We start from the raw sequence: 144,179 nt of genomic DNA on the forward strand, positions 1-144,179 counted from the left end.
ATGTATTTGATCCTTTCTGTTATATAACYTGCATTTGTCATCAGGTGCTCCAAATTTTCTTCGTTGTTTGCGGTTTAGCTGAGGCCATTTGAGGTGAAGGGTTATTGAAAAGATTGTCTTTTGAAATTCTTTGCATCTTCATATGAAATATTTCCTGCTGGAACTGCACTGACTATAGAAACATGACCTTAGACAGTTATGTTCTTGCATAGAGGTAGTGTTCTGTTGCTTTACTTGGCTTCCCCATGAGTCTTGTAACACCTTCACAAAGAAAAAAGGAAAACATTTGTGTTGTATCTCTTTGTTATTAGTTTATGTATTAGCAGAATAATTAATTTTGAAATTAATTGAATGCAATATTTAAAATAGTTTTGGGARAAGTATACAGGGAACTTAGTTCCAGGTGTCTGCTTCCAGACTTTTAATGTTGCTTAGGAGACACCTGGTATTAATATTATAAAGAGACAGAAGGGTGAGGAATATTTGTTTTGCCAACTACTGAATTATTGAGTGGTACAATAATAGAAATTGACTTTGTCATTTGGAAGATAGTATGTAGGGAGCCACTTCAGAGTTCTGTTGCTGTTTAGGCGCGGTAAACATAAATGCATTTTTTTTACCCCCCTCATTCTGTATCTAGAAAAATACAGATGCACAGCCTGCACTACCATTTTTTGCTATTGCCTGCCAGCTGGGGGCATAAATTGAACTAATGCATAACCTGTAATAGAGACAGGCAAGATTAAAACTTACATGCAAGCAGTCAGATTTGGTTTTTAAGCAGTCAGGTTTGTTCTTTAAGAAATGTCACTAGCGTGAATCCAGGTTATCACCTTTGCCTGTCTTTTCTAAAAGTCTGCTCTGATATAATTACACCAGGACTTCTTGTCATTGATGCAGGTAGGCCTAAGTTGAAAAGAATGACTCCTGTCTCTTAAGGTAATGTTAACTGCCCTGAAGTATATTATAAATCAATTTTATGAGGCTTATTCAACATAATTTTTTTGCAAATACTTCTTCAAAGCTGAAATACTTTGAGCAATGTCAAATTGCATCTCATGGACTATCAATTGTCAAGCAAACGTGCTACAAGCGAAGTATGAAGCCCAAGTGAATATTTATGCTGAAACCATGCAAGGCTTGGATGTCAGCGCCACACTCCAATGCTTTTTACCATGGTGCAGAGACAGAATCATCCAGGCTGTCATTTTGGTCCTGGCGAATCCCTCTGTGTGTTACCATGACTTCAAAGGTGATGAGAGTGAGGAAAAGATGGTGGCAATGGCTGTGATGGCCCTGGGCTGGGGGTATGAAGGAAAGAGCGCTTGGATTGCAAGGAGAGTTAAGTGCCAGCGAATGTGAGACTGCCTGTTCTTACTAGCAGCTGATATATATGCATCAGTTAGGCTGATAAGATATTTCAGTCTTTTCCTGCTGTAGATGATGATCAGTTGTATGCACCTTTTGACTGCTTTTCTACTCGTATTCATTTGCATGTGTAAAGAGCAATCATAAATAAATGGAATGTACTCTTACATACCTGATAAATCTGCCTTTAATATTAATCAATGGATACATGAGGTTTACTTGGAGTGTTAATATTTTCTTCTCTGTGACTGTAGGAAGCTTAAGACCTCTAACTACCCAATATGGAGAAGTCTGCTTTTTTTCTTCTTGTATATGAAGATTTACTTGATTGCCTTTAATTTCAGGTTCTATACCTCAGTTTCCCCACTCCTGTGGTACAGGAATGTTCTCCTGAGTACCACAAATTGGCTGCTGCAGCTGGCAGAACGTTTCAGACTAAAATTTACTGAGAGTAATAGGCAGTTTTGTACAGAGGCTGTACTGCATTTGCAATTCCAGTGCTTACTGGAGTAAGTATTGCAATTATGTAAATAGCAGAGCTTAACGAAAACCAAGAACAAACAAAGAGTAGTTTTAGAATTGACTAAGTAAAGCTGAAAGTATTTTTAGCTGCTGCACTTTCTCCTGTGTTCCCCATCTCCTGTGGTTTTAATTGCATTCTCTTTATTAGAAATATCTTTCTCCTCTGTCATGTGAAAGCTTCACACGCAGAGACTACCTTCACAGTGTAAATGGTGAAACTAGTTGCATGCAAAGTGTATTGAAAGATCAAAGTAAAATCTTATCCTTTGTCTTTCAGTCATAGTAACTTGAATTTCGAGGTAGTTGTAAGACGGTCATAGATGTGAAGTAAAGGTTGACAATGTCTGCTCAGTGCACGTGTGTATGTTGTATGCACTCACATCCATTCTTACACCCTTTGTCATGTGGTTACGCTGCCGCCTTCATTTAGCATCGCTGCTGACTGAATTGCCTGGTCTTGGTTAGATGCTTAGTAATCTATTTCTAGTTAACTCTGGGAATGGTAACACTAGCCATGGAGTTACAGTCTAGTACCAGACTTCTTTTTGAGGGTTCTTTACCACTACTTTTTCAGCACCTAGAAAAATAATTTCTGCTTTCCTAGTACCTAGAAAAGTATTGGCTAATTTGCGTAGATCAGAAACGATTGTTGTCTGCCTGATTTGCTCTAACTTGAAATTTTAGTATTGCATTTAGGGAATGATGTATGAGTGACCACAAACCCAGCATTCTTTCTACTATGCAGAATCTTCATGGGACTGTAGTAAAAGTTGGAGACTAAACATCTGAAACAAAATAAGTACCACCTTCAAAATCATAAACTAATTTCTTCAAAAGATGTTTGTATGGGAGTTTTTGTTTTTGAATTCGTTATTCAGTAGAAATACTCTATGGTTTAGGTGGTTTTATTTACTAAGCGTTTGACCGATTCTCTGGCTTGTATCTACAGCACCGGGGACTTCCAGGTGGTCTCCATGCAAATAGTAATTGGGTCTGGGACAGCTTAGCTTGTGAGATTGAATGCATTCAGTTTGGTGTGGCTGTAGCTGCAAAAATAGCAAGCTTTGCAAAACAGGCCTTCTGTCTGCCACCCACACCAAAACCTAAAGCTTGATCCTGTAGGCAGTTAATACGTTTGTCTGGAAGGCTGAATTTCATCAGCAAACACTTTTCCTGAATCAGTGACCACCAGGCAAAAAAGTTCTGTATCAGTAATCGCTTTTATATAAGAAAGGCAATGCGACAGAATGCTGTCCTAGATGCATTTTAAAACCACTTTATACTACAAGCCTAACAGTCCCCCCAATAACAGGAAGCTGCTCTGTGAATGAATTGTATTTAACTGGCATAGTTTAAAGGGTTCTTAAATTCAGCCATGAGGCAATTCTGGTTCTCCTTCAGTACCAGATGATTAAATTAAATGGAGTGTTAGCATGAGTAACTTTTTCTGCTGTACTGTACAAGGTAATGGATGAGTTCCTAGGAGTCCTAGTTGTAAATTAGCTGACTGGAAAGCCCTGTTTCTGTGATTAGTGGATCTAGCAATTATGTTACTTCAGAAGTTAGAGGTAATTGAGTATGCTTCCCGTCAGGTGTGGCTCTGGGTGATTATTGGTTCTCCCTTTATTTGGGTTTATAACACTCTCATGGGGAGGGGACTTTTTTTCTTTTTCTTTCTGTGTTGGACAAGAAAGGTATTTGTTTCGGCTTCTGCTGATATACAAATTAGTTTGGCCTTCTTGTTGCAAGAAACGTAGTTTTCTGAATCTTAGGTTGGCTATTCACAGGCACTGGTAGTCTGTTTAAAAAAAAAAAGCTGTAAGAGTTGCTAAGAAATATATTCGTAGCTCTTAAAAAACAAACAAACAAAAACTCGTTGTTTAATGTCTGTGAAAGTGAAGCTTCTTAGGCAGAATGCATTCTGAGCAAGAACTTGAAAAGCCAGTTCATTTCTGTCTGGTATATTTGCGCCTTTTATGTGCTGAGACATACGGTTATTTGCAACTGTTCCTTCCTAATGTGGAAGTGAAATATGTAACCACTAGACTTCACGAGGTTTCATCTTAAAGATAAAATTGCTTTCATTTTATATAAATGAAGATCAAATGAAAGAAGTGAAGCATTATATGAGGATTGGTTATAGACAGTGTTCATTTAACTGATTTAGGGTTTAGCTTTCTTATTTCTGTGAAGAAGTTTTATGTGAGGAGATGTGGATGCGTCAGTGGAACAGCCTATTGAATTGTAATGATAGTTTGAAGTGTTTTGCTTACTGTGGAAGACCACTCTCTTCTTGTTTCCATGTGCAACTGGCTAAAGCCGTAGTCTCCTGAATACTGAAATATTACTTCAAATGATTTAGCTGTTCTTGACTTTGCATCTCTGAATTCACAGCTGAATTCATGTAGTAGTGCTAATAGAATAGCATGACCTAGTTTGATGTCTCCAAGCTTCAAGTTCAGGGGATGCGCTTACAGTAGCTTTTAAGAATCCTAATAAATCCCAAGTTGTTTTCATATCTTTTCTGAAGTTTCTATTTTTAGTAATGTTCAAACTTGTTCTCTAGAAACTAATTATTGTTAAGTGGCTATGGCTTTTTAATAAACGTAGTGTAAAATCCTGTCCCAGTTGGGAGCTTACTGTAGGTGGGATTGGCAATAAAGTCTAGTAAATGGCAGTGTAAGAGACTTTTGATTAAGACCTAATACTTTGAGCAAATAATTTGTATAATATTGGTGTTAATATTGTGTCAGGCTTTCAAAAAAATCTCAAAGTAGTTCAGTAGCTGCCAAAAGTGAGGCTTGGGAACAGATGTTCTAACTGTATTCTTAAAAATTCCTGACAGTTCTCTGAATAACTCTAGTGTATCTCAGCTTTACAGCAGAGTGGTTTTTGCAGGGTTTATGCCTCTTGTTTTGCTTCTCTTCCCACCCCTAACTCAGAGTGTGCTTTGGTTGGACCCAGCTGCAGTCCTGTGAAAACTCATGCTTTAATAAAGATGCATCCCTCTAATAAAGTGCAGCACGGGGGAGGAAACGGATTTGAATGGAGATGACTGAGAGGTGAGGAGTGATAACAATAAACTAGGAAAAGGAACTTACTGGGGCTGAAAGTAGGAACAAATAATACTAATTAGAATCTGGGCCTGAGCTGGGAACAAGTTGTTCAAAAACTAGTGGGGAGTTTGAGTGGGGAGCTTGCTAGCTATGCAGAGGATATTGGCCAGGTACTGAGGGAGTGTGTGAGAGATGATGTTAATCTCTCACAGAGGACCTTGGGAACATGAACGGAAATGAGGACTTGCTGGGCGAAGAGAATATGGAAAGGAGAGGCTGATGGGAAGAAGGCATGAAAGGAGAAGCAAGAGTAGAACCTGGAAGGTAAATAGGCCTCTTGGACTAGGGAGTTGGGAGGGAAAGATTAGGTTTGGAAAAGCTGCAGGGAATGGACTACAATGAAATAAAAGATCCTGTGTCTTTCCCCTTGCCATTAGTGTAGTCGTCATGTCGTCTTCACCAGTTTAGCCTAATATGTATCCCTAAGGACTAGACATCTGTGCAAATCTGGTAGTCTGCTATAGGGCCAAAAGGATGAAATGTCTGGACTGATCTCCTAGGTATGAGTTTATATTTGGTCTTTTCTGTTAGGCTAGGATGTCGAGTGCTCAAAAGTAAAGAAGCTGCAGAAGGAAGGCTGCCTGCCCAAGGCTAAACACTCGTCGTTTTTGAATACGTAATTCTATGCCATTTGTTCTTTTAGGAATCTTGCTTTATCACCAGTATGAAGAGACTAGTGTTCATTTAGTGAACAGGTGTTTAATATTTTATCTTCATTGTTTAATATCTTGCTATGTTCTAGCTAGATTTTGCTCCAGAGATGTAATTAATTTCCTGCTGGATAGTATTGTACTGCTTTCTGTACAGTTATTTATTATCAGAATGCTCTAGTGGGATGAGGAAGTGGTTTGCTTCCGATTTTACACATGAGGAGCAAAGGCATGAAGAAGAATTCAACTGTCTTTGCATGCGTGGTTAGAAATGACTGAACCTGAATCTTTTTAGACTAGTTTGCATATTGAAGCCACATCCCCATTAAACACACTTTTTTTTTTTTTCTTGTTGCAGTTCCATTTTAACACTTTATTCTGAGTTCACATCTGTCCTTGTGTTCATTTACTGTCTCTTCGGACCTGTAGGCACCATAAACTGATTGGAGAAGATGGCAGTGCTCGAGGTCATTCTGTTTGTTGTAGCAGGAGAATACAGCTGTTTCACTGTGTAAAAGGCAAATTTATTTCTAAACCAGTGCATGTGTTGACTCAAAACGCTGTGTGATCATATCATTCATTTTCTTCAAGTACTTTAGGTACTGACAGAGATTGTGCTGTTTGTTAGCTATACTGCCTTCGCACAGTTTTATTCCTCGTGCATAAAGGGCCAAACTTCCAGGGGTTGGAAAAAGGCACCTATTAGTGATTAAATGTTATAAAAAAAATAAAAAGTGGTGGTGCAACTTTGTTAACAGAATTGTGGGTAATGAACTATGAGGGCTTCCTTCCCTCCTTTATGGTGACGGAAGGAGGAATGAACCGGGATTTTTGAGGGGTTTCTTTGTTTGGGGGGATTTTTCTTCTTTTAAGGGGGTTCTGTTTTGGTCTTCCATATTGCTGTGATTAGCTATTTAATTTGACAGATAGTTCTGTCCTACTGTAGCCACTGGGAGGAGGAACCTTTAGCTCTTTCTGTTTTGTAGAGCCTTGTGGCTTCTCAAGTTTCTCTTTAGAAGAGAAACTGTATCAACCAATATAAAAAATATAAAGCTGCTGTTACTTCTGTTACTGGAAAGAAGGGTAAAAACCCTTTGCAACTCTGCTTTTTTTTGGATCCTCCTACTGCATTTGGGTCATACGGTTTTACTTGCGAGCTTCTGCTTAAGGCAATATGAATATGACTTACTGTACAGTCTTCTAACCAGTTTATTATTAAAAAAAAAAGAAAAGAAAAGAAAACAGAAGAAAAAGTTTTCTCCTGGGTAAAGAAAAGAACAGCAACCTCTGCTGATGGAGCTGTGGTTTTTTGCCTTTTCTTGCCAGGCCTACTGTGTTGGCTTATGTTCAGTTAATATTTGGCTGATCATCTTTGCAGCTAGCCGGACTAGGAGCTCTTTTGCTGCGGATTAAATTTTGCAGAAACTTGCTTTTTCTTGGAAGTTTTGTATTCACTGGTAGAAAATCTCTTTTCAAGCCTTGAAAGAGAGATTTCTCTCCCCTTTTAGGGAAGAGAATGTTCACAGGGTTGGTTTTGATCTGAAAACTCGAGAATGCTGCGTTTCTTAGCAGCACAGCTGGCTACTGATTGAATATGGGGCATGTGTCAAAGAAGTGAAACATCACTGTTCAAACTTGAAGTGCTTCATGTAGAAAAGGACACCCAGACTTTAAAAAATGAGAGCCTCAGGTGCTGTTTTCTGGTCTTACCATGCAGGCTTTTTGTGTGTTTAGTTATATGATCTGTCGGTTCTACCCACCTTTACTTTACCTCTGTCGGTGGATTTATGCAATTTAAGTATCTTCAGTTCAAATAAGAATTGTAGTGACACTTTATAAAAGAACATAAAGCGCAGCATGTTGAAGCATAGCTACGTGTGGGTGAGTCAGGCAAGTGCTGGAAGCAGCAGCAATAAAGAGAAAAGGAAGTACAGTCATGATAAAACTTTAAAGAAAAGAAAAAAGCCAAACAGACCCCACCAACCATCCGTCACCAGAGGATGGAAACACAGTAAAGTGATATAGTTATTATCCTACAGTAATTTTGTTTTAGTATGCGTGTGTATAGATTAAATGGCTATCTATCTGTATATAGGCACACACATACACCTGCACGCTAACATATATGTCCACATGCTGTACAGTATAGTTAGCTATATTGTGTCTTAGTGTAGTACTCCTGTAGGGCAGTTTGTATCCCAAACAAACTTAAGCTGAAGTAGAAACCACATATTTTCAGGAAGCTAATATTTTAATTACGGGCCAAACTAATTAAGTGACTTTCAAGCCTCTGTTTTGGTTTACTGAGGATATAGGCTTTGCTTGTGCTTTTGTTCCGTCTGCTGAGGGCAGAAGCCTCTTTGCCAGGGGACAAGCATGCGTGTATTCATCAGTGCCCGCTATGTACTGCTGACAGTTGTCAGGAAATAAAACATACTGAGTACAATATAGTTCAGTTTTCACACTGTGTTGGCTTTACCGCACTGCCAGAATGACTCAATGCTGCTTAGTTTTGTCTTGTTGATGTATATGTGATAGCTTCAGGTAAAAGAACTAAAAATCACATAGTAACTTCAAGAAGTTTGTTCAGCTTCCACAGCTGTAAAACTATAATTTGCTCTGAGCACATGGTGTCTTTAGTCTTAGTACTTTTGCATATTAAAAGGTGTGAAGGCTAAATGCTTTCTTTAAAACGAAAAGCTTAAATGTTGTGCTCAGAATTGGTCTATTTCCTGGTTCAGAATTAGAGCTTTAAAAAAAAGTATTTATTTTAGTCTTGGTAAACGACTGTTCTTGGCAAAATGACTGGGTGTTTCATTTTTATCATGTGTTGTAAACAAGCAGAAATTTGGTTTAACAATTCAAAGTACTTTTTAATAACACAATTATAAGACAAAAGAGGTTATTTTATGATGGTACTTAAGTGTATCTTGTTTCAAGGATGATGTTCAATCTTAATTTAAGCTAGTATTGCAGCTCATCTGTGGAAGCTCAAAGAGGAAAAAAAATGAACATTAGTGAACAAAATTCTTGTTAGATATGTTGGAATCATCATCTTTCTTATATGGGCATTTTATAAATACCCATGTTCTTTAAAATACATTCTGACGCTCTTGTTTTTTAAAGCTGCTTTAGTTAAGGTATTCTTGCTTTCCCTTTCATTAGTAGGTCTCAGAGTACTGATTGCTACACTTGACCTGCTGCCCTTCACTGAAGGAGGGCACCTAATAAACGTGCTTTGTTCTCTTATCAATCACTTGTTCTGTGTAACATCATCTTTTCCTTATTACTATCAGCTGTGTTATGCTTCATAAATTGCCAAGACTGCTATTATAGGATAGGCTTATAATGGAAAAACTAAGGCTATGTCCTTCCTTCCTGTGGACGGCATAATACTGGAAGATAGGGATCATGCTTCTGACTCGTGTTTAATCAGATAGTTTCACTCTTATTGCTTGGTCCTTTCTGATTTGACATTTATTTAGAATGTCCTTTTTCTCATAATTGAGGAAATGTCTGACATAGAGAACATTCTTCATGTTTTCTTTTGTTTTGACCAACCACGCTTTTCTCTGCTTTGTTCTCCCCTGAATACTTCTAAAACCAAAATGTTTAGAGTACTGATACTAGTATTACCTAGTTCCAGCAGTATGATAGCTCAGAGGTGTTATCCTAGTGCTTCCTTTGTTTAATATCATTAATGCTTGTACTCATCTCTGCCAAGCTGAGGCTAGAACTGCCTGAAAATGGAGTTGTTTGAATTTTGTCTTGTCATCTTCACCATCTGATTTTTTTAGGGTCCTTTGCTTCCTGTCAGATTGCCCAGGTTGGGGGCCCCTGGAAGCATGCCGTGCCCTGTCCAAGCAGGTCTCCTGGGGTCTGCTCTGCAGCTGTTGATGCAGGGCAAGTCTCCACAAGCCTCCACAAGTCTGGACAGGTTGCACTGAAACTGCGCTTTGGAGTCGGGGAGGCTTGTGGAACAAGAGACGGCTTTTTTCCTTTACTCTGTGGATCTCAAGGTTGCTCGCTGCTTGTGATTGGGACAGGCTCCGCATGCCGTTGGTAGTCTGTGTTTCTGTAAATGCTCCATTTGGGGCTGAGTAGAGTTTACGGTATAGAAGTGAACTTCTATTTCTTCGTGATCAAGAGCAATGAGCACTGCTCTTATTCATTCCACACCCTCTCCCTGCCCCCAAAATCTCACATTTGCAGTGAAACTGGACTTCAAGGTCAGCACTGTAGGCTTTCCTAATAGGATTTGGGCATTAGGAGTAAATTCAGCATCTCTAATTTTTTAACTGACTAGGGTAGTAGTGTTTATCATAGGCTATAGGTAATACTTGTTGAAAGATCAACGTTCATTTGTTGGGGTGCGTTATTGCCTGACAGTTTGTAATGATATAAACTTCATAGTTATTTAGGCATAATTCTGAAAACCTGGCTGGGCTGGGCTTTTGTTGCTTATGTTGAACAAGTTTGAATGTTCTTAGACAGCTTTTTTTCTTATTCTGTAGATCAGTTGTGGAGAAAAAGGGGAAGTTTGTCTCTGACCCAGCAGCCATGTTCTCAGCCTGGAAACTTAGCAATTAGTTCCTCCTTTGCTGTAGCACCTGCTCCAAAAAATTGACTCAATATGTACCTTGCAAAATGGCACCAAAATCTTTAAATAGAAATAATGCACTAGTGTTTTAAATGTGTTGTTGTTTTCCTAGCTAGCTAGATTTCAAAGAAATTCTCCCAGAAATTCATTCTAAAAATTACAGCCCCGGAACTGTCTCGTGCTTAGCACCATTTAAAACTGACTTGCATGCATCAGTTTTATTTAAAACTGTGCAGTTTATAGAAAACTGAAGGGCCTGTCAAGACTGAAAGAGTAAACTGGGGCCTTTAGCCTGTCCAAGGCAGAAAGTGTGGAAATGTGTTGGCTAGTCTGTTTGCCTGGTAGCAGGGAATCAGTTTTGTCAGATTATCACATTTATAAGAAAATTATTATGTTTACACTTATTGCCCTGCCTATGACTGGCTGGAGAACATTGACAGTAATGCATAATACACTGTGTAATTATCATACATATAAACACTATTTATAATGCATATAAAATATACATAATGTATAGAAAGATATGATATTAAATATTGTGATATGTAGGTAACTGATGGTATTTCAGAATCTGGTAGACTGAGTATGGACTTGAAAGTTGTGCTGGCAAATATAACTTATTCCAGTACCAGCAGATGTGGGATGTTATTTGTCATCTTTGTTGGCCAGGATTCTCTAATCCCAATTGCTGAATTGTTCTTGGCATGATGTTCTGATCGTGGTAGAATTGGGTAATGTGGATGACTTCAGTAGGTCCATCCGCTTCACCATGGTGACATGGACTGTAGTAGTGTGTTGCATCAAGAGAAAGTAGCCATCTAAGGCTTAGTTAAACTTGCTTGTTTTAAGTTGGCAGTTTTGCTTGTTCCATCATGAGTGCTAGCTGGGCTGTGCAAAACTGACCTGGGAAACTGGTCCGGGTCTCAAACCTCTTCTGGGGCTTCAGTAGTTCTAACCAGGAACTTCTCCTTGTTAACTCTGTGGTGTTCGTGTTGGTACGCTGGAGAAAATATGGCAAGGCCACGACTGTTCATTCTGCTGGCGTTCCTGGCTTAAGGTATAAGGGAATAAAAGCTTTATTTTATTTAAAGTGCTAGTGGAATTGGAGGAAGCAAATGCAGGTCTTATACTAACCTTAATCTTTAGAAAGTCATTCTGTTGTAGTCTTTAAAGGTGGCTAAACTTTCTGCTTTCTGACATATGCATGGAGTGTTTTTCTTTTTTTAATGCAGTTCCTTTCACTAATTACAAGGAATCGGTTTGCACCAATTCACTTCTCATAAATGTTAAAACCTTTCATTTATCTATAAAATCCTTTGACTAAAGTTGTCTGTCTGTGAAGAGCACCAGGTTTTGCTTCTAACAGGAAAAAAGGTGTGTAGTTCTCATCTGTGTCATTGTAGAAAATGAGACTAGGGATTGAACTGTGGCCCGTGTCAATGCCTTATGTTCTCCTGAATGCCAGGCTTCTCCATTAAAGATACTTTTTTCTTTTAACACAGTTTGTTAACTTTCTAAAAGGAGACCTAAGGATGTGACTCAACCTTGCAGAAGGAAGGAAATATGAAATGTAGGCTGCTCTCATGTTCTGAACTTACAGCAAACCATTGCGGGGGGCTCGGTATTGTTGCTAAATAAATGCGGTACTGCTGTAGTGTATGCATGGAAAGTAAGGAAAGCATAGCTATATGTGAATGATCTTGACTTTGAGTAAGCCATGGCTGTTAATGATAGCCTCCAAATAAATAAATAAAAAACACAGAACAGCCCCTTCCTCCAATTTAAACCAATTCAAAGGAGTGTGAAGTTGCACTCCCTGCTCCCCTTCTTAGGACGTGGGGAAGAAATTCTGTGAGTCTTGGTATCAGATGTAATTTGAGATGGTGGCCTCAAGTTTGCTCATGCCAGTCTCAGCAAATGGGTGAACTGTGGGCAGGAGGATAATAATGCTGTTTATCCTCCTTTTTTCTTTTTTTTTAATAGCTATTTGAATCACTTTGTCATTTATAGGTCTGAAAATGATAATTTCTGTCATCTGTTGATCCAAACTGAATTTGTACTCGGTACAAATTGATAAGCCTGAGTGGTGAGCATCAGTATGAAACTGCTCGTTTGGATTGTTTTGTCTAGAAGTAGTTAGCCTGCTAGTTAAAGAATAGAAAATATGGTAGCTAAACACTTTTGTCTCTTATTCCATTTATTGTATGGCTAGTGTACAAATAGGCTTTCCAAGTTCAGAGGAATGATATCTTCATCAGTGCGCTACAACAAGGGTTTCCTCCCCTCCTTCAGTTGGAATCTGGGCAACGTTCTGAAGAACAGCTTTACAAAAGGTTAAAAACCCATTAGACTTTGAAGCATTAGGACCTCTGAAAGTCCTGTGTTCACTCCTTGGGCAAGGTGTAAAGAGGATGCTTATGCATAGTGTACAGAGGCCAATAGTTGACTGAACTGATCTTGCCATCTTAAAACATGGCAAGCCTTGTCCATAGCTCCACTAGTTGGGCCAAAACTACTGTCACTAGCAGGTCACTAAACTACCTGTAACACTGCTATTTTAAAGCTGTCTGCAGAAAGCAGGATTTTATTTATTTTTAAAGCATAGCTGGTCATCACTGAGCCAAGGAGAGGCTTGCACAGCCATACGAACAGTTCTCTTGGTGTTCACTGCAGCTGCGAAGAGTGGAATTTTCCAAGGTTTTGAGGTAGGAACAAAAAGTCAGGTTATGTTTGAGACATCTGATCAGTGACTGATCGGGACTTCTGCCCTCTGTGCTCATTCTTGATCCATTGTGCTGTTTGACAACTCTACTCTTTGAGGAGTAGGCTAAGCGAGGAAGGGAGAGGCCTTTAGGAAAGCGGAGATGGGAAGGGAACAGGTGGCAGAAGACTGACTTTGTTAAAGATACATGGCCAAGCATTGGTTTGATGACAGATTAAAGATCTGTTCAGATGTTGCTTTCAAAGGGTACAGTCTGTTTGAGCACTAAACTTTATGAAGGGAATAAAGAAAAATCGTGGTTGAAGTTGCTGACAGTTGCTAGAAAAAGGCCAAAGAGTAAGAAATACACCTATTGCCTTTTTCTGCTTTTCTATGTGGAGACTGCATCTGCATAGAGTTCAGAAAATGGATCACCTAGCCTCTTGGCTAGTAAATTAATACGCGTGCTTTCTGTAACATCTAGACCAAACTGATCTGCACAGCGATTTAAATCTGTGGAACAAAATGACAGGATACTCACCGGAGTATCTCGTACTTTGATTTGAAGGAAGTTGAGAGGTCATGTGATAAAGATATAGGAAATAAATGAGATGGCACAGGCTAACAGGGGATGAGTAACTTTTCTTACAGTACTTGAGGTAGGCATCCCTTTATCAGGCAACAAGCTTAATATGGATGAAAGCAGACTTCTGTTTTCCCACACAATAACTAGTCGATGATAGTTGGTTGTAGAGGCTAAAAAAAAAAAGTGTAAGTATAGTGAAAAGTGATATAAAAATGTGTAAGTATCATGAAAAGTCAACAAGGGCTATTAAATGCGCAGATACAACTTCTAGTTCAGAGAGTCTCTGCACTACCTGTGGTAGTGAGGATATTTCCCTAAATGCCTGCTGTTGGGATAGGTGGACATTTGATGTGAATCATTTTGATGTTATTTCCTTGCCAGAAAAACTAGAAGGATTCAATAAATGCTATAACTGGTAATGGCCTAAATTCAGTGTCAGTAAGAATCTTGACACTGTAGCAGAATAAACTTTTAAGGAGAAAGTTCCAGAGCTTTTGTTTGTCTTCAGTTTTTTAGGAAATATAAAGGGGACCAAAAAAAAAAAAAAAAGATTGGGAGGAGCCTTCTGTTAAAAAGAAGGTATTCAGCTTTAATTAACGTATGCATGTATTGCTTTTGTTACAATTGGAATATGTGTTTACTTGTTCCTACCAGTTCCTTCCTTACTCCTACCAGTGCTGGAAATCAATGCATTTAAAGTTAGTGGTAGTGCTAGGTCGTGATATTGGTTGTGATATTCTTTTGAGACCTAAGAATAGAGGGGTAGGGAAGCTAGTCTTATTATCCCGATAAAGTTCACAAGATAGGAAATCCTGTACCTTGAGATCTGCTTTTGAAGCAGTCCTAAATCAAGATATAGTGTCCTTCCTGGGGCAGTCTCCTCGTTATTAAGGATGCTGAATGATTATTCATTTGTCGCTGTTGTGTGTGGAAGGTGACTTTGTAAAGCTGCCGACGTAGAACTCTTCTTAATTGTGTGTGCGGTTTGTTGTTTTTTTCCTCCAGATCACTGGTTAGCATCTCTTGCTCTGCAAACCCCCACTTCATGACTAAATTAGATTTCAGTTACCTAGTCTTTTTGGTCAGCAGGAGAAACTCAGGTTGACTTGTAGATGTTGTACAGAACAGAAACAAGTTTTTCTTCCTTTTGTTTATGTGAGGCTGACAGTACTAAAAGGGGAAGGGAAAGAGGGCAGGGGAAGGTACTTGCTCATTAACAGGTACAGTAGCTTTCAAACAGAGAGCTGCACCTAACATTATTCAGTGTTAGATGGTCTTATTTAGTGAGCAGCTCTGAAATTCTGCATCGTTTACAGACAATGTTTTGCTTATTGTGCAGAGATACTTTTCAGTGCCACTACTGTTTGTTTTCCCTTTTGTGTGAATAGCTGTAGAACTTGGATGTTGATACTGTCTGCCTGAAACTTAGCTTGAAGCTGTGGCTTAACTTGAAGCTTGTGACTTTTCTGCTAGTAGGAGTGGTTCAGATTAATATTTAGTTATAGTCATTCCTGTTTCTATTCAAATATTGTGTAAACTGATTTTGTGTGTGTGTGTGTGGCAATTCTGGTAGCTTCACCTTTTTCTGAACTTAATAGCGCTATGTCTATTTTAGTATGTTTCTCAGCAGTAAATGATGGGTTGGAAAAATTTGCGTTCAGATGTTTCTGTGATCTGGTGATTTGAGTTGGCATTGCATTATTCATTCATAGTCTGAACTGCACATTCCCATCTTGTTTCGTTAAGTATGAGTAGTTTTCAGAATTGAAAAACCAACTTTCAGAAGTGTGCACGCTAAATTCAGCACATGGAGTGTTTAGTCAGTACTGCAATTTCTAGCCTCCTTTAGCTTCAGCAAAGTAGGAGCAAGTTTCATAAACATATATACTTGAACCTGCTCTAACAGCTAAATTGGAATGATCTTAATTTTTCTTTCTGTCTAAAGATTGTAAGCAGTTGGCCCTAATCTGAAGGTCATCAAAAGATAGCCAAATAGAATTTGTTATTTGAAGAAAGCCACAATTTAACTCACTCTTAAAAGCTTAATGTTGCTTGTTATTGTCTTATGACACTATGCTTCTAGTGAAAGTAGCCATGGGAATTGTAGCCATGTGCAATGGTGCCAGCTAGTGCGATATCCTTAAGAGCTGAGATGTTGGCATGACTTAATTTTCATCTTAACAAATCAGCCCTACCCAGAAGTTAACTCGCACATTCTTTCAAATTCAGAGCTGTTTCAGAGTAATGCGGCACTTCTCAGCTCTTCAGAAATCTGTTCCAAACATGACTTGCGCCTGAACTGTCGTCATTAGTTAAGACCTTGTTTTAATAACCTGTTGTCTCAAAGCAAACTTGAAGGAAATACTGGACTCCCTGGATAGTTTTGACAAACCGTGTTTTGTTTAAAGATGAATTGGGTAGTTTTTCTTTGTAGTGGCTTCATATTCTTAAGAAAAACAAACCAAAACTCTAAACTATCTCTTAGCATAACACAGGCATGTATTGTGTGTGTAACTAAAACAATGATTTGGCGGAAGAAATATTTGTTAGTGACTTAAGTTGTTTAAAAAAAAACCCTCATTGCTGAGCACCAACTTGTCGTGCATGTATATAAAGATTATAAGGAAATAACTGCAGTTCCAACTGTACGGCAAGTTATTGTGCTAGCTACTGTTTAGATAAGTGTGTTAGTTCTGTAAATAATGTTTGAGGGAAATGTGTGTGTATATGTATATATATATATTTTTTTAAACATATTCCAGCAAATTCTTTTTGCTTTGATCTCAGTTGTACAGTGACAAAGCCTTTTTTAATTGTGTATTCATTAAGCATCATTTGGTTAGACCTGACTTTAGGTGGCTATGTTTAAAATCATCTCACAAGAGTGAGCAATATTTTCCTCCCCATGGTGTAGCTGGATCTTATCTTAAGTAGAAGGACTAGATTCTGTTTTATGCAAGATAGGTAGAAGTAGGGGGGGGAAAAAAAGCGACTGAGAATAAATCTCTGGTCTCTACACTTAGAAGGTAAGATACAGTTTTAATTACATAAACGTGGTGTTTAAGATGGTAGAACTGAGCTTTCTGGGCAACTTCCGTGTGCTTAACAATCTTAGTGCTATTACATTCTTTATAGGATAAAGCAAATAGGAATGAAATCTTTGGTTTCGGGAGTTAGGAGGAATTGGGTGTTGAATAAGCATGCAAAGTAAAACTTAAATCTCTTAAAGTGTGTCAGAGTAGTGCATTGATTGGCAAATATCATGCATTTTGAGTTGAGGGCTGTGTGTTCTTGTGATTTAAGTTACTTTTAAGTGTGGTTATTTGTATGAATGTTAAAACTTTTAGAATAAAAGGGGTGATGAAGGTCGTCAGCAAACAAGGAAGTTGACCTGTAAATTTGTTTGAATTCTCCCTCTGATTTTTAATGGTTAATTTTTAATGGTTAGATGGAGAAATGCTGTGTGTGTGTACACTTGTATCTATCTCTCTATATAGATAGATACACATATATATGATACACACAAATATATATATATACAAATATATACAAAATCTGCAAGTGTACTTGGCAGGCAGGACTCCTCAAACTGTCATAAAACAGAAACTGATGAAAGCTTGACATCAGTTAAAAAAAAAAAAAGATAACATACTAAAATGGAGCTAGCTCCAATTCTGTTCTTATTCATAGCTTGGCTTTAACAGTGTTCCTGGTACAGCACCCCCCCCCCCCCAAATTTCTATACTGTAATTGTTTTAATTTCCTGCTGTTTCTCCCAGCTAACCTTTTGTATTCTATAGCAACAAGGTATACATCTTCCCCTCTCCTCCAGAGGGATGATGGGGGCAGGTGATTAAGTGGTTAATATTCCCTCGCAGCACTACCTCTGTCTAACTGCTCCTTCTCAGCTTAAATAAATTCATAGCAATTCTTCTCAACTTTGTTAATTATATTAATCTTCAATTTCAGATCTTCCTTTAGGTCCATGTATCTGAAAGCTTTTCTACTGGCAATATCAGTTAGGCTTGTGAAGAAGAGGCAGTAATTCATACTAATCCAGCTTTGCTAAACTATTCACACTGACCCAAGTTACTCATGGGGGACTGTTAAGGATCTGTGTCCTGTCTTTCCATAACTGTCTTAAGAAAATCCAGCATCCTTCCTCCTTGTAAGGAGTGTTTTTAAGGAAAGGTGGAAGGGTAATCATTCAGGCTACCCGAGCTTTCTGAAGGGGCAGGGGAGAACACCAGGCAAAATTTCAGGTCTGATAATGGCTCAGCAACCTTTAAGCTAGGAACCACTTACTGTCTTGCAAATACCTTTTAACGGGTGTCCTCCCTTCAAAGTGTTGAAGACAAATGCCTTAAGGAAAAGTTAGGAGACAAATTAAATCCTTTAATCTTGTCACAAGCGACTCTGCTGTCAATGTGACTGCAAAAGTAACGTGGAATTGATTGCCTTGCTGCCTGGCTTGGAATTCTGTGCATATGTCAAGTGCGCTTTTATATAAGTTTTACATGTGGTGTAGGATATAATGTCAGACTCCCCTCACCAACAAGGAGGTTCTCATTTACCCTTTGCTTTGCAGATGCTTGTTGTTATGCATAAACAAGATTGTCTTTACAGTTTGAATGCTATCTCAACATTGAAAGTGTCCAGGAATGGCATTCCTTGATTTTCATCTCTATTATGCTGTTAAAAGGAACTAACTACCAAGACTTTTCTACCAATGAAGAATACTTCTCTGCACTTTGTGAATATAGCTACATAAAGACCGTGTGAATTAGAAAATGTTCTAAAAGCAGAAGTAGATTATTCTAGACTGAAGGAGCAGATATTGGGTCTTGCTCAGCTTCCCCTTTTAGTCAAGTAACAGTGGTAGGCTGAAAGCCTGCCTGCATTTAGCCTTAATACAACACAACTGTATATCTTAATGTTTTGAATAGTTCTGAGTTTGGAGAGTTAAAAGAATGGGGCTTGAAGCTTCAGGTATCTCTTCGTTCTGACCTATCATCTCAGGTAAGCTCCAAGTGGACCTCATAGTTCATTTGAATGACTTGCCAGTGAGACCTTGGACAAGGCCTTGATATAAAGTCAAACCTCCATATGCTGGAATTACTCCCAGAGTTCTATTTTTTGACCCAGTCGCTTTTCCTGCCGGTAATTTTGGGACAGTTTTTGATGTCTGTCTTAGCTAAACCTAGAGTTGTGGCTTGGGATTCTTGGCAGCTTTATTTGTGCCTACTGATTTCCAAGTGATACGAATGAAAATGGCCAGGTATAGTTAACTCTGTTACTTGCCAAAATCCTGTGCATTAGCATGGATCTGGAACTGTTTGCCCTTTGACTTCAGAAATGGAAAAACATCTAAGTGTGTGGACGGGTTTTGGTTTCTCTGAATGAAAGTAGTATCTATTTCAGTCTCTCAGAGTATCTGTCTTGTGAATAGGGAAGTAGACTTAGAACTTTTGAAAGCCCAAATAAGGTATTAAAGGTCAGTCACTTCGGAAGTACTCATTTGCCTTAAAATGGCCAGATGGGAACTCTAAAGAGTAAAGAGGAGGGAAATAAGTTTTCGTTCTTCAACACAGGGCTACAGGCTAAGGAAAAGGCTGAAAGCTATAAATTTGCAGACTGGGGTTTGTGTTTGTAGTCATGACTTTGAACTGTGTTGCAACACTTATGAATGCCTTACTGACCTGAATATTTGTGATAACAGCGCTTGCACACCGGAGAAGCCTGTCAAGGGTGAGTAAATGGGTAGCTTGATGGTAGGTGAAATTTGCTTTTGACAGAATCAGACATGAACATTGATATAAATAATTTCATTTACCTAAAAGTATTGGCAAGTCTTAGGCTTTCAAAACCTTTTATTATAAAAACTTGTGGTGAGTCTGAGTTCTGATGAAATGCAGTGATAAAGTCTGATCAAGATGCTCCTTTGTTCTGTTGTTCTCCTGTAGAACACACTTCTGACTGTCGGCTCTTGAAAGTACTGAAAGTGGTTGGAGTGAGTGAAAATTAGAGTAATTTCTGCGTGAGAAAAGATTGAGTTGTTTAGGACTGTCACATCACTTTTTCCTTTAGAGATATCTAAAATAGTACAAGATGTGAAATGCTTATCTTTATTTATTTGATTCACTTAGTAGGGCACACAGCTGAACTTGGATACATTTAAAATTGATAGCGTGAAACAGTAACTCAGTTTAAACCAGGAATTTCCCAGATCAGTACTGTTTTGTGACAGCAGCTTTGTGGGAGTCCAAGGATATCTTCAGTCTAGGGTCGCAGTACCTGAAAGTATTTTCATCAACAGAAGCGTTCAGAAGTTAGAATAGATCAGGCCTATCCATCGGGGGCTGTTTTGTTTTTCTTTAGGGAATTTGGTACTGTCGACTTCCAAGAGTATGTGAGCGTGGACCTGTGTGGAGATTGTTTTTCCACACTGTATTTTTCGTGGTGATGAAATTTCTGGAGGCTATTGACTGTCCAAGCCTCTTTCTGGTCTTTAGGATAGAAAATCATGACTTTCTTTTTGGTCCCTCTCTGGACTGAAGTACTCTTCTTTTTGCTTTGTATGTCTTTTGAACTTCCAACTCATTCTGTGTAAACATGACTTAATTCTGTTCAAGACTTGGGTGCTGAGAAACTAGCTGTTTTTGCCATTCACCTGCTCTCAGCAGTGACGTAGTGATATGGAAATTTCAAAGAAAGTGAAGCAAATATTCTGGCTTTGGGTTTAAAGAATACTTGTTTATGAAAGAGAGCAGAAAGCTGCAGTTGGGAAGGGGTGTGAGTCACTGTCTCAAGTAAAGGCTTTCGCTGGCTAGTAGAAAAGTTACAACAGTGTTTTCTGAAATCTGTATCATCAGCTTGGCACTATCCTAATGCACCTTTTCAGAACAGTGGTTTTTGACATAAAAGTTAGTGCTGAAACAGCTACCCAATGCTCTGGGCGGACTGCTCACTGCAGAAACTGGCTGTCCATAAGGAATTGTCAGGCAGTATTTTATAATAACCAAAATGTTGCTTGTGTGTGTGTACTGGGGTTTATGGCGATGAAGAAATTGCTTCTGTGTAGTTCAGCGTGCTACTGCTGCACGTTGCTTTGGTTGCTCTGTGCGGGCGTGCAAAGGGAGCGAAGGAGGCTTGAGAGGCTGACGAGGTTTCCTCACAACTAGCATGAATTCATTCTCATCAGTGGACTTCTGCTTTGTAGTGTTTTCCAGTACCAGTAGGATGTGGTACAATCTAGGCAAAACTCTGAGTGTCTTAAGTTGCTACTTTTGAAGCCCTTTCTTTTGGGAACAGTATATTTTAATTGCAAGCTTCAAAATTGGCAACGAAAGTGCAGCTGCTAATGGCCTGTGCTCTGTATTAGGAATGTGATGTGGAACCCAGGGTTGCAGAGATACCACCTTTCTGAACTAGGCTTGTTTCCCTCCTTGGTTTCTGGACTACTCATAATCTGAAACTTTTTCACATTTTTATGAATGCTTTTTGTCTTAGGAAGCTGTCCTAATATAAGTTCAGTATAGTGGTGTGGTTTGTTTTGTTTTTAGCAAGTACATTCTAACTGCATTACATCTTAGCTATGCCTCTGTAATAATCCAACAACAGCAAGCAATGTTATAATTGGAAAATAGCATTAATAGAGTTAGTATTTGCCCAAGGTTGACCTGGATTAAAGTTCTTTCTTTCCATGCATGTTATATTTAACATGTGCATCTTTTTTCCTCTTTTATTATGTTTATTTGTAATCTCTGAGAAAGGATGACTTGATCAGCAATTTGGGACACCTGCATGCTGGTTTGTTGATTAAAAATAGTCCTAATAATGGATCTTCTAGGTAGAATATTAATCTGCATATTGAAGTGGAGTTACTGTCTGTTATGTCCAGGATTATACTGGACTGTCTCAAATGATTATTTAACTTCATCCTATCTATAAGGCATAAGATGCTTGAATTTGCAGTAATAAAACAACTATTTCCAGTAATTTGCAGGCTGAGGCCTCAGAATTTAACATCTTTGCCAGATAGGAATGCAGTATCTGTTTTTAGGATCTGCTCTGATTCAGTAACTTATGTTCTTAATGTGCAGTAGTACAGAGATTTCAGAGGTATCCTGTGTATATGCTTCACCTGATGTTTTCTCTGTGACCGTCTTGAAGGTGATTAACAAACTCTCCATAGTTTATCCCCTTCAAGCTTCACCCAATTCTGTCTTTATTGACTCCTGCTATAGCAGAATTCAAAGACTACAGGCTTGGCTAAAGCCCTGTTATGCTAAGTGTACGTTTAGCCTCATTACAGATGAGAAACTGAGATACAGCAGTGTTAATTACCTGAAAGCATGTAGGAAGTCTGTAGTAAAAGCTGGGCTCAAATCCATGTTTCTCTAGTTACTAAAACATTAGACTGAGTTCTGTAGTTAAGTATCTCCTAATAAAAGATGTTTGTAAGACAGGAGCAAGATTAGTAAATCTATGTAAAACTCCTTTAGATTCTCTGTAAGTATACATTGACTGAAAGGATATCCAGGCAAAAAACTTTTGTTCTCTCAGATCTGGTAGATCTCAGTCTTTTTTTTTTTTTTTAATACTATTGTTGCTGATATTTGCCTTTTTTAAGCAAGTAACTGAATTTCCAGAAAAATATAAGTGAAAGGGGCCCGGAAGGCTAACATCTGTTTCTAAATTTGGGTGATAAAACACTAAATAAGTCTAATATTCGTCTTGTTACTGAATCTTTGAAAAGGGATTCACCTTTATTGAAAAGCAAAAATAAAGCTACAGAAAGCCACTCCTTCGGCAAAAGAGTGCTTGCATTCCTCTCTAAAAACTTGGCTTGCCTGTTTCAGCGTTTTCTGCGATGTTCATGACAGTACCATTAGGCTAAAGTAATCTTCTACTTTTGCCACAGTGACAAGCATATCTGCATTAACAAGATTTATAGTTCTGTAAGTCTTCTTGCTTCTTCTGTCTTGTCTTTTGCCCTATTCCAGTATTCAGAGATTGCTGGCAGAAGTTGACTGCTGTGTTGGAAAGTTCCTGCTATAGGAAGTTCTAGAAGAACGCCAATAAATCATCCACGTCTTTGGCAAAGTCTTTGCCACATGAGATGTCTGTGATAAATTACATAAGTTCATGAATGGCAATGCAAATAATTCCATAGTAGGTAATGTTTGTTTAAGCCAATGCTAGGCATGACAAGCCTTGAACTAAATCATGGCCATCGTGAAAGTTAACTAACTTCATTTATCCTGAGACTCCTTACAAAACAAATGGTACAGAAGATCTCTGTAGTTGCACTGAATGAAACTGAGGCCAGGGAGAGTTTAATCAGTCCTGCTATGGCAGACGGAATGCTCTTAACTGCGTGTAGCCCTTCCCTGTCAGCAGCCAGACACATATGTGGTGCACTGTTAATCTGTGCATCCGTACCAAATCCAGTACACCCTGTAGGCCCTGCATCACAGCCTTGAACAGATCAGTACTATGGCAGTATAAGAGGGATCCAGTTCCTTCCTAGAAGGCATGCATGTATGGTGCATGTGCAACACACTTGCACTTATATCTCCTGCCAAGCTGGAGCTTGTTCCAGGGCTCTCTTACACAATTCACATAACACTAGCCCGCATGCCATGTTTCTGAAGAGCTCAGTAGTCCCTGCCTTTTGTTTTATTGAACGTAAATCTGTTACGTGGCATTTGCCAATGTCCTGGTCTTGTGGTGTGGTAAAGGGCCCTGTGGGTTTCTCATGAAGGAGCAGCCCAGAGCAAGCTACACCTGTAGAGCAGCTCACTGTCACATGGCTGAAAAGCACTTTGCAAATGAATTCCGATGTAAATTTGGAGATTGCCGAAGCCAGACACCTTAATTTCAAGTCTAGTTACACTTTATTAGTGTCTTTTCTCCCTATTATTCTATTACTCTTGAAATCTGTGGTCCTAGAGCTGTCTCTCGATGACTGCAGATATGTGCAGTGTTTGTACCAGTGATACTCCTGTTGCATGTGCTTCCATCCACTCAAACTTGATCATAAGCAGATGAAGGAAAGCTGTTACACATGCATCTGCAGTTCTAGCTATGTACGTCAACTTTGCTTTTACCTGAATTTGTGCTGGGCATGGCTATAGAATGCAATTTTTTTGTTATAATGTGAATTCTATGTAATACAGTGCCTTTGTTTCATGTGCATATTTAATTTCAGTTTTGTTTCTGCTTTTCTTAATGAAAAACTGTACTGCAGGATCTGTTAATCTTGAGGTAAGTGTTTCTAACCTTTGTGGTTGTGGAAAGCTTTGAAACGTGGGCAGTCTGTCAATAAAAACATTTTTCTCTGCTCATCTGCTCTTTGAGGGAAATGTTTGATTTTGAAAATGGTGAACTGACTCTCTTGCTGCTTTCCCTAAAACATGTACATGGCCATTTGAATGCTGGTGTTTGTTCTCCCACTTCAGCAGAAAAGCACAGGAAAGACTTGTCCTTAAACACTTCCTCTCTCACCCCAAGTAAAGGGTATTCTAGAAAAAAATGTTCAATTCCTATATTGATTTAGCTACTAGTTGATTTAGCTTTTACCACACTAAATGTAGTAAAAATGGATTAAAGCCTCTGGAGATGAGGGCATCTCCAAACACTCTTTCAGCAAAGGTCTTATACTCTGTAGATAGAGCTAAGTGTTGGGAGGATGTGGGAGTGGAAGAATGGCTTAAAGTTCATCAGGTTTCCTATGCAGAAATAGGAGGCCAGTTGTGTTTAGCAGTGTCTCTCTAGTGAGAACCGGATGTAAAAATCTGAGGTAGTCTGCAGATGACCTTTTAAGTGTAGGACTTCCTACTCAAGGTCTCAAACATGGGCACCACAGTACCTTCCAAAAAACAAACCAAAAAAAAGGTAAGTATTGGATCCTAAAACAATAATTGAGATCATTTAAGCTAGGAGCTTAAACTGTTTACACATCATATAGAGAAAGCTATAAACATGGCTAAGAACTGGAAGTGTTGCCTGCCCCTCCGTGAACTAGGTAATAAGCCTGTCTAAAGCTAGCGGATGAGAAACGTAAGGAAAAAAGGCCATATTGACCAACTATCCAGACTCAGGACCTCACAGCGTATCCCCCCCCCAACTCTAGGTTTCAGAATTCAGGGTTTTTAAACAGCACCTGATGCGGAAGAGATGGACTCTGTTGTGTTGTAGCCTAGTGATCGTAGCATATGGGAAACCAAACTCTGATCTTCTAATTTGTGGAGGCTTGAACCCACCTTCTCCTCACCAGCCAGGCTGGTGCCTCGGTCAGCTGAAGCTGAGTCCCTTTGTGAGTGGGGGTGTAAGGGAAGGATCCAGGAAGGACTAAGCCCAGTGAAACCTGGTGAGAAAGAGGATGGGAAAGTCCTTGGTTTTAGTCCCTGCTCCCAGTGCAGAGGGCAGAATTTTGTCCAATGGAAAATTTAAAACTGTCTTTGCAGCAGGGCTGTGCAACTTCTAGTCTCTCATAAGCCTTACTTCTGAAGAGTTCATGTAGATTACTCATGCCCTTAACCACTAAAACTCATTTCTTCAATAGCAGTCTTACTGCTCTGCTGGTTCTTGGTACAAATAGACTTTTTTATTGTGCCTTCTATAAAGAATGAACAAAATCAGAACTGATCCTATGTTCATTCCTTGGGTTTATTCCTGTTTTATACAGTGTAGTTAATTCCTTGGCCAGATGCAGTGTATCCAAGGAGTGATATATACATTAATTGAGGTCTGGGCTCCAAGGGTGTGCTGTCTGTGCTAAAGTGTTGTCAGAATGAAGAAACCTTCCAAGCTCTCTCTCATCCCATGTGGCTAAAACTTTGTAAATCAAAGCATAAAGCCAATAACTTGCTCATGACATCCGATTGCCAAATTTATGAGAACTTTGGCAAGAAGGTTTATGCAGTTCTGATCGGCTTTTTGTAACTTAGGCAATCTAAACTTATTTGTCCTCCTCCTTTGATGAGGATGTTCTTGATGCAATACAACAGTAGGAAAGGGTTGCTCCTATTTCAGTCTGTGTATTATTGTGTGTACCTGCCCTTTTCACCCTGCGTGGGAATGGCTATGAAAACCTGTTTCATAACTGAGCGGGAGCACATTTCATCTGTGCCCTGCCAGTTCATCTCCAAGTTGACTCACTGCAGGGTGGTGAGCACCATTGGCAATGTTGAGCAATCAGGAAAGGTGGGTTTTTTTTTTCTTTTTTTTTTCCTCTCTCCTCCCAGTAGTGAATAGGTCTTATCAAGGTACATCTTCCTGGCCAACTTAACGCATATTTGTAATGTTTGCATATTCCTACGAACATTGATCACTGAGAAAAAAATACCATAATACAGGTTCTTGAAGTACAGTTAGTGATTTCAGTTGATACTCTGGATTTTGAATGTCAGTCTGAGACCACAGTACTCTTAGACTGTTAAGGAAGTCCTACTGTCCAGAAGTTAATGGCCAGATTGGGAGGAGATAAGCTAGAAATAACTGTGTTTTGCGGGAAATGGATGGCAACTAGGGCTCCCAGATGCTCTTCCTCTTGACTTAATTTGGTCGGGGGGGGGGGGATATTCTCCCTCAGTTATTAGATACTACGTGGTTACCATCGTTCCCTGAAAATATCTCTTCATGACCTTTATGCTTTTCCATCCTCAATACAGTTATTTCCACTTAAATCCTCTCTCACTTCCTTACTCATCTACAAATCAGCTTTCTCAGCTAAGTACCAAAGACTCTCAGGATCTTGTAGCATTGCCACTAGCTCTGTAACTCGCTCCCATGCTCTTTTTCTTGGTGTCCCTGACCTGGTTTATGACACCCACAGCCACGTGTACAAGCCTGTTGTATGCCCTCATCTTCCTGCTTGCTGGTCTTCTAAGCCCCCTGAAAGTTCAGCCACTTTTTTTTTTGTGTGTGTGTATTTTTATTTCTTGCCTGCCCAGTCTGTATATAGTGGAAGTTAAAACTGTTATTAAAGGTAGGTTGACCATCCTTTCTGTAACGGGAGTAGAGGACAAACACATAAGGAGTAACTGTCTTTTAAAGGAGAACTGAAGAAAATACCAGTTTTGTTGTTTTTGTCACATTCTGCCTCAAATATATTTTGACTGCCTATAGTTAAACACTCTGCCTCATATTAGTGTATTAAAATGGTTCCTATCAGTACAAATGCACTTCTGTGTGTGTCTTTGAAAACAAAGAGATACACTCAGTGTATGGTTAAATGAAATCGGTATTCAGCAGCTTCAGTTTTCTGTTTAACCCAAGAGTTGCATTCTTGCTGCTGCTGCGTTTGTGGTAAACACAGGCACAGGTTTCACAGCTCCGAGGCAGTGGGAGAACCAGAGCTTTTGAAGATAAGAAACGGTCTTATGATAGTCAAAACTTCTGAAGTGTGAACGGGCTCTCCTCAATCTCGAGCACGCGGTATTCCCCACAGTAATAACAAAGCTGATAAGGGTAGTCTTTTCAGTTTCAGACCTTCAGTAATACTTAGAGTGGTTTTGAAAACCTGTATTTTTAAGGGAAAGTGGCTAAACCAAGTCACGCAACTCTACTGAGTTCGAAAGTCCAATGTTTGAAAGCTGAGATACAACACTGAGAGGGGGAAAAAGTGTTTAAAATTGGAATTAATTTCCATGATTTTGGAGTAATTGACAGAGGAAAAACTCGTCGCTGTTCTTTCTGGTAAATTATATTTTAATTTTTAGTAATGTATTGTCATATGAAAGACATGAGGACTGATAATCCTTTAAGCTGTATCAAATATTTACTGTGGGGGAGAGGGAAGATTAAGTATCAATCTCCTACGTCTCTGTCCCTGCAACTCTTAAATTTAACAGGACAGTCTTCAGCTTATGTACAAAATTAACTTCTGATACTTGAACATGTTTTGATGTTTTTCAGATGAGACCTATAAAGAATATCATCTTATGTTCAAGTCAGACAAAATTAGCTTTCCTGTAATTCTGAAATTGTTCTGGTGAATGAAGAAAAGTAGTCATTTGACAGCGGGGACAAAATTAGCAGGGCATCTCTTGCATACTGTGGTATGTTGTATGGAAGCAGAGCTGGGCAATTTTCTGGAAGGAAAAAAAAAAAGCAAGCCATTTCATTAATTTATACCTTGTAATGTGTTGTAACATAATCATCATTAATTATCAGTGGTGCACAGTGGAAGCTTAAACTGTTGAGTTTTAATATAATTCTTTTGATCTTAAATATTCAGTTTCATTACTCTCCTGAAAATAAGCAGATGATGAATTAATCCCCTTTCAACTGTGTAGGAGTAAACCCCTGGGAATATTTTAATAGTTCTCTGACCGCCGATTCCTCAAATCACAGGAGAGCTTCCTCTTTTGACTTAGAATTAAAGTTTTGGCAATATGTTGGTAAGGGGAAAAAAAAATGTTTTAATGAGGGTTTTAATGCTACCTTTGTAGGAGACTGGATCAGTTGTCTTCTGCATCTGTAAGAAGCTCTGCAAGAGTTATTTTGACTGCTCAGTTTGCATGGTCTCTTATGTACGGCAACAAAATTATTTATCAACTACCGTAAACGATTTTTTTATTTTTTTTAAACCCATTCTGTATACTCTTCTTTTTAGACATGTTTTAACCTGTTGGTGGGCTGTTACCACTAACAGTCTGTTGTGATCTGTGTTGGGAAGGATACATCATCTTAAATCACTGTTGCTGTCTCTTCTGCACTTTCTGTGTTTTGGACAAATAAATATCAGACGTAGGCTAAGGAGATGTGTGTAATGAGTGATTTTAAATGTGGATCATGTCTGTCCAACAGCTTTGGGTATACAGGCTAATGCTAGCTGGAGTTATTCCTAAATATACATCAGGCAAAGCTTTCTCATGTTTGATTAGTGAAGTAACTTGCTATATTAAGTTGTGAAAGTGTAGATTTCTCTGGATTTTGAAGATGCAGCATAATTCATCAATAGTTGAAGAAATGAAGTGGCATCTCTCAAACTGCCTCAGATTGTCACCTCAGTAGTACCTTTGGGAGACGAATACTGAGAATATTTGATTGGAAGAAGGCAGAGAGCTAGCGTGCAGGTTATGAGGTCAGCAGTCAATACTTGGAGGAGAATCTGAGCAGGATTTGAGGAGATGCTTTGATCTTAGTTCTCCTCTGCATCTCTGTCCTAATTCATTTCTGCTACCTCTCTGCGAAGACTCACAGGCAGCTTTGACCCATGGTTTACCAGGGAGCCTTGCTTTAGTGGTGGCGAAGCCTGAAAAAAATTTCAAGAGAACGTTAAGCCCCTACCTGCAAACTGCAGCACCGAGCAATGTTGAGCTGCTGTGCCACACTGCTTCAGGGACTTCTCTCCCGTGGAGTACTCTGAATCTTTTCAGTGACCATATTAACCCATATGCTTTTCTATTCTCTCCTGGGAGTGTGTTAATGAAGCTTCTCAGGGGTGTTCTTCCTTGTAGCTCAAGTAAGGAAATAGCCCCCAAGTGCCAAACTAGAGGCTCGGGAAGCAGTGACTGAGATTCTGCCTGCTGAAATGTGTACGCCAAAGAAAAGCCAGCATCGTGCAGTTCACAGAAGGAGCTCTTTGCATCTTTTTGGTTAATATCAATTTACTTGAGCATGAATTTCGTATGGAAAACAAGATTTCATCGGGCACTGTACTGCAGAATTTGATTCCACCTTCCCATTAAGTGACAAAACTAATAAATCGAGGGATAGTCCTATGTAAAAATTCCTACGCAGGTGTAACTCCTGACACTTCCTTGCCTTTCTCGCTGAAGGGCCAGGCTGGAGAGGTGGGTCCTCGCAGAGGAACTGCAGCCCGGGAGGTGCTGGGCAGCCAGGAGAGGAAGTAATGCCGAGCAGCACGGGGGTAACGGGGGACTGCGGCAGGAGGAAGTCGGGATGGAGCTGCTTCATCCTGCCTTAGATACTGCTTTCAGTAAAACAAAATCCTGCATGCTACTTTAAAGAAGTCTGAACGTACAGAACTGGCAACATGGTCATATGTGATTTGGTCTAGTGGAAATTTGAAAGAAGTTTTCTGTTTAATGAAATCGTCAGTCATGCTTGAAAAAGTCCATTCTGTGGTACTGAATTGGAAGCTTTTTCTCCTGCAGTCTACTAGGGTAGAAGGATCCAAGTGGTTCGCTGAGTGCGTTAAAGGAAATTACGCATGTTGCAATCGCATAAATGCTCATTCACCCATGAGAACTGTGAAAACTTGCTGTCAGCTGTACTCTGAAGTCCGCAGACAGCGAAAGCGCTGCTCTGCTCAGCGACTTCCCCAGCAGTATGTGAGTGTCGGCTCTTGCTGCCTCCCCTCCGGAGCTTTCACCACTGAATTGTCGGGAGCTGTTGACTCCATACGGTCGCTTGGTAGGAGGAGCCATGACTGAAGGGCGCTGAAACGGGGTAGTGGAGCAGTTGTTTAAAGGCAAAGTCTGTGCTTTAACAAATCTAATAAAGCGTCTTGGATCTTTTCGAGGATTCTCTCTCTTGCACAGAGAGAAATAGTGCTTTGTACAATGACATTTGCGGGGAAAAAAGCATTAATTTGCCAGGTACCTGTTTACCTTAGTTGACACAAATTGCCAGACCTTGCAGTTAACTAACATTTCTCTTTTTGCTTTCACTTTTGAACTGTTTGTTGCAACTCTGTGCTTCTAGCGTGGCTTCAAATAGGACCATTTGATTTTATTGTTAAGTTTTGCATGATAACTCTTACTAGTCCTCAGAGTCCTTGCTGTCTCCTCTTCTCCTAGCTGTGCTGTTTAGGGTGCAGGGTTCTCCTGTTTAGGAAGAACCAGGGAGAATAACTTTTGATGATAGTTCTCACTGTAACTAAAACCACAACCTCCCCCTCTCCCCTCTTCAGTAGTACTATGGCCTGCACGATTAGAAATTTTACAGCAAGGCAGCATACTTTTATGTTAAATTCTTGTTAATCAGGATTAGATAACATAAGGAGTGCTTCATAGCTGATTAAATACAAATTAACATTGACTATCTTATGCCTATTCAAGTGGATCTGCAAATGTCATTAACATAACAGGCATTTTATATTTCTAAAACAAGTTTATGATAAAAAATAGCTTTATTGCAGAATGTAGCTGGGTTTGCTATTGAGGCAGAAAGACAATTGTGATTCCGTAGTACAAAGGGGGAAGGTTGCTCTTTGAAAGAAACCTTGAAATGCCAAATATTGGCAGGATAGATCTGCTACCAGGAGAAGTAAGAGCTGCAATGGTTTTACTGGAGCGAGTTTAACTGAGAACACTCAAAGGTATTTAAGTCAGCTGAAACGGAAAAAGCCTACCAAACCCACAGTGCAAAGGCTTGCTTAATATGACAGCAGACAGGTGCCTTTTTGGCCTGTTCATCATCCCGTTACTGTACTAAAAAAAGGTGGAATTTGTTTGCTGTATGAAAACTGCTCCAAATGAGCTTAACATTTAGCATGCTGTGAGTAGATCTCAGCAGAGAATTTCCATCGGAAACGCTCTTCTAGTCTGCCTGTACAAGCACTAAATTTGTAAACCAGAGACTTTGTTTGGGGGCAGGAAATGGAAGTAATCTTAGAGTAAACTCAGAACGGTGAAAACTTTCATTGACCATATTTGTCTTTAACTGGTGAAAACTGTAGAAACGAAGCGTCTTTTTTTTCTCTGTACGAAATATATATGACATTGTAAATAAAACTTGAACTGTGAGTGTACGGTTTTTTTTCTCTCTTTCCCTGTTGTAACTATTTGCAATTTGGCTCACTAATGCTGAGATGTAATGCTCTATTTTTTGGTGCTGTAATTACTTGCATCTTTGCTCAGTAATGCTGAGATGCAATGCTCTATTTCTGGTGCTTGTGATCATGGATAGCTAATTGCCTTTCTGACTCACAGAAGAGTTCATAAGGACGCCTTTCCATTTGCTTCCACTGTCACTTCTATAAAATCCCGACTATTTTTGAAATCGGCATGTTTTATGTGGATTCTTAAATAACCATGTTCAATGACATCACAGCAACAGGGGATTAACTTTGACTTACCCCAGCTAACGTAATTAAATTTCTGCGTACCATTTATTTTTAATGGTGTTCTTCTGTTTGTTCAGATTCAGAAGACAAGCTGCTGCATCAGTAATCTGAGGAAGGGGAGTTCTCTGTTAAGACTGCGAGAAGATACTGCCAACTGGTAAACACTTCTTTAGGTGTCTTTGCTTGTAGGATGTTTCTGTGTTTTCCATTAATTTGGTCTATTGAAAGCAAGGAGTAGTTTATGCGGTAATTGTTTTTTTGTTATTAAATGTAGTTTAATGACAAAAAAAGGCAGAGTATTGGTGTTTAATATGTATGTGTTTAAGTCAGAATACAAAGACAGAATACAAAATGATACAAATCCCTCTTCTTCTGCCAGAAGAGGGGGAAAAAACTAGCCTTTTTCCTATAGCAGGATATTAAACATTGTTGTCTATTTGTATTTTCTATTCTAACTGAAATATTGTGTCTTTATCTCTTACTATACAAAGTCTATCTATTTGAAGTGTAGTAGTGCAAACAGTGCAACTTCAAATCTGATACTTTGAAGACTGAAGGAAGAGGAAAAGGGAAACTTTAAAGAAATACAGTTTAGGTGTAGAACATAGCTAGGCATGCTCATTTCTGATGCTTTAGAAGATGTCATTAATGTGCTTTTAATTATTCTTTTTTCTGGGTGTTGGATGAGAAACAGTTTTAACTGAAAACAGTATGTGATAATATAACTAAGGATGCATCTTAGATCACAGGTGTTAAAAAGTCATCTGTAGATTACCTTTAGAAAGCTAAGAGGATTTTCAGTGGAGATCTGTGAGCTCTTACTTGTGGCTTGGTAAACTGCTAGCAAGAGGTCAAACAAAACTTCTACAGACCGATCATAGGGAAACATGAGGAGAATTTGGGACTTCTGAGTACAACCTGACATAGCCAAAATATGTGTGCATCAATAGGAGGTACTGAATTTACAGCTAACTTCTCAAATACATCATGTTGTAAATGAAGTAGCACTCTTCAGGGGAAGGGAAAACATCCCCAAAGTGGTAAATTAAATATGCATTCAGTTTTCCGCTGTGATTATCCCTTACTAAATACTACCTATAAAACTTGATTCTTAAACTTTTCTTACTGTTACTACTTGAGCTACAGAACTAAGTAAACTAGTGTCAGGAGAAGGTTCTTCGTCCTGAATGGGACAAACAGCTGGGTCCAAGGTTAAATGTGGAGAGAAGCAGCATCCATGCCAGTAAGGAAGCATTACCCTTTCATGACCCAAATATTTACAGATGCTTTATTAAGCTTCCTGTGCCAGTTAATTTGCCTAAGTTTTATAAGCAATTGAGGATAGCTTTATAAAGTTGTGTTGAGTAGCTCTTGCTATAATCAGCATTGATCTAAAAAATGTTAAAACACTTTGTTTGGTTGCTTGGCCAAACTTGTGTTAATAACAGCTAGGTTTTGAAGGCCTGTAGTGGTCAATAGCGTGCATCTGTCAGAAATAGTGTGGTGAAAGCCGTGGCTGACTTTATGTAGTCTTTCTTAGATAAAGATGATTTGCGTAGTATGGCTGATTGGATGCGCTAATTAATTTCAAGAACTTTGCCCGACTCTGTAAGATGGTGGCTCCTGACCCTAAGATATGTGTGGGACTCCTTCCCAAATCCCAGGTCTGAAAACACGTGGCCCTCAACATGCAGAAGAAAGCACCTGTGGCACATAGTATGTCACAGTTTGAGATAACAAAGTATGGTATTATCAAAACAAGTTTCGAACCACACTGTAACTATCCAAGAGTCAACTTTAATTTAATCCTTTGGGTTATTCTGATTGTACATGATATGAACAAATTGCTTATGTCTGTCACGAAAATTAACAGCATAGTTTTCTGTATGGAAAATTGGAAATCTAATTAGCCTAGCAGTTCAGAGGAACGCTGGGATTCATCTGGCCGTTTCCATACTTCCAGTTTCCCTTCCCACTCCCTCGTCCCTCCCTCTAACCCGAAGAGGCAGAAGTCAGATGGGATGGCCATGCTTAGTGAAACTGGATGATAATTCCAGAAAGCAGCTCTTCGTCTGCAGCAGTGGTAAAATATTTGCATTACTTCAGCATTTCTTTTAGGGTCAAGCAGGGCTTCTTAGTTCTGGGTCCTGCTGCATAAATTTGGTTACACTGTTTCCAGCATCAGCTTTGGTCTAGGAAGACATCAGCTGAGAAACCACTAAGCTCTACCACATTTTAGGCCTGACCCAGGACTCGAGTCAGGCCTGCAGCTCTGGGAATGTGCTGAAAAGAGACTATGGTCTACAAACACCACTCAGGGAAGAGTGTGCCTGGGTCTTGTGTGGCTGCTGCTGAGCTAGAAATAGTAAGCCAGGGGACCTCAGTGTGCTGCAGTCGCCCAAATGGCTGTTTGCAACAAGCATGCCTGTTTTATCTGCGTTTATTCCTTTTGGTTGTGATGTTTCAGCTGCCCGTTATCACAGACACTGACGGACATAAGATATTTTAGTGTTTTCCCTATTTTTCATGTAGTAGCTTTTCTGTTTCATTATGTTAACTGACTTGTATAGAATTCTTTTCCGAGTGTCAGAGTCATTTAGAGAAGATCTTTATCTCCTACTTTTGAGTATAATCCCTGATAATTATTCATTCTTATTTTAGAGCTGTATCTCTTATCTGCATGTGCAAAAATTTAAAAATCTTTCTGTGCAACTTTGAATTATTCCCCTGCAATGATGATGGTGGGGAGGGTGGATCAACTGCTTATTGTGCTACAGAGTCTCTGTTCCAGCATTGATATGGTACTGTCTGTGGATTAACAGGTTTTGCATTTTAATTTAATAAATGTGAAAACGTCTTCAGTATTATGTTTGCAAAGTGGAAGCAAATGCATAGCTGCAGTCATCTCATTAATTGTGAGAAGTCTTTGCTGTGGCTTGTGTAGCTCTTCTAAGAGCAGCGTTGGTCTGACCGACAAACCTTCAAATGTGCTGCTTCCTTTTGGACAGAGTCGTTAAAATCTCTTCTGTAACAGTTCCGATCTTTAGTGCAAACCCCTTAACATGCGGTAGACAAAAAAAAAGGGGGGGGGAAGGGTGTTTTCTATTTGTCCCCATAGCTATGTGCACATAATGTTGGTAGCAAATGATCTCGTTCAGAACAGGTCATGTGTTGAGAAAAGCCACCTTGCATGTGTTGCGGACTTCCGTATGGCTGTGACTGTCTGGGAAGTTTATATAAAGTTAAACAAACATGCTGCAAGAGATATAATGCAAGGTTCTGTGCTGGTTTGCTCAACCCTCAGTGTTTCCTCTATTAAACCAGGAAATAGGTGTTAAATAAAATGTGCGGCTTTTAAGAAACCTGCTTTTGAAAGCACGCGTTATTTTGGGAAATATTATGTAACCAATATAGAAAGTAGTGAAGTTAAAAATGCTTTTGAATAACTTGAAAAGCTTTCATTGTAGAGCCAACCGGATAGCGACAGTAGGGTAATATGAGAACCATTAGGGTAAAAGGAAATCATTCACGATGAGGCCATATACTGTAAATACATGAAGAAAAATGTACATCTTTCTGACAACTGAAACCACTTTTACTTCCCATTTGTGCCACAAGTTAAAAACAATCTCCTTTGGTAATATTATTGTAAATATATTGTTGTAGGTTTGCCTATAAATTCCATTTACAGTTCAGCAGAGCTTGTGGAATTGATTTGTCTCATCTTTGTAATAATGGGCTTGGTGAAAAGCTGCTTTGAATCTGGCTGTTAAGGACAGTTTCTCTTTGTATTTTTGTCACTGTCTAGAAAATATTTTGGTAAAACTCTTGATCGTTTGGCTCATGTTTTACCAGCCTGTATTTATTTTGTCTTAATGCTGGTATCTAAGGCAAGAAACAGAAACAGCTGGCAGGTTTTTTTAGGCCAAACTGAGCTGTTAACTATTTATTGCCGTAATGTATCTTGAGGCTCGTTTCATGTGGTTGGTCGTAATAGCATTGGAATAGATTGATGGGCTTAAAAAAATCTGGGCAATGCTGTGTGCATTCAACTCTAGTAGTACATATTGTCATCGAATGCAAGTAAAATTGTCTGGGCCAATGTGGTGTCATGCAGGATCTCTTCTCCCACAGTAGGCTTATAATTATTTAAAAGCTTGAATGAAAATAGTAGCAGATCTGAAAATGCTGAGGGACGGTGTAGACTGTAATGAAGCAGAATGGTCCATGCAGAATTCTTCCCAACTACCTTTTCTTTAAATGCAGCGGTCCTACTGCAACACTTAGATTAAAGTTAAAAGAAACAAAATGCATTTTTCTGGTTTAGTAGCTTGCACAGTAACTCTGTGTTCTGCTTGAGCCTTTAGCCATGCCGTTTTGTTTATGAAGGAAAGCCGCTATTTTTCCTTCACCTGTAAATAACTGCTCAGGACAACATGGAGTGTTTAGTTCTGTTTGTGCAATGAACCTTCAAATCAAACCCATTAATTTAAGGATTGTTTTGACTTTTTAAAAGTCACTTTTAAACAGACCTGCAAAATATGTAAACTTTTTTTGCGAGGAAGACATTTGACCTAAAAAGCTGTGCTGGCTTGGCAGGTGATTGGGCTTTCATGTTATGTATTATGTGGCCTCTTCTATCAGGTTGATGCCAAATGTTGCTTATTTCACTTCCTGCCTTACAGAAGGGCTCTTAAATGCTTATTAAAGGAAATTTCTAGGGGGTCTTTGCTTTTTTTTGTCCCTCCCCAGTAGGGAACAGGACTTCCACCAGTTATTTCTTCAGACCTGGTTTTCAGCTTGCAGATGCGGCTGCTCTGGGGACGCACCGCGTTCAGGCTGCTCCTGCGAGCCTGGGGGCTGCAACCGTAGGAATTGGACGTCCATCTGGGGGACATAGCTGTTGAATAAGGAGTTTGGCTGAGACTTTTGTGTTCCCATATTTTATCCTATGTTTGTGGCCTTGTATTCATACGTAACAGTGATTTTTGTGCGTACTTCCAAGTTAAATGTTACCCAGTAAACATTTCAGGTCACGGGTTAAAACGGGTTAGTTAGATTCTTGCTTTCTGGACAGTTAGGATTAGCATGGGTATCGAAGTGGATAGCAAGGTATTTGTTTAAGTAGTGATTGATACAATTCTTATTAGTATTCTTCCTTATCATTTTTACTTGCATCTAATCACCCATGTTTTTCTTCATGTTTAAATAATTCTGATCTTCTATTAGTGACTTGTTCAGTATGTCTGAAAAGCTTCCTTGTTTTTAGCTGCAGCAGTCATTACAGATATTTCCATATAGGTGGCCACGTGGAGCTCTAGGGCCACTGTTAGGCAGGCTGGAGGTGCTTGCAAGAGCTTCAGCACCGTATTGCAGTTACTGTGGCCAGAGCAAAGCTGCCGTGGCCGTGGGATGCCTGATGGCCCTCAGCACCCATTACTGCTGCACCCAGAGCTCTGTCGTGGAGTCGGGCTCCTGCACAACGTTGTCTCCTGGCTCGTGCATGACGTACATGGAGAGCAGGAGAGGTGCCTGAAGACTGGAAGAAAGCCAGTGTCACCCCAGTCTTCAAAAAGGGCAAGAAGGAGGACCCAGGGAACTACAGGCCAGTCAGCCTCACCTGCATCCCTGGAAAGGTGATGGAGCAGCTCATCCTGGAGGCCATCTCCAAGCATGTGGAGGAAAAGAAGGTGATCAGGAGTAGTCAGCATGGCTTCACCAAGGGGAAATCCTGCTTAACCAATCTGACATCCTTCTCTGATGGAATGACTGGCTGGGTAGATGAGGGGAGAGCAGTGGATGTTGTCTACCTTGACTTCAGCAAGGCTTTTGACACTGTCTCCCATAACATCCTCATAGACAAGCTCAGGAAGTGTGGGCTAGATGAGTGGACAGTGAGGTGGATTGAGAACTGGCTGAATGGCAGAGCTCAGAGGGTTGTGATCAGTGGCACAGAGTCTAGTTGGAGGCCTGTAGCTAGCGGTGTCCCCCAGGGGTCAGTACTGGGTCCAGTCTTGTTCAACTTCTTCATCAATGACCTGGATGAAGGGACAGAGTGCACCCTCAGCAGGTTTGCTGACGATACAAAACTGGGAGGAGTGGCTGATACACCAGAGAGCTGTGCTGCCATTCAGAGAGAGCTGGACAGGCTGGAGAGGTGGGCGGAGAGGAACCTCATGAAGTTCAACAAAGGCAAGTGCAGGGTCCTGCACCTGGGGAGGAATAACCCCATGCTCCAGTACAGGTTGGGGGTTGACCTGCTGGAAAGCAGCTCTGCGGAGAAGGACCTGGGAGTGCTGGTGGGCATGAAGTTAAGCATGAGGCAGCAATGTGCCCTTGTGGCCAAGAAGGCCAATGGTATCCTGGGGTGCATCAGGAAGAGTGTTGCCAGCAGGTCGAGGGAGGTGATCCTCCCCCTCTCCTCAGCCCTGGTGAGGCCACATCTGGAGTACTGCATCCAGTTCTGGGCTCCCCAGTTCAAGAGGGACGTGGCACTACTGGAGCAAGTCCAGCGAAGGGCTACAAAGATGATTAGGGGTCTGGAGCATCTCTCTTATGAGGAAGGACTGAGAGAGCTTGGCCTGTTTAGCCTGGAGAAGAGGAGGCTGAGAGGAGATCTTGTCAACGTGTACAAGTATCTGAAGGGAGGGTGTCGAGAGGATGGGACCAGACTCTTTTCAGTGGTGCCCAGTGACAGGACGTGAGGCAATGGGCACAAACTGAAACACAGACAGTTCCATCTGAACATGAGGAAAAACTTCTTCCCTGTGAGGGTGACAGAGCACTGGAAGAGGTTGCCCGGAGAGGTTGTGGAGTCTCCTTCTCTGGAGATATTCAAAACGCGCCTGGACGCAATCCTGTACAATGTGCTCTAGGTGACCCTGCTTGAGCAGGGGGTTTGGACTAGATGATCTCCAGAGGTCCCTTCCAACCTCAGCGTTTCTGTGATTCTGTGCCACAAGCGAGCTGTGTCTACTCCTGAGGGTTAGTGGGGCAATACTAGGACCTGGGGAGGAAGGAGTTAAAACAAACCACTTGCCTATCCCTTCTAACCTGCTGAGCCATCTGTGCTGAGAAGCATGTGGCAGAGTTTGCCGCAGTTGGTTTCAGTAGGAAGGGCTTTCCGGACTTCTTAAAAACCAGCCTGTTTAATCTGTAGTCTGGAATAAACCAGATTTCTTGCCTCTGAGCTGCGGAGATGCTGTCTGCAATACTAACATAGCTCTAGCCTAATTTTCTTAGGTCTAGATTCATCTTATACTTTCACCAATGTGAGCATTAACTAAGGCTTTTTTTACTCAACCTTGTGTACCAGTTCAGCTCTCAATTTCTGATACTGTTGGGGAACCAATTTATGGTTAGAATTCACCAAAACCGGTAAAAATATGTTTTAGGTGGTAAGTTGCACTGTTTTCTTATTTCAGTTTCATTTTATGATATACACTTCTTCCTGCTCACATGACCTAATGTGGTTCTGAAGGAAGGAATCGGTGTTTACTTAGTGCAGAAATCGTGGTTATAAGAAATAAGGACCGCTCTGTGTAAGTGTTACTATATGGGACCATGGGCTTTAATTGGGCTTTCTCGGAGCTGATAATATACTACTGATAAAGTTGACTGGGAAAGACCTTTTGACTTTTTGCCTTATCGTTTTCATCACGCAAGTTGCTGAGTCCTGCTGCAGAGTTCGTGGGACAGGGTGCTGTTTTGTTTCTGTTACGCTGTTATTAATGAGTCATTCAGAACTTTCCATCTTAAACCTCGTCATATTCTTAAGACRTGATACCATTCGCATGGCTCAGATGAAAAGGAGTTGAATCACTTCATTGGTATCCAGGAACACTTCACAAATGGGCGTTAACAGTGTAACATCAAAGGAAGCATCAACTGTAGACAAATAGCAATGTTAAGTAGTCATACGGGAGTTAAACATGCAACAGGCTGCAAACTGCAGTGTCATTCGATGTTATAAAGATGGTCAATACCCGTTCCTAGCGTAGGAATACCCGAGTACTTTCTGAGTAGGGAAAACCTGCTTGACAGTTCTTCAGAATTCTGCTTGCGTAATATATGCAGTGCTAAATCACTTCAGGATATAGATTTATGACAGTCCAAAAGAAATACAGTAGGTAATATGCTTTCAGGAACAGCAAGTTCAGTTGTTTGAATAATTTACTGTTAGGCAGTAATTTTTTTGCCGTTTGTAGCAAAACAGGAAGTTGCATAGTCAGGACACCAGTTCTACTTCCCTTCTCCCCCTGCCCCCATCTTCATTTTCCTGAAAGTCCTTGTTTTTCTTCTTGTTACCTAACATCTAGCTTTGAGAAATCAATAAGGATTATTTGGAAATATTCAAATTAATTTTTTGATTTGGTGAAAAATGCTTTCTACTTGAACTTCAACTTGCACATTTTTTTTTCTATGTAAAACTTTGACAATATGCAAAAAAACAAAATTATGGTGGTTCATCTCACCATTTCCGCTAAGCCTCTGAGCTTTAGCTAGCATCATTTGCTGCCTGAATTTTAACTATTTAATTATCTATGAAGGTAATGGTTTGCTTTGGAAAATATAGCCATAAGTAGCTTGTACTTTAAGGGTCTTAAGTGTAACTTTCTATAAATTCTATGATTTGCCTTATGATTCTTCATGTCTATGTAACATTATGTAAATCATGGCTCTTCTTTAGAATACTTTCAAAGAATGGAAACTCTTAGTTATGCTAAATAACGTATTCCTTCAGAAGAATTTGTTGAGATGTTTTCCTATTCCTGTGAATTAAATTCCTATTGGAGGTAATATGTAATATACGTTTTCATGTGGAATGTTAGGCTTGTATAACTGTGAATATCTTTTTATATCATACAAGGTTCTTATTTTTTTTTTCCTTTTTCAAATAAAAAGGGTGCAACCCAGTCACCCTGTTGTTAGTGTAGTGCAACATCTAAACTTCCTTGAAATATTTACTTCAAAGCAAACCTGGTAGCTCACTGCTATATTACTTTGAAGCCAAATCTTCAGACTGAGTTACAGAGAAACTGAAATAGTGCTTTGTGGACCTCGCTTGTAGTACAGTTGAACAGCTACTTGCACTAAGTTTAGCACATGGAACTGCATGTGCCAATAGACATTTGGATGGAGGGTGTGAAGAGTTCATATCAGTTGTATTGCATTTTAATCTGTGAACAGAAGACCAAAAGCATAACATCTGTGCTTTTGGCAAATGTCTAATACAGGTCCCGAACTCCCAAGAAAGTTTTTATTTGGACTGCCATTTCCATCATTAAATTATAAACCTTTTAAAACAGGCTTTAGTGTAATATTAATATGAGAGACTCTAAAACAGCTTTGAGAAATGGTATAGGATAGGGAAAGGCTTAATATAACACACAGACTTTAAGGATCCAGTTTAGCTTTAGAAGGATGACCAGGAAATGAACAGAGAAGAAAGATTTGAGCAGTTTTTTATGAACTAAGGTAATTTGTAATAGTGACAGATATACTTACTACCATGACGTAGACTTGACTGAATATTTGATAACCCTATGTATATAGCAGAATCTTCTTTTAGAATCGCTGGTGTTAATCTGGGAGCTGGTTTCCATCTAGCATTAAACAGGGGTTCCTCTGCAGATGCCCTGAAACTTTCTTTGAAACATGATCTTGATCTTAGTTTTGATTTACCTTCTGTAGATGCCACCTGCTATTGCTACTAATGTAAAACATACATTTTATTACTAAACATTTCTTTACGTTCTTTTTCATTACCTACAAGGTGTGGGATGTACATGACAGGGTTGGTTCTGTGTTGTGTTGTTCTTATTTTTATATTTTAAATTTTTATATTTTAATGCATGCTTCCAATTCCAAGAGTACCTAGGCTTTGGGGTGGCTTCCTTGAATTTAATTTCAAGCTTGTGACTGAGGGAAGAAAGCAGGAGTGTCTAGAAATTGCCCTGAGCGCTACAGTCTTTGGAGCAGGTCCTATTTTGTTCAGTAATATGAGGACAGGATGGTTAAGATTTGTGGATTGAGAAGATCTGTGCCATAGTCCACCTCTGGCTTGCACCAAGTTCTTCACGTTGGTGGTACTTACCAAGGGAAAGCTTAGTGCAATCTTGAACTTCAAAGAAGCAATTCTAAATGCTTTCTATGCCAAAGTAGCAAATTGGAGTGCTTTTTGAAGAGCAGTAAAGTCTTCAATGCCTAATAATTAATATGGTGTACAGACGTGCCTTTGTGGGCTTCCTTTTAGTAGTATTATAAGCTTGATAGTTTTATGAAGTACTTTGCTCTCAAGTTTTCTGATGAGCTGGTATACCAGTCTATCACACTCAAAGTAATCTAGAGTCTCATTACAAAGTTGCTGTCTACTCAATGTTATCGGTTCGTCACAGCCACAAAAACCTGAATGTTAGCTGCAAAATCACTTTGCTTGTAAGCAGATCTTGTCAGCAGCCGTCAGTCCAAGTCTATGCTCATGTGTAGAGGCTTCTCACTTCAGTCAGGGTTGGGCAGAAGACATTGGTTTCATATTGGAAGTTACTAGTTAGCTTGTGCTCTTCCAGCATCTGTTTTCATGTGCTGCTGAGTTGAGCAGTAGCAGATCCAGCCTAAGATGGATACCCAAAACACAGGGCTTATTCAGTGGTTAGCCTGTTACAAATCTTTTCAAACTTCCTTAGACGCAGTGATGGCAAGTTTACTTAGCAAGTCTTTTATATTTGGGTAACATTTGACTTCTGTTAACTTCAGACTTTTCCTCTGGCAAGCTGAATGATACTTGGTTTTGTTCTCTTCTGGAAATGGATAGCTGCAGTTGAGATGATTCACTGCTCCTCCCTAATGGCTGTAGACATTTCTCCTCCAACTGCTCTGACAGCTCTTGGAGTTGCTGCTGTAGTTGGCCTAAGACATTAGCATATGCTTTGGCCTGTGTCTGTTGTAGGGAGGTTAGGCTGCAAGTCATAGATTCGTAAGAGAAGATTGGTGCACACACGCGCACATGCACATATGTATACACACACACACATATATATATATATACACACGTGTGTGTGTCTGTGTGTATATATATATATGCCTATATATACAGAAATATATATACAAAAATACACATACACTTTAGGAATCTGTTATATATAACAGAGATTTATATATTATATATATATATATAAAACAGAGATTCCTAAAGTGAGAGGTATTAATCTTTCTGCTGTTTGACTCCATAAAATGGTATAAAAACCCATGAGCTTTATCCCATGGAATAAAAGATAACTTTTCTGCCCAGAACTACTTCTCTCCATAACATAAGTTAAATCTTTGACTGCCTCAGAATGGCAAATGCTAGGAAAAACGCTTGATTCTGTATTAGTCGGTTTGCACTACCTGTTAAATTGTATAGTCTACATGTGTCTTCTTGTGCCTGTTGATAATACAGGAAACAATTATTCTGCAGATCCAGACCTTAGGAAGCCAAGTCAGAAGGGAGCTCGGATATAGTGCAGATCCTGTGTGCTACCTGGGAGAAGCCAAGTAATGCACACCGAACAGCAGGCTATTCTGTATTCACAGACTCTTCTGTGTCTGAATTGAGGTGCATCTTCCAAAATTGAATCACGTAGAGAATCTGTCACACCGTTAACTTAACATCTGGCCATTTTTAATGGATGTTCAGTGGTTATATCCCACTGACTGCTGGAGACTGACGAGTCAATTCCTTATCCATTTAGCTTGCGCTTTATTGCATAGCCTAGTGTTAACCTCTAAATTTAAGATATCACTTGATATGAAGTCACACTGTGCAAAAATCAAATATCTATCAGCTTGCCAGCATAAACCAAAGTGATAGCATCAAATGTGCTCAGTCTGATCTATTCTGCATGCTGGCAAGCTCATTGGTCTTAAAAGGTAGGAATCCAGTTAATGGGTTCCTGTGCTAACATCTGTTTGCCTGTTATTGATGTTAGTCTAACTGACCTATAATTCTCAGCTTTTCTGTTTGCTTCCCTTTTGCCTAACGACTTTGCACTGACCCTCTTTGTCTCCTCATGCTGCAGTCGTTATGAGAGTTCTGCAAGACTTTGTTGATGTTAAATTTAACTCGTTCTTAAAAGTCTTCAGGACAAGCTGCCTAAGCCTCAGCACACTTCTCTTTCAAGTGCTTGTGTTTACAAATGCAGTATTCTGTCTGGAAAGAAGAGCTAGCAATTTCTAGGGTTTTTTCCTAATAATTCTATCAGTAGGAAATTTAGATATCTTTATGTAGGAATGAAATAATACTGTTGCTAAACATTTTCTAAAAAAAAAAAAAAAAAAAAAAGTCTGCAGCCTTGTTGGTATAGATTTCCCATACCCCCCCACAATACTAATATTTTTAATAGTCTGGTTGTTCTAATGAATTTGGACTTTCCTTGTTTGTGAATAGCTCAGTGAATTAACTTGGACTCTCAGCCAAAACTACCTTAATCAGAGCTCTGGGCTACTCCAAAATCTTTTTTTAAGTAGAAATTTTTTTGTTCTCATCTGTTTTGTTGTGGGCTTTTTTTTTTTTTTTTAATTACTATTTTATTTTCATTTCAGGAAATCAGCTTTTTCAGATAACTTTTATGTTGGGCCTGACTTTGGTTTTGGTTTCACTGTTGAAGACGTGAGCTGTATTCATCCCTGGCCTGTAGGCAACCAGTGTTTTCCAGCCAGCGTTTAATTTTTGTTGTTTGTCTCAAAGCATGAATTGGGCAGTCGGCAGTCATAAGGAAGAAAAAAAAACATATTTAAAATGAGTCTAGTGAGAGTAGATGGGATTTATGGGATCACAACAACTCTTACAAAGATAGCGCTGTTAACTGTCTTTTTGTCCTGAAACCACATTGGCTCTTACTCTTAAATTCTCTCTTATTGAGAGAGTATAAGGAAGCTGAAGCCAGTTGGCAAAGGAAGCAGCAGGTGCTGCTCAAATACAAAGAAATCACAGTCAAGGGGTAAAGCTCTACTGAGAGAGACTCCTCAGCACGTACACTGGGAAGAACGGGGAAATAAATTCTGGCAGTCCCAGCAGGGTCTGGCATGCTTTATGTGCCCGTGTTCGGTCTGTTTGGTTGTGCGGGCTGCGAGGAAACGCTCTGATCTCCGTTCTGCACTTGCCCGTGGTGCTGCAGGTCTTCAGAGCCTGCTTTAGCTAATGTTGCCTGATAGACTTTACACTAGTATTCGATAATATTTCCAGTGAGGCTTTATTAGATACTGGTGTTGTACTCCATATTTTCTCTTTTACAGTGTGATACTGACATAATTATCAAACTAACCATAAAATAGCAGCTAATAATGTGTATAAGAGATCGAAGCAGACCAAGAATGCTGGTTTTCCTTACTGAATAAATGCTTTCCAGTGATGCCTTGAGAATGCTTACTTAGTGCATGCGTCTCCTGGAGGTCAGCATACAGGCCATGGATTTGCAAGAGCTAGTTTGTGTGGCCGAATTAAGGATATCATGTTACTACTGTCTGTCTTTTTAAGGTTTGTCTCTTGCCGCATGTGAAACACTTTGCCATTGATATTTTATTGCAGCTTTGACCTGCTGGTAATTAAGTTTATTATGGCATGTGTGTTCTTACAGATAGGATCTAATGCTAGCAACCTTTTCCCTAGAAACAAGGTTTTTTGCCAAGTAATCAAATTGAGTTCTCTGTTTATTCACGTGCCTAGAGATAAAACACAGTTCTGCATTCTAGTTGTTCGTAATGTATTTTCCAAAAGTCATAATAGTCAAATAGATCCAATATTACCTTTATAAAGTGGATTGAGAAGAATAGTACAATGTCTGGAACAGATGTGTGTTTGTTTTTACAAGGCCACATAGCATTACATTAAATTAAAGACTTGGTGCAAAAGAATGTATTTTCATAATCTTGTTTTTCTTTTAAAACAGACTGGAGGCCAAGAACAGAGAGCAGCACTGGCTGTAGGTAAGAACTGTAACTTACCCTGCTTAAAAACTCTCCTAATCTCTTAAAGGGCAGAAAAATGGATTATGCTGAATATTACCAATTTGCTCTTCAAGAATTCCTTTTTCCACAGTTGTTTCTGTATCTTCTGAAATATCTGCTCTTTGCTAGGAAGTACTTTGATCCATAACCTAATACATTTCTCTTTAGTTAAAGATGATAAACAAGGTTGCAAGTGTTTATTTTATTCCTTGCACAGTATCTTGTGACAGACAATACAGAAATGGCTTTGAAGAATCTTCACTGTAGCAGCGTGAAGAAATTCCGTTGTTTGAAGGAAAAGGCATTTTCAGTGTATACAGAGCAAACTAATTTGGCAACATTTAAGAGCTTATCCTGGAAGACTGTATTTAAACTTAGAAGATTGGAATGAGGCGAGAATGCTGTTTTATTCTTTTTTTAGAATTTGTTTATTTATTCTTTCTCTTTACTGAAGTTATTATGTAACTTCAAATCTTTTCTGGACCAGGTGCCTTAAGCCAGAAACCAGTATTTTGGACCAGCTTGTGAGGCTGAAGTGGGACATGTGCTTATGTGATGGTTTTGTCTTCTAGTTTTAAAACCTGCTACTTGTCATGTAAGCTACTGTATAGAGTATTAGTGTGTTATACTTCATGCTTATTGTGTTATGCCAGCATAGCTATCTTTCATCTGTCAGGTTGTGAAGGTAATGGTACTAAGATAGGATTTATTTTTCTTCTGATACTGATGATTCATCAGAAAGCCCTTTGAATTCCGGGGAACTGATTAAATTGATTTGTCATCAGTTTGGTTGACAATAGAGGAAAACATTTCTGAGCTCCACTTCTAAAGCTGTGTGAAAACCCTATTGAAGAAATAAGATTATGAGGCATTATAACTGTGTAACTGAAATAATTGCCCCCTGAATTACAGTACATGATCAATATATTAAGATACTTGTTTGACAAAATCAGTGGTTTTGTTGACATTTATTTCAGACTTTTGTTGTAATTGTTAGGAGAGCTTAATGGTTATGCAGGTTCTGATGAACAATCCATTTACCCAGTATTTTGTCTCTGTGGGTGTCTGGGAGGAGTCTAGGAACAGAACAAACACATAGTGATATTTTCCCAACCTGTAACAAACTGTAGTGGAAATATCTAGTGCTAGAGATGGTAGCATTTTCATTCGATGGCCCTTGATGCACCTGTCTGTGACTTTGGAAGTAGCAAAGTTACAATTTGAAACAATGCAAATCTTTACAGCTTGCTGTGCATTTGCAAAGGATGCAGTGTAAGAGTCACCCTACTGATTTGGACCCTGGGTCTGCCTAGACAAGTGTGCTGTCCCAAGGGGTCACCATCCTGCTTCCCTCTGCATGTGTGCACTTTGTTGCGCTCTTCTTTCCACACCCCCTACATATTCCTCTGCTAGGACCATGCTGCTTCTGCTCAGGAAGATGAGTCATCAAGAAAAGCTAGCAAAACTCCAGGGATATCACTGCGAACAGGACTGCCAGAGACCAGCAACAGCAGATGACAAGAAACTTCAATTTTCTTTGAAGAAACTGGAAATAAAAAATTATTTCTGGTACCAAAGGGGAAATATTTACAAACCAAGAAAGTGTCAGCGCTTCAGCAACTTCAGAACTGAAGTTCAGGTGTCTCTGACTGCTAATGCTTTTGCCTTCTCCAGCCATGCTGAGACAAAGCAGCTGCCAAATGCTTAACGGCATCTTAAACCAGCTGGGAATCACCAGTCTGAAGGGTTTGACAGGATTAGCTGAAGTCCTACCCAGGCAGCACTGTGAATGGGGAAGCACCAGTGAACATGACAGTGGTGAAGTTCTAAAGCCTGTTGAAAACTTTAATCAAAAAGCTTTGAAGAATGAGAAAATCTGAAGTAGATGTCACTTTCTGAATAAAGTTAAAACTTGAAAAAGCTTAAAAACTGACAAAACCCAGACCTTCAAACACTGACCTTAAGCACATGCCTAGGGAAGAACAGGAACAGGCAGAGCCTGTATTAGTGCTTCTAGTACGGAAATATTTTCAGCTCAAGTATTTTTCTGATCCAGATGAGATTATTATATGGATTCGGTATTCTTTAATAGCTTTCTCTTCCTCATACTTATGTCTTCTTCTCTAGAACTGCTGCAGACTTCTAGCATTCTTTTTCAGTGCGCTACACTGACCTGTTGCATAAAGAGCCATCTCCTCTTTGTTATTCTTCAGCCTTCTAGTTTTGTTCAGTGACGGTAGTTCTTGTTAGGAGTCTACTTTTTGTTGTTTATGCATGCTCTGTGTCACTTATGATTTTATAGCTCTTTGTCATATTCTCCCCACCTCGGAAATCTTTCAGATGAGGAATCCAAGACAACTAAGTTGTTCCACGTATGGAAGTTGTTCCAGACCTTTGATCATTTATGTAGTGCTTCTCTGAACTTTTTCCAGTTCTTCTATATCCTTTTTGAGGTGAAAGGACCACAATTTCCTTGTATAAATCAGTGGTTCAAAACTGAATCACTGAATTAACTGTTAATGAGCATAATTACATGCAAACCTGAGCTAAAACTAACATGAGTCAAAGATCTTTTTCCAGAATTGTAATGGCTAGCTTGGAACCTATAATCTTCAGTGTGAAGTTAGGATTGTTTTTCCCTGATTCATCACCTTACAGTTCCCTACATTAAATTTTATTGTCAAGCCGTGTTAGTCTTCCAAGATTCTTCCATAGTTCTCCTGCCTCCCTTTATCCTCACTATCCTGAATCACAGCATCACAGCAGACTTTCTCATCGCACTGCTCTGCGCCTTCCTAGGTCATCTATCAATCTGTTGAACAGCATCCCTGTGAAACTCCACCAGTGACTTCCCTCCATTGTGAGAACTGATCATTTATTCCTTTCCTCTGTTTCTGTCCTTTTAACTGTTTATTCAGGAATCTTCCTTCTCGTCCTATGGTTGCCCTTAGTTTCCTTTAAAAGGCTCCTTGAGTAACTTTGACAAAAGGCCTTTGACAATCCACCTAGATAATCAGCTAGATCAATATTACCTAATAATTTACTTAGCTAAATGCACTTCAGTAGCTGTGTTTTTTAGTAATAACATCGGAACTTTTTTTTTTATATATGGTCTCCTGCTAAAAAGTTAGTTCTATCAGCGTTCTCATAGCTAAACCTGTTGGAGTCTCCTATAAAATACCTAGCAGTTTAGAGACTTTAGGCCCCCTCCAGTCAGACCTGCAAATTGGAGCTCAGTTCTTGGTCCCTGAGGCTATATGGGCTTTCAGAGTTCCAAGAGGGAATGGTGCACAAAATTATAGTTCTGCATAAAATTGTCCATACTTGCATCTTATGATCTCATAGGATCAGTAGCATAATATGCCTGGAAAACAGCAAACATTCCTCTGTGTCTTTGATAGGTGGATGAAAATAAATTATCTTATGTCTCATATTTATGGGACAACCTTAGTTTCATCTTAAGATTAAAGGAAAATTTGGAATGGGAGGGGGGTAGAAAATAAGACAAAAGATACTAAGATTTAGCTAGAGAATGCTAGACCAGTGTCTCTTTTTATGCTTGCTTTCTAACAAGAAAAACTGTCTGGACTCAGAAGTAGTTGATACTGTGCCTCATGAGGGTGTTTGAAGAACTAACTGGAAACATCAGACTGCTGCAGATTCTTGATCTTGCAAGAAATCTTCTTGAGAAATTTTGAAGAACAAACAACCATGTAGAAACAGTTTTGTTTTATTTTTCTTCCCCTAGCCTAATGCCTATCCAGTTTTGTTACCGCTTTTGAAAACAGATGGAATGGAAAGGAATATCATCCTGCTAGTTGTCATCTATTGTACCATCAGTAACTTGATGTGTTTCATTAGCTTTCTCCGTTCTGCAAACATACTTCATCCAACTGGTGTACTGGAAAGAGAAAACTGCAGGATATTCAGCAAGCTTTCCTGAAGTGCAGAAGTCATTTGTGTCATCTGGAAGGCCGTAGGACTTCCTCTCCCCCTTGGGGATTCAGAGCTGGTGCGTCACTGAAGCGAATTCTCAAATGTGGTAGCATCAAGGTAAATACGCACAAACAAGGTCTGCATTTCAGTACTGACATGCTGAAAAAATCCTTTGAGATAGAAAATGTAAATGCAATCTTTACATCCATCAACTTGATGACTAGATAATGTGTCATAACATCATTAGTGTAGGAGTGTGGAGGAGCCAAGGCGGTAAAGGGGTGCAACAGTTAGGAGCCAAACCAAAACAAAAGGTTTCCGCTGACATTATTTAAGAGCAATGCAGATAATTGTAGTCCTTGTATTAGTGCATTAGATGGCAGTGTTGCCAGGCAGTTTGTCAGAGCCTCAGTGGAACCTTGTCCAGCTTAGTGACTGAAGCATATAGGAGTCTGATTCATACAGATGAGAATTTAGCTATTTTGAAGGAGGAAAGAAAAAAAAAAAAAAACCTTTTCTAAATAAAACTAGGCTTGCAGAGGAAAGAGCTTTTTTCCATAGTGAAGTTAGGGATTGAAAATATTTTTTTTTCTAGACAGCATTTAGATGAGACTTGCGCTTTTTACATTGAGTTGGAAGAGCTGGCAGGAGGAGAACTTATCACAAGGGTGTTTTTTTTGTTTTTTCTGAGAGGGAAACTTGACAGCTGTTAAATTGGACTGACATCCTTGAAATATGAAACTTTAGGAATGTGGTGGTATGCCACAGTTTTAATGGGCATATCATCCTTTTGTAGCTAAAAATTTTTTGTAAAGTAACAAAAAAGCGATCTGTAAACCTACCTTTTTTTTTTCCCCTCAAAATTTAGCTCCAACAATTCTAAAACAGGGACATTTTGCTGCAAAAGTGCGCTTTAAACACTCAGGCATAGTGTGCCATACTGAACTCTTAACATTAAGTTGAGGAATGACCAGTGTCAAACCAGATCAGGCTGAAATCATACCTCTGTCATATAAAGTACTAAACAGCCATGGGAATGTGCAATTTTATTCTCAGTGACTCTGACTTGTGTTTTTTCCATGTTAAATGTTGTATTTTTTTGGAACTTTATGTTCCCTTCCTGGTTTTTTTTGCAATGCTGATGGAAATGGAACAGTCTCAGCTTACTTTAAAGAGAAGACAGCTCTGCCAGTCTGTTTCCACGATACTGTCACAGTTGGTTAAATGCAGTGTTTGGGCTGGAAGGAAATTGCCTGCTGTCAGACTTGCAAGGCGGTAAGATAGTCTGAAGGGGCTTGTTAGGAGCTTGGTGTTATCTGGAAGATCAAGTTGTAAGGTGGTGACCTCTGTTGGAGGAGCCACAGCATTGCAAAGGCTTCAAACTTTCAAAGAGAAGGCAAAGTATAAATTGCGTTAGAATATAAATATCCCTGAGCTGAACGAAGTATTTTTCTGACAGTTGCAATACAATTGAATTAAATACAAAGTGTTATTCAGAATTCGGATAGATAGCACGTTGAGCTTGCCTCCTGTTAAAAGAGACTTACCTAATGCTTAGGTATGCCCAGTGATTTTGAGCCCCAAACTCCCTCTTGGAAGAGCTGTGCACAGTTACTTGTTGAAGAGCAAATCAGAGCAGATTTCCAGAGCCCAATCCTTTCCCTTTTCAGTTTCAGTCCTGTTTTTAAAAACAGACTAATCCTTCCATACCAAAAATAAATTTTATTCCAGGCTTGTGTAGGCATACTTGGCTATTTTATTGTAACTCATATCAAGCAAGTTATCCAGTGTTAGCTATGCCGCTAAAGTGATCTCAGATCAACAAGGCTTTAAGACTGCTTCTTCAAGAAGAACGGGGGATTCTTTGATGTCTTTTCTTTCATTTCCTTAAAGTGGAAAAATGGAATGGATGAACACCGACCAAGCTTCACAGGAACTTCAAACTTCAAGGAGTGTGAGCCCTTTCTTCACTAGACCATGTGCCTGGCAGAGCTTTCTTTTCCTGATATGACAGGTTTTGAACTCATAGTTTTCTCCAGAAATGAGACTTTGGGTGATCACACACACAAAAAAAGTAACTTCAGTTTCAACTGAAACAGTCTATTGTGTCTAAGTCAGTTTAGCCAAAACACTGACATCAATAGAGGTGGCCTTCCATAGGTTTTCAGGTTACTCAGTAAAAGTATTCCTTAATACTTACCTTTATATACAAAAATATTTTCTGTGTGGCAGTATAAACTTTTTCCACTATTGAGGTAAGATATTGCTGATTTAAACCCCTGGAATGCAGTGGTATATTTTTGCTTGCATATTTTTTATTCTTCAGGGAAAGAAATTATGGTGAATTATTTGTAATTAGTGGCATGTAGAAGAGTAACCACTAGATGTCAGTAGTGGAAAACTTTATGCAGCTAGATCTTTGCACAGGTTTAGATGGTGAAGTGTGCTGTAAAAGTGGATACACAAACTGATGAAGTCTTGAATTTGCTAGAATTGTCTAGTAATGAATGAAAATGTGTGTGTTATGTAAAAGTGACAACTGTGGCACTTCCTATATTCATTTAATTCAGGATATGAGTTACATTTGAGTGTTAGTATCCAAGCTGATATCTTTTATTTTAAAAACATTACTGTCACTAATGTCGCTCCTGAAAATGAGACCAACATATCCAGATGTTAACTTGTTTTAAGCTGATAGCACCAGGCTTCTCCTTCCTTAATCTAAAACTTAGAATTTTCACTTGTTGGTCTCTTTTCCAAACTGAGTGATAGCTACTTTTTTTTTTTTTAACTATTATTTCAATAATTATTTCTCATCTAATCAATGTGTTTTATTACTTTTTTGACTTGGTTTAACTTCATATCTTTAATTACTTTCAACCCTGTTAATAATATCAATAGTGCGGATTAGAGTGTTTCAGAGGGTATCTTCACTTCTTGGACACTGGTCAGAAGAGAGACAGACCGTAGGAAAAAAGTGTTTTGATCCAAGGAAAATATTAAGACTTTTTGAAAGGAGTAATTCCTACAGTGTCGTTCACAAGCCTATTTCTGTCTCTGCAGCTTTTAGCTTTTAAGGCTGAGCGCAGAAATACTGTCATTGGCTGTGAAGCTTAACTGTGTCTTCAGGAAGGAAAACAGCTCTGAGTCCAATAGGCGACCTGCTTTGCGATAGCAGGCGTTGCTAAGGGCTTCCTTTGATTCAGCTGAGGTGGGCAGCCACTTCTTCACTGCCTTTTTTTCTGTTCCCTGCAAGATACTGTCGGCAGAAAATGTTCAGTAAGCCTTGAAACAGTTGCCAGGCTGATAAGACTATCGTGTTAGAAAAACATTATAGAGAGACATTGAGCTAGATTTTTGTTTATATAGGGGTTTATGTTCTCTTTCACTTACAAAATATTATTGTACCAGAATCTGTCTGGATGCGAGGTTTGGGCCACACATACCTGACCAATTGAAAACTGAAAACGCAATTCACACCCCCAAAGGAAATGTTTGCTCTTTAATTGTGTGTGTTTTGCTTGTAGTATCATGCTGAATTTCCTCCAAAGCTTAGATGAGAGGTTTTAATAGAGCACAGTCTTCACACTCTGGCTGTTCCTGTTCAGCTGTCTTGAGCTTCATTAAAAGTAGTTATGGGAATGTTGTACACCCTTCTAAAAGGTGAACTGATACTTTCTTTAAGCAGGCATTTTTTAAAGATCGCAATAACTGTTTTTCATAGTTGGAAAGCATGCTATTCTTCCAATAGAATGAAGCAAAATTCAAAATGTGTCACTTTCAAATGTGTCACTAGTATTTCATCTTTCACCGAGAGTAATTTTTCCAGCTGTTTACTAGCTGCAACACAAAATCAGTTCCTCTTTTCAGGCGAGAGAGGGGGAAATGTCTTTGGTGCTTGGTTGAATTTAGTTGCATCATGTATTTCTATTAAATTTCCTCTGGGCTTAGTTTAGAAAAAAAAAAAAAAAGGAAGTGTGTCAGGGATGTTTCCAGCATGAAAGGCATGCGTGCAAGATTTGTTTTGAAAATATGCCTTTGCTTTCCGCTTGTCTGATCATGACACTGCATGCAACATCATACAACCCCATAAGGCTGTAATGGGCCAAATCATTGTAATCAAATGTGGCATTCCGTATGTCTTGCTCTGCGCAAGTAGGTCAAGTCTGAAACCCTGTTCTTGGCTAGCCCTTCTGTTTCCCACAACTTGCTCCATGTGACCTGAGTATTGGGCTAGAATGCAGAGTATGTCAGGAGGGATTCTGGGCAGCTTCACAGGAACAGTCAGGTTTTGGACAGAGGCTAGTTATATATATATACACACACATATATATTTTTTTCGCCTGCTCTGACTTTATGATGGTGGATTCATGGCAACAAAAACTTCCATGTTCAAAAGTGTGCGTTTACTAAATCTCTTGCACTGTCACTTTACCTTTGGAAACTGTACTACAAAAATCTTGAAATCAATGAAACCTCCCTGGGGGGGAAATATTTGCCAGTTTTAAAGTGTTGCGAGTACAATACTCTCTGAATGAGAATACCAAACAACACTGGACAGAGATGGAGGCTCTGAAATTATGGGAGATCAAGTAGATAGCAGCCTAAACTGTACTTATGACCAAGCATGTGAATAGTTTTGATTTTGTGATTGCAATATGCAAAATTCTTCTTGATAAGGATTGTAATTTTGGTGTTGATTTTGTTCCAGTTTCACTTGAACGATTGTGGATCAAAAGGTCCTACCACTCAAAAGAGTCATCTTCAGTGAATGCTCTGAGCCAGCAAGTGATGATTCAGCTCTGGGACAAAGTCAGACTGCATGGTAGAAAATGCAGTCAGTAGTAGTAGCTTTGTATTGTCTTTGGCCTTTACACTGGCAATTAAATCTTTCTTGAATTGGAGCTGACTGATGTGGCACTATGCTCAAGGAGGACACTTACCTCTGGAAGGTGTCCTTAAGTAAACACTGACAGTTTGACATCAGAGCTAATTGAGTGGAACCATATCTGGCTTTCTAAAAAAGTAATTCTGCTTGTTTCAGCTGAATATGTGGACCTTCAGGGAAGTCAGAAGAGTGCTTGGTAGACCAGTACTAAGTGGGCATGCAACCATGGTGATTAATTACCAAGATACATCTTTATACAACTACCCAAATCTTCTATGCTGATGATATATTTACAGAGCATCAGGTAGCAGAAGAGGGCCCCCCAAAATGGCTGAGACTAGTCCGCTTGTAGACAACTACTTTTTGCTACATGCAGATTGTCATCGTCTTGGCATGAAGAAGATGCCTTTCCTCTCTTCCTCTAGTCTTAAAGCCAGTAGTGATCATCCCTTTCATGTATTTTGGGCCCAGCAGAACAAGAATCCATGGTAACCCTGGATCTATTGGGAGCCTGGATTGGAGCCCATCAGGAGCTGGAGACTCTCTCTAAGCTGGCTCGCTTTGTACAGGGGTTCATCCAGTTACTGTGCTGCCGTAGCAGCCTCTCTTCCAACTTACTTTCTCTACTCTGTCTCTAGCAGCTTTCCTTGTGTGAAGTTAACAGAAATTATTCTGTGGAGTGAGAGATTTCTTAGGAATAAAGGGTAAGGAAATGCTGACAGCAGAAACTTCATGTGATAATAGTCCCCATGGAATCTTAAAGGTGAGGATTAACAAATATATAGCTCTACCTAGGATACAGAATAGTAATGATAATGGTGAAATAGCACATGGGCATGTCTGCATAGCCATCTACTCAATCCACAGGAGATTACTGACAAGATAAAATGCTTAGGAAGCAAGACTTACGTTTTCTGGAGTTTAAAGGAGAAAGTTCAATGCCCAAATAAGCAAGCGTACACATAGTGATGAGTTATTTGCAGAATCCATTGTGGTCAGTTGGATTACACTCAGAATTGCTTCTGTAAAAATCTAAATTTTTATGTTATTCAGTTATTCTTTAACTGTTGGTGGAGCTAAGACTAATGTTCCTCATTTGGTGCTGAGTAATCTTCAAAAATCTGGGATTAATTCCCCATTCCTTCTCTAGTTTTTGTTGATTGTGTGTGTTTTGGGTAAATCTTGTGCATCCCGAGAAGCAAATCACTTGCTGTTCTTAGTTTACTACTCCCAGAAACACTAGTTGCATATTTTAAGGAATTCAAAAATCCAGCAGCACAGGATCTGAAAACTTGTTTTGCCAGAATGATTTCTGACTTCACATTGCTTCAGTTTTCTTGATTCAGAATAAATTAGTCGTGATTCTTAGCATCACACTACCTCCCTCCAATAAACATCGCTTCTAAGTTAAATCAGAAAACAGAAGAACAGACCCTGATAGGCTGGTAGAGTTGCACTAATTTGAAACGCGAAAACTGATTTTTAGGAAAGACATTGAAATGGGATAATTCTGCAGGTTAGTGTCTTGAGTTTGTCTTGCAGCAGCACCCGCTGACCTACTGATACTTCAGGGTGATAGTTGTTAAAGTATGTTTTCAGCATCTTGAAGTCTCTGAAAGGGTCTCTGGAGGGTTGTTGGAAAAGTCTGGCTTTTCATGAAATGCTTTTTTCTTAGTCCTACTGAAGATACTGATTTCTGAACCTTGGGTAATGTTTGAAACTGTTTTGTGAATTTATCTGAACTAGATTAATCACTATTTAATTTTTCTTCCGCTTTTCTTTTAGCTAGGATGTGACAGCAAACTTAAGAAGAACTGTTGAAACTTGATTATCTCCTGTTTTTGGAAAAGTCTAACTTGCATTTGTCTTGTCATTTTACCTGATTTGATGGAAAAACTGTTCATTGGCCACAGATGACTACTACTAAGAGGCTTTCTGAAATTACATTTGTTTTGGATTATGGAGAGATGTTCAAAATCAGGTTTATAATAAAACCAGCCTCATTTGAGGTGGTTCTAGTCCCAAGCAGTAATGTTTTTATTGGCTGCAGGTTGCTGCAGTTACACAAAACAATTAGTCATCATAAATAACCATAATTCTTTAATTGTATTAAACTGCAGATGAAAAGGAAACAGTAATCCAGAAGTTTATTTTTGTGAAAGTTATTACTCTTCATTTTTCAATAATTGCTGCTCCCACAGAGGAAGGGGAGAGGAAGTGTTCTGTAAAGTGCACATTTACTACTTCCCACCACAAGGTGATGGATCTGCCACATGCAAAACTGGATGGGAGCCCTGCTCCAGCTGAGCCCCAGGCGTCTACTTAAAATAGGAAATGATTATTGGAACTAAATTATTTTGCCATTTTTATTTTTAGGTTTGCTGGCATGGGTAATCTCATTAAGGTGCTAACCAGGGACATAGACCACAATGCAGCACATTTTTTCTTGGATTTTGAAAGTAAGTCTTTTAGCCCTTCACAGCTGGTGCTTTTAAAATGGTAACAATAGGTTTGCTTATACCTGCTGCAGTGAAGGCTAGGGGGACTCAGTTGCAAATCTGCAATTTGAAAAAGGGTTGCATGTGTTTTTTTTTGATTTTTTTTTTTTATTATTTTTTTTTCCTCCAGTAGTAGCCAAGCCACCATCATGCTACTGTGTAAATTTTATTTTCTTGTGCTTAGTCATTTTGGGTCTCTGTGGTCAGTGATGTCTGTTCATCTGCCTGCAAACCAAGTAATCATAAAATGAAAAATTCTGTCAGTATGCCATAGTAATCTGTGCTGAGCAGTTGTTCACTGTCTTACATGAGAGTGAGTACTAAATCCTGCCTGATCCTGGTTTGTTCATTCATGGTGCACTTAATGTGTATTTTCACATCCAAAAGTCCAAAAAGGAATTGTGACTGAGCTTCACAAATGTTTTGGGCATCTTGTGTAAAAGATCCTTGGCGTACCTACATTAGCATTTTCTGCGCATTGAAATGCTGCATCCTGATGCAGCTGTCTATAATGGCTTTCTGACAAAATTATCAGGGTTGAAAAAATTAAAGCTCTTTACCTCTGTTGTCCCATCAGGTAAAAATCTGTAGCATGGCTACCATGTCAGTGCTTGCAAATAGGGTGCTTAGCCCTYGGTGTGCTACTTCTGCTCAGGACACCGGTGCTAGCGGTGTACCAGGACAGGCTTGGTCACCTCCAAGGCCTGCAGCTGGAGTTCTGCCCCTCGCTCAGAGGGGAGGCTCTGAAGACGGTGGTGACGTAGGTCACTTCTTACAGGAGAGCTGCATTGCATCTCTAGGATCGCCAGCTGTCCGTCCTCGAGGTGGGGGTGACCCTCCGCCGGCGCGCATCGTAGCAGGAGCCTGAAGGACGGGTTCAGGCCTGATGGAACGCTTTGGTTTCCCCCCGCCACCACTTCGTTCAACTAGATTTGGGCTGTTCCTTCTTATAAAGGGATATTTTCTTTTCTCTCATTCTTGTCTTGGCAGGTACCTTAACATGGGGAACCTTCTTAAAGTTTTGACATGCACAGACCTTGAGCAGGGGCCAAATTTTTTCCTTGATTTTGAAAGTGAGAAGATGATTTTATATATCTTTTACTCTTTGCCTGCAGTAGACTGCATTTGTCATGTACTAAATGTATGTTTTCACTTTGCCATCCTTCTAACAGCTTTGCATGCCTGAGCTATGAATAGTTCAGTGAACACTTGTAGAAAATAATCTGTTTTAAAACAATTGCAGTTTCTAAAAATGTAAAATCTTTGTTTCAGGCAGGGCTTTCAGATTACATTTAATTTATGGAGTCTGATAGAGTTCTTCTTTTTGAAGTTTTTTGGCTTAAAATAATTTGAATTACTGAAGACCTACTAACATTACAAGGAGATACGCATCTTTAAGGACTGAACATGAAACCTAATTCTATTTTGTGCACTTCTAGTGTACCACTGTGTGCTGAATAATGCTGAAAATACCGACTGGCTCACAAAAGCTATTCATAGCTCTCTAACATCGTTGTGTTAAAGGTATATATGTGAACCTTATTTGATTTGGCATTGAAATTTGGCAGTTAACTTCATACCTCCTTAAAGGGGGGGCTCAGAGGGTGAGTGTATAGCCCAAATTGCTTTTGAAAAGAAGAGAAGCTTGTCTGATCAATGCCAAGGGTTCTGGAAGGTTCACATATCAGTATTTCCGCTTTTGTTTTTGTTGCATGATATAGTTGAGTCTAAGAATGGCAGGTAAGTGTTGTTGGTTGTTGCTATGCATGTTTAAATACTTTGTTTTGGGATATGCTATTGCTTTACCCAGCTGCACACCAGCAAGCATAAAATAAGAAAACTAATGTTCAAGTGCTTTTTTGCCCAGGAAATAAAATGCAGTGGAATAGTATAATAAAAAAGATGAATTATTTTGATATGGGTAATTTGAGATGCATTGTATCTTTTTTTTAATTCCAAATTCTTTTTTCAGTTGTGTTTGGTGAAACAGTGACAATTGGTTATATTAGTTCTAATGTGAAGGAGAATGCTTAGAGAATTAGACTTATGTTTTAATGACATTTAAAGTTATAAAATTTCCAAACCCTTGTCCTGTACTGTTGATTGTGTCAATTGTCTTTTTTGAATATATTGTTTCTGCAAGACAGTGGCATGGTATACTATACAAATTATTTGTAAAAGGAAGATGATCAAGTTCCTTGTTCAAAAATCAGAAAGCAAAACTGTTGTTTAAAAACTATTCACATCTTGCATATTATATTGTCAGAACAGATATAACTTAGTGAAATAGGGAGAACTGGTATGGGAGAATATTGGAGCCGTAGAGCTCCAGCTTAAATTGGTCTGCAAATACTAGACCATTTACTAGGACTAAATTAAATTGAAGTTAGCTGGATGCAAGAGGCATACTTCTAAAATCAATTGCAATGGTAATTGTTGCTAATTTTTTAAAAAATATTGATTCTTTAGCTGTCAATTTTGTTTTAAAGTGCATGCTTGAGCATGAACAAGATTTGGCATGAGAGTAAGCAGGTTGCTGACATGAAATGTTTATATATGCGGTCAAATGAAGTGACTTATATTATGGCTGAATTGTTAAGACTGTTCTTTATTCATTTTGAACTCTGTCCTGCATTTGTTTCTGCTGCTCTACTGTGTATCCCTGCTTCTCTCTCCTCTGTTTCAGAGAGCTTGCCTTGACAGAATCTTGGCTTTGACACAGTCAAGATCTTTCTTCAAGACTTGGCACTTAATCTTGTGATTCTCAATGTTATGTTTTTATGTGGATGAGCAAATAAGCTCTATATTAAAAACAAATTTGCCAATGCTGTGTTACGCTTGGCCCAGTAATATACAATTTTAAGTCTTCTCTTCTGTAAATCCGTATAGATCTTTGGTGTGAGCAGGCTAATTAAAAGTTTCTCACACAATACCTTACACAGCCAAAACCTAATCTCTGTAAAGCTTTGTAGGGATACAGACACTGAATTTAGAAAATGTTTTAAATGGATTTCTAAGATTTTCGGTTATTTTTTTTGGTGTTAGATTCCAGTGTTTTTGTGTGACTGACTGTCAGAATACTTCCAAAAAATGTTTTGATAAATGCTATAATGGGCTGTTGGCTTTTCGTTGCCTTAATGCTGGTTAAGCTTATGTTTTTCTCGGTCAATCACCTTAGCTAGTTGAAACCAATAGTTGGCTTAAATTTTCTACTAATGTCTGTGCAGTACCACTTTAACATGACCAGAAGAAAGTGCACAGCTTTATAAGGACCTTATTGTTAAATTAAAAATGGGCACATACAACATGAGAAACTTGCAACTCTACATTAACATTGGTGTCATTACTGTCACAGTGCAAATCCTTTTCAAATTTACTGATATGAATAGTAGCTAAAATGCAGAGTACTTTTGGTCGCAAGGGGCAATCTCAAGCTAGCAGTGTTCTGCATTACCTCCAAAAAACACGACTAGATTTCAGAACAGCCACAAAGATAGTGTTCTCTGTAGTAATGAAGCTAAAGATATTTAAATTGTTTAATCTGCAGCAGTCTGGAATTTTTCTGTCCCAGCCAGTTTTAGATGACTTGATGTGTTCTTCCCTGGGAAAAATATCAATTTAAATAGTGTTTGCTGTGCAGTATAAATTTTTAACCCCAAATTTCTGTCCCTACTAGTTCTATAGGATATCTAAATTTTTTTTAAATAGTCACTAACTGTATGTGTTCCTAGCATGCAATATGTCGTCATACTTTCATAGCATTTAGTTCACGTAACAGCATTTGTATATTGTTTCAAGCCTACTATTTTGTCTTTAATACATTATCGTGTGAGCTTTCTGAACTCTATATTGCATCTAGTGCAGTCACATTCCCATTCAATATAAAATTCTTTGAAAGACTGAAGAGATACAGTGAAAACTCCGCACTTCCTTGAAGGAACCTCAGCCTTCGCCTTCTCTTATTATTGGATTGAATATGGGAAAGTTGCCTTAAATAGCTGGAGGTCGGCCCCTTGGCAACAGTATCAAACCTCTGAACATGTCAGTGAGCTGTGCTGTGCTTGCTGTTTGGGTTTTTTTTGTGTTTTGTTTTATTTTTTTTTAATGGGAAATGTTGCCAGGTAAATGCAAAACCTTATCATAAAGCTGTAACAAGAACTTGCCTTCGTGTAAGGGGAAGGGGGGCATCCCTGAAATCACATGCATTCTCCATCCTGCCATTCGGATGCCTGGCATTGCTAGTTGCTTTTCCTCAGATGTCAAAATGAATTCCATAAGTATAACTTGCTTCCTTGTGCTGTGCCCTACACTTGGAGGGAAACGAGTTCCACAATTAGCGATTCTTAAGGGAAAGCCCCATAGCCTGAATCCACAGATAAATACTGATACGGAACGTACCTGCATCTATTCAAGCTTCCACCACAGCTTGGAAAGAGGAGCCATTCCCTTTTTGTCCTCCTTTGGTGGGCTTCAAGAACACTGTGCCCTAACCAGTACAGAGAAGCAAATAAGCTACAATGAGGCTTGAACATTTTCTACATTGTGTGTCTTATAAATCCATCCTAACCCATCCTGGATGGATTGCGAAGTGAACGTAAAAAGAATGTGTAAAAAAAACCCCCAAAACTATGTAGGTTTACTTTCTTAATGTGAGTTCTCTGCTGAATAAAAATGTAACCGTTATTGCATTTCTAGGCATAGAAGAATTACAAATAGGAGTGGAACTTGTTGGGGCAAATCAGGTTTACAGCTTTCTTCAGTTAAAGAGGATTAGGTGCACCAAAATGAAATTCATACAAAAAGAAATAATTTGAATGCGCACTGAATTTTAAAACAGACATATTTAGAATTTTTTTATAATAATAATTAAAAAAAAGTGTAAACCATTTTTTTTAAGATTTCCTGAAACACTTTAGGGAAGTGAGATAAAGTATTTGGCAGACTACATCCTAAGTGAAACAGGCCCTCGGAGGTGGAGGGGTTGACTTGCATAGACAGCCATTCACGCCTGGAAGATGATTTTCATTTCTAAACTCAGAAGATCGTAGTAATATATCTGTTTTGCTTGCTTGTGGGTTTTGAAATCAAGACTACTAGGAGGAATTTTCATGGACCCTTCTGCTGTCCCCTCAGTGTTTGAGAAATGAACTCCCCTTACTAGAGAGGGTGAAGGAGAAAGGTCTTGAAAAATTAAATAGGCAAGAGATGTGCTCAGCATGAGACAATCCAAGTGGCAAGTCTTGACTGCATTATTTAACAGCACAATCTGGAATGCTACAGAGCTTCACATTTTAGTCTGTATTCCACTATAGCATTTCACGTTTGTGCATGAACTGCTGCCAGTCAACTGGTGCTTACCTGTCTGCTATTTTCCCTCATTTTTTTGTCTTCATTTCTTACAGCAGTCTTCAGCAGCTTTCAAAATTTTATAAATGTGACTCTTGTGATGATCTAAAAAGCATTGGCCACTTTTACTCGATGCCTAATCAATGTGGTGCTCTTATCCTTTTTTTTTTTTTTTTTAAAGGAATGACAACATTTCATACCCAAAGATAATCCTTGATGGTTCTCAAAATGTCTCAGTTAAACTGTTACAAGGTCTCTATAGGCATATTTGCGAATAATGACCAGTCTTTATGCATTAAATCAGAAAAATAGTGTTATGCAAAACAAATTACTGCAAAATCGAGACAAGCAATGCATGTGAAACTTCTGTTTTCTCCTAATGCAGGCTTTGTTTCATAATGTTTTTCTAGTGTCTAACACTAGGATATTGTGATTTTCTTTTCTTTTTTTCTTAAATATGTGTCTAACTTTCATCACCCTTAGTGGGAGTTGCACATATGGATCATGAAAAAAAGTGCTTCTATTAAAAAGACATTTTCCAGACTCTTTAAACTGCACAAAATCATGAGGATAAATTGTCCACAAATAACTTTGTCCCTGTTTAAAAAAAAAAAAAAAAAAAAGTCTTTTTGTTAATACTCTGACTTTTGGCGTGGAAAATCACCGATATGTTTTTCATAACTTATTTTGTCCATGTAAACAGAGAAGAATATTTTTTGTAAGCATTTCAATAATGGCCATTATCCTAACTAAATTCCTTTTATCTCAACCTAAAAGGAACTAACTTTATATCTTCCATCAAGGTTTTAAAAGAAAAATTGATCTCCTATTTACCTATCAGGTAAATCTGGTCCGAGATAATTTGTATAAGTGATTATTTTTAAATGTTAAAGTCTTTTCTTGGATCAAAATTTTTTTTTTCTCAAAACATACTTTTTTTTGTGAACAACAGTTCTTTAAACAGGTATGTGTAACTTTCTGAAATGATGTTCAAATATCCTTCTGGGAAGTCTTTAGCAAATTACAGAAAAACTGGGAGACAGCTTTTTTTTATATATATATATATATATATACACTAGATCTTTCTGTTCTCAGCGCTGGTTTTTCAATTAGTACAATAAAGAACATGTTTTGAGAAGTAAATATATTCAAAAGTAGAGAGATATAGCTCCATTCCCAACTTTTAAATTGGGAGGCAAGGGAGAAGGAAAATAATTTAATGCAGTGCTTTTAGGATAAAAGTATAAATGAATGTCTTGTGTAAAGGTTAGCATATCTGTAGTGAGTGTGCTTTTTCAAGTACTCACCTAAGTCTCTTCCAGTGAGTTGTTATTGCATGCTAAAGATGAGGATTGGTTATCATGATATGATAGAATTATAAAAGAAAATTTGTTAGGATTTCCTTTCCTAACCTAATTTTAAATAAGTCAGGAAGGATAGATTCCAGATTGATATTTGGAGTGGTAGATTAAGCTAAAAGACTACTAAAATGCAATTACTTTCCTGGAGTTCCTCATATATTGTAGTAGCACTTCAGAGAATGAAAATTCTTAATGGGTTGTATGAAGGATTTATCCTGTAGGTGATGGCGTGCCTATTGAACTCCATATTTTTGTTAAAAATATATATATTTAATATGTTCTACTGTTTAGATGCCCAACCTACAGAATCTGAAAAGGAAATTTATAATCAGGTGAATGTAGTATTAAAGGATGCAGAAGGAATACTGGAAGATTTGCAGTCATATAGAGGAGCTGGCCATGAAATCCGAGAGGTGAGCTAGAACGTTACGATTGTACCTAACCTGTAACTGTTCGTTGTGTGATCCCTACCCAGCACCACGGGGCTGTAACTTCTCTTGCAGGAGCTGTCGTGGCAGAGCGTTTTGTCTATTCAAATTGCCGTCTTAAAGGACGCTCTACTCTGGAATGTGCCCTTTTAATAAAGAAACAGATGTCACTTGCTTGAGTAATAGTAATACACATATGTAATAGCAAAAGATGTTCCTCAAACTTTTTATAGAGTTGTTACCCTTGGGGCTTTCCTTATATTTCTGTCTAAACTGAAGAACCTCTTTTTGAGTTAGTGGCTGATTTGGAAGGAACCTGATGTGACTACAGTCTTGATATCAAGTAGTCTGGCCATCGTTTTGCATGATGACTGGGGAAGTCCAATGTGTGAGTCCTAAGACAAAAGGCATTTTATTTTCATACCCCTTTAAATGGCTTTATTTCATATGTGCTTAAAAGTAAGCGTTTGAAACGGAAGCAAGGCTTCCATATAGCACCTCACTCCACTTGTCCTTCACCTTCAGGTAAGGGTGGAACAAATCCTCTCATAAGCCCCTTCCCTTCTGCCTCAGATGCAGCATCAGGGACTCCTAAAGTGATGAGGTTACACTTAACTCTAATAAATCCTACTGGATGAGCCTCTGCTCACTGTGGATGAGTTCTAGATACTCATAGTCATTCAGCTTTAATAAGTATTGTGAGTTTTTCTTCAGTCTGTCTCTGAATTCATATGCGAAGTTTAAGAAGCATAACTGAGCCACACAAGACTCTCAGGAGGGAAGATAGCTCATTTGTCCTTCAAGGAAGGAGCATGTTCAGGGAGAGGAGGATTCAGAGTCCGTAGGGTCTGGCAGGAGCGTGTGTCACAGCAACGGTCTGCAGCTCCCATGGAGAAAGAAAAGAGAGACACTCCTGGGAGGAGGCAGACATGTAGACATGGCAGTGAGGAAGGAGTGTGCTGCAACTCACAGCCCAGAGTTGACTGAAACAGATTCTGAAAGCAAGGACATGGCTGTGAAGATGCAGCAGGAGAGTCGTCATGAGCATTTTTATTTCTGTTTTCTTAGTAAATTGAATTGTTGAGTCTTTAGTCTGTTCAGTGTAGTTTCTATCTTAAAAACCTGGGGAGTTTGAATTTAAGGCTTCATTTTTCTGGGAAGCTCACTGTAAAGGTCTAGGCACTTAAAAGATTTAGACATTTGTACCTCAAAGCTCTGGAATACACCAAGTCTTGATGGTGCTAGATGTTGTTGTGCCTAAATGTTCTTACCTTAATATTCAGCCCGAATTTCACAGCTGAATGTGTTTGATCTTTCTTTCCAACTTCAGAAATTGGTGGTAGATACTAACATTAGAACTAGCCTTTTTTGATCACTAAGCAGTTTTGCTCGGAGATGCCCCAATGAAGTCATTGGTTTAAATTAATTAGATGTGGTTATGTAAATTTTGTTATTTTGAATAGCTTTATTTTTAACAACTTCTTTTTTTCTCTGTCAAAGGTGTTTGTCTATTCAAGATACTTATGTTCAACACAAGTGTTTAGAGCTTTTGGAACAGGCCTGGATTAGTGCAGGCTTTGTCTCTTAACTGGAAACATCTCAGTAGGTAGAATTACAATTACTGGTGAACCTTTTCTCCCTCAGTAGAGGGAATGTACACTTTTGTTTCTTTCTAGTTCTTCAAATAATTGCTTCAGGTAGATTTTCAATAAAGTCCCAGTTATTAATCTAAGCATACCTTTAAACCCCCCTCTTTTTTTTTTTTTAATTTAAGGCAATACAGCATCCCAATGATGAGAAGCTGCAAGAGAAGGCGTGGGGTGCAGTTGTTCCACTAGTAGGCAAACTAAAGAAATTCTATGAATTTTCTCAAAGGCTAGGTAAGTCGAGTGCTATTACTTTCTCTCTTCCCTCCCCACCCTCCTTTAGGTAGCACAGTAGGCATATTCAGACATGGATCGCATCTAGGTCTACCACTTGTTAGTAGTTAAAACCTCTTATTTTATAGATTCCTTTCAGACCCTGGACTTGAGATCTTATATCTACAAACCTTCTTGCTTGTGAAAGCAATTTACTTCAGTAGAAACCTGAGAGATGAGAGAGAGTGGGAGTAGACTTGTGGTCGTCTTTCCCTATCCCTCTAGTAACTGTGGAGAGTACTAACCAGCTGATTGTTTTGAAAGCTGGTAAGCTAAGTCATTGAGTATGAATTTTTTTTTAATGTTAAGAAACTTTTCTGATACCAAGAGTATTTAAAAATGACTGGCTTATTCTTTGTGAACTCTGGAAATTATCTGCTCTGTGGAAATGCCTGAGCTTGCTTCACACAGGTGCAATACTGTTTGAAGAGAGCACTTCACACCTTTTACAAAAGCAGCTTGACTGATGTGTCCAAGCTGATAAAACCTATTAGACTTCATTTGGTTCTTCACAAATGGTCTGTTGTAATGTCACCTTTAGGTAGCGTTACTAGCTTAGCTCATGAAGAAAATGTATTTGCTGTTCAAAAAGTAGCTTTTTCAGGAGTTTTCCTTCCCTAGATGAAGAAGTAAGGTACTTTTCTCAAGGATAAGAAGCTGGATTTTATTTTAATTTTATCTTAAATAAAGTGCTACTTTGCTTCTGCTGGTAGGTATGTGTCTCTTAAATTTGGCGCTGTCCTCTTGAAGAGTCTGCAGTCCTTTAACACAGGTTACTGAAATATATTTTAAACAAACATTGCAGGCAAAGATTTGAATAAAGCTTTACATTATAGCAGTTTGTAAGTAAATGTAATAACAGTGGGACACAGAAGCAATTTATCAAGCCCCTTGTGCATTATTAATTACCATGTATTTTGGCAGATATTTTAAATCTAGCATGCAGAGTATCAGTGAATACAAATAGGAGAAGCAGGTGCAATTGTATATTGAAAAACAGTCTCCTCTCATTTAAGAGGCGGGATTGCGAGGTCTTCTGGGAGCCCTGACAAGCACTCCGTATTCACCAACGCAACACCTGGAGCGAGAGCAGGCTCTTGCTAAGCAATTTGCAGAAATTCTTCACTTTACACTCAGATTTGATGAGCTTAAGGTAAGAACTCAATGCAATTTGTAAGCACAAAGACGAGGAAAAAGAAAACAAGACAGTTTACTGAAGCAGTCTGGGTTCTGTCCTGTTCTAGAGTAGGACATGCAGTAGATACACAAGTCTCTACTGGGCTAGGCTGATTCACCTGACCTAGAGCTAGATTAAATTGGAATGCAGAAGAAATATCCTATTAGCTTTATGCACTTGATACGTTTCAGTTCATACTAATCACACTTCTTCAGTTGAATTTGGCATATCTCTTGCGATAAAGTTGCTGCTGCTTTTAGTATGTTACATCCATAGTCCAGCTGATCTTCTTGCTAATGTACAAAGAACCAAGTTGAAATGATACTGATGTGCTGGTCTAATTCGTGGAGTCAAACTGGCAAAACTTTTTTTTTTTTTTTTTTTTTAAACCTACTAATCTCAAACTCAATTAGAAGACCTGCTCCATTTTTTGTTCTTGTTAGATCTTGTTCTGAAAATCTGAAAATTTAAACAGAAAGCCTTATGTTTCAGGTATCTCACTTCCCATTATCTCACAGGCCTTTTTATTTCAGAAGGCTGAATATATTCTTGTTCTCATCATTGAATTTTATGAAAACTTGTCTTTAGATCTTTTTCTTTGTCACAACTCTTTTGCTTCCATGTCTATATAGATGACAAATCCTGCTATACAGAATGACTTCAGCTACTATAGAAGAACTTTGAGCCGTATGAGGATTAACAATGTCCCAGTAGGTAACCTTTAGATGAGATAAAATGTAATCTTACACTACTGCATATCTTTTTTCATGTACAGAACTACTCTTTTTTGTTTTTATTTCTGTTTAATAGGCAGAGGGAGAAAATGAAGTAAATAATGAGTTGGCAAACAGAATGTCTTTATTTTACGCTGAAGCAACGCCGATGTTGAAAACCTTAAGTGATGCTACAACAAAATTTGTGTCAGAGGTAAGAATATAAATGCAGGGGTCCTGCCCTGCAGGACATCATTTTAGAAAAATGGAAGTCTTCTGGCCTAATGTCATCCAGAAATTGAACTTGTTTTGGAGTTGTAAGAAACATGAAATGTCTTTCTCAAATGCTATAGAAGTTAGAATAACTTCAGCTAGCCACCTTGTGGATGAATTGCATAAATAATATTACAACACTGGAACTGAAAACTTCCCTCGAGGAGGGAATGTGGGGAAGCTAAGTACCTGTTGCCTGTGTTTTGGTGGTAGTTTGGATGATATCCGTGATTCAGATAGCTGAAAGGGAAACAACTTGATTTTCTGTGCTTGAAATAAGGAAGGAAGTTGAAATACAGCTTCCTTCTCTCCTTTTCAAGAGGCTTTCAAGATGTTCATTTGAAACAATTGTAAGTCATAATATTGCAGTAGGTGCACATATTTGGCTATAGAAATTGTTGTCTTTAAAGACCAGTTTAGATTTCCCTTTAAAAATTTTCCAAAAGTCAATAGTATCGATAGTGTGTTTCTTTAATTAAAAACAAATAAACAAAAAAAAAACCCCTACAGTAGACTTCAGTAGTGTGGACATTGCTCTTAAGCCACTACTTCTTAATGTAACGTTTTTAAAACTAGTGCCACATTAACTAACTTACCATAGGTGTACTGATATTTTTAATTCCTCCCCATTGACATGCCATCAGATCACTGATTTGATTTAGATTTTGTAATATAATCTTACACCATAACTGACTTGGAAACTGCTTATCTTCTTCTGCAGAATAAAAATTTACCAATAGAGAATACTACAGATTGTTTAAGCACCATGGCTAGTGTGTGCAGGGTCATGCTGGAAACCCCGTGAGTATGAACAGTGTGTGTCTTGTGTATGAACCATCTCTGATATATTTAAGACAGAACTTGTGATGCATAAGGTGAAAGAAACATACACTGGGAAACCAGGAATAGTGATGTTTTCTTTTTACCAACTTAGTTGTTAACCTTGACATGAGACTAACTGGTCCCTTTTTGCTAGCCATGCGGATCATGCAGTCTACTTTTCTGAGCAAATTAATATTTAAAAGTAAGATGGCTATGAAAGCTAGACAGCCTCTTGGCACTTTTTATAAATGGCTTTCTCATATATAATTCAGGAAAATATACTCTTTGAGCGTGATTGCCTAGAGCCTCCTGAAGGAAGGGTTCTGGGCAATGCATTGAATGGTACCTCCTTGTGAGTTTGGCTGCCACCAAATTATAGCGCCCCTGTTTGGGGAATTATGAGATGATTTTAGACAAGAAGACAGTGTATTGACCGCTGTAAATTTGTGCAGCTCTGGGAGTATGAACAAAAAGTCAAACTAAGTGTTGTGTTTTTATCTGTTTCTTCTGGTATCTAAATAGTTTTCCATTAATAAAACTATTTAAGCATGAGGTATGATGTCTAATTTAAATACGTTTCAGACTGAATGCCACAGTGCATTTGTTTTGGAGCCTCTCTATGTTTATACTCTTACTGTGCTTAGGAATGGTCTATCCCACTTAAGAAAGCAGCTAAGCGTTGTTCATTAAGCTTCCCCCCCCCCCCCCCCYYCCTGAATTGGACGTTTGTGTTGCTTATATATTAGCAGTCGGAAGGGAAAGGACAGGAAGCATTGAAAGCAAAATTAGTATGTCTTGTCTTAATTTTTTTCCCCTTATGAGAAGCCAAAGTTAAGAATAAAATCTGAAATCATGTAACAATAAGATGGTATTTTAGATTTGAGAATTTTTCTTTGTTAACCTCCAGCTAATTCTTTCAAAGGAGTTGTCCGACTGTTGTAGTCAGATTACTGAAAGGGAAAAGAAAAACCTCAAAACCTTTTCTTTCCTCTGAGGATTTACGGCAAAATTTATCTCTTTAATCTTCTTTTGTCTTTTTGAGTGGACGCCCTGATCTTGTGTTTGGTAGATGATACTCTGTGTTTTTAAATTCCAGTGAATATAGAAGCAGGTTTACAAACGAGGACACAGTATCATTCTGTCTGAGGGTAATGGTGGGTGTCATCATACTCTATGACCACGTGCATCCAGTGGGTGCTTTTGCCAAAACTTCAAAAATTGATGTAAGTTTACTGTTACTAAATAATCTTTTGAGTATTTAAATTGCATATAGACTGTTTTTCTTTCCTCCAGGTGCTAATAACAGATGTACACATTGGATTGATACTAAATGGATGGTATTTATGGTCAGCATACCATATACATAAGTAGTGAGAAATACAGAGTAGACCTTCCAATGCATAAATGATTGTTAGGACATGGAAAGTCTGTTTTAATGGAATTCAGCTAGTGTCTTGAAATGCTTGTAAATGTATATAATAATAATAGTTTGTGTTGAAAGGTCAAAAATAGAACAACTGGGAATAGCAGTGAAATCCAGCTTATTCCTCACTGTCTCGTAATACTAGCTTCATTGTCCTCCAAACAGTCTTCAAGTCTTTAAGTTTCTGCTTTTGTTCAGTGGTAATAATCTATGGAATACGTGCTGTTAATAATTGCTGTTTAGTGCTTGTTTCAAACAAACGGTTATCCCATTTTGTTAGTTATGGTTTGTCATTATTTCCCTGGCTGAATGTAATAGTTCCTAACGGATTTATAATAAACAAAGATTTTGTTTACAGCGCCTTTTTTAAGATCGATACAGCAGTTTGACATCAAAGTTGCATTGCCTGTAGATGCACAGAATTCTAAGTAGCTAAGCCATCCTGTTGTAGGAAGATGTGAGAACATAGAAAGCTCACTTCCTTTCCGGTATCAAGAAGGTGTTTTTACACTGCTGCAGTTTTTAAAGCGCTTTTTTTTTTTTTTTTTTTTTTTTTTTTTTAGTCTGAGAAGCTGAGTAGAAAACACTTCTGTAAGCTTGTGTGGTGTTTGCATGGAAAAAAAAAATGTTTAATGTTTTTTAACTCCTAGATGAAAGGATGCATCAAAGTTCTTAAAGACCAGCCTCCTAACAGTGTAGAAGGCCTTCTAAATGCTCTCAGGTATTCTTTTTTCTTTTACTTGAAATAATCTAATTGAATTTTCAGAAATTGTCCAGGGCCTTTGCTTCTCAGCAGTAAGGTGTTCAGTTAGTGTAATGGGTAAAAGGTCTATGGGTTTTTTTTGTAAGCTTCTCTTCCAGTGTGTCTTGAGATGTGGACACGTGAAGAAGCTACTGAGCTTTAAAAGCAAGTTTACAAACTTTGAGTAGTTATCCTAAGATAACTTCTAATACATATTATACTTCGGCATCAGTTCTAACTTCAGGTACAACGGCTATTCTGTCACAATTACCTCTACAGACTCAGTCTTATCCTACAGGCAGTTAAAGTATACAAAAGGTTAACTAGGGTGCAGGCTTCTGTAGTCTTGTGATCACATCTACTGACTGCACTACTAAACAAGCAAATGACCAGCTGCAGTGTGCACATTGTGACTTCTGTTGGCTTACCGTGGGAATGGCGGGGTTAGTTTCCATTGGCCATATCCTCGGCTAGCTGAGGTAGTGCTCTAGTTTGGGCCTGAATTACTGATTTGATTGTTTATTAGTAGAATATAAGAGTAATGTAATGTGACTTTATGTTTCACAGATAGCTTCAGGCATGTAAGGCAAATTGGTTTTGGAGTGTAACTGAAAACTGATCCTCATTTTCAAAGTGTTTGAGAGGTACATGAAGCAACAGAGTCTCAATGTATTTGCTAAACAATATACAAGACAAGATGACAAATTAATTGGTCATAATAAAAATGAATAATTTTCTTACAGAAACCTAAAACTCACTAATTGGATCATAAAGCTCTATCTAGTCAGTAACTTGTTCTTTACATTGGTATCCAGTGTCAGAGAAGTGGCAAAAAGTGCTGTGGCAGGCAGATGAAGGCTTCATTCTCATCCTTACTTGAAAAAATGTCATACCACTTTGGTAACATTTAATTATAACTGGGTATTATTCATGTGTCATTTGCTTTGAAGCACGGAAACTTTGGTTCGTCTTGCCTGAAAGTGTGCAGTTATGCTTTGTTTTTCTTACCAGTAGTGAAACTGCTTTGATTTCATTTTCCCCCTTTTATGTGTTAAGATGTGGTAAGTGAAATAATATGCTATCTTATACCAGGTTTCACTTGGAAACTTTTTTCAGGTTGTTAGCTAAAGCAAAAAACAAAACAAAACAAAAACTTTTAGGCTTGATATGATGATCTGAAACTTTCTATGGGTGTTTCCATGGCTGAATCATTTTGTTGCTCATCTCTGAACCTTCTGCAAGTCAACAAAGTCTTTGAGATGGTGATCAGTGAAAATCCAAGCTTACAGAGGAACAACACTGTATTAACATTTATTTTCTGACTAACCTATTCTGATTGCAGTTGGATAGATCTTCATTCTTTCCCCTCATAGTTGACACTGTTCATAAAGAATGCAGAAAAGTGTAGTTCAGGTTCTCCCTCTATTGTTCATTATTTTGTAGTTTGTAGTGTGAATTTAGTCTGTGCTCTCATGCTGATCCTTCACTTCACTAACCCATTTCATACATATATATTTTAGCAATCCTGGTATTTCATATACTTGATTACTCATTTGGACATGATACTTAAAACTGCTCAAAATCAAATTTGGAATTACTAGCAAGAGATGCAGAAGTGGGGCAACTTGATGAGCTGTTTTCTGCTTGGATGGCAGAAAGAAGTTCAAGATGAGGTAGTGAGAAATTAAGTTCAAATCTGAGTCTCTGGTTATGGAGGAGTGTTGGAAGTTCTCATGTTCTCATGTTCTTTCAAGAGATACATAATCTGTCTTAAAAGCCAGTGGAAGATGGTATAGATTTGGAGGAAAATCAGCTGTTAATAGTTTGGAATTCATATTATTTTAATATTTTATATTAAATATTAATATTTAATATTTTAATCACATTCAGCTTTTTCACATGGGCAAAGTACCAAATGCAATAACTTTTCTAGGTTTTAGAGAACTTTCGGCCTTTTGTTTGTGGAAAGTATAAATAACCAAAAAAGATCTATATTGATATTTAATTTWAAAAAAAATCCATTGAATATTTTTGTAGTGAACAAACAATAAAATATCACTGCAGTTGCAAATCACAAAGTGCTAAATTGACATGATAAATTTGAATTACAGGAATAAGCTTTTTACTTGCACTTAGATTACAGTCTAAAGAGAAAGATCAGTGAAGAAATCATGAAGTTGAGGATATACAGTACTATCTATTTAAAAATGAGTTGACTAAGTGTTTTGTAGTGATGAAAAATATCTAATACCCCTGAGAATTTTGAAGGGGGCGGGAGTGCAAAAATAAATGCATGCATCTACTCTTTAGGAGTGTTGTTACTTGAAGTAAACAGGAAATTAGGCTGAAAAAGCTATTGACTTCATTCTCATTAAGCGATCTTGAAAGGTTGGTCACTGAAAGTTTTGAAAAAAAGTCTCTGAAACAATATTCCACTTGAAGATGTTGCCTGTGGTCGGAGATCTGACAGTCAGTGTTAGTATTCATAACTGGCTGTCACAGTGGGTAACGAGTTCACTGTGAAGTGGACTATGAGCGTGAGAGCCAAGGACCAGGTGAGGTGCACTTTTTAACTCATCTTTGATATACAACACTGTTGGATTACCGTTCTGATTAATAAAGGAATTTGCTGAACAGAATATCTGTCTTGTGAACTTGGTAACAATTGAGGGGGTGATGATCACTGGCTGAGGGTCTTATTCCGACTTAAAAAAAGTGCAACTTCCTCATTTACTGGGTCAGCCTATCTGTGCCAAAGTAAAACTGTCATTATGCTACTGTAAACTTGATTTTTGTTTTTTGTTTTTTTGTTTAGGTACACAACAAAGCATTTGAATGATGAGACTACCTCCAAGCAAATTAAATCCATGTTGCAATAACAATTACCTGGAATTAGCACCTGCTGTAGACAGACAGTATTCTGCAATGACTGAGATGCACAAACTTTTTTTTTTTTAGTGATTGCAACTACTATCTCGTTCATTCTTGCTTTTTATTTTCTCTTCTCTCTTCCTGTTTACCCTTTTTTTAATCACTTTCTTGTTCTTAAGTAAGCTCAGACTTCTTTTCTGTGCCAAATCAATGAAAATTATCAATTCTGGATAGTATTATACTTTCCAGAATAGCCATCCTGAGTGGCAGCTAATTATACGTTGCATTTGGATTTCTCTGTACTGGGGAAAGATTTGTGACTTGAACTAAATATTTTTAAACTTGTGGTTTTTTCTTTTTTTGAAAAACTAATATTTAATATTGCTTCTTCTGCATGGCAAGACTGCCTACTTCTGCTATTTAAAAATACCTTGATGACTTCATTTTCTATTGCAGCTTATTTTCATGTGCAACCATGAGGAAACTAAAAGCAGATTTGTTTAAATTAACTGTGTTTGTACAAAATGGTACCCAACGCAAAGGTTTTTTTAAATGAGTAAAAACTGTTTTGTTTAAACGTTACGTTTGCATTTTGACTCATTTTTGTAAGGATGTATGTTGTATGTTTAACCTTTAATAACTAACGTTAAACTGTGGTGTGTGCGTAGCAAAATTACGTATGCATGTTCATGTCAAATGATTGGCTGTGGATAAGATAATAAAATCAGCTTTCATTTTTCTAAGTGTGGTTTGATTTACCAGTATTTTGAGTGAGATGTCTTCGTGCTTTTTGGATTTTTACAAAAAATAAATTTATAAATTTTATATAGTGAAAACTCTGCTGTTTCATTACCAGTAACCACTAGACTCTAATCCACTGAATTTACGCCTAGCATGTTTCAGGGTTCTTGCTCTCCACTCTGCGCTTGCTTCCCTGTCCCCACGAGTATTGCTCATACAGGGTCTGGGAGGCAGAACTTTGTTCAGTCTGTACAGCTCCCTGTGGACGTTGCTGAAGAACCTGCATCCTGACTACCCCTGTTTACTGCGGGGTCATCAAAGATGACATTCCAGGTTGAGCTGCCAGTTTGGTTCTTTCAGTGCCCATCTGGGAGATTAACCTCTCTCTGTGTTTGCCAGTGTATCCTCTTTTAGAACTAGGTGTGTTGAATTGTGCATAAGATCCAAATCTTCTTAACATATTAAATAATGCTCCTGTGCTCATTGGATAGCTTTTCACTGGAACAAGTTTTAAGCTTTGATAAGTGAAGAAAAAGCTTTTTGGGGGGACAAGAATTGAAGGAGAAAACAAGAATCAAGAAGCGCTAGAAAGAACATCTCTTGAAGGTGGCATAGTTTGCATCAGCGGGCAAACATTAGTATGTCTCTTATTTGCACATGTGATTATGCCTAAATGAATTATTAATGCTTTGGAAAGGAGATTTGAAACCTCCAGACAAGCCTGAACACCCTGAGATTTATTTACTGGACAAATGCTTTTTTGCAACTTTGCATGGAGCTCTAACTCCAAATATGACATACCAGTGTGACCATGCTGGATTTCTTGTGGACATGCTTCTCATGCACCGTCAGAAAAGATTCTGTCTGTCTCTCTCTATTTTGTTTTGTTTTGTTTCCCCTTATAAAAAGAGATGTGCATAATTTTAAATAATGAAGTTTAAGGAAGAGTTTGAAGAAGGCATACATGTACCACTGGTACAATTGTCCGCTCTTCATGAGACGGTGCTTCCTTCTATAATCTGTTAAATGACTAGAAGTTTGATCTGAACTGAGAAGTTCAGATCATCTGAGGTTGTTGATGTTAACTCTACATCTGTTAGGAAGGGTAACATATACATATATTTTTTTAATTTCCTACCAAGGATGCTTAGTAGAGATCAGAGCTTCAGAGAAAGCAAACCATGTGCGGTGCTATCTACAGAAATAAAATACTGTTACTTAAACCTGGTACTGCTGTCTAGTCCTTTTGGCAGTGTCACGGATGAATGCAGCTGAGAAAGGACAAAACTTAATTTGTTTAAAACAATTTTTTTTCTTTTAATTGTATTAATGTTAAAAATTGTATACAACTTTCTGAAACACAACCAACTGTTCTGTGCATATCTGAAAGTTTAACTGATCTCATGTTTTCATTACCAATAGGAGAAAATTAGTTTCGTCTCAGCCTTGTCACAGTGAATAAAGTTATCAAATAAAAGCCAGAGGAGGGGCAGTTGTATTTCTTCCGTGCTTTGTTTTTTGGAAATAAAGCTTTCTCAAGGAAATATATTTTGCAGAGAACGTTTCAAGCACAGCTTGGGTATTTGTCAGCTTTTATTTCAGATCTCATTAAAGAAAGCTCAAAACAGTAACTGCAGGAGGGGCGCCGTTGTTGAAGAACAAGAAGGACCAGAGTTCTTTTTCTTCACCACCTCAATCGTTAGTGACTAAAGCAGTCCAGAACTTTTTACATCAGCTGTTTTGGACTGCTCTTCATATCTGCTGCTCTGCCGATAGTTTTGTTTTTAAACATCGCTCTTTCTGTGGCCTGAGAAAAATTAGAGCTTTCCTTTTTCTTTCCTCCAGCATTTCCGTTCTGTAGTTTCTCTGTGTTCGCAGCTGGGAAAGGAGATTAGGGCTAGCATGCCTTTGGCTTGGCTGGGCCGCCACTCTAAGCTTCCGCGCTCGTGAGCTTTCCAAGAGCAGAGCGTGGGCCTTGCAGTGCGTCGGGCATCAGCTGCTCAGGTTTCCGACCTGGAGCTGCTCTGTGCTACCTTGTTGCCTGTTCCTTGCAAACCCCCCTTTTTAACCTCCCTCTCTCTGGTTTCATTCTTCTGCTGTCTGCTGTAGTGGGCAGCTGGCTGGCTCAGTATCGACCGCTTGAAGATTAAGAGATGCTTGAGGGAAATGGCTTTTCTATTTTATGCGTGTTTGCGGGGGGGCAGGGGGAGAAAAATTGCTTGCTCCCACCTTGGGGTGGAACCCACCCTGGAGTAAGTAATAGCTCCTTAAGTACTAGGCTGGGTAGCACACTGCGGTTTAAATAAATGCCGTGCTTGATTTAGCCATCCTCCATTGGATGCAAGCTGCTGTAACCACCTCGTAACTGTGGTGGGACGTGCTCTGCTTGTGCTGCTGCCCTTGAATGTACGTATAAAGTCCCACTGCCGTTTTCTCCCTGGCCTCGGATTTGCCGCAGGGGCAGGTTCCCAGGAAAGGGGGATCCACGGGGGCTTGGGTGAGGGGTGCTCCCAGTCGTGACCAGTAAATGGCTGTGTAGCTCCTCTCCTCATCGCAGTACTGTTGGTTTGTGCCTCCTCAGGGGCCCTGGATTTTGTCACCTGCGTTTGCACAGGTCTTTACTTCCAGCCTGCTTGTCTGTTGTCAGATGGTTCTTAAAACTTCACATGCAAAATACCCAAACTATAGAAATTTCTGTCCTGAAGCGTCCTTCCTGTGTTTGCTGCTGCTTATAAACCCCATCAGGATTTCATACTGCCGGAAATGATGCCTATTTCCTAGGCTACTTGGCACATCATAGTACCAGATCATTTCAATTCCTAAGGCCAGACTGGAGACTCTGCCTTCATGTTACGGTGCCTGTTGCGATGTTGTTATGGCTGGAGCAGGTCTGAAGAGACGTCTGCTCCCGAAACTTGCTGCTTGTGGCAAGCGGCCGTGGAGCTGTCACTGGCCGACCCCGCAGTGTGGCTGCGCCGTCCCTTGGCTGCGCTCTCCTCCCGGCTCGCAAAGTCTCCGCCAGCGCGTTTTCCGCAGCAGGGGTGAGGGTGGCTCTTCATTCGAGGAAGGGTGCTTACCTTCCTTCTCTTCAGGGTTTTTAACTTTAATGAAGCTTTTCTGTCCCTGAAAAGATTTTTAGCTGTGAAACAGATGTAAATAATTAACAAGCAGTGGTTTATGAAGTCGCGGCGAGTTTTTAGCTAGCCACAGCCTTTGCAGAGCGCGTCTACGTGGAAACCAGCTCAGAGATGTTCACTGTGCGCTGCAGACACGCCGTGCGTGTGTCGGCCATGAGGGTGTCTTGAGGCTGCCCTTCATGGCTGTGGCGACAGGGTTACAAGTTTCTCAAAATTTTGAGAAATAGCTTTTTGTGAAGTGGCTTCTTTTGTCAAAATAACGAACTAGCCCTGAATTAGCAAGTTATTCACACATATTTATCTTGGTCTTTTTTACTGGCCCAATCAAAGCTTTTTCACTGCTTTTCCTAATTTGCCATCCAGTGTAGTATCTGCTTGCTGACCAATAGCCGTGGGTTTGCATCTGGGAGCAGTGAAGCAAGAAGTCAAGCAATTCCAGTATAAAGTTCATGCTATCGATTTGCATACAAATTTTGTAACATATTGCCATCACTTGGGATATTCAAGACTGGATGATTGCATCCGGCTCAGTGCCGTGGATCTGCAACACCGCTTTGCTTTCCCCTACCTCAGTACTAATGATCTCTTTAGTTTTATTTTATCCTTCTATTTTATTAAACTGTTATGAAATAAGGGTGCCTGGACAAACTCATTGCTTCCATGAAAAGCTAAACACAAGAAGGGTGGTACTTGATGGTCAAATCTAGCAAATAATTAAAATCTGACACTGTCTTGAATCTGAACAAGCAGCAATATATTCTGCTCCACTTTTGTCACAGTTACAGTAAGTGGGTTAGACTGTCAAACTAATGTTTTTTTAACTTGTACGGGGGAGAGGTGAAGTTACCTTGTTACTGTGGGGATGCTTTACAAGGCTTAGACACAAGTGGTAGCTTTATTCTGAAGTATTGTAATTATTTTGCTGGTGAACGCTTGACTGCATGGCAGTCCAGTAGCAAAAGTTACACAGACTTCGTGTTGTGAATTCAGCTGTAGGAATGAATCCAAGTTTTGTTGGTGTGTAGAGCTGGATATGTTCTGAAGTTCTGCTAGCAACAAATGGATATGCAGTGAAGAGGGTGTGCAATGAATTTTATTGCTCTGTTTTCTTGCACATTATTAGAAGCTTTATAGGCTCTGTTAGCAAAATGGCTTTGCCCCGTAAAGCTGAGATACTAAAGGGTCTGTATTCAAAAATAGTAAGAATTAATTACCCATGCCTTAGAAAAGGCTTTTAGTTTTAAGACTGCTCTCCTCGGCTCCTGCTTGGTTCTTTGTTATCCAGACCAGTTTCTTTTCAATTTTCTGTCCCTACGTATCTAAATAGGGATCTACCTCATGGGATTACAAACCTAAAAGAGTAAACTCTACCCTTCCCCTTTTCAGCTGAATATATCTGAAAATGTTCTGTAGTCTCTGTTGTTTTAACTTTGAGCTGTGACATGTAGCCCCCAAAGGTTTTGTTTCCTTCTGTGACAACCCCATGAGGACCTGTCTGATACACAGCCTTGCCTGTGGCCAGAGAAAGCACTTACGTTTTCTTTTCCCGTCAAAGAATTTTGCGATTTATGGAAAGCTGCTTGTTTGCTGTGCAGTTACCGCCAGGTCCGGAGCAGAGGGTATTTCAGGAGTAAAGCTATAATTCAAAAAGTGATCTTGAGTTGCCACAATGGCAGCTTTGTTAAGAAGCATTGCAATACCAACTTAGGTGATGCCGTTAGTTCACATCACCTCACTCTGTTACTCTTTATTTTTTGGAAATGCTGCACAGTTAAAGAATCCACTGCCTGTTAAGGCCTTGCCTGGAACCAAAATGCATTTTTTCACCTCTTCATTCAAATGAGCCCTTGAGTGCACAAGTTCTAGCCTTCATATCATTCCTGGAGACGGTCTTCTAACCTGTCTCTTGTGCTAGAGATGAACCTGTAATGAAAGTAAAACTGACCTTTGATTCGCAGCACTGTGGTTTTGGGATTATCTGAGATTTCCCGTGTATGCAAATGGTCCTAGAGCTCCCATCTTTGGAGGGCCATGCTTGCCAGGAGGTTTTCTATTGCTGCCCTGCTCTGTAGTGTCTACATGATCCACAGTTACAGCTATTGCTTCACACTACACCCTCTTTTTTTCCTCCTGATAAAGGCTGGAAAAGTCTTCAATTAATGCTTTGGCAATGTTTATCGCCTTCCAAATTCTGCTACAATTAGGAGTGGTTGTACTCCTAGGGCCCCAACGTGTGCAAGTAGGAGCCGGAGAGATTTAGGTTTATTTGTCTTCTCCCCCATCGGCAGAGAGCTACAGCAGTCTGCTTCCCCCTGCAGGCTCCTGCTCTCAGCATGTGCGTGCTCTGCTCATGCTTGAACCTTCTCCGGATTGCTCTGTCCAGAAGGCCAGCACATTGCTGCAGAAGTAAGAAGTGGCTGATAAACGAGGCAAAGAGTTACAAGCACCCAGTGACCAGTGATGATGGAGCAGGACGCTGGCGAGCTGTACCCTCCTGGCTCCTGCCACAGGCTTCCTTGGTAGTGGTGGCAAATCAGTTTTATACCGAGGTGTCCGGAAATAGGGTCTCTACCTCCCCCCCCCCATGTGCTTCCTCACTACCCAGTGTGAGTCACCGATACACCCATTTGCAGAAGTGTGGAGTGCTTCTGCTGCTGGTGATATCTATGATATATCCTTCATGTCTTGGTTTTTTTGCAGGAGGCACCTTAGGCTGACTCCTCCATATTAACGGGCAGTTCTGATGCTGTTCTGGGCTGCTCTTTGCTACCTGTCAAACAGGAAAACTCGTTAACTCGAAAACCTTGTAAAGGGATGCAAAAGAAACTGGAGAGGAACGGCTGCTGCAATGGTGGGTGCTGTGTAAAAGCCTATGGGGATGTCCGCTCTCCATTAAGGGTAGAGTGTGAATAGGGCCAAGAGTCCCTCAGCAAATAGTCACAATGAAAATCCACATTGAGTAGCCCGCCTCCTTTTGGTGCTTACGATATACTCTGCAAACTGTCTGAGGCAGAGAGAAGAAGAGGGGAGCTCCAAAGTCGTGGCAGTCTGAGACAGCCCCATGTCAGAGCTGGCCTGGAAGGAGCAGCGCATCAGGCCTGTGCTGCTTTCCCTTGGATGCGGACCCAGAAGAAACTGTGTCCTTATTATTTCATCCTGGCTACCCGTCCTCCCTCATTGTGTAATTTCATACGTGCCCATTGTGTCAAAGTGGTGCTTGAACGTTGGCCAAACGACGGGCCAGGGTCCAGACTGGTGAGGGGAGTGCGTGCACACGTCCAGCTCATCCCGTGCAGCTGGAAACGCACCCAGCGTGCGAAGGGGGATGTCAGACAGATATCCGATTGCAGTGTGGAGGGGAGACGTTGCAGCGTAAAACCGATGTCTCCATAACCAGCTATGTGACCCCTGGTCAACGCTGGTGTAATTAAAAGCAGTGTGGGAGTGCATTTGCTGAAAGAGTTGAGCTTACGTAATGTGAAAGTTTTAATTGTGCTATTTCCTAGCTTTTAAGCAATTGTCATCTTTAACATCCTTACTGTTGTTTTTAAGATAATATACTCTCAATTCAAAACTATGTACCTTTAAAATGGTTTGCAGTGACCGAGAATAATAGGTGAAATGCCACTTTGGGGCCTAGACTAGAGGTGCCTTCTGTGTTTATCAGCTGATTGACTGTGTTCAGGCCAGAAGAAGGATGGTTTAATGCTAAGGGACGGAAAGTTGGCTGATGTCATAAGAAGTAGTTTCCTAACAGATCTCTTACACCAACATCAACATCTTGCAAGAGAAGTGGAAGAAGATGGCTCCTTGGAGACTTTTAAGCTAGCTTGAATAAAGGGCTAGAGGTGAGTTTTAGGAAATCTTCCTGCTCTGAAATGGGCTGGGCTGGCTGACCAGTTTTTTCCATCTTAAACTGAAATAGGTCACTGGAAATTATGATTAGGAAATATTCCTGCGCAGGCAGATGGAAGCGTCAAAATTCAGAAGCTGGGAGCTGTTGAGCCAAAATACGATCCACAGTGTGTCAATAATAAGCAAAAATAAAAATTGTAACATTGGATAGAGTTGTGGAAAACACTTTCTTTTGTACTGCATAAACCAAAAAGTGCTTCCAGGAAAGCTGCCGTGTCTCAATGAAGAGAAACCAGCTGTCCTGAAGATGGCAGTGATGCTCTTTTAAAACGAGCTGCACTTCCTGGCCAAATGCCACCGTTCTTTGAGAGTGACTGTCCCACCCACAAACTCTCCCTTCTATAAATTAATGCAATATTACTTTTCCCTTCAAAGACTCAGTGATCCATTGCTCTCTTTATTCCTCCCCTCATTTCGACACATTAACACAACTTGCCTCATGCTCTGGGTTTGCAAATGAGGAACAATTGATGCCGCGGCGTAATTGCGTGTCTGCTCCAAAGCAAGGAACTCATCTAAAAAACTAAAACAGCCCCAAACTCCAAAGTTCTGTTTCTGATGATCTACAAGTCTCTAAAAAAGTTTGAAATATGCTTCTAATTGAAACCTAATTAAAGATTTCGGTGAATTCTCGCGGGGTGGGTTTGGTTCGGAAAGGCGCTGCGTGGTGGAAGGGGAAGCTCGCGCTCGGCAAATGGAGCAGGTAGAGCTGCGCGGCGGCAGGGTTTCGCTCGGCCGCTCCAGGCCCCCCGGCCTCGCAGGGCCGCCTCGGCTTGGGCGGCCGTCGCCCCTCGCCGGCGTAGCTGCCTCTCGCCAGCGAGGCTCCGGGATGGGACTGTCCTCGGGGCAGCGCTGGCCTCTTCGGTGCGCCCGGTTGAACGCTTTCACGCCGTTTTGACTCAGGTTTACTGTTCGGTTTCAAGCCCTGCCCGCTGCCACCCTGAGCGGTTTGCGAGCACGGAGGCGGCTCCTTGGAGGCTCAGATCTGCAAACCTTAAAGACGGATCCGATGGGAGACCGAGCCCATCTGGCCTGCAGTGGGGATGGTTTCTTCTCTAGCACGGGGAAACTGGGGAGCAGAGGATGGGAAGCGTCTGCCATCTGGCCCTGGATCAGCCTTCATGGCTATTGCTCTGAGGAGCGCTATGACCAATATCTATCTATATAAATATTTTAGCTAAACTGCCGTGCCACTACTGTAGATGCTGTAAGTTTACAATAAAAGCTCTGTCACAGGTAAGTGAGGAGCTACCTTGTGTACTGAGGGGATTTCTTCAAACAGAGAGTGTGTCGCATCCCCGCTGCCGGTCCCATGCTGGGACGGGACTTTGCATTCGCCCTCCCAAATTGATTTTTTTGTTTTAAGATGTCAGTCACACCAGACACAGCTTGAGCCTGTATCCAGTACAGAGCAATTTCTGGGGCCTGATTAGCCTGCGGTTAGGAGTGTCCCACACTCGCTGACGCTCCGTTTCTCTCATAAACGACTGGTTTGGCACTGCGAAGCCGAGCAGCGTTTTCGCAGTTCGAGCGAGCAGCTGAGCACCGCGCTGGCCCGCACCGGGAGCAGCTCCGCGATGCTGTATCAGGGGATTGGAATTTGGTCGGTCTGGGCTGCTTCCTGTTCCCAATGATGATTCCAGACGCTTGGAAACGCCAGCTACCCAGCACTGGACGTGGAGGCTGCTTTGGAGGGATATAATAGAGGAGTGTAATCGGATAGCAGGCAAGCAGAGCAGCGGGTTCAGGTGCTTTGATTAAAAAGAAGTAATGCATAAGCATCAAGCAGAGCTTCAAAGCCCAAATGACATCTGTATGATCTAGTCACTGATGAGTGGGGCACCCTTTGTAAGCTGATTTTTGTGCAAGGATAACATGCACGCTGAGAAGTGCAGGGTGGGCTGTAAATGGGGAAAGACAATAGCTTGCATTGCAATAGTTCCTGGGGATGCTAATCAAGTTGCAAACAGAGGTTTCTCCTTCCTTCTTCAGCAATCATGCAACCATTTGGCAGTTCTGTCTCTTCTTCTAACCAACAGCCCGTTGCCAAAAATGCCCGTTCCTCAGCGGGGTCATAGAGATTCATCCAAACAGCAACAATGCTCACTGAACCTGAGATTTCAGACACTGAGGTCAGATTCAGGCCGGGAGAAAGGGCTGATATTTCTTTAGTGGCATCACTCGAAGATTATCACCTATCAAGCCTTAGTGCAAACATTGCTTCCCCTCCTATCAGAGCCTATTGGTGCCGCTGACCCTTAGGGGCAGTCTCGCTGAGGAAGACTGTTCCATGGAAATGCATGAAAAACATTCGAATCTCTTGTGGAGGGGTCCACACAACGAGCAGCAATGGCAAACAGACTGCCCAGCATAGTGTCACCACACTTGCAGAGTCCCACAGGAGTCAGTCTCTCCCCACCTTTTTCTTTTGACATCTTCATGCAACCACTAGTGAAGCTCATTAGGTGGGACCACTTCTAGTGCCGGTGGTGTAATGACTGCACCTCACTTCGCTTATTCTGTACCAAAGATGAAACCATTGCTACCAGCACGCTAGCTCTTAAATGAATGTGCATAGTCACAGCTGACTGATACCAGTGGTTTGTCGGTAGTAGCACTCCATGGTCACATCATCAACGTTCACCATTGCTGCTGTTGCATTCGCTTGTTCGGGAGACTTAGTTGTGGCACTTGGTGATCTGGCTTGGGTCATTTGTGTTTCTACACTTTCCGAAGGCTCAGCCAGATCTGTGGGCTCAGCAGGTCCCAGAGAAACCCAGCCACTCCTGTCCTGCTCCAGTTCAGTCACGGCTCAGCAGGTCCCCAAAAGGATCTGAGAACAGTCACACTTACTGGGCCTGTCTGCTGAGGCTAGTCTGCTCCCTGTGCTAGCTAATTTAGAGGGGTTGAGGTATTTCTGTATCTTCTTGCAGCCAGAGCAGACCTACCCTTGGTCAGACTACGGCCGTAGGTAGATCTGGCATTGAGCCTGCAGCATGAAGGTAGCCCTCCCTAGCACAAAACGCTGCAGTGGGTCGCTTGGACAGCGCAGGTTCCCCAAGCACATCTCTGCTGGCTCCTGCCCTGTGCGCTGGTTTCCCAGGACATTCCTAATCTTACCCTTTCTCCAGGGGATTCGTGGGCCTGAGCCCGTAACATCCAAAGGATCACTTGAAGTTGAGGACTGGCGTTTGTGGTCAGCTGTTGAATTCCTTTGGCAACCCGCTACAGCAAGGGAAAACACGTTTGGGCGAGAGGTGAAATGTTCCTGTGTTAAAGCTGGGGATCTGAGGACCACCATCAGCCATGCCAGCTTTAAGAAGCATTTTTTGTCCTTTTTGTCACCGTGTAAACATGCAATAGCCTGAGTATATTTAAAAACACAAACAAATGAAAAGAAAAAGGTACCCAGACCCAGCTGCCACCACAACAAACTGCTCCTCTCCGCGTGTTCCTGCCTCGGACTGGCTGAAAGCAGAACGGAGGTGTAGCCCGGGCACGTGAAGCTGCGCCGGAAGGGGCGCAGACACTAAGAGAAGACACTGAAAGAGCAGGACCTGGCAGGCCTGACCTGGCAGACGCTGCTCTGCAGGCAGCTACGGCAGGGCCCCAGCTAACAGGCGCAGGAGGCGACTCCTCTACTTGATCTTCGCTCCTCGGCGGGCTGTGGCTGAGCTCCTGCACCTGCTTTCTGCCCTCGCCTTTTGCTTGCCAAAGCCAGCTTCTGCTTGGTTTGCCCGGTCCCACAGCCTTTGCTCAGTCTCCAGTTGTGCTTCGACTTCTTTCTCACTGTGGCTTGGTGCCTCCAGTGTCCTTGCATTTCCCTGCCCTGCTGCTTTCCGACCCCGCTGCTTGCCCTGATATTCCCTAAGTCTTACCTTGGACAGGCCTCACCACTGAACCGGCCTTGTGTTTCCACTACTGGATTCTTTCTGGCCCTAATTCAGAAGAACTCATGACACGTCGTATTGAAGGCCTCAATCAAGGTAGGAGAGCTATTGCTTTGGGCGTTATAAAATGGGTGGTAAAAATAAGTTTCCAAAAATATTAGAATGGAACAATAAATGGATCTGACACCAAATGGAGGAAAGAGACAGAAGTAAAGTAGACTGTTTAATAACCAGATGTTTCAGTGTATTGAATAGATAGTAAACCAACAAGTACTGGGATCTTTACCTTTTTTCCCTATCTATCTGAAAAGACTTTTGAGCTCAGGTCTCTTGTGCCAGGGAACTGGTTTTTTTCACTCCAGCTTTCTCCTACCTTAGAAGGAGAGCACTTTAACAAATAATAGTTTGCAACATTTGATTTTGCGTATATGTATATAATGTATATATTCTATAAATAAAAACAGATGTTTGTAACTGCTGAACTATTAATTGCAACTCCTAAGGAAAAAATAATTTAACCATGGCAATGGTTTGCCTGCAATGAAACATCTGATTTTATATAATAATATATTTCTAAAATTTTTTTATAGAAAATCAAATGCTTGTAGCAAGCAAAGTATAAGTTACAATTGCTTTTCTAGGAACTTTGAAACTGCTAAGCTCACGGAGACCTGTGAGCCTTCTAGTCCGGTATTTTGACAGTGACCAAAACTGGGCGTTTGGAGGGTGTTCCAAGAAAGTCTGCAATAAGAAGTTAGGTTATCCCTTATCTCAGAAGAGTTTCCATTCCCCCCTCCTCCCCTCTGTAATTGGAGGTTAGCTAATGCCTCAAATCATGAGCGTTTATTTCTTTCCTGAGACTTTATTTCAAAAATAACTTTAAATATTTACTGCTGTAACTCTGGTCATGCGCGTTGCTCATCGAATTGTCTAATCATGTTTGGCATCTTGCCAACAATTTTTATTATCTTTCAGCTTCATCCCATTTTCCTGCTGCATGATGATCTGAGGATGGGTGAATGAAGTGATTTGTAGGATGACAAAAAAAAGAACAGTAAGGGTTTTGGGAAACTACCAGAAAACAGCAAAGATTTAATGTATGCAGTTATTTGTCCATTTAATGTAACTTACTGTAGCAGGAGCAAAAAAGCCTAACTGCAGACTTTGACACCGCATCTTGACCCCTGGGGTTGTTTTCCACCCCGACAGCTCTATACTGGTGGAAATCCTGAAGCACGCTGTGTAGCCCGGGGCCTCGCTGGTGGGAGCTGCGATGAGCTGCTGGATCAGAGCCCCTCAGGTGCCGGGGCCAGGACCTCGTCCGGACCAGCCCGTTCCCTTTCGTTTGCAAGCTCTGAGTCTTATGGAGGGCCTCTCACAGGCCGAGCCGCGGCGTGGCACGGCAGGAGCGAGCAGGCAGGCAGCTGCAGCCCCAGACCTTTGGGAAGCAGGATTTGGGAGCACTGGGCACAGTGCAGTGGGGAACTCGTGCAGTCCTGGCTGGTAAGTCATGGAAGCGCAGAAGGAGACCTGTGACCCAGCCAGGCTTGGCGTGGAGGAGATGCAGAGTCAGGTATGGGAGTCAACACTGGGGTGATGCGTGGGGGCTCCACACCTCTGGTGTGACTGGGGTTGTGTGATTTATCTGCATGCGTGCCTGCCTCCAGGAGCTGCTTTTGTGGTAACTCAATAACCAAATGCCACGCTGGTGATGAACATCGTGCCACAAAACCCATGGCCACATCTGTTTTCCGTACATAAGGGGTTCCTGAGAGCGGCCTCGCTAAAGGGGCTGGGTAGGGTCAAGGTGTGAACTGGTGGTGGTTGTGCATGAGAGAAACTAGCTGGTAACCCCTTAGCATGCAGAGCTTTTCTGGGGGACCTTAGTCCCTCTGGGGTTAGACATGCGGGGTCTGGGCTGCTCTCTCTGTCTGACATACTATTATTTGTGTGAAAGCAAAGCACTGGGAAAATGAAATATGGTTCCAGTGGGAGGAAAACCTCCCTCTAATGGACTCTCTGTTTGAAGTTAATAACATAAGAGATCTTGCTGATAAACTATTTGCCGTGATATTATCAGTATGGATCTCAGCGTTAAATGCTGTTTTGATGAATTGATGAAGTGGAGCTCAGTTTCCTTTACACTCTCTTATCACAGTGATAAAGCAGTGATGTTTAGCCAGGATAAATTCTGCTGTATTCTACAGCCTTGCTTTTTCTTTTTTTTCTTTCTTTTTTTTTTTTTTTGATGTTTATTGATAGTAGGAAATAGAAGAGAATTGTTTGGAAGGGAATTGTGCAAGGGGGAAGATGAAGCTCTTCTCAGGCTGAGTGAATATTTGAACCTGAATCCGTCCTTTCCTGTATCTGCCTCCATGGTCAAAGCTGCGGAATAGAAGGGAAAAGAAATTATATCTGACTTTGCAAGAGGTTCAGTGAATATTCAGCGAATAATCGATGCACTGTAGGGGAGACCTTGCATTTGCTTGAAAAATTCATAGGCACTTTCCTATGTTAATAGTACCAATGGGTAGACATTCAGAAAGCAAAGCAGACTGAGTCTTTCTAAATATCTCACAATTTCAGTGTGATTATTTGTATTCAAGTGGTACCTAGGGACCTTTGATTTAAAGATCAAGCTGTCATAGTGCTGGGAGCTGTAGAAAGAAATAAGGAATAGGACAGCTGCTGCTCTGGTGGTCAGATCAACACCATTAGTGGTTACATATTGGGAACAGAACGTGGAATAGGAGAGAGAAACAAATTGGAAGAACTGGCTAGTCATAAAACTAAGAAAGTTTTTCAGAAAAGGTAATATCCTAATACATCTGACTGTTGTCTTCTGGGAATGACTTAGTGGCCCCTTGGAGAAGCAGGCTTTGTGTTGAGATTCAAAGTAGGGTAATATGGCCATTTTGCAAATTTTGATGGGAAGTTTGCTAAAAGTGGGGAAAAACTGACTCAAAGGTTGGGTATCACAGAGGTGGGGAATGATCTCAGAGATGCCTTGTGGGCTGTGTCCCCAAAGACCTTGAAGGTAAGGGTAGACACAAAGGTCAGTGCTGGAGAGGGATACTCAAGAGTGACAGTGTGGTTACTGAGGATGTTGTTCTTCATCCCATTTTAACTATTGCTTAAAATCACATTTGTTCTTCAGGTTTTGGTTATTGCTCAAGCAGACAAATTATCTGAATGCACAAATAGCACGAAGATTTTTTCTTTCAGTTACAGCTGATTTTGGATCCTATTAGTGTCTCTGACTACTTGAAATTGCTCTTTGCAAGATGCATTGCCTCGTGCTTTTCCAAACTCTAGCATAGTGGCTGATGCAGTTAAAGTACAGATAGACTTTGGCCTTCGTCCCCAGCATTCTTGACAGAGAGACTGAGGTAGCAAATAAACCCATCCTCATGCATTTAGATGCCTTCATCAGCAGAGAATACTGGGAAAGAGACATTTAAAAATCTCTTTGTTGGGTTTATAGGTTCTTTAAAGCCACTTAGTCATTTGATAGCAGGTTAAAATTAGTCCATACAAGATCAGGCATCAACACACTCTTTTCCCAAAGCTCCTTATTAGCATTGATTTTTCAGCCAGGAGAAGAGTCGAGTAGTGGAGGATTAAATTAATGATACTGCGGTCTGTAAGGTTTGCCTGGAAACGCCTGGCATTTTGTTCAGGGACCTTATCAGATGGTTTTCCATGATATGAAATTCATCAACAAGAACACAAAGGATCATCCCAGCTTTGGGGGCATTAATTTTGACTGGGAGGGAAACACTTTTTTCCTGTTTTTCATTTCACGAAGAGTCAGTAACTGAAACAATGTGACCTTTGTTCTTCAAAACTTCATTTATGTAATCTTGACTGTAGTCTTGGAAGTCATGACTGCATATAGAAATAGTACGTAGCTTTTCTTCGGAAAAATCCAATAAAAATTATCATGATTTAAAAAAATGGCCATGTGTGAAGGAATGTTCTGCAAAATGACGTGCTGGAAAGATGGGATACGTCCCTAGTTCTCGTGTCTTACTTCTTGGCTGTTGTGGATGAAAGACCTGATGTAACATCTGTTAAAATCAAAGGGAATCTTTCCCCTAGCATCAGTGATTGGCCAGAGCGGTGTGAAGGGAGGAGGCAGCCTGGCTGAGGCAGGAGCTTGCCCCATGCTCCTTGCGCCCTTGCATAGTTCAGATCAATGTGTTTGTACTCTGCAGTATGTGCTGAAAGGAACTGGTTGTTTAGGAGATGAAGACAGAAGGACCTTCAGGATAATGCGCCCCCAGCACCTTTGTTTCTGGTAGGTCTTATTGTGTTGGACTAACTAGACCTACCTTTAACCACGTGAAGGTTAGGAGTCTCGTCTAAGCTCTCTCTATAGAGAATGAAGAGACAGGCATTTCTCCAGGCTGATTCATCCTGCGCTATGATGGTTAGGCAGATGAGATTAAAGCCTTTCTGGAGGTATCCCTCTCTCTCCCTGTGACTACAGAGAGAACCTAGATGGTCATGTTTATTTCTTAGATGTTTCAAGCTATGTCAGATGAATCCTGTCTTCTATTATTCCCTTTTTCTGAAGGGGCATGCTATCTCAAAGAAGAGCTCTCTCTGGTTTCCTAGACTCTGCACGTTGGCTGATACCCAGGTTTACACAACATCATTCTCCCTTAGAAAATTCCTCATGTTTCCTTTCCCTGCGCAGGTGCAATGTGCTCCTTGGAAGTGGCTCCAATACAGAAAGAAACCCTTAGCACATGCTCAGTTCACTTGGACCTTGAGTTAATTAAAGCACGTTCTCAAATGTCTTCCTGATCTGAGATGCAGATTTATGTTCCCAGACCTTGTTCTCTATCATTCCCCTTAAAGTAGCTCCTTGAAGTCCCGAATAAATGATTGGTGGCATAACTGAGGTGGAAGGTAAGAAGTATAAATAGCAACTGAAGACTGTTCAAACTGTCTCTTACTGGGCTGCCCTGAGGCCAGGACTCCCCACCCACACACAAAACCTCGCTGGGCATAGTGCCATTCTGGTTAGCAGGAGACAAAAACAGAGAGAAAGAGACATAAATGGTAATAGAGTTGAAAATTGTTGGCTACTGATAGGGAAGCGAACGGGATAGCTGAAAAGTCTGTTTGGTTAAAGTACAAGTATTCACTGAGTTTAAGACAGAGGACAGTTTAAAACCTACTAGAGACATCTCTTGCCCCTGTGCTCGTACTATATGTCAGCTCTCTCCCTGCCAGAAGGATGGTTGGTCACACACAAGGCCCAAAACAGTGCTGCCCAAAGGTATAGCTGATATTCATGGCATGGACGTCTGAGCTGTAAGATGTCTGCAAGATCTAGGAGGTCACAAAACCCTGGTGGTCATGGAAAGTCCTTTTATGGTTAATTTGTTTTTCCTCAAAGCTTTTTATGGCACAGTTTCCAGTTCCTCTGAGCCCATCACTGATTGGTCCACATGTTACAGGCTGAAAACTACTGATTTAGAGGATGTCTGAGGATTTGGGCCTATGCATCTCTCGGCAGGCAGATCTCAGAGCCTACAGAAAAACAGATAAGGTCACTTCTTTGAATAAGCAGGCCTGAAGCTGACTGTGTAAGGACTGCAGTAAGGAGCCAACCATGTGTATTAACTCTCAGTGGGATGATGGCGTGCTGAGCACAGCAGAAGTGGCCGTGTCCATCCCTTGGAGGAGAGGGGGCAGTAGTTAAGGAGAACTAAAAGGAAGGAGGGGACTGGAAATATTGACGTGGGAAGAGTGGGACAGTTTGACACAGTGCGACAGCTGACAGTTTGGGACTTTTTTTTTGTTTGCCTCAAGGCTCCCTCTTAGAGGGGTAATACTGGTTTCCAAGGCCAGATTTTGCATTGTAAAAATACTGTAAGTGTTGTCTCTTGAGATGTTCTGTGCCTGTCTGGGACCCTTGAGGAAGATGTGACTCTGCCTCTGCAGCCTCATTAGGTATGCTTCTGCATCTCCCCAAAATGATGTGTTCGAGCACTGCAGGAACATCATGTCATCAGCACCGTAGCAGCCAGTTACTTTATCCTGTGTGATGCCATCATTTCATAAATCAGATCAGAAGATGACACTGGGTCATTCTGTCCTGACTGAAGTGATTAAGTAGATCTATGCTATTAAGTGCAGTTATCTTCTGAAGATGTCAGACTGCCTGCCAAGATCTTGACGTGAGTTAAAGAAGCATCTGCTGGCTGAGGATTCAAACTCTGGAGAAGAGACGATCATACGTAACTGCAAACAGAAAACCCACAGATCGAACAGCCACCTTAGCCCACCAGATCCTGCATTTTGCTGCCCCTCTGTGTTTTGATTTTGCACAGAAAACTCACGTGCCCATCAGTTTTGTCTCATTTGTGTAGTTTTTGTCCAGCTGAGATATCACGTAGCTGACAATTGTTCCTGTGGGGGGGAATAAAGGAGTTCTGAGGAAATTAAATAATATTTTTAAAAGACAGGGCTTTTCTGTGCATTCACAGTATGAAATCAGTGGCTTCCCCAGACATCTGGCAAGTATTGTGGCTGTGTCTGAGAGATTTTGGAGAAGGAGTTTGGCATCGACATTAAATGCAGTCCAAGAAAACTGAGAGAAGAGAAATTGCTGCCTTAAGGAGGAAGAATGGTTGCAGCATTGCAAGATGGCACAGAGAGTGCATAGGCGCAGCTTTTATTGCAGGATAAGATTGAATTAATGTCTCCTCAGTAGTGTTTTGAGCTACCCCCTAGTTCTCTGTAGGTCATTCAGGCCCTCCAGCCCCCTGCAATGGCAGCGTCGGCTGTTGGTGTTCTTCATCCACAGATGGATGCTGGCTCCTGCTGACGTTCTTCTCTAACTCCGTTTGGGATCCAAGGAGATAAAGCACTAGGAAACCTGCACGGTTGTAATAAAAGGCTCTGGGGATGTTTGGTAAGACAAAGTATCAAAGGTTTCCTCCTACGTAAATGGCATGTAGATTTGCTTCCTAGAATTGCTTTGCAGGCAATATATGAGGACACTGCAGGAATATAAAAGAAGAATCTATACAACAAAAATTTCTCTTCCACTGATAGTGGGCAGGCTGGACTCCCCGGCTTTTATTTCTTTTGGATTTTTAATGTTATCTTGGTTATGTTGCTGAATGTCTTTGTGCCTCCAGTTAACAATCTATCCCTAAAATGGGAATTCGTTTAGTGCTGTGAGGCTGCAGGAAGCAGACTAGACTGGTGGGATAGCAGGAGAAGGACTACTATTTCTGTTGCCTGGCCAGTGCCTGTGTCCTAGCCTGTCGCTGTCCCAGGACGGTTTGCGATGTTCACCGCTAGCTTTGCTGCCAGTGAAATGACTCAGAATTGTGGATAACAGTGAGAGTGTGTTCACTTGCAGGCAGTAAAGGCATTGCATTAATGGAATGTTAGGGGAGACAACCAGATGTCTTGAGTCTCTCATCAAGTCTTTGGCTGTTCTTTGAAATATATATATTTTTTCCCCTTCTGATTTCTATTTTATAAGGAAAATTGTAGAAAGTCAGTATTTTAGAACAACTCCAGGAATATGCCATTCTGTCCCCATTCCTCTGTCTCTGGAGTGGCAGATGCCTCTGAAGGGTGGAGCTGTCACTTGCTTGTGTCTGTACAGAGTCCACAACTATGAGTCAGATATTGCTGAAGTTTCCAGGTGCTACTGAGACACAGCGAAGGCCAACAATTTTCAGAGATGTTAAATAGGGTCATTACTACTCAATTCTTGCATGAGATTTAATCACAAGGTTCAACTAGGTTTGCTAGATTCAACTTGTTATTTATAAGGTGTGCCTGCCTCAGCTTAGCAGAAGCATCTCCAGGAGCATCTAAGAAAGAGCGTCTCAACTGTAGAAAAAGGGATGGACACAGGGCCCTGGAAGGACAGCGACGGTAACTTCTTGGGTCAGTGTCGTGCTGGTGGGGTCTCCCACAGGAATCCTCCAGGATGACAAAGCTGGTCTCTCTGGGAGACGATGTTTCCATTTGCAAAGGTAGCGCTTCTGATCTGTGCAGGACGCATTTCTTTTCTGCTAATTCAGTGCTGTGTTGGGAGAACTGGCCCCTTGTGGGCTGGTGTCAGTGACTACAGGCATTTCCCCTTTCTGCATGCTGCAGCCATATGGACACAAGGACACATGCGGTTTTCACAGCCTGTGGTTTTGCTGCAGCTGACTTTTTTCTCTTTAAAGTTTTGATTGCCTGAGACAATATTCAGGCTCAGAAGCAGTGCGGCAGTGATGATGCTGTGTTCTCTGGCCATAAGAATTTATTTGCCTGTTTATCACCCACTGTTGTAATACCTTAAACACAAGGTCAGGAGAAGGAAAGATTAAGAAGCCTATTTTATAGGCTCGTGTAAATTCCATTGCCACCACCGGCATTATCCCAGCAGGAGGCTAGACCTCAAGCTCTTAAATGGAGTTTTAAAACCATTTCCCAGACTAGGACATAGTTCAGAACTGGTTAATTTTCAAGTGCATTTTACCAAATTTTTGCATAGCGTTGTCAACATTCACAGAGAGTGAAAACCTTTGTGTCACATCCTCAGCTGCTGCAAACTGGCGCGATGCCACTGCAGTCGAAGGGGGAAGGATAATTTACATGGCTTGAGGTTTTTGGCATTGTGAAGTGTGGGGAAGGGACAGAAATGATTTCCCCACATGCCCCTTAGCGAGTGACCTGCTGTGTCCAACTTCTGCGTTTTCTTTGGCTATTCGACAGTTTAAGCATAACCCCTTTTCCCCACCTCTCCCTGCCAAAAAAATAAATAATATGAAATGAGTCAGGTCTCCCTCTCCCTGGATGTATCTCAAAATCCCTTGGAAATAATGTTACTGCATTCTAGTAATAGTTGGCGTGGATTTTTTCCATCCACATTATATGGCTACTAATTATGGGCCTGGTTTTCAGGCAGTTGGACAGGGCTGTCAGTGGGAGTTGAGCATGCTAAGCATCTTAAAGGATGTTATTCATTTCCATCACAACCTGGAGTGACAGATTTTTCTGTGAAATATTACTAAGAACTCCAAAGTTCCCTGGGAGACTGTGGCACCTGTCTTGCTCACATTAGGCACTTTAACAAAGAAGAAAGGTTTTGTGTTTTTTTTTCCCTCTCTTTCCCTGACTGATCATAAACAGATATTCTCCCCTAAGGTTCCTGGAAAAACTCATTTATTGACCATGGAAGTAGTTTTAACCATGTATTTATTTCCTCACAGGCACTCTACCCACCAATTATTTTCTGCTGCTTCCTCCCCTCACTTTCTGCGCATGCCAGAAACACACTCCTGTCCAACTTCTAATATTGGGGATGTTTGAGGGTAAGTCTAAAGTTGGTGCACATTGCCACATTTCAGCTGACTTCTCTGCGGAGAAGGAAAGGACAACATTATACACAAGCTGCGAGTGTCCTTTAGCCTCTTGAATGAGTAAAATTGCATAACTATCCAGTGCAAACTCACACGTGGAATCAACACCCGAATTTCTAAAAGATGGAGTCCTGTAGACCTGACGGGTTTGGGCTGGTTCGGGCAGTTCTGCTGGTGTTGCACAGAAGTGCTGGCAGGAGTCTTGTGAAATGTTGCTCTCAGGGTCCCTAGATTACATAGAGGTAGGTGGACTTGCCACTGACTTCTGTGTATCTGATGTGAGTAAATCATTTGGCCTCTTGTACCCTATTTCTCATTTGTTAAGAGGATTAATATGTTTTTCCCCTTATGTCCTTTGTCCATCTTGCCTATTCAAGCCCTGATCCAGAGATCATCCAAGTTAATTTCTTAATTATTTTAAAAATCCTTTGAGTATTAGATTGAAAAAGAAGCTTGGCTGCCCAAGGTGCAGAATGGGAGGGATGGGGGGGGGGTCCCCAAACACAGGTGTCCTGGGCCCCGCATTGAGGGAGTGCGATCAGGGCCAGGATGTGCAGGGATGGAGCAAGAAGCAGGCCAGTCAGCCGCGTGGCTGCTGGGAGCAATGGGGCCTGTGCTTCACCTGTGAGGCCGTGTTGCACCTCCCCACCATGGTGATGCTGGGGGAAATGTGCTTCCTCCGGTGAGGAAAAAGTGCAGGTTGTTGCATCTCCAAGCTCAGGTTGACTTGGGATCCCATCAGAGTTACAGACATGCTGAGCCTGGTTTGCATGAGGTAATGAGATTTTTGCTGCGTTTGAATCATGTGTACACCATATGCTTCAGATGAAGAAAAGGCAAGTTGTATTGGGTTAAAGTATAGCCTTTTCACATCCTTTCTTCCCTCCTCCTCCTGTCCTTCCCAGAACCAAGAGTCTTTTTCTCTGTCCTGCCCTTAACTTGAGATCCAGCTCTCTAGGACATCAGCTAAGAACATGCTTGCTTTGTGTGGTAAATTAATGAGTTCAAATGGTCACCTTACACAGCAGCAATGTGTGGGAAAGAAAACCTGTGTCGATGTGAAACATGTGTGCGCCTGTCCAGAGGACATGGCATCTGATTCATAAATCAGTAGCAGGGAGGTAAGGAGAGATGTGTGGGTTTGGTAACAACTGTCAGACTTAAACGGTGCATTTTACTCTTTTTCATCTTAGGTCTCCCAAGCAGATCACATTTTTGACTAATATGTTTTCTCTGTGGTTCTGACCAGAGTTTAAAGTATCCAGAAGGTCGGTGTGTTCCTGTTTCATGTCATCTTGTGATTCCTGGTGGGGCTTCGTGCATGAGTGCAGTCGGGAATGGCAGGGTGTGTGCTCCGAGCCTCCAGCAAGACAACAGAAGTTGTCTGAGAGCTGTATCTCGCTTGGCACGTTTAGGCTGGCTGGCTACTTGGCTTGTACTAAGGCTACAGTGAGTAGGACATCAAGAAATTTAAAAAACTCCCAGGCTTATATATATTCTGGAAGCATTTCCAGCAAAGGCACATGAATATGTCTTAGGGGAGGATACAGAGAATATATTGGCCTGGTTATATCAGTTGCCCCTTCAGTAAAGACTGAGACAGAACTAGCAATATCCAATTGTCCCATCACAATGAAATCTGCAGCCTGCCAATAACTCATCCCAAGAAGCTGTCTGTGTACCTTGATGCTGGCAGTTCTCGAAGACAAGGTTAACAGGGGTCTGAGATCCAAATGTAGCTTTATGACTGCACCTGTAGTTTGCAGGATCTCCTCTCCCCCAACATGATTTCAGGTTAGTTATCACAGCTACAGCCAGTGTGGAGGTTGAGAAAGTGAGTCCCAAACCTGGTGTGCTGACCTTGCTTTGAAAGCAGCAGTGGAAGCAGGCTAGGAAAGGGAGAGTTTGGGAAGCTCTGACCTAGGTCAGAGATAAAATAGATGGAAGAAACATGCCCCTTCTTCAGGGATTTGGCATTTACTTCTGATTTTTCTTTTTTTTTTTTTTTTAGAAATGTTTCCCTTTTTACACCTGCCTAATTGCACTAGTAGTGTCTGAGAGTTGCCTTTTAGGCTCAGGGAGAGGAGCAGTGTGCCAAAGCAAACTCCACTGTGTTTTCTCTCATACCACAAAGATCAAGCAGGTTCTGCTGGATCTCTGTAGTTCCTGTTTACGCTATATATGACGTTTCCAATCCCTTCAGCATGTATGGTCATTCCTGTGGCTGTTCCTTGATAACTAACTCCAACTGGCACAGCTGAGGCCAGCAAGATGAGTTCCTTGGAGAGCAGCCAACCCTTGCTTTTATTTTACACTTGTGTTGCTGATGTCAAGCCTTTGAACAAGGCCTCAGGCTGTACTGCAGCACGGGGCAGACAAATACAAAGAGGAGCTCTTGTCTTGTGGGAATGACAGCAGTCACAAGATCTCCAGCGATGCCACACTGAATGTGTTTGTTGTGGTCCAAGTCACTGTTTACTTCCTGCAATGATGCAAACTCGTGTCAGACCTTTTAGCTGGTTGAGCATGTGCAAAGGGTGATGCTAAACTCCCTGGCATTTCTCTACTTGTACATCTTCGTGTTTGCGCAAACCCAGAAATGATGGGCTTGATTACTGGGTGGGGTTGTTTGGTCTGCAGGCTGCCAGAGGTCTCAACCAGTCTCAAAATTTCTGAATGAGAATTGGGAAGGAGCGCTGTGCGTGGAGCACCTCACACTGCTGAGATCAGCAGCAAATCTTAAACTTATGGAGCTGAAAGCAAGAACTTCCCAGGAAGAGCTAAACCTTCCCCGTAGGCATCTGTAGCAGATGTGGGAAAGGAATATAACATGCTCTTAACTCATCTGTGATAATAATCATAGCCTTGGAGATAAATATCTTCCTGTTAGTGGTCTCCCATGCAAACATTTAAAATCTAATCAAAGTAGAGATTAGGCATCAGGCTTGTATGACACTGAATTTGCCTCCTGATCTGCAAGGAGGAAAGGGAGCACTTGATATTGCAACTCTGCACAAAGCCTTAGGCCTTATACACTACAGCTTGTTTGTTAAGATGAATGGTTTAATCCACAATACTTCAGCAATCTCTTTCCCATTTAATAACAGCATTCCTCTCTGATCTCTTGTTTTGTTGTAGTTTGTTGTATATTTTTGAGGGGTGCAGCCAGGGCAGGACAGTGTTGTGTGGTAGCAGCGATGTAATGGTTGTCATTGCTGATCGTGTACTGCTTTACTGAATGCTAATGTTTGAAAATGCACCTGTGTTGCACCTGCAAAAGAATGTGTTATTTCCAGAATACTCTGTAGAACTTGCTATTTTCCAGTGACACTGCCCAGTCCCTTCCTGTCCCTGCCATCGTACAGCTCCTTGAAAGCATCACCCTACTCCTGTTCTGGTGAATAGAAGCAACTCCCATTGATTTGACTGCTGCGGGAAAAGACCTTGTATAGAAAAGCTTTCTATTTTGGAATGAAAAGTCCTTTTCCTCTTTGTAAATAAGAAATTTAGTACATGTAAGCTCTTCACAGTGAGGTTGAGGTCTCTAGATGCCACATCAGTAATGAAATTTCCTTATTATTGCTGTGTTTTAAACAGGCAGGTGCACACATATTGGAGTCCTGACTTCACATCCTCAGCAAGATGTGGGACAACTTCAAAAGGCTGTACCTAACCTAATATATTTGGCTGAGACATTTGGCCTTGCTAACTGCAGCTGTGAGGCTCCTTTGCAGGACTCCACGATGCCGAGGTGGATAAGGTTATGTCTCAAATGTTTTTTTCACTCAGAGCCTTTGCTCTTATATTTGGGAGAGAATGTTTGGGAGACAATCAAAGCACATACCATGTGCTTTCATTTGCCCAAACGTGAGTTGGAAAATATGAGTGAAATTAGAGTAACCATTTTTCTTGACTGATAGATTCTTTTTCCCCCCACCTGAAAATGCCTCTTTATTTTTTTTTAAGTCTCAAATTTGATGCTTAAAATAAATGATTTTTTATTCTGGTTCATGGAGAGCACAAAAATTAGATTCTCTACTACTATAAATTAATTGAATTACCAATTAGACAGCTGGAATGTCCCTACAGGTGTAGAAAGCTTTTCCCCACCTTTCCAAGTTCTCCAGTCTTATTATCTGGCATGACAAATTTCCTACAATTGACCTAGCAGCTTTCCACCAGCTAAGTATATGGCCAGTCATTCTTCTCAGTAAAAGTCAGCCAGTCCTTTTTTAACACGAAACTAATGAAGTGATGAAAATCTACATCAGCAAAGGATTTATCACAGTATTTTACACACAGCATTACTACTGAATTAAAGATATCGAATGGTTCCATAAATACCCAGCGTTGCTGATAATCCAAGATTTGAAGTCTAATTCTGCCCCTTTAGAGTTAAGCTGGTAAAGAATAAGCATAGAAGAGGGAGAATTTCTTCCCTTTAGTTCAAAATAAACCTATTTTTTTTGCTCCAGCAAAGTGAAATGATTTCTTGCAGCAAAAGTGATGATCATGCTAGTTGGTGATCTGAGAAATTTATTTTATTGTATGCAACCAAAAGACATCCTCGTATCCCTAAAGCTTTCCTCTTTTGTCTTTGCATCTGATACACAGAGTCAAGCGTCAAATGCCAATACGTATATGGCCAAATGGGCCAATGAGTCCTCCTCTTGTCTTCTTGACTAACCCTGAAGTCTTTATTTCACATTAGTGAGTAGAAACTGAAGGTAATTTGGTAATATAACCTGACAACTGGTTGATCATCTTTGTGGTCGTATATGGTTTAAATGGAAGCTTGCAGAAAGTGAGTGTTCAGAACGAAAGAGCCTGCACAGCCATTATGAACCTACTCAGGAAAACTTGACGGTCCCAGAAATATCATACTTAAAATATATAGTCAGCAATTGTTCATTTCTTCAACTAGATGAGTTAAGTGTGCTTATTATTTGGGCAGGTGCTGCTGGGTGTCACTAATGCACACTATTCCCAATTGTTTCTTAGTGTGTTTAAAAACATATCTGGATTTGTGCTCTTAACTTTGGATGCAGGGAATGTCTATGCAGACTAATAGTTGGAAGGGAGTGAGAGAGAGTACAGGCAGGCAGTGAGACGAAAGCTGGGCACTGCCCGGGACTTTAAGTCACGCAGTGTTGGAGTCAGTGGTTACCTCTGTACTAATAACCAAAACCAGCTACCAAACATCACGGCTAAACTTTCTTCTCCTTGTCTTCTACCAAGTAGAGTGGCTGCACCCAAACAGTCCTGGTAAAATACTGTTACCCAAACCATGCCCAGACAACAGTTGGGAGGTGCATGGTTGGCACTGGTCAAAGCTACGTAAGGGAGAATGCCAGCACCTCAGTGGTGAGGGCTGTTATGGCTCAGTGCTCAAGCCACTGCCCTGACTACATTTAGTTTTCTAGTATGGATGTAGCTAGGGTGGCTAACCACGAATACTGATTTTTGGGAAGAAGGAAGGACTGCTGGGTATGGCAGTCAATCATTCAGAATTGGTAAATATGTTTAAAATCTTGCTTAAGAATATACCTAGATTATATGACATACATCTCTGCTTTCCTGGGAAGTCTTCATCCAAGGTCCGGATACAGACTATTTCTTGGTTCCAGAATGAGGCAGGTATGACACCACCAGCACCCAAGCATGCTGTATCAAAAAAACCCAGGTCTTTAACAAACAGAACTGTAGGAGTTGAGCTTTTTCTTGTTTTTGGAGGTTAGCGGTTTAAAAGACAGAGGAACTGAGAACTGGCAGCATCTGCCTTGGTGTAAAACTGGTCCATTCACCTCCACTTCAAACTCTTCAACTCTGAAATGGAGATGAAAGCCAGCACCTACTTCAATAGGTAACTGGAAAGGATGTGGGGGTGAAACTGCACTTTGCAGGCTCCTTACCAATCCTCTTATCCTTGTTTCTGAACATATATAGTCTCACTCTCTAATGGCAAGCCACTAATCACCATGATTTCACAGGGAACAGGAGGTGGGATAGGTTTTTCACATGGGCTTACTGTGTGCAGCTTTAATTCAAGTGTGTGTTATCTTCCAAACTACCTGAAAACAGTCTAAAGTAGGACCTACTTGTCTCTTCAAAAGGGCTGCTGTTAACTTCCCTTTGAGAAGCACCCCTGACACTGAACTTTTGCTACCCATACGTGCAGATCCCCTGCACTGTAAGCTGTAGAAATGGTAGATTTGGGACAAGAGCAACTAGATCTGTAATAAAAGTGAATGTTGACTTCTGGCTTCAGCCCAAAGCCACATCCTTTATGTGCCCCTCTGTTCTCTTAGCACCTAGATCTGACCTTGATATGAACTTAGCATAACTGCCCAGTGCTAAGAACTGCCTTTCTTGGCCCCTGGTGTCAGCACAAGATATTTCCATGACGGAGTGATAGCTACATGCAATTGTGTAATCTTTCCAAGCCAACAGGGTCGTCCACCTTGTGTTGTTAATGACTGTTACTCTTAAAAACAAAAAAGTGTGCCATAAACAAACCCTGAGTTGAAAGACCCATCGCATCTGCCGCTGGCCCTGTACAGACTTGCTATTCAGTATAAATAGGGCTTACAAGCAGAGGAACTCCAGACTACTTGTTCCTAATAATACTCTGAAATAGCAGATTAAGGCCTTGGAAGGAGTTCCCAGGCACATTCTCAAGAGAAACCTGCTGTGGATTTATTGAATTCACTTGTACTGTCACAAAAGAGATAACAGCAAATGCTGATCCCTCGTGACTAAGACATGGGAGACAAGTTCATGAGGATCCACTTTGGGGTTCTGCAGGGGAAGAGGTGTCAGCACAGACTCAGCCCTTTGCAGGATGTGAAAAGGGACCTACACACTTGCATGAACCAATGCTGTGAGGGAGTCCCTACGTGTCCGAGGGAGGAGAGACTGTGCCAGCGGGAGCAATGAGTTTGTAATAATAGGTTTTGATGTGCTCTGAAACTAAAAGGGTTGCTGGGGGAGCAAGCTAGAGCATTTGTACCATGGCCTGGTGGTGAGTCTGGCTTGTACCTTGTGTACAGGCGTGCCAGGTGTAATTGCAGTTTTGTGTTCATGTTTTTCTGAGCTTGTGCTGCGAAGGAAGATGTGCACAAGGTTTTCACTTCAGGATCTAAAACTTGCGTACAGACGTTGGCACACTAGATGAACAGGTACTACGAACAGTATATCCAGCCATTTGACAGCAGTCGTATACCAGACTTTCTCCAGAGAACGGATTCTAGATTCAGATCCTGGGATTCACAGACTGAATCCCAGATTGCTGGCCACCCTCTATCCTGAATTCTGGGCTTCCCAGTACAAGCAAGACATGGATTTACTGGAGCAAGTCCAGCGGATAGCCACAAAGATGATTAAGGGACTGGAGCATCTCTCATATGAGAAGAGGCTGAGAGAGGTTGAGACTGTTCAGCCTGGAGGAGAGAAGGCTCAGGGGAACCTTATCAATTTGTATAAATACCTGACGGCAGGATCTAAAGAAGCTGAAGCCAGGGTCTTCTCAGTGATGCCCAGTGAAAAGATGAGAGGAAATGGGCACAAACTGAAACACAGGAAATCCCGTCTGAACACAAGAAAACACTTCTTCACTGTGAGGATGATGGAGCACTGGGACAGGTCGCCCAGCGAGGTTGTGGAATCTCCATCCCTGGAGATATTCAGAACCTGACTGGACAAGGCCCTGAGCAACCTGCTGTAGCTGCTCCAACTTTGAGCAGCTGATTGGACTAGATAATCTCCAGAGGTCCCTTCCCACCTCAATGTTTCTGTGATTCTGTGAAGCAGCTGCTGTTGCATGGGTGTTTTTCTGAAGGCTATCTTGTTTTCTCTAACTTCTGGTATCCCTTATATGTTTTCTACTGTGCTGCCAAGAAATAACTCAGTACTAGAAATCCTATCTGTTTTCCCTTAAACTGCAGCTTCCTCTGTCATGCCTCAGCCTTGCCTTGCTCTGCTCACTAGTCTTCTCTGGCCATCTTGCCCATGGTGGTGCAAACCAGCAGGGCCTCAGAGTGCTTGGTGACAAGGTGCGGTGGTTTGTGCTGGTGATGGTCAGGCTGCATATCCTTGGTCAGAAGCTTTCTGGAGCAGGCGTGATAAGGGACGCCAGAGTGAATTCACAGAACCAGCCCTTGGAGGACGGTGTGTCTTTGAAAAATGCATGCTGTGGAATGACATTCGCAGAAAAAACACTTCCCCCCTCCCCAGTATCACTGAGAAACTAGAAACTCCTCCACTGTAAAGATAAACTCCTGCCAGCCCCTAAGAGACCAAAATGGAGGAGATGAAGTATGTAGGATGTGATGGGGACTGCAACCTTCTTAACTGTGGTCAAGAGAGTCTGGGAGGGCCAGGCAAAAAGTTCCCCTCGCTTCTTGTTTCTCAGCAGAGAAAACAAAGTCATGAACAAGTGGCTGGATCCAGATCCCAGATTAGACCAAATCAGTACAGGGGTTGGGCTCAGATTCAAACTGTTCTCACTAGGGTTTGGCTGCCAGTAGTGGATATCTCCCAAGATCTGATGGTTGCACGAGACTTTTGCAATCTTGGCTAGAGAACTAGGGCCTGGTGAAACAGGCCTTTTTTTGAAAAGAGAGTATAGAAAACATTTTTTGGAAGTACAGGAAGAGGTATGGGGGAAGGGGGAACATCTTAATTCAAGGACCAGTTTGGAACAGTGTCAAGTGGATACAAACAGTCCATGAATAAACTTAGGCTGGAAATAAAAATATTTCTTTCTCTCAGATAAAGCTGCTCTAGAAGGGTTTCCTACTGGAGTAATGAGCCCCTGAGTGGATTTTTCAGGAGGAGGCTGTGTCTCCCCTGTTATTACTTGTGCAATGTGTGCATGCTCAGTCACGTGGAAAGGAAAAATCTCCTGGCATAAACTTTTTTTTCCTCTTCTACTCAGTAAGCTTCCCTGCTGCAATCAGTCCAGTAAGATGCCTACTTCTTTTTTGAAGCAAATGACTTTAATGAAAGATATGTTCTTGTGTGGATGGTTATGATGGCAGGGGACCCAGCAAGGATCCAGTTGTGTTGGGAGGAGGTCTAGGTGATCAGGTAGGACCATGCAAATGTGGGGGATCGTCCAGCAAGGTTACCTCAGTTTTTAATGTTACTGCTGATGTTGTCTTGTGAGGGGAGAGTGTATGCTGTCTGTGTCCTATTGCTCTGTGCTGGAGGAGAAGCCTGTGCACAAACCCAGGTGTCCCAAGGCACGCTGGTGGGCTGAATTGTGCTGGCTTTTCTATGTAGTCCAAGATCTGCACAGTTTGCCAGGAGTTGTTCCTCACAGGTATCCTTTTCCCCCCTCCTGGCTCCATTTTCCTCAGGTTATTGGAATTTGCCTTAAATCAGTGCTGTGTGATGGTACATAGCTGTCACCTTAGTTCTAGAAATGGGTCAGAAATAAAGAAGACTGTTTGACACTTCTCTTGACGTAAGCAGTAAACCTTTGCTGACTGCGGGGACGTACCTAGGGACTCCAAAACATTGGTCTGCCCTGAGATCAGGGCAGGTTGGGTTCATTTCATCCTGTAGGGATCAGCAACACGTCAGCTCCTCCCTCTCTAACATACCTGCACCTTTTGGATGAAGACCAAAGCCTGGTGTTTAAAGGAAGCATCAGCACCTGTTGCTGTGACAGTGGCATGGCAGCAGGTTAAGGGAAAGGGCAGAAGGAAGCCAGGAGGGACAGTTAGATCCTCCTGTATCTCACAGACCCTGAGATTTTCCTCCAAAGGACTTCACCCAAACTGTTTTTCATGAAATGATGACGGGGGACCTCATTCCCTACGTAATATTCTACCAGCCATAACACTGATTAAAAACCACTAATAAAAATGAAGCAAGTCTTCCCTCATTGTCCCAGTGAGTAAAGCAACTCCCTAGAAACTTTTCCAACAACCACAGAAGATGAATAACATAAAATGCCAGAAAGGAATTCATTCTTTAAAAGAAAAGATTTTGTAAGTAAGTCCGCTGTTCTTAGCTGTGAATATCAGGGGAGATGGAGCATGTATCTCCTGATACACCCAGTGCCAGGCTTATCTCTGCACCAGCGCTGTTCCTGCAGACCTGAACTCCAACCATCAGTTTTATTGTGGGAGAGTCCTCTAAAGAGACTTATTCACTTTTATATCCAGGCAGGGCAATATTTGCACTACTCTGGGAGATATGGAGATCTATTGATCAAATCCTTTCTGTAGGAGTTAATTGCTGTTGTTATTTTTATATCAGGGTGGTGCTGTGAGAAGATGCTGCTGGATGCTGAGGGAAGGGAGGGCTGATATAAGAAAGCACCCGTTTGCAGCATGAGATAATTCAGAATATTACAGGGGGGAGCCTGGCCAAGGCTGGGCTGCTTCAGTCAGGCCAAACACACTGTTTTTTGGACACACAGGTTCTTGTACAGGCGTGCTAGGTCCTCATTGCTCTGTCCCTCAGTTTCTCCTTGTTCCCAAATGACAGCAGTCATTCCTCCCACAAATGCATGGGATAAGAGGTGGGCAATTAGCAGTATTAATTTGCAATCATAAAAATTCCCCTCTTCCTAAGAGCTCCTTCCTTCCTTGCCTTTTCCCCCCCAGAGCAGTTAAACCTTCACTCTGCTGAAATGTAATAAATTGCGGGTCTGGCCCCTAACGATTCCTAGTCCGGGAAGCTAGCGATGTGGGCGATTTATCTCTGAACGATTAAACCTGCAGACAAAAAAAGGGCGACTTGCCTGAACTAAATTACCGACCATGAATTATTCAGCTGGCCACAGGGAGCTCTTCTGGAGGCTGTTGGGGCCAACAGGCTCGGGACCGACATGAGCCACCGGCCGGCCTTCGGTTGGCTCCGTGGGCGCGGGGGACCTGCACCTCCAGCGGCCAGTCCCCATCCCCGTCCCCCCGGGGCGCGTGGGGCTGTAGATGGCAGCAAAGGCTCTCGGATGGGAAGGCGAGGCCGCGGTTCGGCTGGTTTCATCACCTCCCAGGGGAGATTGCCTTCTGGAGGGTGCGTGGTGCCACAGCAGGCAGCTGCGGCTGTCTGGTGGGGACCRTCAGAAAACGGTGGGGAAAGAAAGGCAGGTTTAGTATCCAAGCCACTGTTCGGGCTGAAAAAAGAAAGCAGAGCATCTGTCCTCCAGGCAGGACTGAGGTGACCAGGGAGAGGAAAGCAGCGCTGTGTGTTCATGTGTGTTTAACCCCGTGTTTGACTGGAGAGCCCCCTGCCCTGTCCAGATAAGCAAAAGCCTCCGTGTGCTTTCACTGCCCAGCAGAGCGTCAAACTCGGCTCTGGCTTCAGCYGCCTCCACTCGCCCAAGGACCAGGCTGGTGCTGCCCAGGATGACCTCCTTAGGCACATGGGAACCCTGTCTGCCCCCCAGGTGGGGGACTGGGGAAGGGACAGCAAGCCATCTCTTTTGTTGCTCTATTTCTGATGGTTGCTGAGTTACTTTTCCTCAGCCTAGGCTATACTGCCCAGCAGGGAGACTTCACAGGCCTTATAGCTCAGGAAGTTGAAGATGATGCATTAAAGTCTGTGCAGATATCAAGCATCCTTTCGTTCTGGCTACAGGATCAGGGTTTCCCCCCCAGTCTGGCTCTGCAGTGCCTCAGCCTCTCTTGCCGGTTGACCCTTGTCTCCTCAGTTGGATACCTGGAGTCAATGGGTGGGACACAGTGCTCTGGCGTGAACTGCCTGATATTTGCTCCTAGGAACAACGGGGCTCCTGATAAAGCTGGGACTGGTGATCAGTGTTGCACACCCAGCATGCGAGGCTGGGCACATCTGCAAGGAGCGTCGCTGCTCCTCAACCTGGTTTCCACCCCTGACTGATTGGGCAGCTTCAGCATATCGACCCTGTACTGCTCTGTCTCCTGTGAGTTAGCCAAGCTGGGAGCAATCTGATCCCCTAAGCCCCACAGGGCAAGTAAATGGATGTACAGGGGAATACACCGAGGTAAATGCTATTCAGGGATCTCGGATCTTGGTCTTTCATTCTGGCCCTGAACATGGTAGCTGTGCTAATGCTGCTGGAGAGCAGAGGGAATTTACCCTCTTAGCAGCTCTTTTGCTAACTTTCCCCTACTCCAGCTCTCAATGCCTTAGAAAACTTATCAGGGAAGAGCAGGTGAATTTGATAACAGTGGCTACAAAAATTCTGAAAACTGTATTTTCTCATTGGACAATCCAATGAAGGGTTCACATTCAGTCTTTGTCAAAAATCACCTTAAAATTTTTCCTTTAGGCCCTTTATAGCTGTGTGATGTAATGTAAGACTAGGACAGTGGGTGTGCACAAGCGCTAAGGAGTGAGCACTGCAGTGCTGATGGCTGAAACAACATATTATTTGGCAGGCTAAAATTCTGAGTCCAAGCCACATCTAAACTGTGCCAACTGGCTATTTTGAGAGTGGGAAATAGGCGGTACCTCTAGGATCCAGGGCTCCAAAAGGTCAGGAGTTCACTTTATTTTGATTTGCACATATATTATAGAGAAACAAGTGCCCTCTGCTCCAGCAAGATGTAAGCATGTGTTGAAAAGTAGCAGGGTCCTGGCTGATGTCTTTCCTCAGTGAAATGCATCTTTTACTTCCCAGTCTCAAAGTGTGGGAAAGGGTTTTGGCCAGTGATCAGGATCAGAAGGGAGTTTTCATCCCAGAGCAATGAGGAAAACCGCCTGGCTCTGGGTGAAAGCACAAAGATGGCACTATAGAAAGTAGCAGTCTCCTCTGTGCCAGGAATGGGTGGAAAACCCAAATAGATGCTCCAGGGCAATGTGTAGCCTCATCCTATGCGAGTCACACCTACCCCTGCCTCATACCCAAGAGACTTGACTTCTTTCCCTTGAGCAACCCTTATGTAACACACCATGTCATYGAGGTTCATGAAGTTACAAAAATCAGCCTAGCTGAAAATGGGCGAGAAGCACTTCAGCGGCTGTCGTTGCAACTCTCCTAAAGCACCCTAGGGAGTTTTGTGACAGAGCCTGATGCTGGTCTCACTTGCATCAGTATCAGCCCGGACTTTGAACTGGGGGCAATGTGAATGATGGTTGAAACTGGATGGATGTAATTGCAACATGAAAACAAAAGGCAGTGGAATTGCACTCATTTAGCTCTGGTCCATGAATAATAGAGAATCCTGGTTTGCAGGATATGGGAAATTGCTGAATTATCTCRGTGTTTCCTGTAATATATGTATATTTTTTTTTACCTTGCCACTTCTTTTTATACTGTGTGTTTAAAAACAACCCCCCAAATGTCCATTAGAAGACAATAGCCCACATCTAGGCTGAATAGGTCTGGCAGCAACTTTATTGTGTGTATTGCACTGCAGCCACAGCTCTGTTGTGAGACCTGGGGTGAGTCCCTGGAGCCCCCGTGCCTCCTCCTGGGGCACGGACCACAAAGAGCAATCTCYGAGAGCCGTTCCCCGGGGGACTCACCCTGCCCACCTCCACGGCCCAAAGGCGCCTTGGAATTCGAGTGCTTCTGCTCAAAGGGCCTTTGAAGGAGACAGTGAGCGCTAAGGGAAAGCTAACAAACGATTCCTCGTGCTCCTCCTTGCCCTCTCAGCAGCCTGAGGGCCGTGTGGCTTTAATTAATCAGTCAGCTCATGCGGCGACATTGACACAAATGGCACCTGCTGTCGGTTTCTCCCACGTAAGTGCGGATGATAAATGGTAGCGGGTGTGCTGGCCAGTGATTCCAGTTGGCCGTGCTGAGATGAATGTTTGCGTCCCTCTCTATGACGGAAGAGTTAATCATAATGAAGAGTGAACATGTAGCGCAAGCGGCTCCAGCCTGCACTTCCAAGGAGGATACTGTGGGCTGGTTCCCAGGGAGCCTCCACCACTGCTTTAGAAAGGCACAGAAGGGAGCCAGTTCTTCCTTGGTTGCTTCCTTGCTTGTGCATTAAACCTTCCCGGCTGCAGTGCCCCATGTACTATGAGTTGTGCCCCAGCAGAAGTGGACTGGCTGGTCCCATCAGGAGCACAACTCTTCTCCAGCCTACAGGAGATAGGGGCACTGCTGCTGCCACACCCTGTGTCTGCCAGGCAGGATTTCAAGCTGGGTCTAGGTTCTCCTGAAGAAATGGGCACTAATTTCATCTAGATTAATCTTCAGAGCCTGCTGGTGCAGAAGGTTTTTCAAGCACCCTGAATCCCCTGTTGTTCCTCTCCTGGCAAGCACTGTTTCACTGTGAAATTCCCAAGCCCCTTCCACCATGCACATACCTTCCAGGACAGGAGATCCTACGAACAGTAGTGTGACCCACCACAGCGCATGTTGGGAGATGATGATAGAACAAGGCCTGTCTCCATCCCTTAAAGCCTTGCTGTAGGGTGTCACAGAAGGGGACGATGCTGTCAGATGCTTACATTCTTCTCCCCACGCATGGTCAGGGAGCCTTTGTACGGAAGGCCTGCATCAAGCATCTCTGAAATTTGCAGTGTGATTCATCCCCTGGTACCTGAGCTCAGTGGCTGCTCTCCATGGCAGTGATTAATAGTAGGTAAAAATGTTTTGAAAGGAGCTAGGTCAGAGGGAATTTATGCATGTGCCTAACCTTCCTTTTGCTGAAGTGTTTCACAGGTATCAAAGTTATTCAGGTAATGGGGTAACTGGTGGCACAAATGACGCTGGGGTTGATGTGAAAGCATGGTGATGGAGCCAAGAACAGGTCTGGATTGCCAAGGCTGAGGTCAGTGGGACCAGTCACTCCATCAGAGTCCTGCCTGTAGTGTATGTGAGGGACTCAATGGGGAATGCAATGCCTGGACCACAAAGCACTGTCTGGTGTTCAGACCAGGTACAGACAGACTGCAAAGTCCCTTGGGTCTCTCTCAGACCTGGCCTACAGGATTGAAAGAGCATGAAAGACTCCTACCAAGGGATTTGGAGCCTTCTCCAGTGAGCAAGGAGGGAGCTTTTTGTGTCAGCAGTGCTTTCGGACTATGCTATGTGACTGAAGAATTGATATCTGTATCGTTATTGAGTTATCCACAATGATTTTGGCAGCCCATATAAAGGATCTCATTCTTGAAGTAATTCTGTAGTTATTAAGAGTAATCTTTATAAATGATACTATGTAACTGCATAATAACATTCATTTGGTCTTATTGTATCAGCTAGGATTTTTTTTTCCTTTGGGGAACTGGTGCAGTGTTTCTTGGKTTTTTTTTACTAACAAAAGACCCTGAAAAGACTTCCAAATGCCAGCTTCTCTTAGTCTGCTCTGAGCAGTGTGATTTAAGATTGAAAATACATGTTTCTGTCTGCAGTTTTTGACAGCACGATTTGAATGTGAAGAAGTGTGCAGTCTTTTCTCCCTTGACAGCTCATTGTACAGGTCTGTGTGTCAGTGCAGCATATGGGGACGTTACGGAGACTGGGGTCACCAACGTGACCTTTACTCATTGCTCTGCCACTGAGCTGGACATGCGGTGAACCGGAGATGCAGTCTGCATGCCAAATGAGATCAGTATTCCTGATCTTCCCTTTTCTCTGCTTCGGGGCCCATTGATCACTGTCAGGGAGTGTCTGTCGGGTCTCCCCTGAAACAAAGCCTTGTTTTGCTGCTTGCTATCCTGATCCAAAAATGCCATCAACAGCTGAAAAGTCCCTTTGACTTCAGTGATATTTGGATCTTTTGTTTTCAAAAAGAGAGAGAAAAAAAAAAAAAGATTCACTCTCCTCCAAATCACCTAAAAAATTTAAAAGAATATCAGTAAAAAAGCTGGAGTTCACTCAAGAACATCCAGTGCTGGTCTAGGCACCAAGGAAATGTTTCGGTTTGGTAGACGTGTTTGCCATTAGAAAGCAGAGGATGGTGCAGTCTGTGGGAGGCATGTTGCTCCACATCCACTGAGCAGCCTGGTCCTTGCGCTTTGTCCTCAGTTTCCAGACACTGACTCCTGTCCAAGGTGGGACACCAGCTCTTCCACTGGATTAAATGTCCCTAATCTCCTGATGTCTGTGTGAAACAGAGAAAGCCCTTTCTTTCTTCTTGCTACTCCAGGCTAGAAGTTGTTAATATTTGAAGTGCTGGGTGTGGGCTGCCCAGAGTTTTATTGTTAACCTTTTTTGTGCCGATGAGACCTGAAGGAAATTTTGAGATATTTTGACTTGCACTCCAGGGCATTCTAGCGCTTTTGTACAGTGACCCTGAATTGCTTAGGTTTCTGGTCTCTCTTACAGCACTTAAGCACTGGGACCCCTGGAGTGCTGCTCCTGGTTTGTGCTGGTGTCAGTGAGTGCAGAGCTGACCCTGCCACTTAACAGAAGGCTCCTGAGCAAGCCAACGCAAGCAACCACTATTTGGATGGATACCTTTCATGTCCAGACTGTTGGTCTGTACCAACTGCTTCTGGGCAGTAGACAAACATTCCCCTAGCAGCTACAGAAAGGTGGAATGAGATAGTAGGATTTGTGCACTACCAGAGACCACGTGCCTTTTCCTCCCAGGACAGACCAGTGCAATGGAGCTACGTTAACAGAGTTGCTTGTGGCTTCAGCAGAGAGGCCTTGAAGTGACTTCACTGTGGAATCCAAGCTCTTCCTTCAACCTTTGTGGTGTGCCTGGGGCAGGAATAAAATTACCACTGCTGCTGTTTTGTTGCACCAGCTATGTGGACAATCAAAACTCTTCATGAACTGCAGAGGGGAGAAGTTAAAGGCAAGTTTGATCCTTAAATATTTAAGAACTTTCTTTATTTCCTGGAGAAACCTCAAACACTTGGGATTTAAGTAGTGCATGAGTGTAGCTAGACTTTCCCAGGGTATTCCCTGTACCTCCAGTCCATGCAAAGCACTGATAGTCTTCTCCCTTTGGGCCACTTATGAAGTGTGACCCCACTATATAGTCCCTTTAGATAAATAAACTCCTATACCTGTGGAAAGATAATTCAGTACTATGTCACATTAAACATTTTGTTCAGGCACTGCCATCAGCACCTGCTTAACCAGCTGATGGAAAATTCTCCCCAGGGGAAGGAAAAATTTTGGAGAATTGAAGTAACCTGAGCAGATTCTTCACTTGCTTAATATGGCCATGAGTTATGGTGAGGGGAGAGGCACTGCCTGGACCTCCTTTCCTGACTGCTCAGGAGTCTCCCCTCTTTCAGGCTCCTTCCTATTCCTTCCAGGGATGGAGTGGCTGCTTTGGAGATCAGAAGAAATCAAGAACTGGCTCATTGCCACCTTTGCCAATGTCACCTCCTGAGCTGTGCCTGACATAGGAGTGAAAAGTGAATGTAGGAACTTTACTGGTTTAAACTGGGAGCATTTATAGAGCTCTGCATTTCACTTCATGCAGATCCTTGTGGCTATGTAGAGACCCAAGCAACAAAATATCTGTGTTTAAGGAGTCTTAGCTTTTGAATTCCTCCATTTTAAGTTCCCTATCTGAGATACTTCAGCTTGATTTTCAGTGGGTCTAAGGACCCACAGATTCTGTCACTGCTTAGCCATGTCCTGTTACCCCAATCCCCCCTTTGCAGCATGTTCTGCCCAACTCCAAACTTTGGTAGAACTGTGATTTTGCTGTGTTTATGCAAAACCTACTATAAATATACAGCAGTTTCCTTGCATTCTCCGCAGTATTTTTACTTTATTATGTTTCCCAGACGCATACATTTTCAAACCCCTTGTCGTGTTACTATCAGACACAGGGGGAAATACAGACTGCTGTGTTAAATCACACAGCGGCAATGAGCCCAAGCAATACTCAGTGGTGCATGCATATGCCAATTAAGAATACATCCTACTTGCACTGTCTGGATGCTTTTCTCCTTCAGAGGGGTCTTGTTGTTTGCTTACAATTATTTGGTAAGTCTAATGAGGTTGAAAAGAGGTCAGATCACCTGTAAATGTCTTAGAAGTGTGGGAGCAGATGTGAATGTATGTCTGTAAAATTTAATGTTCCAAAGACTTTAAAGTAAAACAAAACAATTTCCCTGGAGTCCTGACTCTGCAGACTGAATATAAAAATAGTTGTCTCCTATTTTACATAACCTTTGGTACTCCCAAAAGAAACTGCCTGCCAGAATCAAAGACTTGTTGCATTCGGTCTGTCATTTGTCAAACCTGATGCTGTCATTTCAGGATAAATACTAATACACTGATATTTCTTGTTCATCATGTCCTGGCTGTAGTGATTGCTGCCACAAAAAAAAAAAAAAAAAAAAAAGGAGGATAATGATATTTTACTTTGGCCAAAGGTGGCTTCTACTGGCATTAATGGCAAACTTTCTGTTGTCTTTCCTAGAAGAAGGACCAGGACTCTTGCACATGTTCAATACTCACACTGGACTGTACTTTATGCAAGACTGAGGTCGCAGAGATTGTGGCTTCTTATGCTCTGTCCTGGGAAGCCTTCATATCCTAGAGAGATAAGGGAACATATATGAACCTAATTGCTCCATTTAACATTATACCCTTCCTTGAATCAGGCCTGTTTTCACTTAGGGACAGTTGTGATGGCCTGATCCAGAAAATAATCATATTTAACAACAAAACTTGCCTTTGTAAGGTTGCCACTAGTTATTATCTTAGTAATTATTTGTATCACCATCACTCCTTTATGGGTTTGTTTTAGGCATAAAATAAATGTGTAGGTCATTGCTCCAAAAAGCTTAGCTCCTAAACAGACAAGTGGATAAGCAGAAAATATTAGCAAATCTAATTTAGAAAGAGAGATCTAAGTGCAAACATAGTAAGACCTCAGGTTGGCATATGTATAATTGGAAATGCACATATAGTTTCTGGGGCTAATCACCAGTGCCTGATTCAGATAGGAGTAGATGACAGAGAAATTTTTTTCAAAGGTCCCTGAAAAGATTTTGCACTATCTTCCTTTAAAATCTATAAAGACCTGCTACGGAGCTTTTGAAGATCTGGTTGGATAACCCAAGTTTTTTAAATACCTTTGAATTTTGGCCTAAAACAGCTTTCCTAATGCCATATTGGGTATTTCTGGTGGGATTGGCATATGAGCACAAATTTCTGCAGTCTCATACCATACGTACTCATACCTTACAACTTCCCACTCTCCCCTTACTTTACACAAATATGAAATAGGGACGTTTGTACCCATTCAGCGTCCTTCACAGAGTTTTGCAGAAATGTGTTGCACAATGTTTGCAGAGTGCTTGGAAGATTTCTATCTGAAAAAGCATGGTATTGAAACTAACACCTTTTTTTTTGTGCTCTTTTATTTTTTTTGAGAGTTATAAATCTACTTGCCAAAGTTACATCCTTCTGTGGCTTAGTCGTTGGTCAGTTCCACATCAATGTGTTCATTATATAATATGCTGATGTGGAAATTGCCGGAAATTATTGCTTCCTATTACATAACTGTTGCTGCGTATCTGATGTGTCTTCTGATGCTCAGGGGAACAGAAAGAGTCATGGCTCTAATTGCTGTTACGCTTTTGCAGACCCCTGGCTGTAGACCATCATTAGCTTTTAGCAGTTGCACAACAAGATTTCCTTGGGGTGCCACAGTTTTCTTTTTGAAATATCTTTATATTTACAGGTTCCTTTACTGTCCCTATAAAATCAAAGCTGGTTATTTGTAGTTTTGTGAGGTACACTGGAAAACATTGAGAATTAGACCTAGACCTCCACGTTGCTCTGGGATCTCAGGCAATGGGTTCAAGCAACTTCCATCAAGCGTACGTAGTCCCAGTGCTAAATGAGCAATGAAGACATGGCAGTTCAGCCCACTGAAGTGTACGAGCTGAGTTGCAGTCACTATCCATAACCCTCCGTGCACACACTCTTAGCAAGACTAGGAGGTCATGTCTCCTATCTTAAAATGTGATAAAGAACATTGAAATTAAATTACGTTCCCACATATCTGGTGATAAGCAATCATATGGACAGTCCCCCCAGTTCAGCTGATCAGAGATAACTAGTGAAGCCACTGTTTCTCAGCTGTGTGCACCGAGTCCTTGGTGATATTAGTACCTGATAGGGCTACTGGCTGCTGTGAAGTGGTGTAACGTAGAAAATGTCACAGCAGCAGCCCACATGCTTTCTTTTAAAATACTGCAGAATGCTTGTACGGCAGCATCAAACTAAACTGTGTCAGTGGTGAATATGAGAGTTTCACATTTCAGCTAACCAAAATCAAAATCGCATGGCTAGATCTGAGTCAACTTTGAAGTAGTCAGCCTACAGTGTAAATAATGCACCCAACCACACTCCATTCAATACACTCTTGTGCCACATGTCATAGCACATCTCATAGCATTTTATTCAGCAAACCCTTCATCAATCAAACTTGCCATGCAACTAGCACATATCATTTTGGGAAGATGGTCAGTATTGATTTAAAGTTTTCAGAGGCAAATAACATTCTGTATCTGAACAAATACAATACATAATTGTCCTGTAATAATCAAGAAAAATCATTTTGCTGAATAGGAACTGTTAAATGCTCTTGGGTTGAGTTGCATGTTAATGAATTAACCTACTCAAAGTTCAAAACTCTTTGTAGTAGGTATTTTATAAATCAAATAGAGAGGACAAGGACTGCCTGCCCTAAATAGCTTGAGTATGAGTAAGGCAAGACACCGATGTCATATTCTGCTATGGACTTATGGCCTATTGTCTTGACAGGCCCCTGACAGCTAGCTGTGAAGGTGCAGTTGGGCTTCTACTGCTCACGTGCGCTGCAGTTTGTCAGGTTTGTGCAACAAATCCAACATGCTGGACTGGTACCATCATGCAGAGGAGTCTGCCTTGCCCGTATGGTGAAACAAGATTTAGCGCCTGCACAGTCTGAAACCTGCACACGTTTGCATGTACAGTGCTTAGAGATTCGTGAGGCTTCAGGAGGCTCTGCTGGATGGTGCAGGTTGATGTATAGTGGGTAAACAGAAAAGGGAGCACAAGACCTTGTATTGGCCAGGAGGTCAGGTTTCAACACACCCTTTACCTAACTGTTATCAAATTTCCTGTTGAGAATTATACACCTGAGATCAATGTTAGAAAGTTATTACCCTATCTGACTGTTGTTGGAAACACCACTGCAGGTATCAATAACACAAATGACCTTTTGGCGTCTAATATCCAATTCACGTAGACAGAACAGTCATTTTTATTTATGTCACTTCTAGTGAGACATATTTTAAATTGAATCATATTGCAGAATTTTGGTGCCTTTGTGTTTTTTATCAGCTTTAAAATAAGAATCCACTCCCTGTAGGGTTCAGAATCTGCCACACACAGTAATATCGTGTGATGATGGGATAAATTCAGGTTGGAAGGGTGTTCAGGGGATCTCTAGTCCAATCTCCCACTCAAAGCAGGGTCAGATATGAGATCAGACCAGGTTGCTCAGAGCTTTTTCCAGCTGGATCTTGAAAACCTTCAAGGATGGAGAGTGCACAACGACTCTGAGCAACTGGTTCAAATGCTTGACTGTCCTCATGGTGCCCTCTTACCACCTTTTAAAAATTGTATTTCAAGGGCCTAATTCTGCTCGATTTCCTCAGACCAACACTGGCAACAATTACATGAATAAGGTGGGTAGATCCCTAAAATTTTAGATAAGGGGAAAAAAATATTTGGAGTAACACAGCAAATAATCAGGAATATTTGGTGAGCACCTTAAGTGCCTGTAGTCAAAGGAAAGCTGGGCTTTTAGGAGCAGGAATTAAGGTCTCAGAGAACATGTATAAATGGGAATTGTTAGAACTAAGTGACTACTTTTCTTTATATGTTTTTATAGTGTTCATAAGAAAAAAAAAAAAGGAATTGCAAAGAATTTTTTAAATGCCCTGGAATGTACTTACTCTTTATTTGCTTACCACTTTTGCAGGTGTTACAGGTCTGAGTAACAGGGTGAGCGGTAGTCAGGCAGCATTAATGTGTTGTTAATGTATTTGGCCAAGTGATTACTGTATCAATAGTCATCTGCTAGCAAGTATGACCAAGAAACTGGGTTCATACCTATGCTTTGCAAGTGATTTCTGAAAAGCCTTAGTGCATGTTTCTTAATTTCTCTTCAGTTCTTTATCTGGAAAATTATAACGCTTGCTTTCTCCCCGTGGCCCTTGTTTGTCTTGTCTATTTAGAAAGGCTTTTTTGACAGGTAGTATCTCTTACAGTACTTGTGTAAGGAACCTAATGTAAAGGACCTTGTTCTTGGAGACCTCTATGTCCTACTGTTGTACAAATAATATATAGAACAATGTGCTGTGCTAGTACTTAGCTGATGCTGAAAGAAGGATTGTTTTAAAATAGAGATCTTTTTTTGATATTGGATTTTTTCCTCCTTTCACACCTGAACAATCATTGCTCCAGGAGGCATCCTCTATTCCTGTCCGTGTCTTTGTTTCTAAGTATAGCAGGAGGGTCATTGTATAAGAATACTTTTAATCACTCTCTCTACAAATCCTTCTTCTGCAGATGTCTCAGTGAAAGTGAGGAAAACTGCATGGCTGATCCATTTGGATTTATAGATGTGCTCTGTCAGGTCATGGTTCCTCTCAGCTATTTCTCCTGGGCTTTTCCAGGCATGCTTTAATAGCAGTTTATATCAGATCCAGGAAGCAGAATATTTTTGCTGACTTCTCAAAATGCTGCCAAAATCTCTGTGCAGGAGAAGGCCACAGGTGAGCTGGACGAGATGGCACTTTTCAGCTGGGAAAGTGCCTGCCAAGGCTGCCTGCAGGTCCCCAGGACACCAGGGCTTAATCCTCTGAAATGATCTGTGAGATGAAAGGAGGAGGACGCCTCACTTTTCACAGTTTCTTCCTAGAATATTTCAGCATCATTTGCCAGACTGGGTCCTAATGATGAGGTGAAAATAAAGACGACAATCCAGCAACAAAACCCATCATCAAATAACCCTGGATAAGGACTATTTGAGCATCTCAGGGGTGAAGTAAACTATTTCCCCAAATCCCCTTGTGGGTGTAGGGAAAATGAACCTCTTAGGAGACTTATAATTAGGGAAGTTTGTCATAGCGTTAAAGGCTCTTACTGACTTGATGCTTCATTGTTTTCCCCAGAGTCCCCTGAATTTCCATCAGTGTGTTTGTTGGGTCCTTACTTTTGTGCAACTAAGATAGTGCAATCCAGCCTATGCAAAACAGGATCAGAGGGAGATACATATACTCTTATGCGTACCTGCCCGTTAAAACCTTTGGGTCCAGGGATGGTCCTACTAATTATTCAGGTAGGATTACCTAAAGAAGTCTTGCTTTGAATAATGATACTTTGTATCTACAGCTTCTTAATTTCAATAATATTAGTTGTCCTTGCAGTGAAAATTACTTAGGTAAGGTCTGGTTGTTTAATGTCGTGAAGTAAAGATATTTCTAATGGTGGGCTGCAGTTCATCCACAAGTTACAGGGCTCCATGCAGGAATCAAACATGCAAAGTTTCACTGCAATAAAACAAGAAATTAAAACTATTGAGAGGCTCTTGTGGAAGCTTTATAATGTTCTTGTTTTTATAGTGGCTGTCCTTTAAGCCTTGACAGTATATAGTGTATAGTTTAGAAAAAGTGAAATTTTCAGTACCGAACATGATGGGTGTTCTCCTTAAACTGCAGGAAAATCACAGCACAGGCAGGTCTGGACCCAAAAGGAAAAATGAACTGGAAATACTCATAAATACGTTAAACATGCTTTGTGAGAGACCTGGGGAGTAGGTGAGACTTGCTTCACCAGTTTCCTGTATTTATAAAGAACTTTGTGTGTGTGTGTGTGTGTGTGTGTGTCACTGTAACCCCATCTTTAATACACATGCATACACTGTAACAGAAAAGCACGCTGTACTGATGATTCCTAGGGCCATGCTGCCATTTTTCAGAGAGGGGCTACAGGACCACTAGCCAGAAATGTGGCGGTGTTGAATGAAGTTATTTATTACCTTGATGCAAAGGGATGGCTTGGTGGAGACCAGAAGGACTGTCACTGCCCTGTGCACCTGGCTTTGGATGAAGGTGGATTTTTCTGACTATTCCGTAGCTTTCTGATGCGTCATCCCTGGGAAGCTCATTTCTCCATCAGCCTGCATTGCAGTCCTAAATGTACTTTGCTCTGTGTAGGGCCATCTCAAGAATTGAACAAGCACTGTATACAGCAATTAAACAAAACAAAACGAAACAAAACAAAAAAATCCATCCTGTCATCACTAGGTTTGAAAAATCCTGCAGTTTTGAGCTCAGTTGCTCACTGGGCTTAGTCTATGTCACTGTCTGAACTGAGAATATTTCATGTTCACACTTGTTTGTTCAGGACCCAACACAGAGATTTTATCTTAAATCCTGCAGTTGCCACATTGATTTGGTGCAACAGCTTCAGATGTCAGATTTTTTTTTTTTTTAATATTCCATCCAGCTGGAATTTGATTGCGTCATTTTAGCACTTTTCTTTCAGCAATTGTATGGTATGGTTTGGAAATTTGTTCAGTTCTGCAGCTCTGCTGGAAACTGGCTATATATATATATATTTTTTGCTTTTGCAAAATGGGAACTTATGTTTAAAACAGAGGTTCAAATAAAACAGAGATAATTATAGTATACAGCCCAACAAAAGAAAATTTTCTTTAGCTAAATCTGTGTTTCCATTAGCTTTGCCATAAAGAATCTCCCAATTTTGCCTAGCTCTGAACAACATGGACTTTGTTAGTCCATATGTAGGTCTGATGTAGTTATGAACTGCAATATCATATTCATAGTTGCCAGCTGTTAARTGATATAACAAGCTATGCTCTTGTCACTTTTAATGGAAAGCACTCTAGAGCATTTCTCCATCTTTCTCACAATATCAGTGAAACATTTTTCTATAGCTAGGGTAATGTTTCTCCAACCGTGGAGGCAGTTAATGAAAATATACCATTAAACACAGTTTGTTTCCAGAGTGCTGCAGGCCTGCGTGGGAACAGGCAAAGGCAGCCTCAGACAGATATTCTGACTGCAGATTTCAGCTCTTTATGACATTACTCATGGAGATATAATTTTTGTTTGAATAATGGTGTTTTCAGAAAGGAAACTTATGAATAAGCTTTCAAATACAAGTTTTCCTTTAGAGATTCCATGCTATGATCTATCTGGAATTTGGGATCCAGACATGGGGGTGGAAATAGTTGCTCTTAGAAATATGTTTTGGGCACTCTACTAGACAAGTCACAAGCCTCTGTGCTTTCTGTCCGTGCAGCCCATGGATGCAAGGCTGGGGTTGGGCTCCACCTTGGTGCCAGTACCGTCTCCCTTCTCCCTGCTCTCTCCTGCCTTTTCTTTACTCCTTGTACCCTGTGGCTTTGCAGCTCATTAGACGGAACACATCGGCTCTACTTGACACTCTGGGAATGATGATTTACATTTTTTCCAGTTGATTTCTCCGCTCCTTCTCCCAGATTCCTGATGAAGTCGAGAGTTACAGACATTTTGGCCATCCAAACAGTTAGTAATGACGTCGGACTGAAGAGTATCCGAAACAAAGTCCCTGAACTCAGAAGCTCAGGCAATAAACAGAGCAAGGGTCACCCAGGAGCAGGCATATTTTTCCCCTACTGCCTCAGGGTTAAGAATGGGTAATTGGTATTTCCAGTTCAGCTTCTTTCTCATTTTGTGTCATCCCATCATGGCATGCCAGGAGGCATTACATTAAATGGCATCAAATAGCCATGGAGTGTGACACGATACATTATCTAGCATGTCACCTCACACCCTGTCATAACACAGTGCACTCAAAGATCAGTGGGGACCAAAAATTCATTTGTCTGATTCCATTTTATCAGTCAATCTAAAGGGAGACAAGCGTGTTAATTATTTGCATGGTGGTTTGCATCCAGTGCTGGTGGGAAGAGGATGGGGGATGGATGGGAGAAGGATCATTACTGTATTTCAGTTCAATTTTATACCAGCTCAGCATGTGTATAGGTGGCTGTGAGCAGAGTGTGATAGTGAGGGGTCAGTCTCTAAACCTTGATGCATGATGTAAAATAAACAAAGGGATAAAAAGGTACCTAAAGAAGTGCTGATTCCCCAGCATCAGCAGGCACTGGAATTTGGGTAAGTATCCTTTATGTTCTGTTAGAGACAGTGATAACATGAGCCAAAAATTTAATGATTTCTGAAAATCTGATTCAGAGAAAACTGACGTTAATAGGTAGATTTCCATACGCTTCAGAGAATTTACTTCTATGGAGGAAAAGCTCTGATAAATGAACCTTCAGTGGATCTAGATGCGATGTCTTAGGACATTTCTCCCTTATTCTCCTTAGGGTTCAAACTCCCAGCAGAAGACAACAAGTAGGCTGGCCTCAGCTCTATCAGTTCACAATGTAATGTGGTAGCTAAAATTGTCAGAGAAATTTGGTGTATCTCTCATGGCATGTGATTCTGGACATATGAAAGCTTAGACCACAGTGTAAAATTCTGATTGATAGCTGAAAACAAACAAACAAAAGTTCTGTTGGCAAGTCGTTTCCTAAACTAGAGGTCAGCCTGGGCTGCTCCTGACTTCTTGATGCACTTTCTGTGAAAGATTGTGTTTCCGTGACCGTTTGTGGAAACCAGAATTTTGTAGCCCCAAACTGAGATTTTTATGAATAAGTGAACAGAGGTTGTTTAGACTCAAGAAATACATGAATGTCACAACAGCTTAGAAAGTGTTGCTGATAAAGCTACAGGTGTTATATGAGGTCATAGAAATAACATATGACTAAAATAAAAATGCATCTCAATGGGTGAATTTAAATTAAAATCAGGAATGTGCGCTGCAAACTGTGAGCAATGCCTCCCTCTGTGATTGATTTTAAAGAGGAAGAGTCTGAATCACAGAGCACGTTGCGCACATTCACGCCTTAGCCTTGCTGAAGAAGGTGGTGTGGGTAACTCGCACATATGAGCTAACCACTGGTGTTGGCTTGTACCTCTAAATGTGGAACGAGGCTAGTTTACTACATGGTTGAATTATGTCCCCCAAGTCATGGCTGTTCTGTAATGATTTAGCATTAGTTTTAAGGCACTCCTTGAAATGGCTTTACAGTATGATGTAAGTAGTAAGTAATGTTAGCACCGGAGTAGCATGGAGCTGTGTCTAAGACCAAGGTATTTGCTCTGGGTCCACATTTCGCCATGCTTCTCAGGCCAGTATATAGACTGTTTGAGTTGTGGATCAAAGTTCACATCAGTTCTTTGATGGAAACTGGGTTGTGCATCCCTAGTTAGCACAGATCTGCAGAGAAGAGTACGCATTAAACATCTGCACGAGCAGCTCTGTTTCTTGTGGTAGGAAACTGTGTTCCCTTCCTTTGGCTGCAGATATCCTTGGCAATGTCCCAGGTTTGTGGAGGGGGATAATGCAGAGACCATAACTTCCCTCTGGGAAACAGCATGGGAAGGCATTGCTGATTCCAGTGGTGAATCTGCAGCAGGAAAAGGGATTTGACTCGCCTACTTCAGGCTAATATCTTCAAAGTGTTTGTATGACTCCAGGGAGGCTGCACAATGGAGGGGTGGATGAGATCAGAATGTCAGTGAAAAGTATATCCCCATCCTGCAAAATCTCCGTGAAAGCATGTGGGAATGTCAAATTCTTCTCCAGTAGCTGACAGCTTCCACCTGAGTCCTTGGTCTCAGAGCTGAATGATGGAGCAATGGTGGACATATTCAAAACCCCCAAAGACCAGGTCTGGTCACACAAACTTGTGAGAAGACACACATTTGGATGGAACCCATCATCGTTGTAATTGGACCATCCTCTCATCCCAAAGTGAGACAAAACCGTACCCTAAAAAATCCTTGGGATAGAGTAGTCCTGTTCCTGAGCTGCTAAAGAAAACCATGAATTCTGGCAGATTCACTGTATAGGGTATTCTCAGCTGTTTTCAAAAGAGAGCTTTGCTGTTGCTGCTGCTTGGTTTGGTCCAGATCTGAGATATTATGAAAGGGATGAAAGGGGATTATTGGAAGGTTTTATCAAGCATGGTATTAAGACAGGAAGGAGAAAAGGAAAATTATTTATGTCTTCCCACAGAAGATTCTTTGCAAACAAATACTGAAAGTGGGAGTGAATTCTAGGAAGTGGGAGTCTTTTGTACAGAACATTCCTTATGACTGCCTTGTGGTTTAGGCCACAATATAACAGGGCTGAAAGCTTTAACACAAACTCCTATAGGAACAGTAAAGGAGAGAGAGAGAGAGAGGAAAGAGTGTGGCATGGGAACTTCATGATGTGTAGACTTAGAAAGTGTCAGAGGAGAGGAAAAGAATTAAATGGTTTGGAGGAAAAGAATACAGAAGAAAGTACACTTAGAGCTTAAATTGTCTGAGTTTTAGAGACACTCCTGATGCTCACATGTGTTATTGCAGTCCCTGCTGGGACTAAAGGATATACCTCTGCAAAAAGAGGCAAAAAGCTGGGATTTTAATCATTTGTATTATGGAATTTATACAGCTGACAGATCTGGATGCTGCAAGGAAATGAATGCAGAGGATGTCAGGAGAGCAGGGATTTAGCCCACATCATTTCAGGCACTCTCATTTAGGAGCCTCATTACTTTAGACCCCTTTGATAACCAATATAGATAAGGAAAGACACAGATTTTGGTGGTCTACCAGAGGATAAGCATCCTTCCTCATACTGTTAGCTCGTTTGCTCTGGTTCGAAGCAAAGTCAAGTCAATAAAGTGTATTTCAATAGGCTTACTGCCACATCCACTGAAAACTGTCCTCTGAAGTGGAAAAGTAAGAAGGTAATTCAGTCCATCTAACACAGCCATCTGCACACAGGGTCCCCATCTGTCACCACTTTGACAATATAGCAAGACAAGCATCTCTTTGAGACATTTCTATTATATAAGATGAGTTGCTCTGAGATGAATCCCTCTCCTTGAACTAGATGGAGTCCAGACAAAGCTTGGACTGGGCACCTTGTTTGTAAGCAACCAAAGACAGATGACATGAAGACTGTGCTAAATGTTAGAGTTATGTGTGGATCCTGGTATGATGATCTGCTCTGGATTAGTCCATACCGTGGGCAAAATGCATGTTTTTTTAAGAAAACAGAACTCGCAGGATGACAGTTCTTTTTGTTGGCCTCTGACTAGTGAGGTGGATGTGGACGATGGAGTGGGAAAATGTGTTGTACCCATGGCAGAGAACTAGCTAGACTCAGCTCAGGTAAACTTGTTGTTGACATGGCCAAAGGCAATTTGAAAATGTAGAGGGATTGATTTCAAAGAGTCTTTCTCACAAATCACAGGGCCGATTCCAGGAATAGTGGTGTCATCACAGGGCGTGGAGGAGACAATATCATTCTGCACACTCGTCTCATTGTTGTTTTGATTATGTAACATTCCCCTTAGCCCGCAACGCTTGGGTCAGTGTATCATAACCCATGAACTATTTTTCCCCTCAGTCGCATTTTATTGCTGTTATCCTTCAAGACAGTCAATATCTAATTGAATGCGGGTTTTGTTTTATGCTCAATGAATTCCATGTGTTTGTCTCTTAGAAGCAATTTGACAACAATGAAGACAAGAAAAATTGCAAAAATAATGAAGACTCCTTTTGGAGAAAAGTAATTGAAATGATACAAGCCCAAATCATGGTTGATGCTGAGTTTCTTCTATGTGGTCCCTCGCTTGACTTGAACAGGAGTTGCCAGAGATTCAGGTAGGATTTGGCCCAGAAAGCTATGAAAATACATCTAGGAAAAACTGCATGTGTCATATAGTGCACAGCTGATTCACTAAAATGCAGACACGGATTTAACCTCTCTGTCTCCTACTTGAGAAGACCTGAAAAGAGCAAGTGCAACAATTTAATTTACCTCATCTGAATTCATGTATAAAAATATAAAACAGCCCCAAGGTACTCCATTCAAAAATGGAAATTAAATAACTGTGCTCACAAAACCATGTAACTGTTTGAGCAGACAGAGAAAAGGATGTCTAGGTACCTTTCACAAAATATCGGTTTTCTATAATGATGTGGGATGTTATAAAGCATTGTTGCTAATCTTGTCTGATCACTGACAGGCCTGTAGTGCAGAAGGATAAACACTTGCACAGACAAAAACCCCAAACAGAACAACAAAAAAGATGCAAACAAACAAAAAAGGCAGGGGAAGCAATAACCTGGAAGTTAGTTGGGGACAGAATATATTTTGCTCTGAAGAGGAATCAGTCTCATTTCCAAAGGACAAGAAATTATCAAATCTACTATTTCTCTCAATTTCTTAATTAATCATGACTGAACACAAGCAATTCGTGTATTTCTTCTTTCAGCCTTTCTTTTTTTTCCTTTTATGCACATATTTTTTAACAGGATCTGGCTCATTAGGTGCTCTATGGGCTATTACATTATGCTAACCCATGGATTTCCAGTTTCTCACATTGCTCTCCCATATCCGCTCTGCTCGGTGTCTGCACTTCATGCAGTACTTGCAGTGAGAACCCACTCATTGAAGGTGTCTTGAAGGGCTGAATGCAAAATTCTTGTTTCTTTCCCCTCTCCTCACTTGCAACCAAATGCCTCCTCTTGCTCTTTGATTCTGGCTACATTCTTACTGGATTAAGGGTTTTCTGTTTCCTAGAAGGAATAAAATATGGTTATCTGAGCCAGAAGAGTAGGAAATCTGTCTATAAATTCCCTAATGGGGGGGTTTATGGGATATATTTTCACCTCATTTAGCTTTTATTTCAGTATCACTCTTTTGTCAGCCTGAGCACCTGAAGGAAATGACAACTTTTGGGGATACAAGGAGGAATCACTGAATTAAAAGAAGATATGAAAACAGAACTCAAGAAATGGAAAGGTTTAGGAAAAATAAAAACCTAATACAGAGATCACTGAAGTCAAAATAAGTATGTTCTTTGGATGGAGCCATTCCTATGAGACTCTATGTTGTGACTCAGGGACTGTATGTGATGGTCCATAAACATGGATAGATTAGTTTGTTCACAGGTTTTGAAGTCAGTAAAGGGGCATTCATACTGATTTCTTCTCAGCAAAGAGGCCTTGCCGTTCCTGTGTCATGGGACATATTTCCTTCAGCCAAGTCATGTCATTATAGGAGATACCTAGCCTGTCAGACCTTAGGAGATTTAGGAATCTACTTCTTTCCTAGTAAGTTTTTTCAGTGGCTATTTGAACTCATGATTAGAAAGGTGTGTCTTGCCTCATTTGAATCTAACTTCAAATTCTAGCTGCTCAGACATTGCAAGCCTTTGTCTGTTAAACCAAGAAACTTTCTATTATCAGAAATATTTTCCATTCCCCAAATACGGACTGTGATCCTGTTGCCTCTTAAGCTTTTCTTAGAGAAGTTAAAGACGTTGAGCTGCTTAAGTCTTTTGCTCTCAGGCAGAATTTCCAGCATCAAATCATTGTTTCAGCCTTTCTCTGATCCCTTTCCAGTGTTTCAGCCACCTCCTTGAAATGTGCATATTATTCCAGTAATGGTCTCACCAGTGCTATATGCAGAGATAGTAGTAATATTTTACTTTGGCAAAGTATGCTTTCTATGTAACCAAGCACTGTGTCTTCTGTTTTACTGGATCATATATCAGGTTTTTGGGATCACCTACTTCTGGACCTGCTTCACCTACATACATGCTCTAAGAGTGGCTTTGCTATTTGATGCGGGAATACTCTGTTAGGCTGAAGAGTGACGTTCAAAATAGCACAGTTTACCAAGCTGTAAGTAAAATTGACCCGTTCCCATTATTGTTTACTGTTCTCCAAATGTCTGTATCCTCTACAAACTTTACCATCCTGGCTAAAGATGTTGAATAACATTGGACAAAAGGAGATCTCTGTAGGACCCACAGAAAATACCCCCTTTGATGATGATTTCTCATTAACAATTGCTTTTTAGGAGTACAGCTCTGGAAGAGACCTCCTGGGCCACTTAGTCTAATCCCCAGCTATTTCAAGTAACCACATCATACAGTCCGTATTAGAAATCTAGCTCAATTTTAATCCATTTAATATGTGTTGCAGTGGTTTTTAATGTAGTGCTGCTTTTGTAATCTGAATGCCATGTGATAGTAAGTCATTAAGTCATTATTTTATTTCTAGTAATGACAAAAAACAGCTGAACTGATTTTTGTGTATTGCAACTTTAGGCTAGAAACAATGAACAGAGGGGGGAAAAAAAGAGCCTGAGGTTTTTCTTCTTCACTCATTTCAATGAAATGCTTTTTAAAATTAGAATAACAAATAAGATGCCACCAATAACACATTGAGACATGCTGCTAAAAAAATAACACATGGGATATTTTTTAGTAGGATGGTTTGAAGTTCCAAATAGATTTTTTCCTAAGGATGTTGATTCACAAGCACAGGGAAGATTAAACCTAGATGGCAGAGATAATTGCCTTCACCAAAATTTCCTTCCTTCCATCTCCCAGAGGTTGCTCCTTTCCTTTGCAGGGAAGCTAAATTGCCTATGAAATAGCTTTTGGACTATGGCCATTTGCATCTTGCTATGCTAAAATAACCCAGGTTGTAGACGATAGTTTGGGAACTGCAGTTTGGGAACTGCATCAGATATAGTTTGACTGTATCTACTGCAGTGCAGCAATCTCTGGAAAAGAGGCTGAATGGGCAGTTGAGGGAGGTACCTCCTTTAACTGTATAAGTTTAACCTGTGAGTTCCCATGAAGCAACAGTCCTAGGTCCCAGGGTTTTGTAGGGTGTATGATGCTGGAAAAGGCCAGACAGTCTAAAGCGGTGTCTTGTAGAAGTTAATATCTGAAAGCATGAGTATTATATGGCCAATGTCATCTCTTGCTGAACTCAGTAACAGCTGATGGTACATCAACACCCTGTGGTACTGAAGTTCTGCTTCCTCCTCATGCGTGAGTGTTTATTCTTCTGTATTACATGTTGGTCAATGATAAAACAAGATGCCTTTGTGAGTTCTGGGAGGAATGAATGCAGTGCTCAAGCCATCTGCCTGTGTGTTTTGAGGATTTTGTTGTACATCATCCTTTTCTGTTTGGTAACTGGAAACTGGAGGGACCTTATTTGCTTGTGGAGATGTACTTTAATCTCTGGTTTGCCAAGTGGATTTAGGTAATATATTTCCCTTTTTAATGATGGAGACTGAAGCATTCTGAGCTCACCCTTTAGAAGGGAGATGGAAGAAGAGTGGGAAAAATCTTTTGTTTGTTTTCAAAATTTCCAAACTGACCAGAGCAGTGATGCTATGGTTTGAATGATTTCCCACTATGTCTGAGGCAAATATAGCTCTGGCCTATTTCTGTGGTACCCTGAGGTAGTTACTGCTTTTTGATGCTTTGGGCCATATTTCCACATGAGATTATGAGTTACTGCAGTTCTGAGCAAAATTCACAGGCACAAGGTCTTTGGCATTGTGCCAGCGCGTTGAATCTGCATTGAATCCTACCTTTGTATGAACCCGACTGAATGACTCCTCCTGGTTCTCAGTCATATACTCAACCTCATTTCTTTGGCACACTTAAAAACTAGCCCACATTATGCAAGATTTCCCTCACTTCCTGTCATATCACATATACTCAAATGAGATGCTTTCATGTCTGTGACACGAGTCCAAGCAAAGAAAAAATGCTTGGAAGCAGCAAAAAGAGAGTTATTTGCTCCTACTCAGTAACCTCAGAAATATCAGTCTTGCAGCTTCTATAAATATATTTCACCAGGGGCCTGTTCAGTCTGAGTGTCAGAGTGGAAAACACATAGGTATGTGATTGAGCTGAGTTAGGTTACTCAGGTGAGCCGCTCAGTGCACAGATGAACGCTTGTGGGATGGAGGCACTGGTGTGATGGCGTGGAACTGAAGGCGATGGTGCATGATTGCAACCTCCGAGCATTTTCCCTTCTAGTTGTTGGGTCCATTGCTGCTCCTGGGGGACTCTGAGTTCATCTCAGGCTTCCTCATTCACCTGAAGTGAAATTTTTAAGGCAGAAATTCATGGAGGCTACTTAGGCAGAATTCAGTACTTTAAGGATCTCTGTGATCTGCTCAAGTGGTCAAAAAATTCAGTTGTTATCTAAATCTGTAAATTCACCAGCTGTATTTTGCTTGAATTTTGCCTGACGGCAGGGCTCTCCTGTCATTGCGAAGTGTCCTAACTAAAGTGCTGTGCACTCACAGTGTCCTTCTGGCGCAGTTAATACTGTTTTCCTTCCTTTACAATGGATATGTTTCCACAGGAAGGGTGGTGTCAGCCCTGGTTCCCACACAAACTCTTCCACAGCTGGGTGGCCAAGCCACTCCAGTGCAGTGGACATATGAGTTTGATTTGTATCAGGATTGGTGGTGTTGCTGCTACAGGCCTCCTACTTCCCACCTGAGTGCTGCAACTGCTGGGCGGGTAATGCCCAAGAGCACACATGTTTTTATAAGAATATGCCCTGCTCCATTAAGAGAGGACTTCATCTCACATGGTTGAGGGTTTCATAGGCAGCCCTGACAGGAGAACTTGAATTCCAGGGGAATGTGACAGTCCTAGGGCATTTCTTTTTGTCTAAGATAGCTCTCCCTGCTCTGCTCACACACAGCGTTTCCTATCGACTGGTTAGGAAGCTGTCTAGCTCTGGCTCTCTTAAGCACTCTGATGTGGCCAAATGCCTAATTTCTAGGCATTGCAATATCCAAATTGAAGGCAGCTAGTGCACTTTATCATCCATAGCCTCTCTGCACCTTAGTTCCCACCTCAGCTTTGGGAATGGTAGCCCATCCTCCCTTCCAGGCATGTCGTGAGGATAAATACATTAAAAAAGGTGATGTGCTCAATTATTATGGTAATAGAACTCCTATAAATATCTAGGATGTATGTGTATATTTGGATTTTAGAAGAACCTAGGTTTCAACTGTGACTTAAAAAAACTACCATCAACCCCTATATAAATTCCATCTGTGAATATTTGATCAGATGCTATGTGGGTGGAAAAGTATGTTTCATTGCTATTGTGATTGCTTTCTTTCTTTAGCTTTTCATGAGTAATAAACGTGAAGAATGTCCCAATGCTTTTATGCTCTCCCAGTCAGTAATATTTTCTCTGAACCCCTATGCGAATGTTTAATTCATTAAATGGTATCATGCAACTTTATGGTGAAATCATAAATCTGTTCTGTTACACTGCTTATTGGAAAATCTTCAACCCCAAGCAAATCCTTAGCACTATAGCTCGCTTCCCTTGATTACATAAGTCTTTTATTGGATGCTTCCCACTTTCTCTTAGGTTGCTTTCTCCCTCTGGTTCTAAATTCTTCATGGTATTTTACAGCAGCAAATCTTGCTGTTTTGAGAAGAGGACTTCGCTAATGTGCATATAGCCAGAAAAAAAGGAAGATACAGTATGTCCTGCCTTTTAGTTCAGGGGGGTCTTGTGCTCACTGCTACTCATATTTTCAGGACAAAGGTCTATTCAGTGGCACTGAAAAATTCACTGTCCACTGACCTGGCTTGGGGATGTGAGACACCTGGGACAATATCTGGGGGTGGTGGGAAGAATGAATGTGCTCTTCTTACTTTCTTGTTTTCTTAAGGTAGCTGTTTCCAGTATTATCAAAACTGTGCAGGGTAGCATGCCGCATGCTACATCTCTCCTCAGTGACATTTTTTTGCTTTTCAATTGCTCACAGTCATGGCTAATGCTGTAGGGCCCTCAGGAAACCTCTTTGGAGACCTGGGATTGGGGATCACTGAAGCGCTCCTAGGAAAGCAGTTTGATAATGAGAACAGACTGCTTCAGTCTCTGCGGAAAACTCCAGCATACAGCCTGGACAATTAATCAGCCACCAGAGTCCAAGATTTGTCTCAGTGTTTGATTATAGACCAAATACCTGGGCAGATTGATAATAATCAGGCTTTTCTTCCTAGAGTACAGCAGCTTTACATTTTGCCAGAATCCCGATGAAACTGAGTCCTAAAGCCCAGCATGCCTGTGAATGGTTCCCCAAGGGGTAGGATGATAGGACGCTCCCTCCCTGGGGCTCTTTGCAGCTGGTTTATCTGTGAGAACAACAATATGAACAGCTGCGGGACAAACAGGGCAAGCTGCCCAATGCTCAGCTGTCCCAGACTCTGTTAAAAGCTACCTTTGAATCTTGCTTCCTAAGCTGCATTGTGCTTTCTGTGGTCACAGCTGAGGCTGTGGGACAGTAGTCATTACTGAAAGAGCTGGTGGTGGATCTTCACCTAGTTCTTAGCGGTCAGGCACCTACATCTCAGAAACTGCTGAGGCCACTGAGGTTAGTTGGAAGCTCCTTGGCAGTGTCAGTAGAAGTACGCACAGAGAAAAGATTAATCCTTAACTCCAGAGTTGGCTCAGGACCTCCAAGTTAAAATAAAATTGCCCTTCTCTTGCTATGGCTACTGCTCATCCTGTGACTACTACTGTCTTGGATCTTTTCTGTTGCCATGCTCTGATTTCCAGAGCTGTCAGCATTAGGGTTTCAGTACAACAAGATATGTTGTCCCCACTATGGCATCATTGGACATAGTGGAACAACTCATATGTGTATCCCTAAGAGCTGTTTTTTCAAAGTGCCTAAGTACTACCGAGAGCAATAGGATACAACAATGATTAGTCATCTGAATACACAGAAAAAAATCCTGTTTCTTCTGTCCACACGTAACTTGAAGCTCATGCATAGTTTTATTAATCCAATGAGCTCCTTAGCTTTAAGGTGGGCATGTGCTTAAGTGCTCTGCTCTTTTTTTTTTTTTAAACCCTCCTGTACTTTAAAGCAATCATTATATTTACATCAAGGAGTGTCCTCTGTACAAAGGGTGGGATTCCAATATATTTTCAGGAAAGTAAACCAGGCAATTATCTTGCAGGACCAGTGCAGATGCCAGAACGAGGAGGTGTGGTAAAAGAGAATGCATGATTGATTTCCTTTCTATTCCAGAGCTGGACGAAATGCCTGACACAGCTGTTAGCTCACACTGCTTACAAGAACGAGGAATCAGTCTCACCAGATGTTGTTCATTTCCTCTGTTGCTGTGTGGCCAGCTCTGTTGTACAGAGGATGCAGGGGGCGGAGGGGAGGGAGGGAAAAGAAAGGGGAGAAAATCTGGGCCTGAATTACACAAGAAGGGCCCGCTGTGGGAATTTAAGTGAGTAATCTCGTAAGCGAGGAACACAAGAACGGGCCATGACTGGGAAAGTGGAAGCTGGAAAGACAGAGACCACTCATTTGCTAATCTGATTCATTCTCTGGGAGCACAGCAGAATCCCTTCCCCCATGGGTCGATACATGATCATCCTATGAGTTCTCCTGAAAGCTAATGTTTTCCATTAAAAGGATGCGGGAGGTACATGGGGAGGGTTTGGTAGCGAACAAGCCAATGATTCAAGGACACATCTGCCAGCTGCATTGTGCGCAGTGTCAGCCTGGTTTGTGGAGTGCTTACTCACATGTGTATAGTCTTTGAGCAACAACATTTGGGGACGGGATCACAGTGACAGTGTGATGTGCCGCTTCCCACGGAGAACTGACTTGGATGCTTGTGGTCCTGAGTGTGCCAGCACCATTTCAAACTATCATCTTCTTTCCTGAGGCTGGAACAGGGTCCTTTGCTGGTGGATGCAGCTGGGGACCCCAGTCATGAAATGGGAGGCACTGTGGTGCTGAGAGGCTGCTGAGATTTTATGCCATCTGCGCAAACTCTTTTCACCAGGGGTTTCCTCCAGGTGGAAAGGGGCTGTGGCATCACTCCTGCTCTGTGATTCCATGTGCTAAGTATGGCTCATCAGCAGGGATCCTGGGGAGATCTGAAGCCATCGCTCAGGGTATGAAATAGGAAAGGTCTGCCAGTTCCTCCACATGTGGGAAGAGGAGGGGGAAGAGAGAGCAGGTGTCTTTGGCAGATCACTTAAAGGATTCTTGGTCTGTATAACTGGTTTATGAGAAAACAAGCAGAGAGGCAGAGGAAAGGACCCTCAAATGAGGAAGGCACTTTAGCTAAGGGTAAATATTTCAGGAGGAGAGATGTGAAAAGAGAAATGTTTGCATATGGGCTCTGTAGGTGCCACAAGCCAGAGATGGCATGCTGATACCTGCTTCCCATGGAGAAAAGATATTGTATTAAGACAATTGAACCCTTAATTAATGTTGATTGTTTGTTCTGGAATACCCACTTCAAAGCGGATCTGTTGCTGTTGTATATTCTGTTTAAAACTTTTCTTTGCATGTCTTCATTTCTTTGCAAAATGCCCAAGCATGTCTCTCCCCTGCCCCAGCGTCTCAGTGGCTCTACCAGCCTTAGCAGGTATTAGGAGAAGGGGAGAGCCCAAGGAGCTGCTGCCACTGGAGATTAGAACAAGGTAGCTACAGCTCTCAAAAAAAGCTAGAATCAAAGCAAGATGGTCTCTATCATAAGATGCAAGAGGACAGCGAACCATTAGGAAGGCACATCACATTTAGAGATGAAAGTCAGATCAAAATTATGTTCTCACCAATCTGAAGCCAAGAATTCAAAAGAAGTCCCTGTCTTTACTCTACTCAGCAGAATTTTTAGGACATATTCTGCCTTCAGCATAAACCTAAAGTAGCCTATTGAAGACATGTCTGGATTTGCACCAGCATAAGAGAAAGTGTCTCTGCGCAGTGAAGTGTTTGCTGTTCTCTGGCCTGAGCTGCGTGAGGAAGGGCTAGTGCCATGTTTTGTGACCTTTGTGTCTAACACCTTAAAATAATCCCTGTTGCTGCCTTGCAACATTTAAGGCCTTACTGGTAAGAAACAAAGACCTAAAAACCAAACTAAATGAAAAACAAACCTTAAATAGAAAAAAGCACAAAGCTGTTTTGGTTTTGCCTGAAGTGTTTGGCCTACAATTGGGTAAAAGCACTCCATGGGAGAAAAAACAAACAATCTGTCACTGCCGATATTGTGGAGAGCGACAGGATCTTGGTGGATTGACATGTTCCTCTCCTGAGATACAGTCACCACCTATAAGCGCTTGCGCTGAGGAGGGGATCGCCAGCCTCTTGATGTTGCAGCTTAGGGTGGATACGTACTTGCTGAGGTGGGAGTAGGGGTGGAAAATGGACAATAATGCTCCTGATAACACTGTTATGTTGTGTGACGTGTTGCCGTGCCTGGTCTGCAGTTATGGAGAAGGATGGACCTACTCTAAGATGTCTTCTCATGAAGTATTTCTGGTGGGAGACTGGGTTATGAAGCACTCATTTTACTTCTTCACCAGTTTCTGCGGTTTGGGTTAACAAAAGGAGTTTAAATTAATTAAGGACCACTAGGTTGAAAATAATACAAAGATTCTGTACTCCAGTTGCAAGGATGTCAAGCTCTGAGTTAATCTATTGACATCTGTGGGGATAATCTAAATTTAGCCCAGTGCAAAATGTTGTCCTTCAAATGGATTAGCTAGGATGATTCCTTACTGGTAAGGAAATAAAATCCTTTTGTAAGGCATGTTAGAGGCTCTGATGAAGGGAATTAGTGTATGGTACCTGTGAGTGTGGATGAGAAGCCCTAGTACTCTGTAGATGTATTTGATCATATCCTCACTGTTGTTCCAGGGCAATATGGGAGTTATTCCTTAAAGTGGCATCTTATTTCCTTACCAGTTACCTATTTCACTGTAATTATATCCAGCTGAATTCTACCTAGCCGTGGTAGCCATGAATAGGCTGCTCTGAATATCACCTAGTGGATCGATTATTTGCAAACTCTCTTACCTAATTTGTCAGTTTTGCCAAGGGTACCTGATCCTTCAGCGCCAAGGCTGACAACTTCTGAGAAGTCCTCCACTTTATGCAAACCTCCCACTAACATCCCTGAAGAGCAGACAATGCATGTGCAGTTTGAAGTTACAGTTAAAATTACATGGAAAAAAATGACAGGAGCAGCTGTCATATTTTTAACAAAATTTGGTCACTGCGGATATGAAACCTGAGAACTTGCACAAGAGACCCGCTCCACTGAGCGTTGGTTTAGTCCACAGAGCAGCTGCACAAAGGGGGGCATTTCAGTGCTTTTCTGGAGCTCCTTGCCTGGGGAATTGTGGCTGCAGGTTCCCGAGGGCCCCCTGGTGTTTTGCGCAATCTATCTTTAGAGAACTGCAAGTTCATTTCTGAGAAGGGCACTGGCTTTGAGCAGGGACTACCTCTAAACTGACAAACCACTTCCTGCAATCGTTAACTGAATTAAGAGCTTGCTGTCCCCTTCATTCCCCTGCAGAGACCCCCCCCCCGCCCCTTCACCACCACCACCCTTTGGCTTGGCATCAAGAAATATTGGTAAAGACAAGAGGGCATGAAGGGTTGAAGTGATACTAATACACAGGCCTCCTTCCCCGCTAGCGTCGTCTACAAAGAGGTCCGATATCTCTCCCATTGGGATTTCTGCAGGAGCCAAAGCCATGACATTTCCAGAGTGTTTCCTAATCCCAGGAAAGAAGGCACCTCATATATCTGTGCATTTGATGCTTCCTTCGTATATTTATCAGCACAGATTCCCTCCAAAACCAACGTGAGAAGATGTTACAATTTTTGGCCAAATTCTGGGAATCAATACAACACCTCCAACTTTTGGGGCTTTATACCCTGCTAAAAATATCCCAGATCTTGTCTGAATCAGTTTGCATTATAGGATATGGCAAAACCTTGCAAACATCAGTGTTAAATTCAAAGATATGGCCACTGAGAAAAGGAGCTGCAAAGCTACTTTAAATTCTTCCTGTCCAGTTTTGTAGTTGTCCACCTCCTCCCCTAGTTTATAGTCTTTTAACATCTACTCTACCCAGGCTTTGAATACACGTATCTCCAAAACATCTTTTGTTTATTCAAATGGGTGAGATTTACAAGCATTTTCTTAGTGCACGTTCTTCTCTCTTTAGGCTCCTGATCCTACCTGTCTGAAGGTGTCCAGAAAGGCTTATTCACTGTGGGACTTACAGTTGCAGACTTGCATTTTTTCAAAAAGATGACAGTAATTGAAAAGATAGCTTAAAAATAATTTTTTCAAGAATATTTCAATTGTGGATAAGGCAATTTATTCAAATAACATTTTTTCTTGCCTTTTTAAGATACCAGTGACATTGTAGAATTCTACTGATTCTGGACACATGGAATACACAGGTATTATGTGACTATAAATAGATCTTAGCTCTTCCACCTGATTTTTATTAGATAAGCTCCATTAAAACATGAATTTTGTTTCATATCTTGAATGGTCATGAAAGATATTCTTCCTGCACACCCGTCTATCTCAAAAAATGATACAAAGGCTTTGTGTGTATTCCCATGCAAATATATACTTAAAAGAGTTTGCTTTGCAAACAAATATTTTCTCTCAAATCAAATATTTTGCTCTTCCTTTGCCACAGATGTGATGCCAACAAGAATTATGGAAGAGTTAAATGGGGAACATATGCTATGCATTAGGATGCAGAGGCTGGGAAATGCATAGAGGGGAGAGTAGCGTGAGTACAAGGAACCAAAATCAGGAATATATAGAAAACTAGAAGAAGCCATTTGAAATTCCCTTTAAACTTTGAAGGCCACTTATTGGTGGTTCCTAATTTTACTGAGGATATTGACAGGGCTGAAGCACTATATGTAGAAGACCTACCAAAATTTGCTAACTTCTGTCCCAAAAAGAAGCCAGGAAGAGAACTGAAAGCCTATACTATGACTGTCTGTGCAAGATAAACAAGGAAAATGATCGGAGACAGTCTGTCATCCCTCTCTAACTAGTATGGGAATCCACAATTGTGCATTTTAACTCCTGCAGAAGGTAGACTGAAAAGTAAGACCACTATAATATATTCAGATGCTTTGATTCAGTACTTCCTGAGCGTGCAGAGCACCTGACTGAAAGCAAGGAACGTCTTTGAATTAGCTTAAAACATAGAACCATTAAAGAATTTTTCAACAGATCAAATTTTTTTCACTGGGAAGTGGCATTTCTTTAAAACCAAAACTTTCCCCAGGAACGCACCACTTTTTGAACGAAACTCTTCGTTGTCATTGCTGACAAACCTGCAAACTCCAGAGGTTTATTAAAAACTGAAACTGCATAGGAAATACATACAGGCACGTAGCTTAAATACAGTCTACAATGTATACACCCCAGGAGGCTGGAGTGTATAGAGGCAGGTGTTTGCTCCCACCAAAAGCACTTGGAATTTTTCCATCTATTTTAATGGAAGCAAGATCAGTGTGTATGGAATTGCAAAGAGGCAGATAGCGCGAACCCAGGGGAGTTGCTTGATTGCTTGGTCTTTGCTGTGTGTCTGTTGAACAGTCTCGCTGCAATAGGCCTTGTTGAGTAGGAAGCTGTCGATGCCAAGGGTGTCTTCCCTCACTTACACCAACATAAATTGGAGGTCTCTCCACAAATGCACTAGGACCTTCACTGGCCCCTTTGTAAACCAGTGGGAGTGAGAGTAGAGTATGTTTCCATTGATGTAACCAGGATGTAGAAAGCTTTCTAAGATAAGTAGATAAAATACGCTGTGAACACATGCAGAATTGTGTCATTTCACAGTTCGCACAGTCCTGACTGTGGCTGGTTATTGAGCTATTTCATCAGTTAGCGCCTTTCTCCCACATTCACACGTGACCAAATGGCTGGGAGTTACCGCAGGTCACGCTTGTCCTGTGGCCTTTGCCAGTCCCGGGTATTTGAACCTACTGTTCTCACGTCTCAGGGGAGCAACCTACCCAGCAAGTCTTGAGGGCATTTGCAGCAAGGCTGGGCACAAGTTGCATTTTGAATGTGTCACTCGGAATGTAAGATTTACAGGTCCCTAAGGGAAGCAAGAACAGTGAGTGAGGCTGTGCAGCCTAGTGGTTATGGCACGGAGTGGGGACCCCTGAGTTATAGCCCCTGCTCCATCAATAACATCTGGGCTTAACACAGTGATGCCTAGTGCAATGGGTGGAAGGGAGCAGTGACAGAGACACGGAGAACAATAAGGCTGAGAACATGTCTCTGTAAGGACTTTCTGAACACTACATCTCCAAATTATACATTTATAGTCCCTTTTTGCAATTTAAATTCTAATTCGCATGTACTCTGTTTGATACCGATGTTGTTTAATGACATGATTTTTTACCTAGGGCAGCACTTAGTCAATTGTCTAATGGAAAGAGAATTGTATTAAATTGCGCTTAATTCTCTAAACTACGTCTAGAAACTTCATTTTCAAGAGGCAGATACTAAGGCAGTGATATTCCCCAGGAACGCAGTGGTTGGACTAAACGCAGTTGTGCTGACCCTCAGGTCTGTGTACTAAGAGGAGTGCCATAGTTTGCCGCTTTGCGCTTGAGCATGATGTAAAGACCTTTGACTCCAATTCCTCAACAAAAAGCACACGGGAAATAAAACCTATTAAAACATTCAGACCACAAGCGAAAGCTCAGCTACCCACCATGGGCTTTTCTGGGCCACTGCAGGGAGCAGCTGTGACTTTTGGGGAAGGTATGTAGATCTCATCCACGCTTTTCAAGAAGACAGATATGATTTCTAGCCGTCAGAGCTTGTCTCCACTGCAGTAGAGGTTGGCAATCATATGTCATCATATGAAAGTTGTACCCCCGTCTTTATTGTATAATCAGCCATGCTTTGTACTCTGCTTTTTTTGGCTACTCCCCCAACCTCTTTCTCTCCCCTGTCTGCCCCTACATCTTTTCTCTTAGGAAGGTTCAGCTTCTCAGTTTAGAGCAGTAGAAATCAGGGCCTGAAGGGACTTTGGGGGTGGTCTAGTCCATCCTCCTTCCCCACAGAGACTTCAGCTATACCTAAGTTTGTATATGAGGAAGAGCAGGGGTGGGCAAAGAGGCTGAAAGCCACTTTTGGCTTGGCTCTGACTATCGCCAAGCACAGGTGTTAAGCACCTCTTTGCTGTCAGATTTTCCATTCAGTGCATGTCCTTAATACAGGCAGAAACTATTTTTGGTTACAACACAATCACTTATCTTTATCAAGGGGTTTTCTACAGTGCCTGTCTGTACAGCAGCCAAATGCTTCCCAGACAGATTCAGTCTTTACAGCATGAATGAGAAAGCATTTCTCTGACAAATGATTTAAAAATAGTAGGGGTAGATATATTAACACATTATAAAAACCTAGTCAGCTGCAGCTAAATTTAAAGCCAAGCAGCAAAATGGTGGGATAAAAGCTGGTTAATGTTTTGCAAGAGATTTTCTAAGCAAAAAGATCACTTCTTTCAAAATTTATTTTTTTAGAGAAATGATGCTTTTGAAACTTTTTGCATGACATTTACCATGCTCAGTCCTTTAAGGTATCTAAAAAACAGTTTTCATGTATTTATATTTATTTTTCTCTGTTCTTCTTCTGCATTACCACTCTTTCTCCATTCACTGATTTTCTTCTGACCAAAAGTGACTGGTGGGCCAAAAATAAATGATCATAAAAATATATTAAGAAAAGGAGGGACAGCAATTCAAATATTAAGAAGGTTTACATCCTTTCTGAACTTTTTTTGAAATGCTGTTTAGAACTGTGAACCAGACGTAATTTTGAAATATGTTTGAAAATATTTTTTAAAGGAAGTCAGCCAGCTCTGTGGGTCACTTACTTATGTATCTCAGATATTTTTCCACTCAGAATAGCAACCTGCTTAACAAGCATCTTAAATTTCAGATTCTCAGTTCAGTTTTGCTTGCTTCAGTCATAAATCTATTAATATGAAATTTCTGTAAGTAACTTTTAAGTTAATTTTATATTATTTTCAGAAAGGTTTGAATCATTTAAATCAATTTGGAAATCTGTTAAGTAAATCTGATGCAAGTTTAGTTATAGAAAATGTCTTGGCTAATAAATTTCTTGGGACCTAGTTTTATCTTTTCTTTATGCATGGATGAAACAGAAGTGCTCTCAAGGCCTCAGTGGATGAATAATAAATGATGCAAAATAGCTTTTTGATACATAATAATATCATAACTTTAAAATGTGTTTTCCCAGGACCAAAAATAAGAGTGGTGCATCCCTCTGGGAAGTTATTAAACATCAAGAAAAAAGAGCTATTTCTAGTGTTGGAAGCTGGTCAGTGCGTCTCTCACTCTGGTTCCTGGCAATCATTTACAGTCATCTCTTTCACCCAGTCAAAGGGGCTGTAAATTATTGCCAACTCAGTATGTTACACCCACCTTATCACAGGTGAAAATAAATTGCAAAGCAATGAAATATCTGGTATCTGCATGTACAGAAAGGCTATTGCTTTAGCTTATCAGACCTGTTTGTTTATCTTCATTTCATCTTAACCTCCTATTTAATCCTCTTAACCGTCTCTCAGCTGATATTTGACTCTCTGTATCAGAGATATGTTTCTCCTTTGCTGTGTGTCCTTAAAGCTTTCTCACCTGTTCCTCCCCTCAGATTAAATGGTGTTTCTCTGCTCACTACATGTCTGATGTCTCATGGTCCCCTGTGACTCTGTGGCATGTCACTGCTGTTCTTGGGCTTTTAGGAGAGTCAAGGCCTAGCCCAAGCTGAAATCACATACCTGATGTGGTCAAGACCAGTACAGCAAGCCTTAATCCATGTTTAGTCACACGTAAGTAAAACACCCCTTAAGATCACAGAATAGTTGAGATAGATTGAAAGAAACTTCTGGAGATCATCTGGTCCAACCCCTCTGCTCAAGCAGTGTCACCAAGAGCACATTGCCCAGAACTGTGTTCAGTTGGGTTTTGAATATCTCCAAGGATGGAGACTTCACAACTTCTTTGGTCAACCTGTTCCAGTGTTCAACCACCCTCACAGTGAAGAAGCATTTTCTTGTGTTGTAAAGATGACTTTATTATAGTCCTGATAGCCACTTAAAAATGCCCAAACACCCCATTTTTCACTCCCCCAATGCGCTGAAATGGAAGTTAGGCTTAATCTCTGATTCTCCTTTCTGGCAGGAGCCAGTGAGGTTAAGTATATTTCATTTGCTCCTCTATTTCCCTTTCCACTTGAAAGGGGAAAATATCCTTCCTGTCAACAAATCCCATAACCACCTACACAGTCCCCCCACCCCTAGAGATCTCTGTGTCTGTGGGGTAAAACTCAGAGGCAAGGAGCATTTTCTTAGTGCTGTACAGAGGTATGCATACTTCTCTGCTGCTAAACGTACCTCAACCCTTGGGAAAATCATAAGACAGAAAGAAATGGCAACTGGCCATCAACTCTGACAAATGAGACCTGTGACCTCAGTCACAGTAGTTTAGAAATATTTCTCGTAATATTTGTTAAAACCTTTAAAACAGTCCCTTTCACAAGCATTAAAAGAACATTGCCATGGTGGCAAATTTAGCTACAAATTCAAATACACAAAGTAACATTGTCTAGGCAGTCCCAACTTAATCTCTTTAGGTCAGTCTTTAATGATATGATCACAGCCCCCTGCATCACTGGGGGCTTCCATGGACACTGCTCGTTTAACGCCTGGCAGCTCAGCACAGTCAGTGTGTGAGGGTCGTATCTTACTTACTGGACTTACACAAACTGTCCTCTGAGTGCAGCATCATTCATCTCCCAAGAGCTTCTCCTATCATGGTAGCAGCCAAACTCTGCTAGCTATAAAGAATGTACTTTCTCACCAACCCCCCAAAATAAGGCTAAGCTACTATTCTCATTTTCAGTGGCACAGAGAGACTTAATAGCCACTAATTACTGGTCCTTTTTTTTCAGAGCCCTTAGCGTATTGTATGTGTTCAGAGTTTAGGTCCCTCCACCTCTAAGTACAGCTGAGATTGCGGCACTTCTGCAAAACAGTGTCAAGGATTGGGAGGAAGGTTATAGTTATGTGCTTGGGAAAATAAGAGAATGTAGTGAGTGATCACTTGTTTAAACAATTTGTCCAGCACCGTGCAGGAACACTGGAGCCCAGGAGAGGATGAAATTCATGTGCTTGAACCGTGACACCTCCTTTCTGCCACTGTGAAGCCTTATAGACTCTCTGCCCACCTTCCGCTGCTGCACGTGTGAGAGAAGGATGTTTTGGGAAGAAGGAGTTCTTGGGCAGTTTTGTCTTATGCACTGAATGAACATGGAAAAAGCAGGTTGAGGTCCCTATGTATTTAAAACTGATTCTGTAAAACACATGCAAAAAGTGGCTGGGCACATAACTTTTATTCCAGTGTGTGTTACTGACTTTTTAACCTTAAAAAATTTTTTTTCTTCTTTTTGAGTGTATTTTTAGGTTATATCCTTAATTTATTGAAAAATTCAGAAACACTGCATGTGACACCACATAGGAATGTGAACATGCTATCAGCTGGACCAAATGCTGTAAATTCATTGTATAAAGCTCTGCCAAGTGTGTTAACAGGGTAACCCACAGCAGCAGCGGGTCCTCATCTTCTGTACTGCCTTGAAGGAAATGTAACATGTGGCCAGTAAGTGTCACAAATGTTTGTGACAAGCAGAGGAATGATGAGATTTGAAAAAGGAGATATTTCAACCACGGAGGGGAAGCATTTTTAGGTGAAAACTAGTAAGAATTTTGGGCTGGAGTGTAGAACTATGATGATTCTTCAGTGCAGCAAGAGATCAACAAAAAGGCACTGTAGGAAAGCACAAGGACAGGGGATCTTTGTGTGCTATTCAAGCCACTGACATCAGTGCTGACTCCCTCGACAGCTGGTTTCAACTCGAATGCATTGGAAGGGAGTGTGTCATATTTTATCTCAAGCTTCCTAAGGAGCCAATTACTCTAACAACTCCCCTCCACACACACACACTCGGAGGCAAAATTGAAATTTATAATGAGGCACCACTAGGTCTCAACCAGTCTCTGAGCTGACCACGTCTGTCCTGAGGATATCTGAAACATCTCATGAGTTTTTACTCCGCCTTGCTTAGCACAGTCCCTTGCCTTGCTCTATTTCTCTCCTTCTGGGTTTGATCTAGGGGCTTAGGCTCATTCTTTCTTTTTCTTCTTCCTTTTGTTATGGATGCTATCAGTCTGTCTTTCATTAGTAATCATCTCATGGGAGGGAGACTACTGCATGAGATACTATTGTCCTCTGCTCTAATATACTAGTCCAGTGTCCTGTGGGCCTATTAATTCGTGTTATCCACTATCACAATATTTTTTCTGTTTCTGCTTTTCATGAAAAAGCCCCAACATTTAACATTGGTACCTTACACAACCTGTGAGTCCAGGCCTACACGTTATCTGACCCAGCTCTGTATCAGGCGGCAGTCCAATTCGGAGGGTACCACTCTGAAAGTTAGCAGAGTCAAATGAAGCTCTGGATTTGACTCTTCATGTCTTTCAAGTATCCCAATAACAGTATTCTTTACAGCAGCATTAAAATGTGTATATCCTGGACTTAAAATAATGTTACTTTTACATTATACATTTTTTGTAAGGCAGTTAGACTCATAGTAATTGTGGTCTATGACACATTATTACTGCAGCTGGTATGCCATGGCTCACAGAGAAATATTTTACATGTGAGATTACATGTTTAGTGGTCATATTCTCTAATAATTCTGTTTATGGATAAAAAGGATAATAATCTAGAATGAATGTATAATTCTTTTCCAGCATGAATTGATATCAGCTTTGGATGATAGATTTAAAGTTTCTGGATTTATCACTCTAGGCTGCTTTTGTTTGACCATTTTGGTGTTTCTTTTTAAACTGCCTTTTTTTTCCCATATTTTAGTCTAGTTCTCCCTTCTCCTTGTCTCTCTTTGCTTTCTCTTTTCCTGTCCCTCTGCAGTCGTCTTCTAGTCTGCACTTCACAGTGGTGTTCTGATACATTTCAGGTGCTCCATTTCCCAAATTAATTGCAAACCTCATCTTTTCAAGACTTCATTTTATCTCAGTTTATACATCATGGTGACAGGGGTATTTGTTTTGTTTTGGTATTCACGGTTATGCCTGTGATCCATTAAGGAGATTGGCTGAATGTTGTTCCCATCCCTCGACCTCTTTCTTCACAGAATGGTTGAGGTTGGAAGGGACCTCTGGAGATCATCTAGTCAACCCCCGCCCCCGCTCAAGCAGGGTCACCTAGAGCACATTGCCCAGGACCCTGTCCAGACGGCTTTTGAATGTCTCCAAGGAAGGAGACGCCACAATCTCTCTGGGCAACCTGTTCCAGCTCTCAGTCATCCTCACACTAAAGACCTGTTCTCCTTTCCTTTGGGAGCAA

The 144,179-nt window shown here is 41.1% G+C and overlaps 1 protein-coding gene across 6 annotated transcripts; it reads left to right on the top strand.

The window, feature by feature from the left end:
• The first annotated feature begins 29,957 nt into the window (after positions 1-29,957).
• Positions 29,958-74,713, top strand: FAM49B (family with sequence similarity 49 member B). 6 transcript variants are annotated; one of them, XM_026077597.1, is made up of 14 exons: positions 29,959-30,117; positions 31,664-31,743; positions 45,515-45,551; positions 56,773-56,855; positions 57,885-57,967; positions 63,893-64,014; positions 65,804-65,909; positions 66,965-67,101; positions 67,758-67,835; positions 67,936-68,052; positions 68,833-68,912; positions 70,030-70,156; positions 71,007-71,077; positions 73,914-74,712. In XM_026077597.1, the coding sequence occupies exons 5-14, from the start codon at positions 57,895-57,897 to the stop codon at positions 73,975-73,977; spliced, it is 975 nt and encodes a 324-aa protein (XP_025933382.1). In that variant the 5' UTR covers positions 29,959-30,117; positions 31,664-31,743; positions 45,515-45,551; positions 56,773-56,855; positions 57,885-57,894; the 3' UTR covers positions 73,978-74,712. The 6 variants fall into 6 exon arrangements, with proteins under 6 accessions (XP_025933418.1, XP_025933382.1, XP_025933373.1 ...); XM_026077633.1 differs by lacking the exon at positions 57,885-57,967 and having other exon boundaries at positions 29,958-30,117; positions 73,914-74,713; XM_026077588.1 differs by lacking the exon at positions 56,773-56,855.
• The last annotated feature ends 69,466 nt before the right edge of the window (positions 74,714-144,179 follow it).

This window comes from Apteryx rowi, unplaced genomic scaffold (genome assembly GCF_003343035.1).
Source record: "Apteryx rowi isolate R43461 unplaced genomic scaffold, aptRow1 scaffold_112, whole genome shotgun sequence".
Classification (NCBI taxonomy): Eukaryota; Metazoa; Chordata; class Aves; order Apterygiformes; family Apterygidae; genus Apteryx; species Apteryx rowi.

Coding starts and splice junctions, on each gene's coding strand:
- FAM49B (XM_026077633.1), top strand. CDS start 56,783: ATGGGTAATCTCATTAAGGTGCTAACCAGGGACATAGACCACAATGCA. Junction 64,015..65,803: donor CTGGCCATGAAATCCGAGAG/GTGAGCTAGAAC, acceptor TTTTAATTTAAG/GCAATACAGCATCCCAATGA. Junction 67,102..67,757: donor TCAGATTTGATGAGCTTAAG/GTAAGAACTCAA, acceptor ATGTCTATATAG/ATGACAAATCCTGCTATACA.